This window comes from Antechinus flavipes, chromosome 1 (genome assembly GCF_016432865.1).
Source record: "Antechinus flavipes isolate AdamAnt ecotype Samford, QLD, Australia chromosome 1, AdamAnt_v2, whole genome shotgun sequence".
NCBI lineage: Eukaryota > Metazoa > Chordata > Mammalia > Dasyuromorphia > Dasyuridae > Antechinus > Antechinus flavipes.
In genome coordinates this window covers 508,751,386-508,895,564 of record NC_067398.1, presented here as the reverse complement: position 1 = coordinate 508,895,564, position 144,179 = coordinate 508,751,386, and the positions used below count along the sequence as shown (strand labels likewise).

The 144,179-nt window shown below is 34.5% G+C and overlaps 1 protein-coding gene across 2 annotated transcripts; it reads right to left on the bottom strand.

Moving 5' to 3' along the window:
- Positions 1-58,116: 58,116 nt before the first annotated feature.
- VAPA (VAMP associated protein A) lies at positions 58,117-131,956 on the bottom strand. Of its 2 annotated transcripts, XM_051970469.1 has the most exons (7): positions 131,585-131,956; positions 89,169-89,321; positions 80,470-80,573; positions 73,666-73,746; positions 69,130-69,261; positions 64,804-64,977; positions 58,117-58,869 (listed from the first exon to the last, which is right to left on the bottom strand). In XM_051970469.1, exons 1-7 carry the CDS (start codon positions 131,661-131,663, stop codon positions 58,711-58,713), a joined length of 882 nt encoding a protein of 293 aa, XP_051826429.1. In that variant the 5' UTR covers positions 131,664-131,956; the 3' UTR covers positions 58,117-58,710. The 2 variants fall into 2 exon arrangements, with proteins under 2 accessions (XP_051826429.1, XP_051826428.1); XM_051970468.1 differs by lacking the exon at positions 69,130-69,261 and having other exon boundaries at positions 131,585-131,947.
- Positions 131,957-144,179: the final 12,223 nt, after the last annotated feature.

The window sequence follows — 144,179 nt, the reverse complement described above, 5'->3', positions numbered from 1 at the left end:
TCTCCTCTTGTTAGAATGCTGCTAGATCTGGAGTCAGAAAGATTAATCTTCCTGAGTTCCAATCTAGCCTCAGACTTAATAACTGTGTGACCATGGGTAAATTACTTAATCCTGTTTGCCTCAGTTTACTCGTCTGTAAAATGAGTTGGAGAAGAAAATAACAAACACTCCAGTAACTTTGCCAAGAAAATCCCAAATGGCATCACAAAGAGTCAGACACAACTGAAAATGACTGAACAAACTAAAAAGGCAAGAAGACATCGTCTAAAGAGAAAGGACAGGTTTTGTTTGCCTAAAGTCTTTTGAGAGTTCTCCAGCTCCAGCTAGAAGGCCAAATAAAGAGGATCTTCTTCATCACATGGCTTGCAAACTGGAAGTAGTTTGAGATGTTTACTAAAGTTCTATATTTATCCAGAGGACTTCCATTACTTATCATAAAAGTTTCCAGAAATAGGTCCCCAGTCTCATAACATAGGTTACCTAGGCCAACCATGCTGATCAGAATGATCACCACCCCCACCTATTTTTCCCCTTTGCACATGTCATCTCATATGACCCTCACAATGATCTTGTGAAGAAAATACCAAAGTTGTTGTCATTCCTCTATTAAAAATGAGAATACTTGAGGTTCCAAGAGGTTGAGATTTTTCTGGTATGACTATTAATTCTGTTGGGTGACATCTAGTAAAAATTCCATTTTCAAATTTTGAAGGATTGTAGTTATATCTGGGCAATTTTAAGACAACAGGTTGGTCTGTGAGAAATATCTATTTCTAGTACAGTTATTAGTTGAACTCTCAAATATTTTGACATCTGTATTTGAACTTGACAATATTTAATCTGATAGTATATGAAAGATACACAGTTCTAACTTCTGGATAACATCTTGCTAGGTCGTTAAGTACTAACTTTTAATAGTCTACAGTTACATGTTGCACAATTTGCACTTTTTGCATTAATAATCTTTCTGTATCACTAAGTCTGAATTCTGGGGAAGAATCTTCTGTCATTTCTGGTAGCAATGATCTGATCCTTAATTGCCATCATAAATTCCTCCATTTCCATAAATCCACACCAGTCAGCCTTTTGTTTTATACTTCTCTGCATACTATTGGTTGAGTTCTTATACATAGATATAGACCATGGAACGCCTTTGGATCCCATTCTTGTACCTTGTCCATTTCATAGGTTCCATTTGGAGATAAACCACTTTCATTTACATCCAATAGAACTAATGGCGCATAGGTAATATCAATCTTGACTATTTCTTGGTGAAGTGACAGCTTTCATTGCAGAAATATTTCCTTAGTGTTTTGAACTGCCTATTATATGTCCTAAGAATTTCTAAAATTCTTTTGTAGGGAGGAAGTATTCACCTTTAGCTATGTTAGGCTAATTGGCTTTGTGTTTCATTAATATTATATACATTTTTGTGAAAATGTTTTCTGAATCTGTTATGGTCCATTTTATAGATCCAAAAGTATATATTAAGATTGGTATTGCATTAATGTTCATTGTTTTAAATGCGATAATCCCATGCAGTTTTAATTTCAAGATTTCAATTAGAACATATTCAGTCACAGCATTATCCTTAAAGTCTTTATATTCAATGTGTCTAGCCTAGAGGAAAACAAGATATTTATAAGATATCTCCTCCATCCACTAGTTAAATTTGACATCTGGATTCCAGTTTGAAGTCCTTGCTCTATTTTCCTTGGTGCAGGCTAAGAATTTTACAATTTAATGAGGCAAATAAGATTTTTATATTATTGGCAAAAGTATGAAATGAAGAAAATGTTTAAGGCATTGTTCAGTGGTGCCACATAATTTAATGTCATCTATGTACATTAATAAGATGTTTTGATCCAACTCACTTCTAAATTGTGACATCATACTTTATCCTACTTAGGAGAGATGATAAGTTTAAGACTAAAAATTATTGAAGCTTTGAAGAAAGGTAAGACATAAACACATATAATTATAATACATAATATTATATAGATTCTCTGGAAAGTTGCAAAACTAAGTGCTGTAGGAGATCCATAGGGAAAAGTTATTACTGCCTCAGAAGATCAGAAAAGCTTTATGAAGGATATAGCATTTGAATAAAGCTTTTTAAGGATAAATAGGAATCCAATAGGTAAAAAGAGGAAGGAAGGGTATCTCAAGAATAAAGGGTTGGAGATAAGAAAGTGCAAAATATCTTTAAAGACAGAAAGTAATATGGTTTGGCTGAATTGTGGAGGTCATGGAGGAGAATAACATAAGATGAAGCTGAAAAAGTAAGGTAGAAACATTATGGAAAGTCTTGAATTTTAGTTGGTAGGCAGCAAGCAATCACTGAAAAGGTCTGAACAGAATCGTGACATAGCCATATATGTTTTGTGATTCTATGATTTTTTTTCTTAAGAGATTCTGGAGGAAGTCCCACACTCAAAGGGGAGAACTAGATAAGTTAATCAAATACATAAGCTAACTTATACCAATATTCTTTCTTTCACTCAAAAAACTAACCTTTCCATCTTTATATTAATCCTCTTGCAAATGTAAGTTATAATAGAATGCTAAAAGTCATCTGATAGATTCTCTAATGGCTCATCTATGGCATGGAAGTCTGATTACTTGTGTTTGAACAATAATGAAATTCACTTATTTCTTTTATTTCATATACATGGTCAACAACAGCATGGGATTCTCTTAGTTTGTCTTCCACATTTTAGGTCCTCTCTTTGGCCATTTTCAGGGAGAAACACAAGAAACTTTAATGGTATTATTTACTTGTTTGGATTTTTAAGCTAGAATCATTCAACTAGAAGGGACTTTATAACAGATATCTAGTTAAAATGCCCTCTTTTTTCAAATAAGGGAAATAGGAGCTAAGTAACATATCTCAAATCACACAATTAATTAGTAGAGGAGACACAATTAGAACTCAAATCTGATTTTTAGTCAAATATGTGTTTTGTTTTGTTTTGTTTTGTTTTGTTTTACCATATCAAGCGAATTTGTCCTCCTCCGGCCATCTTAATTTATTTTACCAAAACTCAAGATAGTTGAAGCAGGTGAATTCATTGGGTTTTTTTTTTCAAGATTTTCAGGGGTTTAGGCAATTTGAGCACCTACAAATTTAAATATTAACAAGACAGATCATGTTTTGAACATGCTATCCATTTCTAAAACTTTGCCCAAATCTCAGGGAAACACTCTTCTATTCTACCTAGTATCATAAATGGTGTTGTACTACAGAAGTCAATTTATCTCACAATAGAAAAAAGTTACCTTGAAAACAATCATTTCCTTGCTTTACCAAGATTAGCCTGGAACTGGTTCAATTTTGATGAAAATGGGACCACAATCAAGTGAAATGAAACAGCTGTCTAGAAAGAATACCAAATGAGACTAAATGGAGACAATGAAATGCACTGGGCCAGGAAAAGTTTGCCCAGTAAACTCAGGAAAAGACTAAATAAATTTGCAGAATCTCAGTCAGAGTTGGAAAGGAACTCAGAGGTCATCTAGTCCAATTTTTAACTTAACGGAACATCCTCTACAACATTACCAAAAGTGGTCATTCAGACTTTGCTCAAAAGACTTCTAATGATGAAGAACTCACTTCTTCCCAGAATAGCCCATTCCACATTTGGACAGCTATAATTGTTAGGAAATTTGTCCTTATTTAGAGTCAAAAATCAGATTTTCTGAAACTTAATGCACCTACTTCTGCCATCTGGGGCCAAAGAAAACAAATGTAATTTTTGATATGATATGATAATCCTGAAAATACATAAAATAGCTATCAAGTCCTCTATAAGCCTTTTCTTTTCAGGTTATTTTTCTCCAGTTCCTCCTATTCTCTTTTGACATGGTTTCCAATACTTTCAACATTTTCATTGCCTTTTTAACTGGTTCCAGTAGTGTCTAGAAATGAACACAATATTCCAGATGTGTTCTGACAGAGTATTGCAGAATTATTATCTTCCTTATTTCAGATACTATGCCTCTTAGTACATTCAAAGCAAGCATTAGCTTTTTGGTCTATCATATTATTATGTGCACTCATATTGAATTCACAGATATTTTTTATAATAACTACCATCCAGTCTTATTTCCCCTGTCCTGCAGTTGCTTTTTTAAACTTTCCCTAGCATCAACCAGTTAGATTTTATTAGAATGACTTTGTAGCTATCATAGTTGAAATAGGAGAAGTGGAGGACACTGAACCATTCCAAAGAGCAAATATGACAACCTGGATAAGTTTTTCTGCAAATATATCAAAAATTTTCCCAATGAGACAGGAATCCCCCTGTGATCTAGTAGGATTAATACAATGGCTGTTAAAGGAGGTTAATTTATTGTTTTTGTTTGTTTTGTTTTGTTTTTAATTAAAGTTTTTTATTTTTAAAACATGCATGGGTAATTTTTCAACATTGACCCTTGCAAAACTTTGTATTCCAAATTTTCCTTCCCTTGTCTCCATCCCCTTCCCCAGATGGCAAGTAATCCAATATATGTTAAACATGTTAAAATATATGCTAAATCCAATAAATGGTTACATATTTATACAATTATCTTGCTGCACAAGAGAAATCAGATCAAAAAGGGAAATAATGAGAAAGAAAATAAGATGCAAGCAAACAACAAAAAGTGAGAATGCTATGTTGTGATCCATACTCAGTTCCCACAGTCCTCTCTCTGGGTACAGATGGCTCTCTTCATCACAAGATCATTGGAACTGGTCTGAATCATCAAAGGAGATTAATTTGGAGGATAAAGATAGCACCAAATCACACATTCCCTAGCTACTATTAACAATCCTGAAAAAAAATGGATAGCCAGGATAAAAAAATAAAAATAAAAATAAACTGTCTGGGTTCATTTAACAACTAAAAACAGAATTCTTGGTTTCTAGGTATTTTTGCTTAAAAAGCTAATACACTCATGAACTTAGTAATTGCAAAGTTAAAGAGATGATGTTTATGAGAATAAGAACCAAAAGACTGCTGGTAGGAAGTAGGGTCTCCAAACCAGAAGACTTGGTGGAAAATGCATTGAATCCTGCTGAGATGAGACCTGTACAATAAAAAAGTGAATGTGAATAAGAATGAGAATTGAGAAGCTGCCACAGTGGTCCATAAATCTTGTGCTACCCTTACCATCTCCCAGAGAGTGATCTCTTCCCTGAGATTAGGGAAGATGCAGATTACAAAGGCTTTCACCACCAAGGGACTAGATCTATGTTGTGCCAATACAGTTACTTACCCCTGTGAAAACTGGTATCAGTGGCAAATACATTCTTTTTTTATTAAAGCCTTTTAATTTTCAAAAGACATATATGGATAATCTTTCAACATTAACCCTGCAAATTTATGTTCAATTTCTCCCTCCCTTTTCCCCACTACCTCCCCTAGTTAGCAAGTAATTCAATATATATTAAACATGATCAAAATATGTTAAATCCAATATATGAATACATATTTATATAATTATATTACTGGACAAGAAAAATCAAATCAAAAAGGAAAAAATGAGAAAAAATAAAATGCAAACAAACAACAAAAACAGTGAAAATGCTATGTTGTGGTCCACATTCAGTCCCCACAGTCTTCTTTCTGGATGCCTCTCTCCATCACAAGATCTTTGGAACTGGTCTGAATCACCTCATTGTTGAAGAGAGCCACATACATCAGCATTGATCATCATATAATATTCTTGTTGCCATGTATAATGATCTCCTGGTTCTGCTCAGTTCACTTAGCATCAGTTCATGTAAGTCTCTCCAGGCTTCTCTGAAATCATCCTGTTGGTCATTTCTTATAGAACAATAATGTTCCATAACATTCATTTACCACAATTTATTCAGCCATTCTCCAATTGACGGGCATCCACTTAGTTTCCAGTTTCTGGCCACTACAAAAAGGGCTGCCACAAATATTTTTGCACATATGGGTCCTTTCCCTCCTTTAAGATCTCTTTGGAATGTAAACCCTGTAGAAACACTGCTGGGTCAAAGTAAGTGGCAATGAAATTCTACTTTTTTTCTGAGCATGGTCCCAACTGAGGGGCCCCAAGTTTCAGTTATAGAGTTTCCCAGCCATACCACCATACAAACATGGGAAGATGTACTAGTGAAATATTAATGGGAGAGCAAGCCATCCCTCTTGACTACCATGACTTTCCATATAAATAGGAACTCTAGGGATGATGAGAGGCATGGAACCAAATGATTTCAGCCACCGGGAAGAGCAACCAATACTTCTCTGCTGATCAAAATGAAGAGAACTGAAAAATTTCATTTTGCTAGCTTTGCTTACAGTAACCCGGGGCTGAGGAAGACAGATGGCCCATAAAATACAGAGGACTCACAGGAGATAAAAAAAAATTCCCAAGACAGTCATTAGGTCATACCTAGCCAAGGGTTAGTGCTTTGATATTTTCAGCTTCTCTAATCCTGTGGCTAAAATCAATCAAATATAGTTCTTTCACCTAGGAAGACTCTAATCTAACTTCACTATCCTTCCCAAAGGTACCTAAACTCTACATCTTCCTGCCCACAGCCCGGAGGAAAAAGGTCTTCCTGAGGGCACTGATTGCTGCCATTACACCACTGACAAATGTTGACAATACCAGAAAAGGTCATAGTTGAGAGGTCCTAGATTGAATGGTGGTCTACATGAGGAGCAAGGCAAGGAAAATCCAAGGTCTAACCCTCAGTCAAGTTTTGGAGAACATGTTGGATAAGGAGAACCTAGCTATTTCTAGAAACCAATGGTGCTTTCTAGGAAAGGAGAGATGCTTCAGTCCAAGATTTTCCTGGATCTGGCCTTCAGATCTGATAAAGCTTCTGGACATAGTTTCAGATGATCTTGTCTTCCTCTTTTTTGTTTGATCTCCTCAAGAATCACCCAGGCTTCAAAGTTCCTGTATGCTTAGGAAAGTCTACATAATCCAGGGAAACTATTCAAGTGCTCCTCAGATAGCAGATTTTTTTCCCAAAAAAGACTAAGATAATTCCTTTCCAGGAAAGGTTTTGGGGAACATTTGGCAGGTTCTTTGCTTCCTAGCAATATAGGGGAGGAGAAACTATCTCTACATTACCCCACATAAATATGTATTTACTTAAAATAAAGAGGATCATTAAAATGGTTTGGCAGCAATCTTGAGTCCTAGATGAAAAGAAGGAATAAACCTTATCCAACTCATGGAAGAAGGATGCAGTGCTCAGCAAAATCCTCAAATAATTGGTATAATTCCCAATCACCTTTTACATAAGAGAAAGTAAGGTTTTAACTGGTAAACCTAAAACTATTAAGGTACAGGTCAAGTCTTGATATCATCCCTGCTGTCATGACTGGCTATGTACAAAAAGGTAGTGACATCTTATTTCCCTTACCAGAGATGACAGTGACATTTAGTTCCAGAAATGTGATCACTTGTTCTTTAGCCCCAGTGTTCCTGGCACTACACCTGCTCATCAACACTTAACAACAAGATCCATGATGAATTTTCCCCAGCATCACTCACTTTATGGAAGATCTGGAACTTGGTCCTTCCAAAAACCTAGGATTTCCAGTCCCCTCCCCCCTGCTCCACCCCAATATTGCATTCCTTCAGGACACAATTTCTTTTATCCCTTTTATATCATGACTTTCCCCATTGCAGTTCCATTGTCTCTCAGGTCAGCATAATAAATTACTATAAATAGGAATTTGGAGGGAGTTTTGTGGAAGCTACAGATGACACATAAAGAACATTCAAAAAAGTTTAGAAATTCAGAAATGCATAAAATATATATCATAAAAGAAAAAATTAAGACTTCTTCTCTGGCATGAATTTTACCCAGATTTTCCAGATCAGGGTTACTATTCTCCTAACTCCCATTGATGTAGAAGATAAAACAGCATTTGAATCTTTTTTATGTCTTTCCATTTACTTTATTTTCTTTTACCTACATCAAGCTCTTTCTCCAATCCTCTCAATCTAAGTTTCTTGCATTCCCAGGGGCAAAGTTGTCTAATATCAGCTCTATGGACACAAAAAGTATAGACAATCCTATAGAATCCAAATTCTTCAACTGTGGGTCACAACCTCATATGGGGTCTTGTAACTGAATGTGGGGGTCATAAAATTGTGATTTATTATCAATAAATGTTTTATATGTATACCTATTGTTTATATAACTATATACTCAAAGTTACGTAAAAATTTCTTGGCAAAAAAGGGTCACAAACAGAAAAAGTTTAAGAAATCCTGCTTTAGAAAATCTGAAAGACCTAGCTGCTAAGGGGTAGGGTTTGGTAAGAGTACATCTACTAGGATCTCTGCCACACATGTAAGGCTAATTTTTGCCTAAAAGCCATCTGCAAGCCTTAATTTGTCCAGAGGACTAGGGCTTGAACCATTGATGTAACTTCCTAGTTACAAAGACCTAAAAGAGCCAGGCTTCTAGGAAAAGGATCTCCTCAAACTTCACAGATATCGCACTGCCATGCAAATCAACATACCCTTCTGAGTCATCACACCTTCTGACCAGATGCACTTCCTTCTGTAGACAATGAGGACTGAGTCTGGATCAAAGCTATATCATTGTTAAGCTTCTGACCCATAAGCTTAATAAATAAATTTCTTTTTAGGTATGGGAGCAGGAGAGTGTCAACAAATCTTTCTGCTCCAATCTCAAGATTGAACCTGCCTGAGTCAGATCCAATAACTTCTTACCAAGTTCAACATTTGGGGAACTCTACTGCCTAAAGTATATGGTTACCTAAATGATAAGATTTGAAGGGCATTTTTCTTTCCTCCAGAAATTTCTCCAACTTCACCTGAAAATTCTAATATTAGTGAGGCATTCCTTTATGTTAAGCATTACCAGACATCCATCCCACTCCATTCAATCCTATGCCCTCACCTACCATAAATATTATTGAGTCATTTCAGTTGTGTCCAATTCTTCCTGCCCTATTTGGGGTTTTCTTGTCAAAAATATTGGAGTAGTTTGCCAATTCTCTCTCCAGCTTATTTTACAGATGAAGAAACTGAAATAAACAGGGTTAATTAACTCTATCTGAAAAGGATAGCCCAGTTGATCTTTAATACTTTAGCATCAATAAGCTTATCAGATAACTTTCCTAGGCATTCATACTCCCAAAGTTATATATAAACATTCAAATTTTATCTAGGGACAAGAAAAGCAAGGTGGTATGACAGTAATTGCTAGAAGAGATTAGAAAAGCTATCTTTGACCTCTCTCATGATCCCAGTAGCTAATCATTTACAAATCTTTTCTATCTATTCTACCTTCTGTCAAACACTCAGATTGCCACCACTTCAATGGCCTTCATCATTTCTTGTCTAATCTATTACAAAAGTTTCCTAACTGGTTTCCTTACCTCAAATCTTTCCTCATCTCTAATCCATCCTTCACATAACTAACAAAATAATCTTCTTTATACACATTTCTTGTGATGTTGCTTATCTACTCAATAACCTGTAAAGTTCCCTTAGTCTGCAAGATAAAATAGACTCCCTAGTGTCCTATTTGAACCTCTTCACAATTTGGCTTTGATCTATCTAGTCTTATTTTATGCTCCTTCAGGTAAGTAATTTGGCCTCCCTGGTCTGCTATTATCTCATTTTTGAAATGAGTAGAGGGGAATAAATGGTCCCTGAAGTCCCTTTGGCTTTCAGGTCAAGATCCTTACATGCATTGTTTTTGAGTCAAACTAGCCTACTATTTTTGGCTCTCATCCTCTTTTTTTTCTCTTTGCATTTATTTGTCCCAGCCACTCCTTCCTAATCTGATCTGTTGAAATCTTCTTCTTACAAGATACAGATGAAGAGAATGCTGTCTTCATCTCTTCATTAATTCTATCACATTTTATCTTGATTATATTTATTGGTGTTTTATTCTACCAGGAGAATGTAGGCTCTTTGAGGGCAAATACTGTCTTTTTTTTTTTTTAATATCATGTATCCCCAGTGCCCAGAACAGTTATCTTAAATGTAGTAGATACTTAATAAAGGATTTTGGAAATAATTGATTTGTTCAAAGTTTTTATGATTCGGCTAAGGATATGACCTCTAGGGTCATTTCCAAGTGTGGAACTGCATAATTTTATAATTCCACATTATTATTCTTCTGCTATATTGGTGATGTAAGGCCCATAAATTGAATTGAATTGAGCTGAATTGAAAGCAATTTAGTAAATGGTAAGAGAAATAATCCTGATTTTCAAATCAGAGGACCTGGGTCCACATCCCACTTCTCAATTTCACTGCTGTGTGAATTTATGCCAACCTCCCTGGGCTCACTTTCTTCAACTGTAAAATATAAGGTGTGGACTAGATGATCTCTGAAGTCCTTCCCAACTCTAGATCTATGATCACTTTAATTGAATTGTCCCGAATTAAATTTCATTGAATTGAACCAGATGGTCACCATATTAAATGAAAAGAGAAAGAGAGTCCTTAAGTTAGAACAAAAATAGAGAAAAACAGAATGTGGTCCACACAGATAGGAGAGCCAAGCATCATCTATAACAATAGTTAAACCTTCTGATCTCTGTTCATAAAAGAATCTGAGTGCTGCTTTAGATAAATTTCATTCCTGCCAGCTTAAAGGATTTTTTTTATTTTTAAAAAAATAAATTTTTTTAAAGTTTGCAATTGCCAGCTTTCAAAAGCATGAGGTTTTTAAAAAAAAAAAAACTCAGAATTTTTTCAGTTACTTATCTTGGCTAGTCTTGCCCAGAATCCACACACATCAAAGAAATCCCAGCTCTGGGGAATGAAAACAGGGTTATTTTCACTCTTATGTCATTAGACTCCATGGATGGATCCTACAGAATCAGGGGTGTGAAAAGAGGAAAACCAAACAGCAGTGGGAGAGATGCCAAGTTCCTTCCCTTGCAGTGGATGGAGAATCATTCCAAGTGAAAAGGAAATGAGGAAAATAAACTTATTTGTCTTCCAGCCTAAGGTAAATATATATGTCAGAACTGCCCAACCTGCTTTATTTACATTTAGAAACAGTTACAGCAGACCTCTGGTAAAATAACATTGGAGAAAATGTGTGCAATAGGGATATGTTTGCACTGCAATGTTCTGTTTGCTCAGATAAAAAGTACTCTCAGTACCAAGTTCCCCTCCATGACATCTCAAAATGTCCTTTTTTGGCTCTGTGAACTCTGCTTATTGTAGCTTTAAAAGCAATAGAGGCAAACAGCTGGTAAAACTCTTGATAATTTTTCCAAACAATAATGAATTGGAGAAAAAAAACTTGGGGTTGTTTGGTTGTTTGCTTCTTTTTTTTAAAGAAATTTTATGTTAATTTTAGCAGAAAGTGAAATATTTCAAAAAGTTGTAGAAATAATGTGTGCCATAAAGGTTTAAATTGAATTAAAAAAGGTGAGATATGCAATGTTTTGGAGTCAAATGGCCTAAATTCAAGTGTCAGCTCCCCATCCCATACCCAAAAGGCATGAATATAAGCCAGTGCTTACCCAAGCTGTATTATCCTAGACAAACCAGGTTAATTTCTCTATGCCTTAATGAGGCTTTTTGCAGAAAGAGGATAATAATATTTATGCTACCTATAGGATTACTGTGAAGAAAGCATTTTATAACTTAAAAAATGTCTTTGAGTTGTTATCAGTGGCTCACATAACTTCAAATATAACCAATGAAACATCTCTTTACTGAAGCTTCTCCCAATCTGATATGACATGTTGCATTTTATATAAAACAAACAAAATGGGAAGATAATGATACTGATCAACTATCAAATGATTAGATTTTTGAAATGTTTTCCAATATTTGTGATGGATTTATGATGATCCATTCTCTCTTTTTTATTCCCTTTATCATTCAAATTAATAATAAAGCTATAATTAATGAATTGAATGACTCTTCAGTTCAATCCAATGAAAAGTTGTCAGTCACATTAAGCAGCTTGAATCATTTTGTGTAAAGACTTAATTTTTTAAGAATTATATTTGAAGTCATACTTCAATTGATAAGTGGTTAAAGTATATAAACAGACAATTTTTCAGATGAAGAATTAAAACCATTTTAGTTATATGAAAAAATGCTTTAAATCACTATTGATCAGAGAAATGCAAATTAAGACAACTCTTAGGTACCACTTCACACCTTTCAGATTGGCTAAAATGACAGGAAAAGATAATGATGAATATTGAAGGGAATGTGGGAAAAGGGGACACTGATACATTGCTGGTGGAATTGTAAACTTATCCAATCATTCTGGAGTACAATTTGGAACTATGCCCAAAGGGCTATGAAACTGTGCATACTCTTTGATTCAGCAGTGTTTCTACTTGGCTTATATCCCAAAGAGATCTTAAAAGAGGGAAAGGGACCCACATGTGCAAAATGTTTGTGGCAGCCCTGTTTGTAGTGGCTAGAAACTGGAAACTGAGTGGATGCCCATCAATTGGAGAATGGCTGAATAAGTTAAGATATATGAATATTATGGAATACTATTGTTCTGTAAGAAATGATCAGCAGGATGATTTCAGAAAGGCCTGGAGAGACTTACATGAACTGATGGTAAGTGAAGTGAGCAGAACTAGAAGATCACTGTACACAGCAACAAGAAGATTATATGATGATCAATACATGATTCTTGTCAACAGTGAGACGATTCAGGCCAATCCCAATGGTCTTGTGATGAAGAGAGCCATTTACACCCAGAGAGAGGACTATGAGAACTGAGTGTAGATAACAACATAGCATTTTCACTTTTTTATTGTTGTTTGCTTGCATTTTGTTTTCTTTCTCATTTTTTTCTTTTTGATTTGATTTTTCTTGTGCAGAATGATAATTATAGAAATGTGTATAGAAGAATTGCTTGTTTAACATATATTGGATTACTTGCTAATTAGAGGAAGGGATGGGGGAAGGGAGGGAGAAAAAAAACTGGAACACAAGGTTTTGCAAGGATGAATGTTAAAAACTATGCATGTTTTTTTGAAAATAAAAAGATATATATATAATTTTAAAAGAATATTTGGCATTAATGAAGGATCCTGGAACTAGAGTTGTCAAATTGGTTGGGTAAGGAGAAGGACATATAACTCTTAGTCAAAAAATATAGATATGAATCTTAGCCCTATCACTTTCTAGTGCTAGCAAGGGCAAGGAATGTAATCTTCTCAAGCTTTTTTTACTTCTAAAATTGGAACAATTCCACTGCTATATTCAAGTTCCCAGTTTCAATTATTCATACCCACTTTCCACAAGCTTCCACTTTCCTCTGAATCTTTCCTTTTCACAATATGATTAATGTGGAAGGATGCTTAATATGATTGCACATATATGCTTGCCATCTTGGGGAGGGATGGAAAGAGAAGGGATAAAAAATTGGAACTCAAAATCTTATTTAAAATGTATGTAGAAGGCTATCTTTACATATAATTGGAAAATTTTACATCAAAAATTAATTCATTAATTAATCACAAATTTTAAAATAAATATTCCATAACTGATGGTAGTATATGCAAAGTACATGGAAGATAACGGCCCTCTTTGATTGGATAATTAAACAGAGTTGGGGTAGTATTCAAAAGGCACTAGTCAATTAAAATCTTCTCTTCAGTTGATTTCTTTCTTCTTAATGGCATCTTAATGCCACAGAGATACCAGAGAGAGAGCCGCTGTTACAAGAAGAAAGACCTTGGGTCCTTCCCATACAAGGCTGATATGTGGATTGTGAATATTAGGACCAGGATGGTTGGTGTAAAGTCACACAAGCAATAAAATTGAGAGGTGGAATTGAGAGTTAGGATTATGTCTCTTACCACTTACCATATTGCCTATAGTTCAGCTCAGTTCAGTGCTTTTTGTCTCAGCATTTGTCTCTTTATTTTGAGTGAAGCAGACTGGAGGTTATAATTTTGTGAATCTTGAAAGATCAGAGGAACAAACTGACTAAGAAATCCAGGAATGGAGTTGATATCAGGGATTTTAATCAGCATGTCCAGCTGTGAAGCAGTGATCCAGCTGAGACTAGACCTCATCAGCATCAATGACTCATTTTGATGTTAACTTGGTGGGGCTCATGGGAATATGGAAACTATCCTAAACTTGCGTCCATTCTACCTAGAATCAAAGGTAAAATACAGAAATGTGACCCCCAAAGTTCTGGGAAAATATTTGTGCTTCTGCTCTTGCTATGGTCTCACTTTGTAAATTTCACTTTGTAAGAGTTAAGCGATATTAATTGTAAATTAGTAATACTAGTACTAGTAAAGTAAACCAGGGATGCTAATTATGGATATTTAACTGAGGGAGGATTCCACCGGAAAGAAGGATTAAGCTAATAGCATCTAAGAAAGAAACTCTAATCCTCCAAAGGTACTTTCAGAATCCTAAAGGAGAGATGTAGCTTGTCTTGCTCTGGAAGGGTTAAGCCAGAGAGGACTCATTTTAAATATAATATTCCATTCTGAGCCTCACAACAAACTTGCAAGATAATTGTTATTATTATTCCCATTTTATAGATAAGGAAACTGAGGTTCTGAGAGATTAAGTGTCTCTGATATAGAATTTAAATTCAGATCTAACTCCAAGTCCAGTATTCTATCCACTATATCATGATCAAAAGATAGATAGAAAGATAAGTTTATTAATTTCATATAGTACAATGAAAGCAGGTAGAAAATAAATGATGGAATTCAATCATTACAATGCGATTCAATCTAATAAGCATGTTGAACATCAGCTCTGTCAAAGACATTATACTAGACATGGAAAACACAAAAACAAAATATACAAATAATAAAAACAAAAAAGAAACTCAGTGCCTGCTCTCAAATAGCTTTCCTTTTACTGAAAGATACAACATGCACATAAATAAATGGAAAATCGAAGAAAGAAAGAAAGAAAATCAAGAATTAGTTCCAAGAAAAAAAGGCAAAAGTCTGAGCTGGATTTTGAAGAAAGACAAGAATTCTAAGAGAGAGAGATGATAAGTTTGGGAAATAACTTATATAAATGCATGGAGCGAGGAGATAGAAAATTAAGTTTGGGCAATAGCTAATGATCTATTTTGTCTAAAAGATAGCGTTCATATGCCAAATGGGTATTAATCCAGCAATTACACTATTAGGTCTACAACCCAAGGAGATCATTTAAAAAATGGAATATGACCCCTACATACAAATATATTTAAAGCAGCTCTATTTGTGCTGGGAAAGAATGAGAAATTGAGGGGATACCTATCCAATGGGGAATAGCTGAAAAAATTGCAGTATGAATATAAAAGAATTCTATTATGCTATAAGAAATGATGAGTAGGCAGATTTCAGAAAAACCTGGAAAGACTTACATGAACTAATGCTGAGTAAAGTGAGCAGAAAAAGGAGAACACTGTACATAGTAACACCAAAATTGTGGGGTAATCAACTTTGATAGACTTGGCTCTACTAAGAAATACAATGATCAAAAGGAGTTCCAAAAGACTCATGATGGAAAATATTATCCACATCCAGAGAAAGCATTATGGAGTTTTAATGCAGATCAAAACATACATTTTTACGTCTTTTGTTTTTTTTTTCTTTCTCATGATTTTTCCTTTTTGTTCTGATTCTTCTTTTACAAAATGACATGTGAAAATATGTTTAATATGACTATTCATGTGTAACCTAAATCAGATTGCTTACCATCTTGGGAAAGGGAAGGAGAGGTAGAGGAGAAAAAATTGGAACTTAAAATCTTATAAAAATTAATGTTGAAAATTATATTTACATGTAATTGAAAAAAATATTAAGTGGAGAAAAAATAAAAAGTAGAGTCCATGAAAGGAATAATATGAAAAAAATCTAGAAAGCTAAGTGGGAACCAAACTGTGAAAGGCCTCAAATTCCATATTAAAGAATGGGCATTTTATCCTAGAGGAAATGGGAAGTCAATAGGAAGGATGAATACTTGAACTCAAGAAGATTCATCACCATAAAAATCTGTTACTTAATTAGTTTACCCATAAAATCATCTGAGTTTTTATTCTAGATAATTTATTTCAGGGTCAGTTAGAGACTCAATAAAAGGTGAATCCATTTCCTTGTACTCTGTGGCTTAGCATTATTATATCTAGTGGATGGTTGTGACCTGGAACTTTAAGGGATACAGCTCTGCTCAGGAAGGTACATGTATCTATCTAGAGACAGAGACACTTCTGCCTTCATTTCCTTCCTTTCATTAGTACTTGATTTCTCATCTCAATCACCCTTGAGCTGAAAAAGGAGTATGCTCATATTTTCCTCTTTCATAATATTTAGAGGAAGATAAATCAGCTCCCAAATATTTGCAAACTATCACAGTATAGTATTCAACAAATTATTCAACAAAGGGAGAGCCTAAATTTTCCATTTCCCTGTATTTTAAGCTTACTCATTTTTTTAAATGATGATTTCTTTATAATGCTAGACTCCCACTAATGGAAGAAATTGGCTCTATGATTTTTCCCATTCATTTACAGAAGACTTAACATCTTAACAAGTCCTGCATCCTGTAAAAGATATTTTATAGTGGGATCCAAAATAACATAACACATGTGGTCCTGGCACAAAAATATGTGTATGGGCAAGTTAGAATCCAGAGCCTATAAAATGTTGTGTCAAATAAATACATTTAGCTTTTATATCATGGCTAATAACACACTAATTCCAAAGCAAGGCACCAGATGCCTGTGATTACAGTCAAGCAGAATGAAAGTATAAGCAAGGAGTGTGACTTATGCTTGAAACTCCTAGCAGGCAGAAGAAGCATGGTGCTGCTGATATTCTGCCATGATTTTGAAAAACAACCTTTTTTTGAGGCTTGTGACTGTCACACTTACTATTCCTCAGTTCTTTATATGCTTCAACTTTCTAAATGCCAAAGAACAGGAAATGGGAAACACATTGACAGATTCATTCAGTTATTCTCTTGTTTATATCTTTTTTTTTTTTTTTTTAGAACAAAGTAGTCCATGGGCCAAGCCTCCTTCAATGAAATGATCCCCTACCTACTTCCTGTAAATAGCATTGTACCAGCAACCAGACATTCCCCAGCTATGGGTAGAACATGTCAGTACATTCCATGCTCAGTGAACCATCTCTGGTCTCTCTTTTCTCCCTAGGATCCTAAAGAAGAGAATTTATGTTCTCACAAAAATCTTCTATAGTACTTGTTACCATCAAATATCTGCCACCTGACAAAGCAGCTGTCTGCTGAGACTCAACTACAGAAATCTGTTCCTTCCATATATGATTGAACATGCAGACTATTCAGCAACTCTCACGATGACTGTGCTGTGATTCTTACACTACATGTAGGAGGAGTAACCTGTTTCCTAATTTTTATAAATACATGAGGATACTTTTCCTCCTTTCCCTACTCAGAATTCACTAATCTGCAAGTTTGGTTCCCCAGTAACAGTTGTCACAAGTTCCAGGGGATCTTGTGGGTCAAATCACCCCCTCCTATAAAAAGCTTGACTTTAATAATCATCTAATAAAAACAATTAGCTCAAAGCAAAGATTTACCAAAATGATATAGTAAAAACAATAGCTATAAAATATCCCCCCCTTAAACTTGGCCAGTCTGGATCTACTATCCAGGATAATACTGGATCCACTCCCCTCTACAAGTCAGTTCCAAATTTTCAGGGCTAATTTTCCCTTGACTCTATAGTTGGATCTCTTCTCTACTGCCAAAGATCATGCTCCTTGCAGCTCCCTTCTTCAAATCATTCAAGTGTCTGTCTATTGCACTGAGTGGTGTTTATCTGCTCCTTGATGAATGTGGTATCTCCTTTTGGCTAAGTAGATCTGCAGTAAGATGTCATGGACACTGGTTGAGAATGTCCTGGCTTATTCTGGAGAGCAATTTGGAACTATGCTCAAAAAGTTATCAAATTGTGCATACCCTTTGACCCAGCAGTGTTTCTACTGGGCTTATACCCCAAAGAGATACTAAAGAAGGGAAAGGGACCTATATGTGCCAAAATGTTTGTGGCAGCCCTGTTTGTAGTGGCTAGAAGCTGGAAAATGAATGGATGCCCATCAATTGGAGAATGCTTGAGTAAATAGTGGTATATGAACGTTATGGAATATTATTGTTCTGTAAGAAATGACCAGCAGGATGAATACAGAGAGGACTGGCGAGACTTACATGAACTGATCCTAAGTGAAATGAGCAGAACCAGGAGATCATTATATACTTCAATAATGATACTGTATGAGGATGTATTCTGATGGAAGTGAATTTCTTCGATAAAGAGAGCTAATTCAGTTTCAATTGATCAATGATGGACAGAAGCAGCTACACCCAAAGAAAGAACAAAGGGAAATTAATATAAACTGCTTGCATTTTTGTTTTTCTTCCTGGGTTATTTTTACCTTCTGAATCCAATTTTCCCTGTGCAATAAGAGAACTGTTTGGTTCTGCACACATATATTGTATCCAGGATATACTGTAACCTATTTAACATGTAAAGGACTGTTTGCCATCTTGAGAGGAGGTGGAGGGAGGGAAGGGAAAAATCAGAACAGAAGTGAGTGCAAGAGATAATGTTATAAAAAATTGCCCTGGCATGGGTTCTGTCAATAAAAAGTTATTTAAAAAAAAAAAAGAGAGAATGTCCTGGCTTAAATGCCAACTTAATGTTGACAGACTTATGTTTCAATAACTGTTAAACCATACCCAATCTCCAGCTAGCCAGTAGAAAACATCCCAGCAAATTCTATCAGGGTACTCCTTCATATTTAATAAAAGGGCACTAGTATATAAAGTTATCTTTGCTCTTAGTTTAACATTTTGTCATTCCATCTCCTTATTTTCTATTAAAAACTATTACCTAGTTTTGAAGTGGTGGAGGAGAGGGAAGGAACCAACTTTCCCCTCCCCCTGCATATTTTCATATGTACAATTTCTTATTTTCATACCACAACTGTACAAGGCATGAGACAAGAGTGTGCTGCAAGATTCATTGGATCATGTTGCTTTCATCCATTTCCAAACATATATAAATATATGTGTATATGTGTGTGTGTGTGTAAGCACACATATACATACATAATCAATAAACTATTTATATAGAATAACAATTAAGGGTGTTCTCCCAAAAACCAGTGTAGCTTTCAGGCCTTTTGTGGAAATGTCAGCATGTTAATAATAAATTTCCACATATAGCATCTATGGATATCTCTGTAGCTGCTGGATTATATCAGTCTTTTATCCTGAGAGTCTGCTACCAGATCTTCATCCATTAAAAGAATGAAGTTGATGAATGTGGATGATTATAGGCAGTTAACAGGACCTTTAAGAGAAGCTCCCCCTCTTGAGATAGGAAAAGAAATCCAAGTTAGTATTCCAGGAAATAAATGAAATGCTATTCTATGTCAAGTCAGAACTAATGGTGGTATTGTTGAACTTGGAGTTAGGAAGATATAAATTCAAATCCTGCCTCCAAGTTTTACTGGCTTTTGGAACACAAAAAAGTCACTCTCTGAAACTCAATTGTCTAGCAACATTCTTTGAACTAGCATAGATCAAACTCCTACCCATATATCTATTTGACAGACTATGTTAAATCGACATGAATTCAAAAGCAAAAGACATTTAATAAAATATAAGGTACATAAAATTAGTTGAATCAAATGACAAATATTCTTTTCACTTACAAACAAGTGGTTGTTATCTCCCATACCTCCAGAGTACCACCATTAAACTTTTCTTTTAATTCTTCTGTGCCCCCAATTCATGATATCTAGTTGCTTAAAATATATTTATCTCCAGATCCAGATGAATTATATCCAGCATTACATACAGAAAGGACTTGCAGGTATAAATAAGAATGGCAAGCTCCTCATCATTGTTAATGCCCAAGCAGAGACTCAAAAAGGAATCTGCCAGGAATGCTATAGAAGAGAATCTGGAAAGATAAGAGGTTATACTAAAGGGCTCTAAGGGGTTTTAAAACATTCTGTGACTCTATAAGTCCATGCATCGAATCCTGAAGATGTCATTGCTTTCTTTTTAAAAGATATTTAGAGGTTTTCTGGCTGCTTTTTCTTGGTCTGACATCTTCACTAACAATGCTGGTGCCTAATAGGATATAATCCTGTACAAGATTATACAATGATCAATTCTGATGAATGTGGCTTCAATAATGAGTTGATTCAACCAGTTCCAATTGTTCAGTAATGAAGAGAGCCATCTACAACCAGAGAGAGGACTATTATATACTATAGTGTATATACATATACATATACATATACATATACATATACATATACTAGATTTAACATATATTTCTACCATGTTTAATATGTATTGGACTATTGCCATCTAGGGGAGGGCATGAGGGAAAGGGGAGAAGTTGGAACACAGGGTTTTATAAGGGCTAATGTTGAAGAACTGTCTACACATATGTTTTGAAAAATAAAAGCTTTAATAAAAAAAAAAAGGATATAATGTTGTAAAGGGAGAGACCATAAACCTTCTTGCATCTGAGGCCAACATGTAATCCCATAAAATGGCCTTCAGGCCTTTGTTTTCATTTTTAATGAAGGGATTGAAGATTCCTGTTGTTCTTTTTTAAAGTTCAGAACAGCAACCCCCGATGTCCTGACATCGTGGGTTCAGACACACAGAAATACACACAGAAATGTACATACATATATTGGTTGAACACAGAAAAAACATTTCAGCTTTCTTTCAAGTAATTTATATGTCACAAACAAATCAATTGTCCTAGTCAGGGGCAATATCTCCCACTGTACACAAGTCTGTAATCTCAATAATTCCTTGTTTCTCTCACCCTATTGAGAGAGGTATCTTCTTGGCTTGCAAATTAAAGTTGTTTCTGGGCATTTTTTTTTATGATGCAATTCATTTTTTTTTTAAACTTTCTATTGACAGAACCCATGCCAGGGTAATTTTTTACAGCATTATCCCTTGCACTCACTTCTGTTCCAATTTTTCACCTCCCTCCCTCCACCCCCTCCCCCAGATGGCAAGCAGTCTTTTACATGTTAAATGGGTTACAGTATATCCTAGATACAATATATGTGTGCAGAACCGAACTCTCCTGTTCTCTTGTTGCACAGGGAGAATTGGATTCAGAAGGTAAAAATAACCCAGGAAGAAAAACAAAAATGCAAACAGTTTATATTCATTTCCCTTTGTTCTTTCTTTGGGTGTAGCTGCTTCTGTCCATCCTTGATCAATTGAAACTGAGTTAGATCTCTTTATTGAAGAGATCCACTTCCATCAGAATATATCCTCAAACAGTATCGTTGTTGAGGTATATAATGATCTCCTGGTTCTGCTCATTTCACTTAACATCAGTTCATGTAGGTCTCGCTAGTTCTCTCTGTATTCATCCCGCTGGTCATTCCTTACAGAACAATAATATTCTATAACGTTCATATACCACAATTTACTCAACCATTCTCCAATTGATGGGCATCCATTCATTTTCCGGCTTCTAGCCACTACAAACAGGGCTGCCACAAACATTTTGGCACATACAGGTCTCTGGGCATTTTTTTATCCAGACTCGATAGGGAAATTTGCTTCCAAAGCCAAATTAGTTCACTTTGTTCCATTTTGAAACAACTGTCATATGTTTCCCAGTCTGAACTTTGGACCCACTCCTAAAGTCAACTTTTCTTTAGGTTAGGGGTTCCCTTTAATGTCCTAATTGTGTAGTTTCACTAAACCTAGAATTTAAGTTGGAGAATAACTGGCTCTCTTTCTGTGTTATTCAGATTAATTTGAAAGTATTCCAATCCTACAATTTTTTAAGAATCCAGGTCTGCTAGCATATAAAACTGATTCTAAGTCACCTTTGTTTAAAAGAAGGAATGTGTTTTTAAAATTCTAGAGGACATTAGCTGAGGTCAATTAAACATTTCTCAGGCACCTGCTATTTGCAGGACACTGTGCTAGGTGCTGGGACAATAACAATATATATTTCTGTGGTGTATTTATACTTTACAAAACACTTCCTTTTCCACAATCCTTTGAGAAAACTGAAATTCAAAGTGATTACATACTTTGTCTAAAGTGCAAGCTTTTTGTAGTGGCCAGAAACTGGAAACTGAGTGGATGCCCATCAACTGGAGAATGGCTGAATAAATTGTGGTATATGAATATTATGGAATATTATTGTTCTGTAAGAAATGACCAGCAAGATGATTTCAGAAGGGCCTGGAGAGACTTACATGAACTGATGCTGAGTGAAATGAGCAGGGCCAGGAGATCATTAAACACTTCAACAACAATACTATATGATGATCAATTCTGATGGACGTGACCCTCTTCAACAATGAGACAAACCAAATCAGTTCCAATAGAGCAGTAATGAACTGAACCAGCTACACCCAGGGAAAGAACTCTTGGAGATGACTATGAAACTACTACATAGAATTCCCAATCCCTCTATTTTAATCCACCTGCATTTTTTATTTCCTTCACAGGTTAATTGTACACTATTTCAAAGTCCGATTCTTTTTGTACAGCAAAATAACTGTTTGGACATGTATACATATATTGTATTTAACATATACTTTAACATATTTAACATGTATTGGTCAACCTGCCATCTGGGAGAAGGGGTGGGGGCAAGGAGGGGAAAAATTGGAACAAAAGGTTTTGCAGTTGTCAATGCTGAAAAATTACCCACGCACACATCTTGTAAATAAAAAGCTGTAATAAAAAAAATAATAAAGTGCAAGCTTTGTCCAAGTTTTACAGCTTTACCCAACTGGTAAAATTGTAAATGCTGAAACTTGGACCCAAGTCCAAGTTCAGAATTCTTTCCAGTACACCACTTCACTAAAAAAAAAAAAAAAATGTAGAAAATAGAGGTATGTTTTTCTCTCTTTCCAGTGCCACCCTTTCCCCAGAAAAAATGGGCTTTCTTTCTCTAATGTATCCTAATTTCTCCCACTTGTAAAGATATTCCACCCTTCCCATCCTCAATGCACAGAAGCATGAATCCTACTTTCTTGAATCAAAATCCTATTAGGACAGAGAACAACATTATTCCCTAACAGCTTAGAAGAGATGAACAGATACCTTGAAAAACTAAAATGTAGGAAGTATCAAACAGTAAGAGACACATTGTGTCAACCTGAGAGTAACAAACTACTCCACCATTACCACCATAGCACCCTGGGAGCAATATAGCAGAATGAATAGACAGGAAGACACATTTGAACACTATCTTAGCAGTGTGGCATTGGACAAATCATTTAACCTTCTAATATTGCCAGTCAATTGTCTGCCATTTGCAAATTGCAGAGATGTGGTGATTTTACTGTTGTATTCACTTTGTCATTGAATTGAGATATAAAATTTGAAATCTGTTTCTCAGTAGGGAACCCAAGCCTAAATATCACACTTGAGGTTCTCAGCAGGCAAACAATTAGAAGCAAGCAACATAACTTAATACTAAAGTGTGTGGCGAGGGCAACCAAAGGAATTCACGGGAAATAAGAATAAACAAATTTCTGAAAATCAAACGTGTGTATATATATACAAGATTCAATTTTCAGGAACTTGTTTATATATACGCATAAGAATATATGTGTGTGTGCATTGTGTTTCATTTTCAAAATTTGTTTATCCAATGGAGGTTTTACTGTTATTGTATTTGTTAGGAAAAAAATCCTCTTCATTCTGAGTCAACCTTGGACAGAAAATGGGAATTGATACTTGACAATGTCAGAAGAAATCATTCCCTTTTGTTGTTTAGTCATTTTCAGTCATGTGTGATTCTTTCTGACCCCATTTGGAGCTTTCTTAGTCAAGATACTGAAATGTTTGCCGTTTTCTTCTCCAGCTCATTTTACAGATTAGGAAAATGGTGCAAATAGAGTGAAGTAACTTGCTCAGGATCCCTCAGCTAGTGAGTGTCTGAGGCCAGATTTGCGTTCAAGAAGAGTCTTTCTGACTCCTAGCCTGTGCCATCTAGCTGCCAGGCAATTCCCTAAATCCTTCAATAATCCCTTTTATAATAGTTTCCAGACCTTATAACACACAGACCCCTCTACTCTGGATGTGCTTTTGTTTGCTAATGTCCCTTTTATAACGGGACAACCAAAACCTAACATGATATTCCAGATGCAGTTTGCAAAGAGGGAGCTCCATATAGTGAGGCAAGACAGGCATCCAGAGAGTATAGATGGAGAAAATAGGGCAGGACCTTGGGGGACACCAAATTTTAGAATGTGTGATATGAGTGTCCTAAACGTGTTCAGATTAGTGCCTAGTACAGTACAGGCAATATAGCAATGTATTTTGTATATGTAAGTGACTTGCCCATGATCTCACAGCTAGTTTTGTAGATACACATAATAAATATATGTATATATGCAAAAAATATATATGTGTATATATGTACTGTACAATTACCATAGTATATTGTGTGTAGATATATATATGTATATATAGTGTACACATACAGTATGTGTGTATTGCATAAGTCAATACATGTACATATACTTTATATACACATATGTAATAGATACATATACACAAATCACTACATGAACTCATGAGTATACATAAGCATTGTCTATATAATTTATATATATTCACATATAGATTTGTGTGTGCACATAGACATACATGCATGCCATATATTGTTTTATACCATGTGTGTAGTATATGTACATATATGTGTGTGTGCACACACACACACCACAAAACACTAGCTTTGTCATCCTGGACAAGTCACTTACATATGTACACTGCATTAATTATATACCTGTCACTTTACCAAGCACAGCTCAGACCACGTCTGAGTTATCATCTATATCATACCTTCTAACTTTGGTTGTTCTTCAAGGTTCTCTTCAGAGCTTTAGTCCTACATCACCAATTGCTTATTGGTCATTTCAAACGATATCTAAAATTCAACAAACAAACTAAACTCATTATCTGTATCCCAAATTCCTCTTTCCAACTACCTTTTTTTTTGTCAGAGATACTATCAACCTTCCAATCTCCCAAGTTTGTAATTTCAACAATATTTTGGACTCCTCACTTTCTCCCAACATATCCAATCAGTTCCTAAATTATTCTTATTCTTATTCTTCTCTTTCTTCTTTCTTCTTCTTCTACATTCTTCCTCCTCTTCCTCCTTCTTCTTCTCCTTTTCTCTGTCTGTCTGTTTTTCTGTGTCTATCTCGGTCTCTGTGTCTCCCTCCCTCCATCGCTCTCCCTCTTCCTCCCTCTTCCTCTCCCTCTCCCTTACCCTCTCTCCCTCCCTTCCTCTCTCTCTCTCTCTCTCTCTCTCTCTCTCTCTCTCTCTCTCTCTTTCTCTCTGTCTTTCTCTCTCTCTCTCTTTCTCTCTGTCTCTCTCTCTCTGTCTCTCTCTCTCTCTCTCTCTCTCTCTCTCTCTCTCTCTGCTTTTTCTTTCCTCCCAAATAGCCATCTTCTTAGTTCAAGTCCTCATTTTCTCTTACCTGTCATTGGCTTATCTACCTTAGTATCTCCCCTTCCCATTCATTACACACACTAATGATGCTAAAGTAATTTTTTGAAAATTCAGATCTTTCATGACAATACTCCCTAAACTAATCTATTTATTTAGTGCTATACCAATCAGACTTCCAAGAAAATATTTTATTGATCTAGAAAAAATAACAACAAAATTCATATGGAACAATAAAAAGTCGAGAATCTCAAGGGAATTAATGAAAAAAAAATCAAATGAAGGTGGCCTAGCTGTACCTGATCTAAAATTATATTATAAAGCAGCAGTCACCAAAACCATTTGGTATTGGCTAAGAAATAGATTAGTGGATCAGTGGAAAAGGCTAGGCTCACAAGACAGAATAGTCAATTATAGCAATCTAGTGTTTGACAAACCCAAAGCCCCTAACTTCTGGGAAAAGAATTCATTATTTGATAAAAACTGCTGGGATAATTGGAAATTAGTATGGCAGAAATTAGGCATGGACCCACACTTAACACCATATACCAAGATAAGATCAAAATGGGTCTATGACCTAGGCATAAAGAACGAGACTATAAATAAATTAGAGGAACATAGAATAGTTTATCTCTCAGACTTGTGGAGGAGAAAGAAATTTGTGACCAAAGATGAACTAGAGACCATTACTGATCACAGAATAGAAAATTTCTATTACATCAAATTAAAAAGCTTTTGTACAAATAAAACTAATACAAACAAGATTAGAAGGGAAGCAACAAACTGGGAAAACATTTTCACAGTTAAAGGTTCTGATAAAGGCCTCATTTCCAAAATATATAGAGAACTGACTCAAATTTATAAGAAATCAAGCCATTCTCCAATTGATAAATGGTCAAAGGATATGAACAGACAATTTTCAGAGGATGAGATTGAAACTATTACCACTCATATGAAAGAGTGTTCCAAATCATTATTGATCAGAGAAATGCAAATTAAGACAACTCTGAGATACCACTACACACCTGTCAGATTGGCTAAGATGACAGGAAAAAATAATGATGAATGTTGGAGGGGATGCGGGAAAACTGGGACACTAATGCATTGTTGGTGGAGTTGTGAACGAATCCAACCATTCTGGAGAGCAATCTGGAATTATGCCCAAAAAATTATCAAATTGTGCATACCCTTTGATCCAGCAGTGTTTCTATTGGGCTTATATCCCAAAGAAATACTAAAGAAGGGAAAGGGACCTGTATGTGCCAAAATGTTTGTAGCAGCCCTGTTTGTAGTGGCTAGAAACTGGAAAATGAATGGATGCCCATCAATTGGAGAATGGCTGGGTAAATTGTGGTATATGAATGTTATGGAATATTATTGTTCTGTAGAAATGACCAGCAGGATGAATACAGAGAGGACTGGCGAGACTTACATGAACTGATGCTAAGTGAAATGAGCAGAACCAGGAGATCATTATACACTTCGACAACGATATTGTATGAGGACATATTTTGATGGAAGTGGATTTTTCTGACAAAGAGACCTGAGTTTCAATTGATAAATGACGGACAAAAGCAGCTACACCCAAAGAAAGAACACTGGGAAACGAATATAAACTATCTGCATTTTTGTTTTTCTTCCCGGATTATTTATACCTTCTGAATCCAATTCTCCCTACGCAACAAGAGAACTGTTCGGTTCTGCAAACATATATTGTATCTAGGATATACTGCAACATATCCAACATATAAAGGACTGCTTGCCATCTAGGGGAGGGGGTGGAGGGAGGGAGGGGGAAAAAAATAGGAACAGAAACGAGTGTCAATATAATGTAATTATTAAATAAAAAATTTAAAAAAAAAAGAAAAAAAGAAAATTCAGATCTTTCCATGTAGGCCTCCTACTTAATACCAGTTATTTCCTAGGATAAAACAAACTCCTCTTTTTAGCTTATAAAACCTTTCATAATCTGATTCCAATCTATCTTTTCAGACTCATTGAAGATAACTCAAATTGGGGTTCTCTTGGTTCCTCACACATAACAATCCATTTCCAGTTTCCATTCCTTTGTACTGACAGTCCTACATATGTGGAATGCACTTACTTTCATGGAGTCTCTCTCTTCCATTAAAACATCACTTGCCTTTCCTAATCTCCCAAATGTTAGTGATCCCCCTACTACCAAAGTACCTTATATTTATCTATTTTATTTATTTGTAATAATATGCTTTATACTTACACTATATATCCTTAAATATACTACTCCTTCCCTTTTTAGAATATAAACTTAATCCAAACTCTACCTAGATGCTACCTTTGGTCCTGTAAAAAAGAGAAATCTATCAGAATATATTCCATATATTCACAGAATTTCAGACTTAGCAAGAACCTAAGAGATAATCTTATTCAATTCTTATGAAACAGTAGTCAGTAGTCAATAAACATTTATCAAGCACATAATGCCAGACATTATGCTAAGCACTGGGGATACAAATATGAAAAAAAGAAACTCTGCCTTCAAGGAGCATATACAATAAATTAGGGGAAGACCACAGACCAAAAAAAGCTGAAAAGGGTAGATAAGTATCCTAACATAAGAGAGTGGTGTAGAAGACAGGCAGGGAAATCTCAGAGTTAGAATAGCCAGGTGACAAATGAAGAGATGTCTGAGCTGAGCTTTCCCTTAAAGGAGATTTGGGAGTTCATGGTCCCACTCTTGGCCTCTCTGATTGGTCATTGCTTCTAATGATGACTTCCAGAATGATGAGGTTATCCAAACAATGGGCTTCCTGGGGCATAATGAAGAAGTCCCAAAGTAGTGCATTCTGGTGAGAATCAACTCTATTATATTCCTGATAAATGGATATCCAGCTATAGATCTTCTTTCTAACTCACTGGAGTGATAGAGAGCTTTCTGCCTTCAGTTGTAGCTAGCAGATATAAAAATTGAGGTTTTCTGCTCCCAAAATAACCTGATTATGCAACAATGCAATTGGCTAAAGAAACCAAAATCCCATTTTCTCATGCTGTCAATTTGAAAACTAAAATCACAGACTTCCATAGTTACCCGCTGTCTTCTCGATCAATAGCTCCTCTATTTGATATTTAGAGATCTTTACTATCTGGTACCAGCCTATGTTCCTTTACTTTTTTTCTATTATATTTTATTTTGTTGCTCTGGTATATGGTATATAAAATATACATATATTTTATTATGTACAGTAGACATATCCTTGTGCATTGTAGAGCTGAGAAAAGGTACTGTGCAAATCTCTATTATATGAAGCTTGCTTTCCTTTTTAAATATATAGTAAATTTAACATGTTACTTCAAAAAAAAAAGTAAGCTTCTTGTGAGGAGAAATTGTTTGGGTTTTTTTGTATTTATATTTCCAGTGTCTAATAGAGTACTTGACACATACATATGGTAGACTCTCAATAATTTGTTGATTGATTGTTGACCTGGAGCATCATATTCAGTTCTGGCTATCACATTTTGAGAGAGACATTAGCAATCAGGAGTATATCCAAGGAAGGATTACCAGGAGGGTGAAGGGTCTAGAAATTATGGTATATGAGGAGAAATAGAAGGAGCTAGAGAATTCTCCTCAAATCTGTTTGCTGTCCTCACTAAAATGTGAAATCCCTATTCCCATACTTGTATCAAAGCATAATGACTCAGCATGAAGGAAATCTTTGCCCAACTTTCCAATAAACATAAAAGTAGAAAACCTCCCCACCCTAAGGTGACTCACTAGATGAGAAAGTTTATTTATGCATAGGCAGCCCTCACAGTACCCACAGCATATCCAGAAGAGGTTCCCCAAGAAGATAGAATCTTCTTAACTTTTCACAAAACCTAGCAATGGTCACTAGGCATCAAAGTTTTACTTAGCACTTTTTGTGCCCGTGACACAATGATATAAAATTAAAAAATGATCCTCAAATAAAGGTGAGACAATCAGGGTTAAGTGTCTTGATGGGAATCATACAGCTAGTAAGTGTCAGGTGTTTGAAGCCAGATTTGAAAGCAGATTCTTCTGACTCCAGAATTAGTGCTTTATCCACTTCATCTCCTAGATGCTCTTAAATGAACTTTTTAAGATAAATTTAGTCCAGAACCCATGACCCTGTCCTATAAGAAAATGATAGGATATTACTAAATAATCTACTTCAACGGTAAAGCAATGATGGGGTTGGGTCATATAAAAAAATTAGGCAATGTGAAGCAAGTGAGAATTTGAAGAAAAACAGAAAAACTTTCCACTTGGAAACTTCTGATATTAATTAATTATTCTTGCTAATTAGGTGCTAAGTTCAGTTGTTTTATGCCACTGAAAGAATTCAAGTGTTGCTCTAAATGTTGATGCCCTGGAAAAAAGTCTCAGTCATCCTATCCAAGTTAATAGCACCACCAGGAATGAACAGGTATATCTGAGTATTAAAAGGAGGAAGAATGATCTATCTTAAGACATCATCAGAATGAAAATTACTGGAAAGCTCTTGATTGATTCTACAATATACTATCCTTGAACACTTGGTTATTTCCATATTGTTGCATGAAATATGATGGTTTTAAAAAAGCAAATCAGCGCATTTTTACCTGAAGTATTAAACAATTTGTTCATCTTTATTTCCTATAAATTTGTTGTTTACCCACAATTCAATACTGAATTACATCACTTTCTTCAGATTATTTGACTTCTGGGAACTTTAGGTTTGGGTTCCCTACTCAGAAGTTTCTTAAGGACAAAGACAAAGTTTTATAATCCAGTTCAATAATAAATTCAGTATTTATTCTAGCACTTCCTTTATAAAAAAAAATCTAGTTAGATATACAAAGATAGATATAACACTAGTTCTGCTCTTCAAGAATTTATAATCTAATAGAAGAATGATATGTACACAAATAACCATGACACAAAGGACAATGAGAGAAGTAAAAAAGGTGACCAGTCAAGTGCTTAGAGAAATATGATTCAGAGATCATTTTGGCCAGGGGATTTTCTAGGGGAATAGAAGAAGAAGGAAGGAAGGAAGGAAGGAAGGAAGGAAGGAAGGAAGGAAGGAAGGAAGGAAGGAAGGAAGGAAGGAAGGAAGGAAGGAAGGAAGGAAGGAAGGAAGGAAGGAAGGAAGGAAGGAAGGAAGGAAGGAAGGAAGGAAGGAAGGAAGGAAGGAAAGGAGGGAAGGAGGGAAGGAGGGAGGAAGACAAGAAGGGAGAGAAAGGAGGGAGAGAAGGAGGGAAGGAGAGAGGGAGGGAGGTAGGGAAAGAGAGTATATTTACCATGTGATAGAATCTGTGCAAAGTGATAGATAATGCAAAAATAAAAATAAAATTGTCTGACCTCAATGGCTTACTTGTGAGAAACACATTGTACTTAGAAAAGTAAATACAAGATCTATACAAAGTAATTGGTGGAAACACTAACAACTGAGTCAAGAAAGGCCTCTTGTAAAAGAAGGCATTTGAGCTCCATGGAAGGATCATCAACAGTATTGGTCCATCAGTATACAGCTCATGAATAGTCATTGAACATGGACGAAGACTAGGGTAAAATAAATTGCCTTTAGGAAAATGCATCACACTTTTAATGAGCCTAAGTTGCCCCATGAGAAAAGGCCCATATGATGGTATACCTAGAGAACCCCAGAGATTCTACCAAAAAGCTATTGGAAATAATTCATAATTTTAGCAAAGTAGCTGGCTACAAAATAAATCCCCATAAATCCTCAGCATTTTTATACATCACCAACAAAACCCAACAGCAAGAGATACAAAGAGAAATTCCATTCAGAATAACTGTTGATACCATAAAATATTTGGGAATCTATCTACCAAAGGAAAGTCAGGAATTATATGAGCAAAATTATAAAAAAGTCTCCACACAAATAAAGTCAGACTTAAATAATTGGAAAAATATTAAGTGCTCTTGGATCGGCCGAGCGAACATAATAAAGATGACAATACTCCCTAAACTAATCTATTTATTTAGTGCTATACCAATCAGACTTCCAAGAAAATATTTTATTGATCTAGAAAAAATAACAACAAAATTCATATGGAACAATAAAAAGTCGAGAATCTCAAGGGAATTAATGAAAAAAAAAATCAAATGAAGGTGGCCTAGCTGTACCTGATCTAAAATTATATTATAAAGCAGCAGTCACCAAAACCATTTGGTATTGGCTAAGAAATAGATTAGTGGATCAGTGGAAAAGGCTAGGCTCACAAGACAGAATAGTCAATTATAGCAATCTAGTGTTTGACAAACCCAAAGCCCCTAACTTCTGGGAAAAGAATTCATTATTTGATAAAAACTGCTGGGATAATTGGAAATTAGTATGGCAGAAATTAGGCATGGACCCACACTTAACACCATATACCAAGATAAGATCAAAATGGGTCTATGACCTAGGCATAAAGAACGAGACTATAAATAAATTAGAGGAACATAGAATAGTTTATCTCTCAGACTTGTGGAGGAGAAAGAAATTTGTGACCAAAGATGAACTAGAGACCATTACTGATCACAGAATAGAAAATTTCGATTACATCAAATTAAAAAGCTTTTGTACAAATAAAACTAATGCAAACAAGATTAGAAGGGAAGCAACAAACTGGGAAAACATTTTCACAGTTAAAGGTTCTGATAAAGGCCTCATTTCCAAAATATATAGAGAACTGACTCAAATTTATAAGAAATCAAGCCATTCTCCAATTGATAAATGGTCAAAGGATATGAACAGACAATTTTCAGAGGATGAGATTGAAACTATTACCACTCATATGAAAGAGTGTTCCAAATCATTATTGATCAGAGAAATGCAAATTAAGACAACTCTGAGATACCACTACACACCTGTCAGATTGGCTAAGATGACAGGAAAAAATAATGATGAATGTTGGAGGGGATGCGGGAAAACTGGGACACTAATGCATTGTTGGTGGAGTTGTGAACGAATCCAACCATTCTGGAGAGCAATCTGGAATTATGCCCAAAAAATTATCAAATTGTGCATACCCTTTGATCCAGCAGTGTTTCTATTGGGCTTATATCCCAAAGAAATACTAAAGAAGGGAAAGGGACCTGTATGTGCCAAAATGTTTGTAGCAGCCCTGTTTGTAGTGGCTAGAAACTGGAAAATGAATGGATGCCCATCAATTGGAGAATGGCTGGGTAAATTGTGGTATATGAATGTTATGGAATATTATTGTTCTGTAAGAAATGACCAGCAGGATGAATACAGAGAGGACTGGCGAGACTTACATGAACTGATGCTAAGTGAAATGAGGAGAACCAGGAGATCATTATACACTTCGACAACGATATTGTATGAGGACATATTTTGATGGAAGTGGATTTCTTTGACAAAGAGACCTGAGTTTCAATTGATAAATGACGGACAAAAGCAGCTACACCCAAAGAAAGAACACTGGGAAACGAATGTAAACTATCTGCATTTTTGTTTTTCTTCCCGGATTATTTATACCTTCTGAATCCAATTCTCCCTACGCAACAAGAGAACTGTTCGGTTCTGCAAACATATATTGTATCTAGGATATACTGCAACATATCCAACATATAAAGGACTGCTTGCCATCTAGGGGAGGGGGTGGAGGGAGGGAGGGGGAAAAAATCGGAACAGAAACGAGTGTCAATATAATGTAATTATTAAATAAAAAATTTAAACAAAAAAAAAAAGAGAGAGAAAAGGCCCACCTTTTTTTAACATCAATAATTTTCTTTTCTATGAATGTGAGTCATGGGATACTGCAACCCCCAGAGAATAAAAGCTATAGGCCATCCAAAGAGCCATAAAGAAGTGATAGCCCATGACCAAAAATAGTTGGTTCAGGAGAAGCAATAAAAAGATATCATCAGAGATGTATGGCCAGAAAAGGAGGAGAGGCTGGTCATAAAAATAAGAACAAGGAATAACCAATGAACAGTCAGCAGGATCCATTGGTATCTGTATGATGTCAAGAGATGTATAGAAAGACTTCTAGTATTTGGGGTAGACCCTCTGTGTAGGATTCTTGTGAAGAAAAGGAACTCCAAAGAAAAGAAAAAGAAAGAAAAAAAAAAAAACTCCATAACTTCTCACAGGATAAAAAACATGTGAGTGAGTCATGATCTGAATCATTCATTACCCTTTCATCTTTTGTCAGTGGTCATTATAAATGCCATAATAGACTTCTAGAACAAGTTTGAGTAGCCAAAGAACTTAATATACATTGAAGCATTTTTTCCTTAGAATTTTTTTTAATTGAACATTATCCTTCGAGAAAAATTAATGCAGACATCAATACTGGGTGAGTTTTCCATACTTTATGCTCACACATGTAAGACAGTTCTTAAGGCATAAAGTTGAAGCATTCCAGGAAGAAAAAAAAAGTGCATTCTTTAATGAATGATGTGACCCTCTTGCTACTCAAGGAAGAACTGATCCTTTATCATAGCTGACATCTGCTTTTCATGGAATTACAAAATCTCAGATTTGAAAAGAAGATCAGGTACTTTTTTGTCCAATTCTTTTGTCACAAGAGTGAGAGAAATTACACAGTATAGTTGAGGAAAACACCACAGAGAGTTAGATGCTAGTCTCAGTTGGATCACTGACTATCCAAGTAATGATAAAAAAACAAAATCTTTTGACATCTCAGTTTCTCCATTGCAAAATTAGGCATATTTCCACAGGTTTCTCTCCACTCTGGAATCACAAAAATGTTAAATATTTTTTTTAATGGTATAGGAAGTGTTGTGAAATCCCTGGAAGCCAAGTCTTCAGTATGAATACATATACAATTAGCTCTCAATGCTAATACTTATTACATGTGTGACCTTAGATAAGTCACTTAAATTTGGACTTCAGCTTCTTCATCTGTAAAATTAGGACACTGGATTAGAAGTTCACAGATAATTTTTCAATGAAGACTATTATACCTACATTGTTCAGCATGTGCTCAAATCCAGCTAATGCTAATATCAATTAATCTTTAATAAAGAAAAATAGAATTAGGATGGTGAAACTACTGACATTTCCAGGGTCAATATAAATGATTTGAAAGAATTGTACACTAATTTCAATAAATAAGTATTGTCAACATTTACAAAGTGTTTTAAGATCAAAGAATCTTACCCTTGCCACTATCTGGGACAAGTCTCGGTTTCTTCACCTGTAAAATTAGAGAGCTGGGTTAGAAAGAGTCTAAGTTCTTTTCTGGTTTATATCTATTAAACTGTGACAGTAGGTTTCAGAATCATAAAAGACCTTAGAGATCAATTCATTTAATCCTTTCATTTTGTAGATGAGAAAATGGAGACCCTGAAATATGTTCTCAAGTCTAGTGCTCTTTTCACTACACCACACTTACCCATATTATTTTCTATTACCTTAATTTTAAAAAAATTATTTAGTATTTTGTTTTTCTCTAGTTACATAGAAAAAATAATTTCAATATTTGATTTCAAAATTCTCTCCCTTCCTCCTTCCTCACCCCCTCATTGAAAAGGCAAGCAATTCGACATAAGTTTATACTTGTATAGTCATGCAAACCATATTTCTGAATTAGTCATGTTGTGAAAAAAATAAACCAAAAAGAAAAACCTCAAGAAAAATAAAGTATTAAAAAGTATGCTTCAATCTGTATTCAGACACTATCGGTTCTTTTTCTGGAGATAGTATTTTTCAAGTCCTTCAGAGTTGTCTTGAATCATTGTATTGCTGAAAATAGATAAATTATTCACAGCTGATCATCTTACAATATTTCTGTTATTTTGTATATAGTTCATTTCACTTTGCATTAGGTCATGGAAGTCTTGCCAGATTTTTCTAAGAGAATTTTGTTCATCATTTCTTTTATAACATAATAGGATTTCATCAGTCACAAAGCACAATTTATTAAGACATTCCCCAACTGATGGACATCCTCCCTATTTCCTACTCCCTGGCACCAGAAAAGAGTTGCTATAACTATTTCTGTACATATAGGTTCTTTTCCTTTTGTTTTTTTATCTCTTTTTGGATACAGACCTAGTTGTTATACTTCTAAGGTCAAAACATATTTATAGTTTTAAAACTCTTTAAGCATAGTTCCAAATTGCTCTTTAATGATTGAATCAGTTTATACTCCATCATTACATTAATTTCTCATTCTTCCCACATCCACTCTACTATTTGTCATTCTCCTTTTCTGTCCTATTAGCCAATCTAATAAGTATGAGGTAATACCACAGAATTGTTTCAGTTTGCATTCCTCCAATTAAAAATAATTTCAAGCACCTTCTCATATGGCTATAGATAGTTTTGAAAAACTGTTCCTCTGAAAACTGTTCATATCTCTTGGTCATTTATCAGTTGGGGAATGGCTCAATTTAACTTAGTTCTCTATGTATTTGAGAAATGAAATCTTTGATGGAGAAACTTACTTCAAATTATTTTTCACAATCTTGATTACAAAATAAATTTCTCTCCATCCTATTCTTCACTCTCCTCCCCAATTTATTCTATTCTCTCTCCTTTCAACCTGTTGCTCTTCAAAAGTATTTTGTTTCTGATTACTTCATCCTCCAATGCTCTCCCATTTCCTCATCCCATTTCCTTCTCTTATCCCCTTTCCCTTCCACTTTCCTATGAGATAAGATAGATTTCTATACTCAATTGAGTGCATATGTTATTCCCTCTTTGAGCCAATTCTGATCAAAGAAAAGTTCATTCTTTCCCCTATTCACCTCTCTTCTTTTCCCTCCATTGTAAAAGCTTTTTCTTGCCTCTTTTATATGATAATTAAATACATTCTACTCACCTCTTAATTTTATTTTTTAGATATAATTCCTTCATATTCAACTCACACCTGTGAACACTGTCTATATATACTCCTAAATGCCCAAATAATGAGAAAGTTTTCATGAGTTATAAGAATCAACTTGCCATATAGGAATATAAACAGTTTAACCTTATCAAGTCCCTTATAATTTATCTTTCCTGTTTATCTTTTTATGCATCTCTTGAATCATAAATTTGAAAGTCAAATTTTCTATTCAGCCCTGTTTTTTTCATCAAGAATGTTTGAAAGAGCTCTCTATCATTGCATATCCATTTTTCCCTGAAGAATTATCCTTAGTTTTTCTGAGTAGGTGATTCGTGGTTGTAATCCTAATTGCTTTGTCTTCTGGAACATCATATTCTAAGTTTTTCTATTCTTAATGTAGAAGCTGCTAAATCTTATGTCATCCTTCTTGTGACTCCACAGTACTTGAAGTGTTTCTTTCTAGGATGCTTGCAATATACTCTTCTTGACCCAGGAGCTTTGGAATTTGGTTATAATATTCCTGGCAGTTTTCATTTGTGGATCTCTTTCAGGAGGTGATAGGTGGATTCCTTCAATTTCTATTTTACCTTTTGATTATAGAATATCAGGGCAGTTTTCCTTGATAAAAGATTATTTCCAGGTTCTTTTTTGATTATGGCTTTCAGATAGTCCAATAATTTTTAAATTATCTCTCATGGATCTAATTTCTAAATCAATTGTTCTTCCAGTGAGATATTTCATGCCATCTTCTCTTTTTTATTCTTTTGGTTTTGTTTTATTGTTTATTTCTGATAGAATCATTATCTTTCTTTTGTTTAATTCCAATTTTAAGGAATTATTTTCTTCAATAAAGTTTTGTGCCTCTTTTTCCATTTGGCCAATTCTGCTACTCAAGGCATTCTTTTCCTCATTGGTTTTTTATATTCCTTTACAATTTGGCCTAGTCTGTTTTTTAACTTTTTTTTTTCAGATTTTTTTCGTGTTTGCTTTACCAAGTTATTGGGTGGTTTTTTTTTTCATTTTTTGCATTCTTTTGATTTCTCTTCCCAATTTTTCTTCTACCTCCCTTACTTGATTTTAAAAATCTTTTTTTATATTCTTCCATGACCTGAGACCAATTCATACTTTCTTGAAGGTTTTAAATATTGAAGCTTTGATCTTGTTATCTCCTTCTGAGTGTGTTTTTTGAGCTTTCTATAGTCAGAATGTTTTTCTGTTTTCTGTTCATTTTTCTATTCTGTTTTTTTACTCATAACTCTTTACTAAACTGGGAATCTGTCTCCAGGGTGGAGAGTGTCCTATTATACCAAGCTTCAGGAGGTTTGTGCAGCTGTTTTCAAAAATCCTTCTAGGAACCTGTAAGTTTTCAGTTCTTCCAAGGTAGTGTACTCTAAGGAGAGACATATTTACTACTCTTCTGGCCTGTATCACATCAATCACTCTTTTTTGCCCTAGAACTGTGACAAGGGTCCCTGCTCCATTATGAGGTAGAACCAATATTCAAAACTATGTTTTCTGATTCTAGATCCAGTGCTCTTTTTATTATATCACAAAATCGATAAAGTGCTTTGCTCATAACAATCTTATGAGTGTGTGTGTATGTATATATATACATATACATATATATGTATTATGATATCCACTTCACAAATTAAGAAACTGAAGTACAAAAGGGATTATTAAATGACTTTCACAGGATCAGAATCCAGATTCCAATTTAGGATTTCTGATTACAAAACCAATGTCCCTACATGTCCCTTTAACTAAGATTCAACATCAGCATGTTCACTGTTAGAGACACTCCTATCATCTCAGGGAAACAACCAGGTGACTGCTTTAATGAAATAAAGGACAAGATTGTCTGCCATGATCTGGTCATCTGAAATGCCTCCAGAGAACATGAACAAACCAGGAGAAACCACTGTAGTCCCTTATCAGGACAAATGGCGTGGCTTTCTTTGAAAGGCATAGATAAAATTCTTATATGAATGAGTCTGATTTCTCATTTCCAAGGAGAAAAAAAAATAGAAAAGTATGAGATTCTTTGAATAGTTATCAAGAATGTAACCAACTAAATAGTCTTGAATCATGTAGACAAAAAGTGTGCAATGTCAGAATAACTTCTCACCTAGGGAGCTATCCAGGGTACTAGAGTACTTTTGTCTAAAGCTTATTATCTTTTTTTTTCCCCCTAGATATAAAGTCCCCTCCGGGTCTGACTTTCTACCCATGGGTTTTCAACCATTTCTGTTATCAGCTAACTTTCCTTTTTATAGACTCCTTTTCCTCATCTATAAAATGAAGAGGTAGAACAAAATTGTTTGTGAGATTCCTTCTAGTTCTAAAACTGTGGCTCATTAATTTGGTGGTTCTGTGCCTATAATTAATAAGCCAGTACTACTTTCCCCCCACCATAGCTCAAACTGGTAACCTGGTTCTCTAAGTAAATTCTTATCTGTAAGTTAACATCACCATTATCATCATGAAACATTTATTTATACTTATTCTCCATTAAAAACCAACTCCAATGCATCTTGTGAAAAAATAATAATAATAATCCTGGGCTCCTGCAGGTTATGATAGTAGAACATAAGTTCTGTCAGGTGCTTCCAAATCGAAAAGGCTTCAAGCATAGATTAGGAAAGGATTACATATCTTTTGTCTGAGAACCAATTTAGCTAAGGTCAGAAGATTGATCACCAAAGAATTTTTTTCAGCCACAATAATATGTAAATAAATCTACTAAAGCATGAGGAAACTAACGAACTGCATTAGTGAATAGAGTATATGCAGGGACAAAGACCCTTAAAGTTTTGAAATACTTACTCCAATTGTCAAAAAACTAACAATTTGTTCTGTGGTAGGAGTAAACACACTGAGTCTCTTCTTTTGACAACTTATCTCCTGGTGCCAATTGCAATCCTTAAACCCAGATAATTATCCAATTTAGGGTTAGAAAATTCTTTTTAACTCCTGTTAAATCACTGGTTTCAGCTGCATCTTCAAAACTATTTCATGGATTCTACTAAAAAAAAAAACAGCATCAAAAGACTCAATTTTTAAGTTAGATTCCAGTCAGTGCAAATCTCAGTGAATTTCTCATACACATATGTGTTAAAAGCACAACAGAAACTTTTCAAATAATTTAGTCTATCTGCATGCTATTAAAATACAGAGAAAGCTAACAATTAATCTAGATGTAAACCACCATTGTTAAGCTTTAAAAAGAACAGAAAACAGGAATAAAGACTAGACTATGGTTCTACTGGTATAGGAACTCCCAAATGAAGATACTCCCTCTACTAAGGCAGGTTTTTGAGAACTGCCTAGGGCATTGAGAGCTTAAGTCTGAGAATTCTCAGAATGAGATACATTATATGTTAGGAGAGGGGTGTGTGTATGTGTGTGTCCGTTTGTATGTTAAAAAATAGTTTTATAATGCCTCACACAAATGTGAGATATTCTTTAAAAAAAAAAAAAAAGGTCTTCAATCCTCCATAAGGCATACAGATAAATGCCATTAGAAGAATTCAAAAGTGAAAATAACAATAACTCACATTTCTGAAGAATTTTATAGTTTACAAATTGCTTTCCCAACTAGCACCCTTGAGGAAGACAGAGTTCTTAGGTTATCATCTCCTTTCTACAAAAATTAAGGGATTATAGAGGTTTTGACTTAACCCATGGTCACAAAGCTAATAAATTGCCAAGCTATAATTCCAACCCAAGTCTTCTAAATCCAAAGCCCAGTGTACTTTCTAATACATCACACTTATTCTTATTAATCTTCATTATTATCTCAATTTTTTTTAAAATGAAGATACAAGTACATAGAGAGAAGAATGGGCAAAGGGTTAAGATTTCCCAATTTTCTTCAAATTCAAAATATTTCTATGTCTTCAAGTTACATAATGAGTTCACAGTATAATGATTTTAATTTAGTTGAAAAGTTTCTTTAAGAAATTTGTTAGCCAATCAAGAGAAAAGCAAATTAAAAGTCCTTTTTAGTTTTTCCCCCCATCTGGAAAAAAAGAAATCAAGAATATTAATATTGCCATCTGGTGGTAGAATCAAGATTTTACAATGATACGGTTGAAAAATCCAATTAATAAAGCAACCAATCACTATGTGCCAACTAAAAGATATTTATCTGTTTGCTGCTTAAACAGTAAGAGGATCTTATTAGTTGCTTATAATCTGACTGTAATTTTAAAAAACCTAAAACTTTAAATAACAATAAAAGGATAGATTAAAAATAATGCTTATTGCAAAAAACATTCATCACTATTCTTTCCACACAGCCCACTTTTCTTCTTAAGCTTCAGGAACATTAATTGACCTGTCTAAAGGATATTATTGAAAAGACAAATGAGGTATTTTTAGCCAAGTTATGGGAGACAAGAAGAGTTCCAAAAGACCAAACAGTAGCTGAAGCTATCCTCTGATGAGGGGGTACCAAGACTGTATTGTCTGCACTTTCTAGGAGGGCCCTGAAGCTTTCAAAAGAATGATGAGCAAGTTGAGTAAGGACATCTCCAGTAGAATATCTTAACCAGTCTTCAAAATGGGTTGCACAGCATGTTACCCTGCAGTTTTCCCTTCCTTCACTACCCCACCACCAACAAACAAAGAAAGGCAGGTTGGGGGGAGATAAATTTTAAAAAAGGGGGGAAAGTGAAAAAGAAATGCTATTTAAAAAAAAAAACTAGGCTACTATTGAAAAATATGAGTCAAGAGTAGTTTTTGGCATTTGAAAATGATTGTTGGAGATCTAACTTACAGACTTTAAGGAGAATATTAAGTCACTCTGTGCATCTAATGCTTTTGCAGATCACCCTACTCAGAGCAATTCAAGCTCTGGTCAGGCAAAGAGAGGAATGATTATGTTGTCTTTACCCAGAGAAGAAGCCTCATCATTAAATGGAGAATCTTACTAAAGTTCACTTTTTTTCCAGTTTCTTTAGTCCCTTTCTCAGTTACATTCTAGTTCAAAAATTTTGTCAACACATGGTATTTTATGGCAATTGTGCACAGTCTACATGTTTTACATAAAACAAGTATATTAGAATTAATAATTTTCTTGTAATCTACACTGAAGACCACGTTTCCAGGATTAATATTTTGGTCTCTAAAATTAAAAGAGCTATGAAAATATGATAGAGCATTCATTAATGCAGTGTTACTGGTAACTTTTTTCATTTTAAGTGAATTTCAATATTCAAATCATGACATGTCCTATTGGCATGATTCTGAATTAACAGTTTTATAGCATCATTGAAATTATATTATGTATAGATACACAAATGTGTATACATATTTATATGTGTTTTTACATAAAGTTATACAAGTCAAAACAATTTAATCAATTATTAGTGCAGCCAGATTTTCATAAATGTTATCTTTTTAAATCTGATGATATTGGTGTGGATAAATAGGAAAATTGTCATTAAAGGATTTGTGCAAACATTGATCAATATTTTTAACACATTTTACTAGATTACTATTTCTGAATTAATTAATTTTTTAATTTTATTATTTTCTTTTTCTGGCATTTTAAAATATTGATTTATATGCTCATTAGGCAAAATAAGCATTTTAAAGTGTTGACTTTACAATTTATAAAAATACTAGTATCATCATATATTGTTATTTTCCATATTATATATATTTTCTATTTCAAACGATTATAATACTTGCCAAAAAATAAAATAAAAGCAACACAAATTTCCAGCTTTAAAAAGTTACATTCCTGAAAAAGTTTTAACAGAATAATTTTAATATTCTTTCTTTGCCCAAATTCCTTCAGTGTTATTGACATTTATAATTGCATTATACAGAACTTGGGAATAACTATTCTATTTCTTCTTGTCAGCTTTTGCTACTTTAAATGATCTTTCATTAAATATTTTTGTTTTTATTTTTTTTAATTCAGTTTCCTTTTTCAGGCACAATTGTCATTTATGTATATATCAATAAACAAATACAAATAAAAACATTTGCAGTCACAAAACAATGAAAAGACCAATAAAATATTTTATGCTAAAAAGAAAAAATACAGATAACGGGAAAAGGAAAGTGAATCAGTCTATAGTCTAGATGAAAGGATTGGAATGTTGTTCAACTGAAAGTTATCTAAATTAGAGGCACAAAACCAGAGCAGCTTAAATCAGTGTTCTTCACTTCTTTTGTCATAGATCCTTTGGGAGTCTAGTGAAGGTTCTTAAAAGCACAAAACATAGAATTAGCAGTTATATTGACATATAATTAACAAGATATTTAGAAACCAAATTCATGGATCCTAAATTGAAAATGCTTGGCTTAGATCCTTAGCGCCATAGTAAATTTGGCACTAATACAAACACAGGTGGTACACGAAGCTAATAAAGTAATGCTTTTCATCTGCACACCACATAATATAGTATTTTGGTGGACTAGTTGCCATTTCAACTGATGATGAGGGCAAATGTAAAAAAGAATTCATTGATTCTTTACTGACTTTGTGACCATCAGACTCTTTCCAATGAAGATTCAGTGGCCAACCCATCCTTGGCTTCTCATTTCAGGTGATTATTACCCTTGTCCCCCCATAAATTCCCTAGAGGGATCCATACTCTCTCCATTGGTTTATCCCTTATTTTTATTTACATGACCAATTCTTTCCCCTTTTTTCAGTGATACATCTCTCTGTTAACTTTACAATATTCTGAGCAACTCTTTTTTTTTTTTTGCTTTTTAAATTTTTTTGTTTTTTTAATCTCTTTGATAATATTTTATTTAAATTTTTGCATTGTTATTCATTAGGGAAATTGATGTATAATTTTCTTTTTTATTGAAGTTTTTTATTTTCAAAACATATACAAGGATAATTTTTCACTACTGACCCTTGTAAAACCTTGTGTTCCAATTTCCCTCCCTTTCCCCATCCCCTCTCCTAGTTGGCAAGTAATCTAATATATGCTAAACATGGTAAAAACGTATGCAAATCCAATATAGACTTATGTATTTATACAATTATCTTGTTGCACAAGAAGAATCAGATCAAAAAAGAAAGAAAATAAAATTCAAGCAAACAACAAAAGAAGTGCAAATGCCATGTTGTGATCCACACTCAGTTACCACAGTCCCTCTCTGGGTGTAGATGGCTCCCTTCATCACAAGAGCATTGAAACTGGCCTGAATCATATCATTGTTGAAAAGAATCATGTCCATCAGAATTGATCAACGTATAATCTTGTTTCCGTGTACAACGATCTCCTGATCCTGCTCATTTCACTCAGCGTCAGTTCATGTAAGTCTCTCCAGACCTCTCTGTATTCATCCTGCTGATCATTTCTTATAGAACAATAACATTCCATAACATTCATATACCACAATTTATTCAGCCTTTCTCCAACTGATGGGCATCCACTCAGTTTCCAGTTTCTGGCCACTACAAAAAGGGCTGCCACAAACATTTTTGCACATGTGGGTCCCTTTCCCTCCTTTAAGATCTCTTTGGGATATAAGCCCAGTAGAATACTGCTGGGTCAATGGATATGCACAGTTTGATAGCCCTTTGGGCATAATTCCAAATTGCTGAGCAACTCTTAACTTAAAATATATTGCAGCCTATTAATACCCCACAAAGTGGCTCCCCAGTATCCTTTGTGTGACCTACTTCTTTAATTATCTGGAGAATATGGCATTTTATAACTTCGACCTATATTGCATCACCAGGTTTGGTATTAAAACAAAGGTGACTTTTGTGTCAGAAAGAAGCTTGGGGATTATCAAAAGCATGGTATAAATTCCTCAATGCAGCACAGCCTGCTTTCTTTCTCCTTTTCAATTCTAGGGCCCTCTTCATTGAGAGTTCACAGTATATAGTCAAAATAAATAAATTGATAGGTTAACAACATAAGATGGACATAAAATGGGAAAATAGACATTATCCTTTGGGTTTTTCTTATTAGGTGAATTACAGAATTAGATCCAAGAAAAGCATTTTCTTAAGCACTAACTATGCAAGATTGAGAATATAAATATAAGCAAAAAGAAACTTCCTATCCTCAAAGAATTCACATTCCAATAAAGGAAGATAACACCTAAAAAAGGAGCTAAAAATCTAGGGGGCAGAGTTTGGAGCAATGTACCTATGTATGGGCAAAGTGGGAAAATAATTCTGAGAATCAGGAGCTGAGCCAGATTACTAGCGAGCAAAGTTGAAGTGAGTACTTATTCAAATGCAGGTTCTAGGGGGAAAAACTCACCAATCAGAGGAAGCATTAGCTAGCTAATAAAATGGCAGTAGAAAAATCTGGGGAGCTAGGAGCTGAGCAAATTAAGAGTGAGCATGGGTATGAGTAGTATTAAGTATTTCCTTAGACTGAAATTACAGAAAGGAACACTTTTAAATGATGATCATCATCATCATTATGATGAAAAATAGTTCTGAAGAAAGTACCCATAATTGCTGTAGTATATGCCCACCTTCCTAACCTTACAACATATTTAAAGATAATAAATATGGCAAGAGCATCCATAAGAAAGCTTGTGTAAATGTAATCTTATAGAAGACTTTATTTTTTCAGTCAAACAGGTGATTGAAAGATAAATATACTGCGCTTGGTTTTTTTTTTTTTTTGGTTGTTGTTGATTATAAAACTCATGATTCAGTAGAGCAAATTGACATCTTTTTTCCCCTAAGGCAATTGGGGTTAAATTGACTTGCCCAGGATCACACAGCTAGGAAGTGCTATGTGTCTGAGGTCACATTTGAATTCAGTCAGCCCTCCTGACTTCAGGGCTGGTGCTCTATTCACTACACTAACTAGCTGCTCCTAGCAAATTAACATCTTGAAAGCTCTCCTTCAACAAGGTAACTCCCATGCCTGAAGTTTAACAAGAGATCACTTTGCTTTATTTCCTTTGATTATGAATATCAAATGAGACATAAAATAGAGAAATATACTCTCAAATGTGTTGGCTCTATCATCATGGAAGATACTCAGTATCCATTAGAAAAATGAAACTCTATAAATTATAAAGCTTCTTTGAAGGTCCAGTTTCTGAAGGATATTGTGTACTCTAATTCAGATCATAACAGATTCAAATATAATGCAATCTCAGAACACTTAGAAGAATAATGACATGGAATACAAAATTGTTCAACGGGAAACACAGATGTTTAGGATCACAGCCCTAGGTGCTGTGAACAGAATGCAGGTTTGTTTATGTGCAAAGTTTTCCCCATGGCCTGACCTAGTATTTTAGTCTTGTTCCTTTAAGTTAAATCAGTGGCTTCCAATCTCTTTTTACAGAATTAGACTCTGAATTGGATTCCGATCAAATTTTGCTACCTGAGATTTAAAACAAAAGTTAGGGAAACTGAACTTAGTTCTCAAAACGCCTGAAACCTAATGACTGTCACAATGTAGAAACAACCTTTTCACCTGCAGGCTGAACAAATGGCAAATCCCAGGCTATCATTTATGACTCACCTGTGTCATGAGTCAAGACAAAAAGCTAAAATAATAGCAGCAGCTGCAATCTCTGTGGAACTAAAAAAACACCTGACACAGCTTCCAAGTGTAATTGCTCATAGTAGGAGGTGCCTCTGCTGACACTGACGCTGCCATGGACAGATGAAAGCTTGGTCCTGAAGCCGCCCTTTCATCCTGGCTCTTTTCCATTAAAACAAAAAGCCTTTCTATCAGCTCAGAGTTCTTTTTGACTTGCAGAAGATTATACCTTTGAACTAATGGTGGAAGTGAAAGAAAAAACATGAGCCAGAAGACCTGGGACTGAAGTTTCTAGTTCAGGCTGTTAATAGCTGCATTCTTAGCAAGTCACTTAAACTCTCTGAGCTTTGGCATAGGGATAATAATGCTTGCACTACCTCGAAGGGCTATTGTGAGAATCAAATGGAATATTAAATGATTTACAGAATTATAAGAATGATTATTAAATAAAATAAAATTTTAAAAAAAATGAATTATAAGAATGATCATTAGAGATCACAGGATTTTTAGAACTAAAAGGGGAGTATGTAGGTCAACCCCACTCCTCTCTTGTTTATGTGTGGTGTTTTTTTTTTTTTTTTTCCCTGAGGCAACTGGGGCTAAGTGACTTACCCAGAGTCACACAGCTAGGAAGTGTTAAGTGTCTGAGATCACATTTGAACTCAGGTCCTCCTGACTTCAGGGCTGGTGTTCTATCCACTGCGCCACCTAGCTGCCCCACCCTCTCTTGTTTTTTACATGTTATCCTTGTGTCTGAAGTTCTGGCCTGAAAGACCTTTTTAAGGACCATGTGTTTTCACTCAGGTGAAACCTAGGCTTATCTGTATCTGAGAGTCCCCAAAAGGATGGCCACCAGCTCCTTTTGTATCCAAGAAGGCCTTTTTATCCTTTGAGGCCAAGAAGATATCAAACACAAAACTGATTTACACACCACAAAATATTAAAAAGGATTCATACCCAACCCATTGAAACGCAAGAATCACTAACCAAGGGTCTTCCCTTCTCTAGAATCCTATACAATCCTCTGGCCTGAGCAGAATCCCAGCAAAAGGAGAACTTTCTCCTCTGTCCATTTCTTTCTCTTTTTCCCTCCTGGCTTCCCCTCACCTTCCAGATTGGGACGGGGTAGCCTCATTGTATTCTTACCCTCGGGCCTTTTCCTCCTTCACAAAGGCGGTTGGCCAATCCCTTCCAGGTTCCCAAAATGTGGAGCAGATATCCCAATTCACCCTAAAGACTCCTGTCCTATCATTGAAATTTTTAAGAATTCTAGTTTTTTCTGTCTTGCAAGAAAACCCTCCGATAAGCACTTTTTCCCCCAACTAGAGTGTGGAGCAGGAGTTGGCCTACAGGTAGTGCTTATAATAGTTTTCTTTGCCTGGGTGGCTCCCCTCACTTGCTCTCTTCCCCGCCTCCCTCCCTGTTACTGGCCAGAAGCTTCTTCTCCCTAGTATAAGGATGAAGATGACATGTGCCTGTACATAATAGGTGTTATATAAATTCTTTCTTCTTATACCTTCCTCATCTGCATATACCCAATAATGGAGCGACTCCCGCCTCTTTGCTATTCCTCAAACAAGATCCATCATCTCTGCTTACCCTGCATATTTTCACCAGTTATTCCCCATGCCTGAAATTCTCTCCCTCCAGGCTTCTTTTCAAGGCTTAGCTAGCTCCCTTCATCATTAAATGACTGATCTCTTTTGAGGGCTGGGACAGGTTTTGCCTTTCTTTTCACCCCCTAACACATACTGGGTGCCTAATAAACGCTTGGCTTGACTTCTGCTCTATGCCATTATTGCAAATGATTTCTTTAAATGCTGTGACATCTTTAAACATACTCTACTCCATCAAGTCCCATTTCCCTCTCCTAGCCATGATGGGGAAATTTTCCATGTGTCCAAGTTTATCTCCCTTTGCTAGGGAGTCCCTACCCTATGTAGTTCTTTAAGTCTAGAGAATTGTATAAATCACTATGAAAAGATGGAAGATTTCTATAAATATGATGTATGGGAAATATTTGGAAGTTCATTATTTCTAAGCTTCATCAGTTTTATGATTTTAACTATGTTCTTCAGGGGTGGTATATATAGAAGCTCTAGACCTGGATTCAAAGACCAAAGTTCAAATTCAGTATCAAATACTAACACAATGATCCTAGAAATCACTTAATGACTGCCTCAGTTTCCTCAACTGTAAAATGGGAATAACACCACCTCACAGGGTTGTTATAAAAATCAAATGAAATCATATACAGACAGTGCTTAGCATAGTGCCTGGCATATAGTAGATGCTTAGTACATGCTTCTTCCCTTTCCACTTTACTGTGCCCCCTTCTCCCCAAAAGTGTCTGATGTCTTATGAGCCTTACTACTTATAAGGGAAAACTAATAATAGTAGATATTGACACTCAGATTTTATCTAGGTTGGGCTAGAAGGAAAAAGATCCCCAAAGTGAGCCCATCCTTTTTTGTCAAGTGAGCCTATCATTCAAAATTACACACAGGATGAGGAAACTGAATCCCAGAGTAATTTTGACAAAAATCAAGTAGTCCCAGGCAATCTAATCCTAGTTTTGATGAGGTTTAGATTTGGAGTACCCAAATGAAATTAGGGTTTCTGGTGGTTAGGGAGTTAAATAAGGTCTAGTGGCAGCGCAAAATCCTCTATAAAGGAACTTACAGACCCAAAATCCTAGATTGATAAAAGAGGTTTATTATGGGGATTGGAAGTAAGGTTAAAATTTAGGAAAAGTAAGGTTAAAGTTTAAGGAAATAGGTGAGAGTAAAGAGAGGATAGCACTGGAAATAGTATTCCAGTGGGCAGCGACTCTTGGCATGCCAAGCATAGGGCTGGCATATTTAGAATCTCTGCAAAGAGAGGATTTTAGTTTGGCTCTTTTATAATAGGGGGTTTTGGCTATAAGCTGAAGGGGGCTCGTGGGTGGAGTCCCAGTTTGGCTCCTGGATGGGTTTCAGCTAGGGCTAGAATTTGAATTTAATTCAGTGGGTCTCAGGACTGAGCCAAGCCCACTCAGATAACAAAGATGAAACTGTTTGTGCTTCAGGTGGAGTCCCCTCACTGAGGCAGAGTTGAAGGAGATTTTCTCCTTTAAGGATTTTCAGAGTTTGGGGGTTCCCTCCTCAGTTCTACAATTCCAAATTCAGCCTCCTACTTCAGCATGATCTTATAAACTAAACTTCTCACTTACTTAGTCTTCCCTAAAGTGTGTTGTAAAACAGAGTGCATTACATCTGGCACTGAACCAAATCTAAGAGAATTGTGTCCAAGTAGGCTTCCTGAAAACTGTATTTTTTATGTATAATACTGCTCAAAAACATTCTGAGCAAGAGGAAAGAGAAACAAAATGTACTGTCTGTATTCAATTAAGTGGAACCTTTGAAAATTGGGCATTTCTCTCCTCCATTCTTCTTTCTGCTTTTATAAAAAGGCCATTTGAGGGGGGAAAAAATTCATATCAGAGGGTTAATTAAAAATCAGCTTTCCGCAATGAGATAAAGTTCAAACCTGTTTCCTAACTCTATAGTTAAATTCATAGAATGAATCATAAATGGCATAGTAGAAAGGGCATTAAATATGGAATTAAAGGGCCTATCTTCAAAGCCCACTTGTATCATAACCTATGTGAATTTGGATACATCATTACTGATTTATAGAATTAGACTAACTAATCTTTAGGTCCCTTACAGGCCGAACATTAGATTCCTAACTGTGACGCCCTACTGAGAATTGACAGTTCTGATATTCATTAGCTTTGTGACTCTGAGCAAGTCACAACCTGTCAGGCACTGTTTTGTCATCTGAAAAACAAGTATGTGAAACAATACAATAATCTCTCAAATCTCTTCAATCTCAAGCTGAATTTGGGAAGTTCTCCATTCTCTGTTTTCAAAATAGGCACTCCTCTGGTTCTAATCTCCCTGGTTAGTTTTCCATTGGACAGCAGTTTGAGAGAGAGAAAAGAATTTCTTTTAAAGCTTAATAATTTTAACAAAATCAATATAGGCAATGTGATGATACTATGAAGTATCATACACAAAGAGGTGTGATCAAGTAACACACAATTGAAAACAATACCTAAAAAAAGCAATAAAAGAATTCATAAATAGGTTTATTCTTTATCAACTGGCACTGTTTGGATTTAAAATGAAAATACAATTATAATATGAAAAATATTCCACTAAAATTCTAAAAGATCTCTCCATCCAGGGGTCTAACAGGATCTTGAAAAAGTCAAATGTTACAAGTGATTTGTTTTGGTGAATCTCTAGACTTACAAGAAAATGTTGATAATGCAGATTAAAGGTAAAAATTATGCATTTTTTTTCTTCCAGGGAGCCAGATTGCTATTTACCAGCACACTCCTGCATTGCTCAAGTAGTCATCATGAGATGTAGTCTCATCTAGGAATGTAGTCATCATGAGAATAATGGTAGGCTAATATCAATTATTTAGAGCTCGAAGGTTTGTAAAATATTTTGTCTCCTTTGATCCTAATAACATCTGTGCCTACATCTTCACTATCATAAATATTGCCTTAATTCACTGGAGAAGGGAATGACAAACTACTCCAGTATCTTTGCCAAGAAAACTCCATGGATAGTATTGCCCATAGGGATGGACACAACCGAACAATAAAATTACACATTCACCGAGTTGTTGGTGGGAGGAGGGGGTGAGATTCCTTTCAGCCTTTTGCAGGGGTGGGGGACTAACCTGTATGGGACACTGTGTTGGTCAGGATTTGATGTTGGTTAATTTTGCTAGGTTTTGGGGTTTTGTTTTTGTTTTTCGAGATGGATTTCTTAAGGATACGTTAGAAAATTTTTGTTAAAACAAGTTAAGTCAAAATCATTTTTCTCTTCGTTATGAAGGAAACAATGTGGTGGAGAGGTATGCATTAAGTCAAAAGGAGTCTAGATTCTGCATTTACTCGACAACCTTTGGAAAGCCATTTGATTAGACTGAAACCTCAGCTTCCACTTCGGTAAAATAAATGGCTCAAAGTAGATGAATTCTGTCCCTTCTCGTCTGAGATCCTGCTTCAGAAAACACGCCTTGCCTTGTGCATTCATGAGTACTAATGAAATTAAGTGGATTATTGCAAATCACCTTTGTTCTGATAATCTGTTTATAAGATCATGAGATATTTTGTGTGACCTTTTATGAACAGATGGACTGCTCCATCTCATCTTCAAAGTCAAAGTAATGCTGAGACATTACTTCCTGTAATAACAAAATCACAGGTCCAGTGTTACCCAGTAACTAGAATTGAGGAAAAACAAGGACTGCCTGTTAGAAGCTCAAAGATCTACTAGTGATATCTTAAGTGATATTAATTGTATGCAAAAGATCAAAGTGAAGGGCAGAAAGGGAAGGTGTTTTCTTAAAGACATTCTCCTGTTTTTATAATATTGCATTTACTTAGCAATCTTTTTAATTGTGAAAAACAAATTCAATGTTTTCTTACATGATTTAACTTTTGTTCAAGAGATAGCATGTTTTGAGATTCTTTACTATGTAAGCATGATGCTTCTTGGCTAATTTAATTTCCTGTTTCAAGCTGAGAATTTAACTTTGAAGAGGTTAAGTTGAATGCTCCTTCCCATTCTCTCAAGCAGACAGATATTAAATCATCCTATAATAGCACCATTTTAGAACCAATTAAAAACACTCACTATGGAATTACATCACTTCAGAATAGAGGATCTTGATGTTCTTTTAATAAAATAGGAAAGGGTGAGGAAAGGGGAGATAAGATAAACAAGTATCTTGCTAAATCCAATAATCTTTTCTCAGTTTCTTTGACTTTTCTGCCATGTTTAAGTTAGTATATTTGGGTTTTCAGCAGACAGTTCTATGATCTGTGTTCTGACCCCTGCTCCTCTATGGGTTCATCTTAGGGCTCCCACCTAGATACTAATTCTACACTTGGTGACCTCATCAGCTCTCATGGGTTCTACGCAGGTGATCGAAATCTACATATGTAGCCCTCTCTTCTCTCCTGAGCTTCTGTCCCAAATCTCCAAATGCCTGCTGGAAATCTACATCGAGATAGCAGCTCAAATTCAGTATGTACAAAGAAAGAACTGTTCCTCTCTAAACCTACTCATCTCATGTCTGTCAAAAGCACTTAATCAAAGTAACTTGGGAGTCATCTATTCTTCTCCTCGCCCTCTCAAACTAGATTCTACATCATTTCTCATCCATCACTGAATGTCATATTATGCTCACTTTAATTCAGATCACTTATTCAACAATTCAAGAGTACACAATTAAGGGAATAATTAACTCATTCACACCTATATTATTCAGGACTGACCAAGTAACTCCAAAGCATCAGTCACTTTAAAAAGCTTCAGCTTTTCTCTATTACCTCAAAGATAAAATACAAATTCCTCTAGTTGGCATTTAAAATCCATCTAATACATCTTTCATACTCTATATTCCAGCCAACTTGGTCTACTTGCTAATCCTCACATGACATTCCTGGTTCCCTAAGCTGTCCCCTCTACCCGTCTCTTGAAATCCCAATACACTTTCAAGACTTAAACATTTAGTATGAGGCCTTTTCTGACTGCCCAAATCATTAATACATTTCCTTAAAACTGTGTGTATATACACATATGGACAAATGCATGTACACATATACTCTAGTAATAGTCATAAGTTTGACTTGCCTAATTAGCATTGCCTAAATAGTTTGTAGTGTCCTCTGATACATTGTTGGTGGAAATGTGAATACATCCAGCCATTCTGGAGAGCGATTTGGAACTATGTTCAAAGTTATCAAACTGTGCATACCCTTTGATCCAGCAGTGTTACTGGGCTTATATCCCAAAGATATCTTGAAGAAGGGAAAGGGACCTGTATGTGCAAGAAATGTTTGTGGCAGCCCTCTTTGTAATGGCCAGAAACTGGAAAATGAGTGGATGCCCATCAATTGGAGAATGGCTGAATAAATTGTGATAAATGAATGTTATGGAGTATTATTGTTCTATAAGAAATAACCAGAATGATTTCAAAAGGGCCTGGACTTACATGAACTGATGCTAAGTGAAATGAGCAGGATGATCAATTCTGATGGACGTGGCTCTCTTCAACAATGAGATGAACCAAATCAGTTCCATTTGTTCAATAATGAATAGAACCAGCTACACCTAGCGAAAGAACTCTGGGAAATGAGTGTGAACCACTACATAAAATTCCCAATCCCTCTTATTTTTGTCCATTTGCATTTTTTATTTCCTTCACAGGTTAATTGTCCATTATTTCAAAGTCCAATTCTTCTCATACAGCAAAACAACTGTTTGGACATGTATGCGTATATTGTACTTAACATATACTTTAACATACTTAACATGTATTGGACTACCTGTGACATCTGGAGGAGGGAGTGGAGGGAAGGAGAAGAAAAACTGGAGCAAATGTCAATGCTGAAAAATTACCTATGCATGTATCTTGTAAATAAAAAGCTATAAATTTAAAAAAAAAAATTTAAATAAAGTTTGTAGTGTCCTTAATGATTTCTAACTAAATAAATGGAAACGAGGAAAGGTCATTTCTGCTTTTGCCATCTACCATTTGATTTTTCATTTCCTCAAGTACAAAACAAGAATAATGATTTTATATAGCCCTGTTACACTAAATATTTTGTAAACTTTAAGTCCTTCATAAGCAATTACTTGAAGTCACTTCCCAGTGCATTTTTAGACCACTGTAGGCACTAATCCTAAGGGGGAGACGAATTACTTCAAAGAATCATAAAATCACAACTTTATTAAAAATCACCCTCAGAAGGTCAACTAATCCAGTGGTATAGAACTCAAAATACAAAGATGCCACTAAACCACAAAGATTTCTGCAGGATACATAGTGATTTAAAAAAAAAAATTATACACACATTTCATTAAAATCTATTAGGAACTAGATTTTAACGTAGGTCAGGAATGTTCACAGCATTATGTGCAACATGTCTTACAACTCTGGATTAGATATTTCAATCCAATTTTTTCTTCCTCTATATTTCTTAAAAATAATTCCAGAAATCCCATTCTTTGATACCACATTATGGTACTTCATGACAATATGCACTTTTACTTAGAGCTTTTTCTTCAGGATGATAATTCATTGATGATTTTAGAGGGGGAAGGGGCCAATGGACAAATATAAAATGACTGAAAATTAGGCCCCAGTGTTCTCATAAAGAGGGAATTATTCCTACTTTTAGTTTGGAACCTAAAAGCATCAGAAAAACATGGCAACTCTTATTACAAAGGTAAAGACTAATTTAAAATTACAATGGGGAGGGGGAAAAGAGACTTGATTTTAACAGAATCCAACATGCTGAGGCTTACCTTTAAAATCTTAAGTACCAGGTTTTGAGAAATATACAAGTAGGGGAAAGAAATCACATGAAATAAGATAGACTCTGGAAATCACTTTGGTCTGCTTTTACATTATATAAAGATGACAGTAAAAAATAGTACTTAAAGATTTTCTCAAGTACAAACACTAAAATGCATTTATTTTCAAATACTTTCATTATAAACCACCCTTCTTCCTTATACATTAGAAGTACAAATCATCAATTTAAATAAAACTGCTATTACAAAAGTAAATAATCCTTAATTTCTTATAAGATTTGATTCTTAAGGAAAAAAACTCCTGCAAAGTTTTATGGGTAGAGGTAGTGTGAAAGAAGAGTAGTATGGCAGGTCTTAAAGTTTACTGCTATAAGGAACTGATCAACTAACAAGCCAAATCTGCAAAAGACTACATAAATTACCTGGGAGAATAAAGGTAAGTCTTACTCCCAGTCACTCAGTATCATTAGGACTTGAACTCAGGTCTTCTGACTCCAGAGCTGTGTTTAAATTAAATACTATTTATTATACATAACTTGTGCTGTCATCATCAATGTGAGAAGCAAAACCTCAAATATCTATCTTAAAATCTTAAAAAGGTGCACTTAGTTACTCGTTTCGAGTCAATTCTATTATTCTTAGTTTTTATCCTTTTAGGTTTGTCATTGACAATGTAAAAATGTCTTAATAAGTAAAAATTAACTTTATTTTTTGCCCCTAAATAGCAAACCGCTTCTCCAGCCAACTATCATCACACTACATCACACTACCTTCAGGAATTTAAAATGTCTCAATAAAAAAAAAAATAATAACAACTTCATAATTTTTTTTTACCCCCCAAATTGCAAGAATCCTCTTCTCTGGTCAACAATCACACTAACTTCAGAAACAGACTAAGCCTCCTCAAAATTCAGATCACTAGAGTAGTAAAATATTCTCAGATTTTCTGAAACTAAAAACAATTTTCTTAGGTTTATTACTAGAGGTAGAATTAATAGAAATATTTTTCTTCTCCATTCTCTTCTTTAAAATCCATTCTCTCTTTGCCCTCCCACACACACACACACACACACACACACACACACAAATGGCTTTCTCACTGGAAAATTAAGTTTGGACCATAAGCTTTATTTAGGAATGCAACTAATCAAGCATCTTTAGAAGCAGTAAATAATCAGATTTTGTTTAATTTTTTCTTTAAAAAAGGAAAATGAGACTCCACCACTATTTTTAATAGTTTATTTATTCACTCAGTTGTTTGATACCCACCCACCCCCCTGCCCCACTCCCGGAAGCTAGAAAATAAAGATTCATTACCTACTTATTTTGTTGCTTTCCATCTGTTATAAGCATTTATCTCTACCTATAATTCTGACAAAGGGCAAGTTATTTTTTTTTTTAAACTGCACACACCAAGATCACTTAATAGGTGTGAAAAGCTCTGGGCATACTATTAACTGAAAGCATGTAAAAGTGATAAAGAGTACAATTTTGCAATGTATTCCACAAGAATATTTTTGTCTTGTCAAAAACTTTTTTCTAAGTGGCACATTTTGAAAGATCACATTCTAAAACAAACCCTTCAACAGATTAATACCAATTTTAATGACAAGGTAAATACTGATCTAAACTACTTCAGGGATTAAGAATATATTTTTCATTTGCCAGGATTTCTGAATCTTTTATACTACATTTTTTCCTAAGTGCCATTTCATCTTTAAAAAACTTTTAAAGCATACTATACACTCAGAATACAAATCATATGTTTCTTGTAAATACAAGAAAATGGGCAAAATTAGGGTACATTAGTTTTAGAAAGAATGAAAGTAGTGCATTTAGCATAACATGAACTTAAGGCCTTCAGTCACTTGGTTGTAAGTCTAACTATTAGCAATGATGTATTTCCCCATGCTTACATACACAAGTAAGCAGGCAAAGAAAAAAAAAAAAAAATCTAAATGTGTATGGAACAAAGACAAACAATTTAATCCATATTCTATTATTCACTAAACAGTTGGACTTTTTCAAGGTGACTTCTGATAGCAAAATAAATGAGCATTACATTTTATACAGCTATGAAAGCGTTTACTAGAAACCAAGTCACAGCCCCACCCTCCCCCCAACATTATTATTAAAGCACCTTGTGGTATATAGACTGTGTTAAAATGCCTATGTGCACACATATTTTGCTGATGCTTCCTAAGCTACTTAACAGTGCATGATCACCCACTATGTAATCAATTTTGTATAATAGCCATTTAAAAATAGATTCAATTTCATAAGTTTTGATACCATGTCAGGTGGCCATTCCTAAAACTTAAGCATTGAAGTCAAACCTATATCTATTAAACAAAGATATCTGTAATACAACTCCACCATTAATATGAAACTACACACATACCCATTAAAATAGAATCTCACACTAATTATTTTAGTGTGAATTTAGAATTTATTAATTCTCTCATTGTGATGAAATCACTGTTTACTAAAGTATTGGAAACAGCACTAGCCTAGGAAATTGAAAGATTTCAGTCTTTTGACACAGAATCCACCCTTCTTCCAGTGGATCTAACTTGTCTGACCTTGGGGTTAGGTAACTACCTCCCCTGGTCTTAGTTGTTTCATCTATAAAATGAAGGGATTTAAATGATTTCAATGCTCTCTTCAAAGATTTATAATTCTCTTCCATAACCTACAAAGTTTCATTGCATTCTTTGTGACATTAACTTTTAAGGGGAAGCTTGTCATCAATTTAAAGTTAAAAACACAGAACTTTAGGCCAAGGGATTATGTTTTCAAATTTATGTAAAGAAAATGTAAGCCTCGTAAGCATGCTTTTCCAGTTATCAGAATGGGAGGAAACATCTACAAAGACAATAGAGCATACACCATGGAAGGATCTTATGTGGTTGCATGCTAATGGCAAAAGGTAAGCATTACTCATATGTTTCATAGATGTCTTTGTACATAGGCAAGAAGTTACCAGAGAAAGCAATTAACATGATACATGTGATCTGTCCATTGAAGAAAACTAGAAATCAACCAAAATATTGTTTTCTCTATAACATTTCACAACTTATAAAATGTGCATTTAGAACCAGATCTGATACACTTCACTGCACCACATCAAGTCCTACAGACCAGGAAGACTAATATGCTTCATTTTCACTTAGACACATTTAAAAAAAACCACATATTCATTTATTAAGATTGAAATATGCTACCTTACATTTAGATCCAATCACTGTTCTCTTGCTCTATTATTACCTATAATTAGTATAAATGAAATGAAGCAAGACTAGGTGCAGCAAAGTATCAGACCCCATAAATGCATTCTTAAATTGAAAACGGTTTACATGGTTAACAAATAAATTTTGCAAAGAGTACTTAAATCATTTTTCAGGAAGAATATTTAAGACTTGCTCAGTAACATCAACTTTCCATTGTGGAAAGTTATTTTGTATGTAAAACTGGGGGGAAAATACATGTAGTTTAATATTTTGAAATAAGTTATAAATTTGATAAAAATGATTATCTTGGTTTAAAAGTACTTGATTAGAATTAAGGAGAATTTGTCTCCTTCAGGAAGACACCAGAAGAAACTGATAGGACAGTGGTACATTCAATGCAATAGACATTTAAACATATGCAATTTTACTATATAATTAAAATATTTTAATCCCTATAGTTTTTTGTGTGTTTCAAATGATCATGGTGAATATATTTTTGATTATCATCATCCATAATACTAAAAGCAGCATCAAAATTCATCATTTTTCTTTCCTTCTAAGAACAGATTTCATTTTGTGGTTTTTTTTCTTCCAGATTTAATTACAAATATCAGAATAAGTCAAATACATGGGGTTGAGTGTTGAGAGAATGCATTACTAGTCTTCAAATTATTATACACAAAACACTTCTTAGGTATCCCCTTCTAATGATATAAGAGACACAAACAGGCTACCCAGCAAGAATCTGTTAACAGTTTTATTTTTTTATGTTAAATACCATGGGACAGGATTGTAAGGATGAAAAACTCAAGTCAACAACTGCCTCACGAGGGATAAGAAAAATTCTGCCATGATATTAGCAAAGGTAAAGGAGAAAATTTACACTGTAAGAGGCACCATTTCCCCACAGAATACCTCTTGGCATATTCCTGAATGAGTGGGATTAGCAATCTAAATAAATCATATTTCAAGAGGTAACAGCAACAGATAAATTTTAAAGGGATTATTAAAATAACATTTACAAGACTCTGAACAATTCTTGAACTCTTATTAAAACCACAAAGAACAATTCTTTATTTATGAATTTCATAAAGGACTGAATGTGCAACTGACACCTGCTATTGATGATCTGATATAATATACAATTTGTCCAGTAGCCGAACAGTTTGTTTTTATTGTGTTTTCTAACCGTGAGAGATCATTAAAGGCAAAGCCTATCATGACGCTGTACACAAAAAAAATGGTCACTGTGGGCCATACTACCAATGAAATGGTAGGTAAACAAATCTTTTTCTGGTCAAGAAAAAAAAAGGAAACAGCACTCTGCATGCTTCACTCTACAAGATGAATTTGCCTAGAAAGAATCCAATGAAAATGGCTGCAATTACAACAAGAAGTGAAGGAAGAGGACTGGTGACATTCTCTCTGAAAGACATGGCTGAGCTTGATCCAGCTTTATCCGCATGTGCTACCTTTCTGAGCCTTAAACCTTCATCCTGCAAAAAACAAAACAAAACAAAACAAAACACAAAAACAAAACAAAAAAAAAAAAAAATCACACATTAAAAAGATGGTCATTATTATACTATCAAATAATTTTAAAATATTTTAAAGAAGTAATGAATGACAAATAATTAGAAGAATGATCAGTGTTTTACTGATGGGCCATGCCAAAATAATAAAAAAAAACTATATAAATTAATTTACAGGTTTGATGCTATACCAAATCTAACTATGTAGTTTATAAAGAGAGACAAAATTATAAAATTGATTTGGAGGAACAAAAAGCTCTAGTGAAATACTAAAAGAAATCAAAATGAAGGGAAAATCAAACCTCAGATTATGCTATAAAACGGCAATCATCAAAACTACTTGGTTAAAAAATATAAAAGTAAATTAGTGAAACATCAGTTAGGATGATGTTTAGTAAACATAGGATCAAAAATCATTTGGAGAAGAACTCCCTATTTGAAACTAACTGGTGTGAAAACTGGTAAGTCATTTGGCAAGAATTAAAGAATAAATCAACATCTTACCCTCATATCACAATAAGCTCAAAATGAATATGTAACGTGAGTAATAAAAAAAAGTTACTTAGACAACAATGGCTAGAGAATGAATTCTTAAATATGGAAGAAAGGTAATGACAAAAAGTAAAAAAAAATTTACATCTCTGATCAAATGGAAAACCTATTTTTCAACAACAAAATCAATGCAGATAGAATGAGAAGAAAAACTATTAATGGGAGGGAAAGGGGAAGAATCTGTTTCTTTTAGCTCTGATGAAGATCTGATAAGCTATTTAGAAAACTAAGAAATTAATACACTGAGCATAGTCATTTCCAAATATTTAAAGTGATCAAAGACTATGAACAATTTTTTTTTTCAAAAACTAAAAACTGTGAAAGTGTTAGCAATCAAGACTATAAAAACATCTTTGAGATTTCACATCAGACCCAGTATGTTGGCAAAAATGAAAAAAGACCAATATCCACTGTTCTTAAAGAAGGGTTGTGGAATCAGGCACCCTATTTTGAGTTGTGAATAGAACTGATCATTGTAGAAAACCTAAAAATTATGTTAAGAAACTACTGATACTTTGACCCAAACTGTTAGGAATTTAAGTGCACAGAAAACTAACACAGAAAGATCCCTTACACAGTAAGTAAGGTATGATATTATACCTCTTCCTCTATTAACAGCAAAAGAACTAGAGAAACAAATACTTCCATCATTTGGGGAACAGTTAAGCATATATTTTGATATATGGGTGTAGTAGAATAATAACATGCTGTATGAAATGATATATATGAATAACACAAAGAAACAATGAAACTGGCTGGTTTTATAATTATAATATCAAGGCTAATCCCAAAGAAGAATGAGGAAATAAATATGCTTCCTGCTGACAGTTTTTTAAAAAGCACACAGAAAAGAAAAAACTCAAGATGACAGGGCTGCAGTTTTTTTAAGTATTTTATTAAGATGCAAGTAGTATGGAAGATTCTTTTTAGGTTCTGTTGTGTATATAGAAATATTCCTTTTTAGTATCTGAGTTTATTACCAAAAAAAAAAAAAATTTTGGTCTTTTTTTTTTTTTAACCCCTCTCCCTTTTTGGGAGGGGTAAGGAATCACACACAAACACACACCCACACACCCTGATTTATCATTTTAATTTGGCCAAGCTGCCTTTTTTCTTTCTTTTTAAAATTCTCTCTGGAGAAGAATAGACATGATATGTCCAAGAGTCTTAATGTAATTTTAAGTTTTAATAAATTCATTAAGTGTAAATGGCTACAAACTTAGTAAAAATTTTTGAAGGTGGTGTGGAAAGGTTTATATCCCATCGATATAAACATTTTAAAATTCACTAAAATCTCTCTGACACACTTCTTGAACCTCAGTCAAGCTGGGATAGAAATAACTTGAAAAAATCATGTCTCATATATAATCCAAAAATCACATTACATGATTAACACTGCCTGCAAAAGTTCTTGATAGAAAGCTATTTCCATGTCAACAGACAGCTAAGAATAACAAAGTACTGCCAAATTTGCATTACAGACTGTATCAGAGATAAAAAGCTCTGCATATTTTAAGTTATATTATATTAGGAATTCTTTAACTTCCTTCAACCTTTATTGCAACAATCTTTTGACATTTCAGCAAAAAAGTACCTAAATTCCTAAATTACACATCAGCTGAGTATAAAGTGCTTTGAACACTTATCTAAGAGCTATATAAATAGTAGCTATTATCAAAAAATAGAAAAGTGATGTAACAATTCTTTAAATAGTTAAACAGTTTTACACTCATTATCCAAGTTGTTCTTCACAACAACCCATGAGTAAGTATTATCCCTATGCATCGATTATGAACCCTCCTTTATAATATCATCTCCCAATTGGAAAATGGACAAGCTGAGAGCAGAGACTATATAGAATTTCTATTTGTAACTTAAGTACTTATTAGCAAACTGTTTCTCACACAGTGTTTCAATAAATTTTTCAGTTTTATTCCATTCCTCTTTCAATCTCATTTCGCTACACAAATCAGGACTTACTGAAGTTATACAGAAAGGTAGGCAATATCAAAGGATATGAAAAAGGATATGAACCGGCAGTTTTCAGATAAAAGAAAACAAAGCTATGTAGTCATATGAAGAAATGTTCTATATCACTTTTGATTGGAGAAATGCAAATTAAAAACAATTCCCGGGTACAACCCTCACACCCATCAGATTGACTAATGACAAAAAGGACAACAATAAATTGTGGAGAGGATAGGGGAGATGTGAGACACAATAATGCACTGTTGGTGGAGTTTTGAACTAATCCAACCATTCAGGAGAACAATTTTGAACTGTGTCCAAAGGACAACCAAACTGTATATCCCCTCTGATCCAGCTATAATACCACTATTGGGTCTGTATTCCAAAAATCACGAAAAAGGGGAAAAGGCTTTTATGTACAAAAATATTTATAACAGCTCTTTTTGTAGTGGCAAAAAATTGGAAATTGAGGGAATGTTCATCAATTGGGGAACAGCTGAACAAGCTGTAGTATTTGAATGCAATGGAATGTTATATAAGAAATAACAAGTTGATTTTAGAAAAACCTGGAAAGACTTGTATGAATTGATACAAAGTAAAATGAACAAAACAGAATATTGTAATAGCAACACCATAAGATGATTTAACTATAAATGACTTAGCTCTTTCAGCAATAGTGATCCAAGACAATTACAAAGGACTCATGATAGAAAATGTTATCCACATCCAGAGAAAGAACTGATTCTGAATGCAGATTGAAGAATACTTTTTCATTTTAATTTTTGGCTTTTTTTTTCCTTTTGATTTGTTTCTTTTCACAAGGGTGACTAATATGGAAATACGTTTTACAGGATTGCATGTATCAAATTACTTAGTTTTAGAAACACAGGAAGGAGAAAATTTTGAAACTCAAAAACTTTGTAAGAATGGATGCAGAAAATTATGGGTGGGAGGGGGAGGGAAAAAAAAACATCTTGAATCTATTATGAATCTATTATGTATATAACTTGCTTTTCCTTCTAATATAAATCTAACATGTAACTCAAAACTCTGATTGATCTGTGTTTCTTTCCATTATATCAATTCCATCATTTTTAAAAATGTCCTGCCTAATGCCATTCTTTATTTTGTCCTCCACTCATATACACCAGGTGACAGATTAAAGGTCACTTACTATGGATCTAAAAGGTAAAAGAGGATGAAAAGGGTAACTTTCTCTTCCTTTAGTGGATGTTCACATACTACTTTTCTAACTATACATAACTAACATTTCTATAATGTTTATTATATGCCAGGCACTGTGCTAAGCGCTTTATAAGTACTACTTCATTTATCTTCACAACCACGCTGAGCCAAACAGGGGTTAATTAACTTGCCAGAAGTCACACACTTAGTAAATTTCTATGGCCAGATTTTAACTCACCTTCCTGCTATTCCAGCTACTCTGCTACCAGCTACCTCAATTAAACCCTATATTTCTTCCTACTACTTAAGAAGGGCTCCATAGTAGAAAGAATACTAGGAAAAATCAGAAGATCTGAATTTTTTATCATATATCCCTATTTCTAAAGTTTCATCATCTTTAAAATAAAGGAGGATTAATGTGCTTTTAAGACTTCTTTTCAGTTGCAACATAGGATGGCTCCTAGTGCTGCTCATGAGAACTATGACTGAGTCCAACTATAATTAAAATCCTTCACCTTCAATCTGGAGCTAAAGGCTCTTTAAAAAAAAAAAAAAAAAAAAAAAAAAAAGCACTATACGAAGTATAATGACTACGTGGAGACTCTTTTAGATTGGAATTTAAGAAATCTCAATTATCAGTATCTAATACAAAACATTTTTGAAAGTGACTTTAAATCCTGATTATTAGTTACATAAAAGAAAATAAATCAAGATAGATGATGACTGGTAGTGGTTTTTGTTGCTAATTTAAACAATTGCAAACAGGAAGTTAAGTAGCACAGTGTTTAGATTGCTGAGACTGGAACCAGAAAGATGTATTTGTCAGAATATCAACTAAGCAACTATGTGGAGTGTTGGAAATGGCACTCTTGAAGCAAGAATAATAACGAGGAGGTTCTTACAACATTCCAGGGAAGAGATGAGGCCCTAGAGTGATGGTGGGTAGCAACCACTATGAAAGTAGAGAGGAGGAGACAGAGGTGAATGCCAAAATTACAGTGGTGTCAGTCTCAACCACATTTGGCAACTTGTCAAGATATGTAGAGGGAGAATGAAGTAAAGCTTCATGGTTGTGAACCTGAGTTACTAGAAGGATGGGGTGATACCCTCAAACAGGGTTACTGGGACCTCAAAAGACAAGTGGTTTATTTACACATGAGGAAGCTGATTTGCCTAGGGTCAAATACCTGGTAAATAGCAGACCTAAGACTCAAAACCAGTCCTGATTATAGATCTAGAACTCTTTCTAATATACCACACTTCCTCACATGCTCAAATAGTCCTTACATTTATTTCATTTACTTATACAATGTTAGTAAGAAGGTATTTTATTTTTAACTAATTGTATCCTATCATTTTGAACATGTATGCAACAAAAGAGCATTTAAGTAATTTATTACAGTAAAAATATTCAATAAAAGAGCTATTTGCCATAGCTTTATATATATAATCCAAATTTAATCTAGATACTCATACTCAAATTAACTTTTAATTGTCTGATGCTTTAAGTTGTAAGATGCAAAAATAATTTTCAACCTTAAAACTTAATTCAACCACAATTCCTGAAATGAAAAATTCTAGTTATATATATCAAGACAAAGCTCAAAATGCTTTTTAAAAAAAATCTACTTCTACAAATGGGCATTAAAAGTGGCTTTCAGAATATTAAAATCTGTTTAACTATAGAATCTGTTATTGTGACTGTTAAAGCATGCTTTTAGGACAAATGTTTAATAATAAGATATAGGTGAAGGATTTAAATAGGACTATAAATGACTATAAGTTCAAAGCTAATTTAAATTCTTGGTAAATGGTTCATAAAAATTAGAGATCCTCCAAGACAGGATGTGAAACCTTGACACAAACAACCTCCTTAAATATGCCAGGAAAATGAAGACTGATCATGAGATCGTTGTATCCTTACTAGAATCACAAGAATTTTAAAACTCTTATTTTTAAAAAACTGTCAAAATATTAAAACTTTTAGATTAAAAAAAATCATGCTAAATTTACTGTAGATTTAAATAGAAGTTAGCAAACATACATTAGAAACCTTGAGAAAAAGATTATAATAAACTGGCCTAAAGGTTTTATAGTATGTAAAATAAAAGTAATCCATAAATCTTTTTTTTAAAAAACAACCACTTTAAATTCTAACATTAAATAAAATTTATTTTAAAATATAAAACTTACTCTCAGATGTCGATTTTCTTCTGATAATTTCATCATTTCTCCCTGAAGTCTTTTACACTCTTCCACTAGTTTCCTTGTTTCAGTATCATTGAGTGAAACACTATGCGGTTTTGGCATGGGTCCATCTTGTTTAGATGCATTCAGTGGAAGAGCTTTGCTAGGTTCCATATCAATCTGTAAATATTACAAATATATTTTAAAGTTTTAAAAAACATTAAGATTTTTATATGCCACAAATTTTAATTTGTTTTGCTTTTTCAGCAATTATTCCGACTAAAATATTTCAAATTACTTCTGAATCATTAACAAAAATAATGCCTATGCCCCCAAATAAAAAATTTGTAAGTATTTAATTTCACTGTTACAAGGATATAAAAGTCCTAATTCAAAAAAAGGGGGGTGGGAGGTGGGGAATGTGTCCTCAAAGAATAAGCCCATTGATATCTAAAAGGAGAGGGAGATAAAGGGGGAAATGGCAGAGAAGATTGGTTTCTTAATTGTCCCAATTCTGAAGCTTAAAATGGAGCTCTGGAGGGTAGAGAGGTTCCTTATCCTTAAGGTCTCCATATCATTCCCAACGATTACCCTGTAATTAAGAGAATTTTAGGAAGTCACAAAAGAAAGGTTATGTTAATTAGGGAGGATTTAAATAAAGAAGGGAATTTGTAAGAGTATGAAAATAACTGTCAACACAATGCCCAAAACAGGCTGAAAAATGAAAATTAAAGAAATCCTAGAATTGAAAATTGCAATAATCCTTAAGAGATAATCTAGCCTAAGTCTCTCGTTACAAATAGGTACATACAGAGACCAAATAAAATAACAATTAGAACCACCATCTAATTCTAAAGTCAGTGGTCTTATGGAGTATAAAATAGTAATGAGTTCTTTCAACACTCATTAATGACATTTTCAGTGCTGAAATCAATATGACCTTGTAAAAAGTATTATTATTATTATCATGATAAGAGATATTGAACTATGATGAAAGTTAAGAGATCTGGATTCTAGTTCTGGCTTTGAAATCATCATAAATACTTCACACCTCTCTAGACATAAATTCCCTCTATACATAAAGAAAAATTGGACATCATTTCAAGTATATCTTAGAACTAATATATTAAATGGCTGTAATTCAGGTTATTTGGTTTTTAACCCATCAGACTCTGTGACCATGACATAGTGAACACCACCAGCCAGAAGTACAATAACTACATTTCTAAATATATCCTAGCTTATGATCTTATTTTTTCACTCACTTCATCCTAAGATACCAAATGTCTTAGCTTTTTGTCTGTAATAGAATCCAGTCAGATTCTTAACCTGACAGTAATTCAATTTAATTAATTTTAAAATCTTGTTTTTTCACAATTTATTTTTGTGGGGATTTTTTTTTTAAAGGAATTAAGTCTATGCTTACACATAGTCTTAAAATAAGTATTTTATTCTACAACTACGTTAAAATGGGTAAACTCAATAAATTACAGAATGCCAATATAGTACACATGCAAAGGCACTGACTGATTCAGAGGGTCTGGGGGGTTCAACTTTTACTTCTGAAAATTACTACCTGTCACATTAAAAGAAAAAAAATTACTTAACCTTGACCCTCAGTTTCCTCAAAATGAAGAGCCTTTGCAAGGATTTGGAATAGTTAGTCTCTGAGGTTTCTTCCAAGTCAAAATTTACAAACTATATTAAACATTTTTTTAAAAATTGTTAGGCCAAATGAGAATATACAATACTATATACCAGTTCAATTGTTTAAAAAAAAAAATTGATTCTGTAAGAGCCTAATAAAAAAGCTTAATTGCTGATAAACATTATGAAGGGGTTAATTAAAAAAGCTTAATTGCTGATAAACATTATGAAGGGGTTCTCCATAATTTTATTCGTTAAAAAAAGGATAAATTCCAACAAAAGTCTTAGAAACATGTACAGCAAAATACCATTTTTTACAAAATCAAAACCAAGATAATTCTGTTAAAAAGTTATTGCCATACAAATGGAAATTAGCAATGAATCCCAAGGAAATAATGTACCAGTTAAAAAGAAATTTGGGTATACTTGAATATCTGAAGTAGAACAAATTAAGACAAAATGAGAGGAAAGAGAAACAGATCTTAACAGGTTCCTGTGAGATTTAGGAAACATTAGTAGAAAGGTAATAAAAAGGAAAACTGAATAGATTTTTTTTTAGCTATCATTCAAACAACAAAGGACAGTAAACTCATGACAGTAGTACATTATAAACTTGAATAGTACACAAAAGACATTATGTTTTTTACATGGTAGCAACCTTTATGGAACTTATAAATCTATTAGAGGTCATAGTAGGTGTAAAATGCATTTTAATTGATCTTTAAAACAAAAATAAAATTGAGTTGGTGGAAATCAAATAGATTATCTTATTATGTGTTTCTGTAGTTCTTTCTAAAACCTTTTTAAACCAGTATTTCCATTCAAATGATAAGAAATGATTCAAATGGTATTTTGTAAAATGGAGAATTGTACTGTACACATTATAGCAGAATTTAATGTAGAATTTAATTTTGAGCACATGATATTTTGTAAATTTTAATATCTGACTTAGGGTATATGCCTTAATACAGCAGACGATGATACAACTGGGCAGATTGTAGGAAGAGAGAAAAAATAAGCTAAAATAGATAAACTGGTAAACTCATATTGAAAGGCTAACAACTTAAAAGATATATAAATTTCATTACTGATAATAAAAAGAAAGAAAAAAAAATCTGTAGCAGGATTTTCTAAGGGAAGATGTATAAACTTGGCAAACTACATATAGCAGGGATTCTTAAGCTTTTTTTCACTGCTGACACCTTTTTTGTTTGAGAAATTTTCATGCAACCCTGGGAATACAGGTATGTGAAAATAGATATACAAATCAAACACTTACTGATAATAAATCATTTTGTGACCCCCGTTTTCCCACTACATGGGATCACAACTCACAGTTTAAGAAACTTTGGTATATAGTATAGTATAAAAACAATGCCATGGGAAAAGAGCACTAAACTTTGATGTTGAAAAACCAAGATTCAGCTTTGGATTCCATTACTTACTAAAAGGTATGATGATTTGGAGAAGGCCATTTCTCCTCTCTTTACACACACACACACACACACACACACACACACACACACAAATATAACTTAGTACTCTTAACATATTAACAAATCTCAAAAGGTTCAACTGAATACCTCCAAAGTGAAATGTAAAATTATTGAATGAGCTGTATAAAAACCAATTCTATTACTATATACCAACCAAGTCACCATAGACCACCTGGTCTATATCTGGTTAATAGATTACTTTTAATTGTGTTAAATGGCATAACTATTAACCTATACTGAGTAGGTTTCAAATAAAAAATTTTTTATTAAAGCCAAATCACCATATCATTTACACAGCCATATCTGAAAGACTCTGAGAAAACAGAAATTGACTCCTCAGTACCAACCAGCTCAAGAAGTCCATTCAAGGAAAATTACTTAGTTCCTGAAGGGATATTTTGCTCTATAAAATGGGATACTTTATAAATTGCTCTAAGAATAAGAAGCAGATTATATACAGTAAGTACCCAAGGGCCTGTAATACCTTACTAAACAGTGATTTTAATACTGATGATACCTATTTACTCGGGTATTGCTTAAAAACAGATGGGAAAGAGACAAATACTTTACTATTTCCCTTTTATTGTTTGCTTTATATATGACCTATTTGTGTGTTGAAGATGAAGTATCTAATTTATGCACTTGTATTAAAAAAACACATTTGAATTATTAGATTTAGTGTATATTTCCCAGTTTTTAAATCCTAAAGATACATATCTATGCTACAATACCTACTAATTTACCCAGAAAAGAAACTCAAAATATTCAGGAGCCAGGGATACAATCCAGTGAAAGAAATTAAAATTTGACTTTAAAATATCATACCAACTTCATCAAAATATAAAATTTTGCTTTTTCTGTGAATGTAACTATATCACATTCACATATTTGCAAAAACTTCTTATTTTGCACCAGAAGAGAAATTACTGTAAAGAAAATATTCTGTAAAACTGTAAACTCATTTATGTTAATGAGTTAGAACTCTTAGATATTTTGGCTAATTTTTAAATAGAATGAACTTTTCCAATTCTGTACAGTTTTATAAGCTTCAACTACAAATATGAGCTGAAACTAAGTGTGTAGCTGTACCTGTTTCATTTCAAAGTATACTCTGAAAATTTATCTTCCAATTACCTACAATAACTTAACACCAGTAGAATCCTATAGCTGTAAGCTCCCTGTAACAAACCTTAGGCTTTTGCTGTTTGAACATACTGTGTGATGCCCTGGGGTCAGTCTTCAGGCTATAATTGGCAGGTGTTGCAACTGAGGTGATGATGCTGACTGGAGTAGTGAAACCGGTCCCTGGTGTAGATATACCCTGAGGTGGCATGGGAAACACACTCTCAGACTGGCATCAAACGCATCAGATTTTTCTTGCATGATATAAGGGAGTGACTAAACCACAGAGAAAGTATTAGTCTTTAGAACAGTAATATCACTACTTTAAAAAAAAAACAAGTTTTATGGATAAGCAATAATACAAAGATATCTACTAATAGTTATGATAGACAAGGAAATACATTATTAAGTTTTTGCCATCATCCCCTTTTTAAAAGTTATATTCTTGTTGCATCACCCTTGTTTACCAAATTTATATGTTTTTTACCAAACTTATGTTTTTGCTTCTGTGGCTTTAAAGAATTTCCCCTACTAACTGATCTTTTAATCCAGTTTTTAACTTCATGAATTAATTTTTAGCCTAAAACTCAATATGTAATTGAAAATAAGGACTTAGTATATTTTCTCATTCCCGATTATAATTTATCAGCAACCCACCAAAAATAATTAATGACTTTTTTCCCTATAGTATTCAAATTCAAAATTCCTACAAGGTCCTTTCAGATTACTTCCTCTGTTCATCTCTCTCCCACCCCTGCCCTGGAAAAAAATAACTCCACCAAAATAAAGACTTACAAAAATTATTTATCAATAAGCTATGAAAATCACAAAGTCAAAATCTTATTACACCAAGATTCAGAGACACCTAGAAACACCTAATCAATCTACCATTACGCATTTGTGTGTAACAATTTTTAAATCAAGGAAAACATCATTTGAAATAACATTCTCTCACAATAACAAGGTTCTTTCTAAAGTTTAACAAATTCCTTAATGTTGTTGAGGGGCCATTTTCTTTTCTCAGTGGAAAAGGTCTGCAGAAATCCAAAGATTAACTTTATTATCTACCATACCTACAAAATTATTACATTGGATTAAAGAAATCGAGTATCTTTGTGTTGTTTTAAAAGTTATTTTTAAAAACAACCTAATTTCACATTGTGAGAACAGATTATATATTAAATTATATATTAAGTGTCAGAGTCAGAAAAGACTAAAGTTTAAAAAACAAAAAAGCAAGTTTAAGAGACTGATGAAATCAGCTTGGACATGAGTAGAAATTCCAATAGGATGTCCAGTTGGAACAACAATTTACAGGTGGATAGCTGAAACAAAGAGAATGAATGAGATTAAAGGAACTAAATAAAAGAGACAATAGAAAGAGAGAGAAGGACTGAGGGGAAGACAGAAAAGGCAGTCCGTTGGGGAAAACTCATAAGGGATGGGGAAGAAGACAAGGATCTAGCCAAAGAGACAAAGAAGGAACTGAGAGAAGTAGGAAAACCAGGAGAGTTCAGTGTCTGTGAAGTTAAAGAAGGACAGTTACCTAGTATGAAGGTAATAAGAGAGAATAGTTAAGAGTAAAACAGAAAAATTATTTAACAGCACCAAATCAATTATGGGATGTTTCATTACTTTTTTCAATGATGTTCAATGGAATGGAAACAGGACTAAAGAAACAAAAAATTCAGTCAGTTAGGGTCAGGGATAACTAAAGAAAAGGAAGGGCACTAAGAAATTCTAGGCCCTTAAGCACAAAAATCATAAAAATCATGGAATCCTAAACTTAGAAGAAATTTCTACAAGATTCCCCTGCAAGTGCGCATCTGTATATTTGTAGACTAGCAAAGATGTACTTAACACTTACTTTAAAAACCCATTTACTCTTAGTGAATTGTTAAGAAACATTTTCTTATACTGAGCTGAAAAGTACCTCAGTGAAAATCAGTCTAATTCTTACTTTAAGAGAAGAAGGATTTTAAATACTTGAAAAAGGCCATATAACGTCCCATTCTTAAATATATGAACTTGGAACCAAATGTTTTCCAAATGTTGCCCTCAATTAACTTGAAGGCACTTATGAACCCCTGTGATTAGCCCTTGAGTTGACAGAGCTAAAGAATGGCATCCAGAAATGTGGTTATCTCCTCAGAGAAAGCAGTATAAAAGTAAGCAAAACTATTTTTTTTTTTTGGGGGGGGGGAGGTAGAGTTAGAGGTTACAGTAGTTCTAAAGGACTAGTCAGTACTATGGTCCAGGGAAGCCACAACTGGATTGATATGTGCCAAGAAGAGATAGGGATACAGAAAAAAGTAGTAAGAGCATGTAGCTTGCCTCCATGGCTGAAAAAAATGCATGGTTGGGCTTGGAGGAATCCAAGGAATTGAAACTAAAGTATTAACAAAAAAAGACTAATATGGCATGTTAGCAACAGGCATTCTTCAAATCACAATGTATTTATTATCATCTATTATGCTCCATTCGATGTACTTGGTATTGGAAAAAACAAGTTCAAAGAATGAAACAAACTCCTGCTTACAATAAGTTTACATTCCAATGGATTGGGGGGGGGGGGGGACACGGGGGGGGCAGGGCGGAGAGAAGGGAGTGTGTGTGTGTGAGACAGACAGAGAGATACATACAACATAAAAATAAAGAAAATATATACAAGCTGTTAAATATGATATTATTGGGGTTGAGGGGATAAGGAAAGGTTTCAAGCAAAAAATGGTGCTTGAGCTGACCCTTAAAAGAAAAGATTCTATGAGGCAAGAGGTGGGGTAAGGATGCATTCCACATATCAGGACAACCAATGCAAAGATACAGACATCAGAGGTGAAGTTTCATGTATGAAAGAGAGAAGGATCAATTCGGCTAGACTGTGAAGGTCACATGATACCAGATGGAGAAATACACATTAAAGCTAGAAAGACAGGAAATTATAAAAGTTTGTAAAAAGTAAATAGCTTTACTCACATATAATATTCTAGAACCCAGTGAAAGTCATTGGAGTTCAATAATTGGGGGAGTCACATAGCTTGACACTTAAGAAAAATTACTTTGGCAATAATATATAGGATGGACTGGACACGAAGCAGTAAGCCAAATTAAAGGACTGTTGAATAATCAAAGAAAAAGGAGGCTTCAACTGTGGAGGTGATGACTCTGTGAGTGAAGAGGTGGGGTAGACCAGGACAGATAAATATAAAGATAGAAATGGCAAGATCCAAAATGTATGATTATGTATGGTGAAAAAGAGTGCTAAAGATTTAGAATATATGCTACTTGCCACCAAACCAAGAACTTCTTTTCAAATTATTGTTTTTACATCATCTTAGTTTCCAAATATTTATCTCTACCAAGAGACTTATCCCTTATAACAAATAAAAAAGAGGGACGAGGTGGAATGGAAAGTTCAATAAAACTAACCAATAACTTAATGTGACAACATAATGCTCCACAATCCTAGTTTCTTCTGCAAAGAAAGGAAGGAGGCATTTTCTTATCTCTTCTTTGGGACCAAGAAAACTAAGAATTATACAGTTACAGCATCTCTGAAGATGACTCTAAACTAAAAGATTTTTAAACTAAAAGATATGATACTTCTTTAAAAACTTCCTTCTTCATATACTTTCAATAAGCTTGGAAAAGTTTCTATAATCTGAGGTTATTGCCTTTGTTTCTAACAAAAAAAAAAAAAAAAAAAAAACTAGCCTTACCTAAAGAACTTTAAAATACTTATTCAAGAGAAGAAAACTAGAACTAAACTACAGGCAGGGGAATTTCAGCTCAATAGAAGGAAAAATTATTTAATAATTTAAGTTATGTAGTTATGGAAAGGTTACTTCTCATTAGCATTGCCCAAAGACTAATGTCTTTCTAATCTCTACAAACCTAAATCAATCAAGCTCAATAATTGTCTACTTTTTTTTACATGCTATATATTTGAAAATTAAAAGTTAACTTTAAGGCTGCATATCAACACCCAAAACCAAATAATAATTTTAATAATTATCCTAAAATGACTGAAACTTCAAAAATAGACAATTATTCTTTATTAAACTGCTCATCAACACAGTTATTTTTTCCTTTTTAGGATACTAATGCATCATTATTTTGGAGGAGGTACAGATAAACTTAAGACAAAAAATATATATACACTCAAGTAAGTTTATTTCCTTTTTTTTTTCGACTAATCGATAATATCTAGGACTACATTCAAAAAAGTTCCTTCACTTTTATGTAGTCTTTTTTCAAGAAAATGGGATCCTATAATATACCAAAATCAACCCTCCAAGCAGCTTTCTTTTGCCAAAAAAAAAAAAAAAAAAAAGCTACTGATGACAAAATAAGTTTTCTTTTGAATGTGTACGATATTTTTTTTAATATATCAAATTATCAAATTTTTTAAATGTTTAAGTTATATAAGTTATGTAAGGACCCACAAAAAACATACATATCATATTCATTCTCTCTCTCTCCCCCAAACCACAAAACACAGGCAGATTACAAGCAAAAAGAACCTGAAAAGAACAGAGAATTTTATCTTCCTATTTGGGATATTTTCAAGACAGTGATATTACTATTTATTTTATCTACTTACCAATTTATCGTTTTCATTGGGCATTTCAAATACACATCTCAATTTGGAATCCATGAGTTCATCAGGTTTTGCCTCTTTCCACTAAAAAAGAAATCATCACCATCAAAAATCTAAGTAACAATTCTCTCTCAATTCATACAAAATACATATAAATCTGTTACTTTTGAAAACAGTTTTGGGAGTAATTTATTTGCAGCATCCTTCCCATTCCCATCCCTCCACTTTGGTTTACTTACCAAAGTTTTACTATGTAAAATAGTTATTTTCTTTCATCTAAGATTACATGTTTTAAAACTTCAAGGAAATGAAAGGATGAATTATTATTATTCAAGCTTAAACAGTGTATATGCTAATTTTCCCACAATATGAATTTAAGCAAGCCTTATATGCCTTGTTTCTGTAATGCCAAATTGACTTTACTCCTACTTCTTATTCTTAGCCTTTAGGGCTAAAACCAGTCACAATTCAATGATCCTACAAACTAGGATCAGAAGTGACAAAAGATAAAGAAAAAGAATGCAGTCTATTAATATCTACTAAATTTGATAGGGTATACCATTAACTATATAGTCTGCTCCCCATAAAAATTTTTAAATTGTCTTCAAAATGTTAGGCCATTTCTAAAAAAAGTAAAGAGCCCCAGACAACAGAATTTTCTCATTATGATGGTCCTTTCCTACTTTTGATTATTTTAAATAGCCTAAAAAGCACAGAATGGAAGGAGGTTTATTCAGGTGTGAATACTTTATTATGATACTCTCTAATAAAAAACAAAATTTTAGTAACTTCTAATACATTAAAAAGGAATATTGATGAATATTTCCTAGTGCTTTTCCAGTCACAGGGAGGAAAATTTGTTTTAAATAAAAATTAAAATTTACAAAAACAAAATTTGAGCAGATTGTAAGAGCGTAAGACTTGCATCAAAAAAAAAAAATCCTTCATTGTAATAATGTATAGAAGAAATCCTTGAAATAGAGTTGCATGTACTTTTGAAATTATTCAATTGATAACAAATTTAACTATTTCATAAAATATATATTTTATTAATAGAAACACCAACAATAAAAAGGATTCTTCCAAGATTTTAACACTGTGACAGTCAACAATTTTAAATTAAATACAAATTATAACTATATTACATGGTTACATATAATTTGTCTTAAAAAAAAAGAATTTCTAATACAAAATTCTTATTAACCAGAATGTCCAGAGAACATGATGCTCTAGTTAAATATAAGTTTTAAATTTGATAGAAGTTCACTCATCAAATACAACACATTTTATTTTAATTTTTTTTAATTTCAGGTCTTAGTAAATATACTGTTGTCATGGATGCAATCACACAAAAATAAGTTTAAAAAACCTCAGTCACAATCCTCTCCCAAGATAATATATGACAAACTAAGTAACCTGTACTCCTTCATAATTATTGGCAAAATCAAACAACTACTTAAAGATTAGATTGAATTTCTTAAATTTCTACTGATCTTAAATTCCTCTAATTGGTGTCTTTAATAAAACTATAACCTAAAACATAAATCAAAACACAGCAAAGAAGTAAGGAAGTATCAACGGACTTTGAATATTTGCCAATCAATGTAATTGATTGACAGATACAGTACTGACTAGCATAGCATCAATTTAAAATACAGTATTGAGAATGACAATAGTTAAGTTTTTCCATCTGATGAAATTGACTATGGTTTTCAAATTCAAAACAGTAGACATAAAAAAATCAAAGATAACTTTTAATTACTCTGAAAGAGTTCCCACTTTGTATGCTTTTCTGAAAAAGCACCACTTGTGCTTCTGAGAGCACTAATCAAATATATAAATTAAATGCAAATTTTTCTCCTCCTCGAAGGTGTCCTTTGTGTAATCATCTCTATGCAAGTTCATTCTCTCCACATCACCTGGCATAATCTACTTTTCTCTCCATGACCTTTTTATATGATCTCATTACTTACTATCTATGATAGGTGGATTTTATTCCAAATCTCTATTCTCTTTCATAAGTTCCAGTCCCTAGCTTTATCTGCCCACAGACAATTCCCAGAGACATTTCAAACTCACAAAGTACAAAATATAACTTCTTCCCTAAACTTAGCCCTCCTCTTGACTTCTTTATTCCTATTATTGGAAATGTCATTCTTCCAGTAATCTAAGTTCACAAGATAAAAACTAATTCTCAATTCTTCACTCTCACTCATCTACCTCATATCATTTAAAATCCAATGAACTCTTATCTCCTCTGTTACATCTGTTCTACTCTCAATTCCCAGAAACTGAACCTCTGGCTCACTCTACTCTCTTATCTGCTCGTTTTCAACTCCCAAGGAACAAGATGTCACTCCCAGGATGAACTGATAACTTTTAATCTTAGCACCATTCTGCTAACTCAAACAATGGATAACTACCTTCCCTCAGCCTCTTCCCCTCTCTAATTAGAAGGTTAGAGTAGAGCATTAAAGTGCTCTCAAAGCTTTCCTCTACATAGAATGCAAAAATTAGATTGCTAACTCATCCTACTCTCTTTAAATATTGCAGCAATATGGAACAAAATACACACCTCTCCTTTTTTTATTCTCTAGTGCCCTTCTGCTAAGATATAGATGTAGTTAACATATTTAGAGGACCAGAAACATTTTTTGCACTTCATTTTCCTCATCTAATGTCTTCTCACTTTAAAATGCCAAAATGTCACAGCTGGTGCTATCTTAAAAAAAAGGAAAAGAAAGGAAAAGGAAAAGGAAAAGAAAGGAAAAGGAAAAGGAAAAGGAAAAGAAAGGAAAAGGAAAAGGAAAAGGAAAAGGAAAAGGAAAAGGAAAAGGAAAAGGAAAAGGAAAAGGAAAAGGAAAAGGAAAAGGAAAGGAAAGGAAAGGAAAGGAAAGGAAAGGAAAGGAAAGGAAAGGAAAGGAAAGGAAAGGAAAGGAAAGGAAAGGAAAAAGGAGAGGAAAGGAAAGGAAAGAGGAAAAAAAGGAAAAGAAAAAAGAATTTTGACAAAACATTTTCCCCAGCTCTGACCAGAACTCAGCTTCTAATAGAAAAGTCCTGATTTATATAAAAAGTCCACTTTGTGTCTCTGCTTTGGATTTTTTTCTTAAGATGTATTTTGAGTTAAAAAGATTTTTTTAATATCACCTGTTTGTATTTTTTTGATTAAAGATTCCCTTTTTCATTTATTGAAGGAGATGGGAATTATTTCAGTTAGGAATGATTGCATATATTTTTTCCAAGCTGGGTATAATGGTGCAGCACAGTTTATATATATATATATAAAAAATTTATTACTATTATTATTATAATTCTTATAATTGTCTGAAGCTAGTAGATCTCTTGAGCCTAGGAATTATATGGAGAGGCAGGGAGGTCACCAGGTAGCCTAAAAGTTGGAAATATACCAGTTCAAGCTCCCTTCCCAATTATAATGAACCATAATAATGTTTAGTTCTAGCATTTCAACCCTAGATGAAACAGGAAAATCTAGTCTTTACTTCTTTTTCTTTTTTAAATTCAATTTCTTTCAGTTCAAAAGACTATATATAGTTGCATTCTAGCAGACAAGAGTCTTTAAACTTCAAGAATCTAAATTTCGGTAAAATCTGTAACATTATACATATTTGACCAATTGTACTTCTGAGAGAAATAAAGAGATATCTAAACTGACATGGGAGGGTAGGGGTAAGAGAGTAGATTAGTATCTAGGATAGAAGTATGCTTAATACTTAATTGGAGGGTAGGGGTGAATATGGGAGAAAGAATATTTGGCCAGAGATCATCAGATATCTGAGAACAAGTTTCAGACAACCATGAACAAGAGCCAAAGGGATGGCATGGTCAGAGATACAATTAAAAGAACTAAACAAAATCTGTTACAGTTGTTTAGTTTGTTTCAGTTGTGTTTGATTCTCCATGCTCTCCATGACCCTAGTTGGGATTTTCTTGGCAAAGTTACTGGAAATGATCTGCCATTTCTTTCTCCAGTTCATTTTACAGATGAGAAAATAGGCAAATGAAGTAACTTGCCCAGGGTTACATTAATATTAAGTATCTGAGACCTTTCAGTCTCTAGGACAGTGTCCCATCTACTATGCTACCTAGCTGTTCTTTGAAACTAGATAGTACATTATAAATAAGGCTGAGTATGCTATTCACTGTGTAATGAGAAAAATTCTATTTATCCAGGTTTCTGATTTCTTTTAAGTTCAGACATTTTAAGTTCAATATTTTTTTCTTACTCAATTATCCTTCTTTAATTCAAGGTAGTTTGTACACAGGTCTAAGGAAATAAGCAGGATATTGAGATAAACAAGAATAATCTGCGTAAGAATTTACCATCTCTAAAAAACCAAGACTCGTCCTAGCACAGTGTTGTCTTAACTCAAATAGAAAAAAAAGGGACCATTAAAATATATATATATATATAAATAATATAAGAATGCCTGAGAGTCATATATTGATTTTTAAAATGTAATGTTATCAATGTTTTATTATACTTATTTTGTTAAATATTTCCCAATTATATTTTAATCTATTTTGTTAAGCATTTCCCAACTAATTTTTAAACTAGTGTGGACTTATACCTAGGAGTGTTTCAAGCCACATATCTGAAATCTCTGTTCCAGACTACATATGGACATATCTGGGAACTGTGTACATTTTTGCAAGTTGGAACTTTATCCCTTAAAGAATATTGTTAACTTTAAGTTCATAATAATAAGATTTTAAAATTTAGAGGTGTGGGAGTTTTTTAACTTTTTTTTTACACAAAAGTTTAGATGACTTTTTCTCACCATATAAAAATGAGTTATTTATTATAATAAGTTTCATTTTGAAATGCTAATAATTGATAGGTCTCTGATAAATTAAATTATACAATTTGGGAATATAGATCCCATTGTAATTTAATTTACTTTAGTCTTATTTTAAATGAAATATAGCTTCTAATAAGACTTTTGAAAAGCCATGATTTTTGTAATACTTATCAACAAAATAAAGTGTTTAAAAACCTAAATAAACAAGTGAGTGAGAGAGACAATAAATAAGTAAAGGTTTAGGTGGAAACACATTTTGTGGAAAGAAAGTAGATGGAAAGACCTCCAAAACTTCTTGTGGAGTCATTTTTCTTTCGATTTTTAATGATTAAATAATCTACATAAATGAATAGCTTTTTTATAGAACCTGAATTTTAAAGGCAGGATATATGAGAGAAAGCCAAGTATCTATTGTCTATTCCAAAGTTTAAAAGCTTCTTCAATTATAGATAGCTTCTGCTACAAAATTATATAGAAATATACACAGATATCTATCAATTAGATGTGTAAAGCCAGAGCTCCCTTTCTGTGTAATTTTATAGGTTTTCTTGGAAAAAAAAAAAATACTATTTGTAAGTATTCCTTTAAGCACTAAGTAGATATAAGACCCTAGTATCTAAAACAGGATGGTAAAGCAAACTAACTTTGAGAACAATGAAGAATACAGAAAATCACAGGATCATAATTTAAAATTAAAAAGAGATTTCAGAAGATATCTAGCTTAATTTTCTCATTTTAGAGATGGGAGAAGTGAGGCCCAAAGATTGTGGAAGGGGAGGAAAAGGGAGGGAGGGGGGGGGGAGAGAGAGAGAGAAGAAAAGCCAGAATTCCAATAGGTTCCCTGATTCTAAATTCTGTGTTCTACCGTGCTACCACTATTAAAAGTCAGCCATTAATGATTTGCTTCATTGCTTTTTTTTCCCCAAATAAAAAAAATTTAATTTCCGTTTTACATTGTTTATTTTAGTAATAGCAATATGTTTCTTATGTCACCCTAATAAATGATAAAAAAAAAAAAAATTAGATGTTATTCCAACAACCTGTTCTGGAGTTGACAAGTAGAATCAACAAATTTTGGAAATACCAACCCCATCATTTTACAGATGGGGAAACTGGGGACTGATAAGAGAGAGTGAGTTGCAGAAGATCAAACAGAAAAAAAGAAATGGCTTTAGCAATGAGTCACATGCAAGAAGTAACTGAAGACTCTGGTAATACTTGGCTAGTAGAAAATATCAAATTGATGTAAAGGCTTTTGCAATCAACTTCTAAAATAAGTTTCAGGAAATGAAATTCCATTTGTCCTATACCATACAGTAAGGTCGTCTTTTGAAAGTTATTGATACAAAAAGCAAAACATGGAATAGTTTATACCAGCATGAGACAAAAACCAACAAGTAACTAGCTTAAGAAAACATTCTAAAGTACTCTGAGCACACTGTGAAATATATAAAGACATTCACACCTAATCTGAGAAACCAGAATGCCTAGAGAGGGAAAAAAAAAATAGGACATCTACAATGGTATCTCTATTTAAAAGTTTATAAATGAAATACAGAGCTTGATGATCTTCAGCAACATTTTCTCAAGGCTAGTGAAAGGCTCACAAAAGCATCATTTTTAATCCCCAGAGAGAAGAAAAGTAATGGGTAGGTTCCATATGTTACATTTCTGAAACTTAGAAATATAGGAAAATTTCTGGATGAAAGAAATTAACATTCACATATGCACCATTATTAATCAAAAAATCCTACTTACTGAGACAAAAGAAAATCTAGATAAGGATGAAATCATACATTTATATAGATCACTTGACAATATCTTTGACTTTAAAATAAATTCTATGATAGTGAATGTTAAAACTTTTTAAATCTTTCTCTGGTATGATTACAGAGAAACAATATTTCTTAATACCTTATAGTTTTTAATTTAAATTTACACAATTTAAATGATTCCTAAAAGTGATTTCATTACACAATGTACTCACCACAGCCTCCATATCTGAAGTGTTTGATGGTGCAAAAATCGTCTGTACCATAAACTTGTGTTTACTCTTCTCATTTGGATCGTAGTCAAAAGGCTGTAGCATTACTGAATAAGAAGGAGGAGTAAATTATACTGTGTTCCACTTTAAATTTATTCTGTTTATTTTTGCTATCATGCATCCTAGATTTTATAATTAGGAAGGGTATGAAAATTCAAGCACATATATTTATATTAAATATTCTGAATCAATACCCCTTAAGAACCAATTTGAATTTTAACTTAAGTAAAATTTATTTTTTGAAATTGGGGAAAAAAAGATATAGATATAGATATATTTTTTTAAAAATTTAGACAATTTCAAAATTCTACCTCATGCTCTTATTTTAAATCACTGCCCTTAGATTTGATTCATAGTTAATAAATATTTGTGAAAACTAATACTTAACACAAATGTCCCTGTTCTGGCATTTCCTAATAAAACACAATTTTGCTTTCTCCCCCCCTCTCCCCCAATATCTTAAAAATAGTAGTAGTGGAAAATACTTCAAAATTGTTAGTACTACAGCAACAATGAAATTATGTGATGATCAATTGTGATGGACTTGACTCTTTTAAACAATTAGGCGATTCAGACCAATTCCAATAGATTTTTGTGATGAAGAAAGCCATCTGCACCCAAAGAGAGGACTATGGGGACTTAATGTGATCACAACATAGTATTTTCACTATTTTTGTTGGTGTTTGCTAGGGGTTTCCCCCTCCTTTTTTTTTTTCTTTTTGATCTTATTTTTCTTGTGCAACATGATAAATGTGGAAATAGGTTTGAAAGAATTGCATATGTTTGATTACTTGCTGTCTGGGGGGAAGGAGGAGGGTAGGTAGTAGGGAGGGAGAAAAATTGAAACACAAAGTTTTACAAAGGTGAATGTTGAAAACTATTTTCTTAGGTATTTTGGAAAAAATAAGCTTTTTTTTTTAAAAAGATTATTAGTACTTAATAAAAAAAATGTTTTTTAATGCTGCAAAGAATTTTAAGAGTCACACTATTCTAATGAAAATGTCCCAATAATCAAATACATTTCCCAATCTCCTGTCCTCAATTGCACTAATATATTCTGGGTAAATTGACTTCTAGAGCCACCTTGTGGCACCTTGTGGAACATGTCTATAAACTATAAATGTATAGTTTGACATTTTCTTGATCACCTAATTAAAATGGATACATAATTTTTCAGATTTACAACAGATGTAGTAGTATACCTAAACAGGACTGTAAAAACATATTTGCTAATTCTTTCAAATGTCATATATTACAAGGATTTGCATAAAAGAGAATCTGAGTTCATTACATTTCTTTTAGTTTGTGTTCTAATTATCTTTAGGCTTATCCTTGTTCTTTTGGTTACCTAATCTAATATTCCAATTTGTATGTCTGATATAGAAAATTCTTTAGTTACACGCCAAATATTTTGGAAATTGAAGGAGTAATTTAGATGACCAAAATAAAAACTATATATATTTGCTTTCAGTCTTGCAAATCTAATCAAGGCATATGGGATAGGAGGTATATCTGTAATTTCTTTGGTACAGAGAACTCCAGGTAAGGAAATTTCCATCTACCAACACAGGTTGGTATCTTTATAGTTTTAGATAGTTGCCCATAGTACTCATAGATTAAATGACTTTCCCAAGGTTACATAGTCAATCTATCAGAAACAAGGTCTTCCTGATTCCAGAATTAATACTCTTTTCAGCATATCACACTGCCCCAATATATTTAAAGGGCTTTAAACTGAAAATAATGAGAAAATGGCCAATTTATAGCCTGGTGACCATACCAGATACTACAGAACTTAATTCCAATGTAAAAAATTAATAACACTCAGAGAAGATATGCTGGAGTAGAGACACAGGAATTCATGTGTCTATCAGAAATGTTCACAGGGCCAGTTACATCAAGGAAACAATTTTAACCTCACAATAGGGATACCATTTGCAGGTGGGTAACAAGAAGAAAAGGGAGAATATAAACCATCAGATTACACCATACATATTGGCCAGAATAATAAAGATAAATCAGAAGTTTATGAAAAACAGATTATAAGGTTTACATGGAAGCATGAAACAGCAATGATAGGGGAATTCATTTAACAAAGACATCACCTGCTGAAGTTCTCTTTCCCAAAAAGAGAACAGCTAATAATTTATTCACTTGCCTTATTGATATTGATAATTTCATTAATCAAAAAGAGGAACCTTCCTTTCTTAAGAACTGTTTTGCATCAAATTCTCACCAGTAAAGTAGAAGCAACTGCTCATAGAGAAATGAGAAACTAAGAAGTGGCCATCTTAGAATAAGTGAGCAAAGACAAATGACTATCATAAGCTAGATTTTTAAAATTTAGATTTCAAGCAAGTATATTTACAGATAGGACCAAAAGGACCTCATGAACTAAAATCAACTTGATATACAGGAGTAGCAAGGTATCTCAGTGGATAGCCTAGTGTCAGGAGAACCTAAGTTCAACTCTCATATACTTGACACATGCGATCCTGGGCAAAAAAAACCTGATTACCTCATTTAAAAAAAAAAAAGAAGAAGAAGAAAAGAAAATGAGAGATATGCCATGGGACTGGGGGGAGGGGAGAGGGGAGAGTTGATTTCAAAAAAGAAAAATGGGGAACCTGCTAGTTATTAATAAGTTTTACTTCTAATTCCTGGCAAGATTCTAGAATATATTACCGTATATACTCGAGTATAAGCTGAGGCTCCTAATTTTTAACCCAAAAATCTGGGAAAACTTATTATATCAGTAGGTTTAGGTAGCGTACCGGTGCCCGCAGAGGAGGAGAGCGGGTGCCGGTAAACGTATGTAGAGCGGTTGCCAGCATTAGTATACAGTCCAGTTACCGACTGTGATACTACAGGAACAGCCCAAAAATTGGGCAGAAAAACTCAGCTTATACTTGAGTATATACGGTATTACAAAAAAACCGTACTTGATTAGCATCTAGAAAAAAATCAATATGGATTCAAAAACTGGTTACATCAGAATTTCTATTTTTTTTAAGTTAGACTGGAAATCGTGAGACATAATTTACCTAAGTTTTAGGGAAATGTTTGGCAATCATTCTGAATCTCAAAACAAGATGGAGACATACAACTGAGACTATAGTATAGCTCTGTGATTTCAAAACTAGGTGAATGTTCAGTGTTGAAAGACAGTCAGGTACAAAATGGTCTATAGTGGAGTGACCTGGATGTCTGCGCTTCAACTTAGTTATCATTTTATTAATGATTTGATGAAAAGCAAATTCCATGTACTTAAGAAATTTAAAGATAAAAATAAAGTAGTGAAACTAACATCACACACAAAAACCACTATCAAACAGACTAAACATTAGAACAAAAAAAGATTAAACATGCAAAAATATAAAGTCATCAAAATAGGATAAAAAATTTAATTTCACAAGTACAAGATGAAAATTGTGGCTATTTTGAATTGAAAATTCGATAACAAGCTGAATGGAATTAAGAGAGGTTCAACGGCTTTAATTAAGAGGATCAATTGTAACAAGTTTACAAAAACATTCCATATGCGCGTGCACATGCACACACACACACATACATACACACACACACACACACACAAATTTGTAAAATATATTTGTACTAAAATATCCTCCTAAGTTAAATGAGCTTTTATAATATCCTCAAAACAAAAAACAAATCAAAGTAACAGTATAAAATATTCTTAGGTTTCACCAAATACTTAACACTGCTGCTATAGCATAAACAAACTAAAACACGCCAACATATATGTATAGTTATCTTTTCTGAGAACTTTGAATACAAGCCCAAGCAGGCCAATTTTCATTCCTCTACTGATTCTGCTTCTGACTTTCTAGTCTCAGCTGCCTTCTTAACCCTGAATCTCAGTACCTAGGGTCTCTTAAACTTGTAATACCAGTACCACCCTTACAGTCTTTGTAACTAAGTTTCTCCAACACCAAAAATCTTTATTAAATATTCTAGCTTTCTAATAAAAATTTTTTATAAATTATGTAGACTAGGACATAAAGACAGTCTAATCTTAACTGGCATTCTAACTGGGGAAGCCACTGTTCTTGAATACTCAACTTTGTTCACTATGTAACATACTTAATAGTAATCACTAGGTGATCTAATTAACAAAAATTCACTTTTTTTTTCTCTTTGCAAAGTACCTGATAAATACTGGCCACAGAAAAATTAATTTTACAAAATTTAACTTTATTAAGATCATGCTTCTAAGATTCATAACACAAATCAGGAATCTCTAAATTTCATATGAGAATTAGTTTCCTTAATGTTCTGCCTATATGCTTCCACAATCCTTCCACACATATTATTTTTATTTGTTTTTTCAAATGGATTACCCATTTATTGTCTAACAATTAACAAACCACCACTGCTTACTGCAAAATCAAGAGCTAACTCTGTGTAGACCTAGGAGTGTGAACTCTGAAACATTCACTGATAACTAAGATTCAGAACTGTCCCAAAGTTACAGAAATTACAAAAAAAAAAAAAAAAAAAAAAAAGAGCTAAAAATACTGTTAACATGACCTAGGATCATAGAACAAGTCAAAGAGTAATAAATTTGTCCAAAAGATGGATTTGACCATGTCCATGCTTCAGTGATCTAAGAATCTTTCTTGCTTTCAATTCCATTGAAAACCTATGACAGAGACAAGACAGTACAAAAAAAGGCAGGCACTGAATTCATCTAATATTCCCCTCAAAACAACTGTAAAATAATGCCTTCAAATTGAATTTTAGAGCAGCAGAGTTAATAAAAGGTTAGAGTGAGGCATTTTTCTAGCCTAAGACAATGCAAAGGAGAATAGCAGAAAATGTCTATTACAATAAAATGGGAGCTGACCACAAAGCAGCACCAGTGGGCTCTGGAAGTAGTAGCAAAAAGCAGCAATAGCTTTCAAGAGTTCTCAGCTCAAAGACGCTCGGAGGGGGGGGGGGGGGGGGGGGGGGGGGGGGATCAGACAAAAGATCACAAGGAGATTAGAGGGGACTCTTTGCAAACACTAAGTACAGATGAGACTAGGACATCTATTGCCCATATACATTTTCAGATAGTTGTTCCCAAGTGAAGAGAAGCATCTATGGTCAGTCACATGGGAGCAGGAACTCTGGGTGCAGTTCAGGAAGAGAAAAAATTAGCAATGCAGTTGTAGGAGAGCAGAGGCCCTGGTCACAGTGCCAAAGCCAACAAGAATACTAGTTCTTAGTGCTCCATGGGACCAGGAACTCTTTCTGGAAAAAGAGCAGAACTTTTATCAAGGGAGCAATGATCACATGGAGCACACCATCTTGATAGCACTGAATACTTAGGAGATACACAGAATTAGTTCTGAAAACAGCAGCACCAAAAAGCCTAAAGTCTGGGACACAGTGCATTCCCATCCTTAGGTGAGCAGAGTGCAACTTTAACAACAAAGCTCAAAATCAAAAAATATGCTGGAAGAATAAGCAAACAACAAGAACAAAAAGAACTTAAGCATAAAAAACTACTATAATGGAAAGAAGAAAGACCAAGATACAAACACAGAAGACAACAACGTAAAAATAGCTACAAAGCCTAAAAGGAAAAATGCTTGTTAGACAAAAGTCCAACAAGAATTCCTGGAAGAGTTAAGGAAAAATTTAATAGTGATAGAGGAAAATTCAAAAAAAGAAATGAAAGTGACATTTCTAAATTGTGAAAAGAGAACAGCTTGGTGATGGAGGCAAACAAGCAAGTAAAAACACACATATACACACAATATCTCTCTCTCATTCACACACAAGTGAAGAAAATACCTTAGAAAATAAAACTGGCCTAATAAAAGAGGCACTAATAAAGTCACTGCAGAAAATAATTCTTTAAAAAGCAGAATAGATGGGGGCAGCTAGGCGGGGCAGTGGATAGAGCACCAGCCCTGAAACCAGGAGGACATAAGTGAAAATCTGGCCTCAAATATTTAACACATCCTAGATATGTGACCCTGGGAAAGTCACTTAACCCCAATTGCCCTTGGGGGGGGGGGGGGGGGGAATTTGGTTTGCAACACGCAGAATAGACCAAATGGAAAAAGAAGGTACAAAAGTAACTTACTGAAGGAAAAATTCCTCAAAAATTTGAACTGAACAAATTCTGTGAGATATCAAAAAACAAAACAAAGGCAAAAGAATGAAAAAAGAAAATATGAAATATTTTGTTTGAAAAACAAGTGATCTGGAAAACAGATCAAGAAGAGGTCATTTTAAGAATTACTTACCTACCTGAAAGCCACAATTCAAAAAAAAAATTGAGGGGGATGGGAGTGCCTAAACATTTTATTTCAAGAAATTATGGAGGAAAATTGTCTCTGATATTCTCTAGATCAGAGGGTTTTGAAATAGAAACTGAAAGACTCCACCAATCACCTCCCAAAATAAAAACTTCTAGGAATAATAGAGCCATATTCAAGAACTACCAGGTAAAGAAAAACTATTGCAAGCAGCCAAAAAAAAAAAAAAAAAACACCACACCAATTCAATATGGAGCCACAGTCAGAATTATACCAGATTTAGCAGATTTCACTTTAAAGCAGCAAAGGATTTGGCATGTAATAGTCCAGACAGCAAGAAAGCTAGTAAAAATAACATATCCCAGGAAAATTTCAGAGGGAAAAACAAACATTTAAAGAAATAGAAAATCTTCAAACATTTCTGATGAAAAAACCAGAGCTAAAAGAAAACTTGATATTAAAATTATAAATCACAAGACATAATAATTACAAGTATAAAAAGGTAAACATGAAAGAGTAATCCACAATAGAATTAATAAAATTCAATGTTTTACCTTCCTACACATAAGATAATACATATAACTCCTAAAAAGTTAATCATTAATAAAGTAGTTAGGAGTCTGCATAGACCAATGGCATAGGTGTGAACTGATTATCTTAAGATGATCTCCAAAATATATCAAGGGGTGAGAAAGGGGTGGGAGAAGGGGGAAGGGACAGGTAGAATGGGAAAATTATCTCATATAAAACGGGTATGCAAGGAAGAACAAGATGTGGAAGGAAAATACTGGGGGAGGGGGAAAGAGGTTAGAGGTAGCAGGCAATGCTTGAACTTCCCTTTCATCAGAATTGTTTCGATTATAAACAGGTGCATGCACACACACACAAAGTTCAATATACAACCTATTTTACTAAATACGGAATAAGAGGAAGAAATAAGAAAAAAGAATGGAGGGGATTATAAAAGAGAAAGCAAATTATGGGAGACTAATCAAAAGCAAAATAGATCTTTGAGGAGAGACTTATCAGAAAAAAAGAGGAAAGAAGAAAACAGAAAAAAGGGAGGGAAATACACATTTAATAATCTCCTCTGTGAATATGAATGGGATAAGATAACCCATAAAACAAAAGCAGATAGTAGTATAGATTAGAAAGCAGACTACATCAATAAACATTATTTATTAAGAGCACTTAAACAGAAAGATGGTACATATACAAACTTAAAATGAGGAAACAGATTAAAAAATCTATTATGTTTCACCTAAATTTTAAAGCAGGGTACATCATCTTAGACAAAGCAAAAGCAAAAATAGAATTAAAGGAAATGAACAGAAAACTACATTTTGCTAAAAAGTACCAAAATCAATGAATAGAAAAAAATTTTACAGCAATTATCTCTGAGAGGCCTCTTTTGTCAAATATGTAGGGAAATGAGTTCAAATTTGTGAAACAAGAAATATTTCCCAATTAATAAAGGATCAAAGTATTTGACCAGTTTTCAGAAAAAAACACCTACAGCCATATGAAAAACATTACTAGATCTGTACCCCAAAAAAGATCAAAGGAAAAGAACCTTTATGTACAAAAATATATTTCATAGTTCTTTTTGCAATGTAACAATTGGAAATGGAGGGAATGCCCATCAACTGGAATAAACCAACATATGACTGTGATGAAGTACTACCTAGCTATTAAAAAGGAGGGAGGGCAGGTTCCGAATCAAGATGGGTGGAGAGTAGAATAGAACTTTGCCAAAGCTCTTCCTTCACTAGATCAAGCCTCTGAATGGATTTTGTAGTCACAGGGCAAGATCAGCAACCCAAGCTAGTGGACTAAGGAAAACTAGCAACTGAACAAGCTTGACCAGAAAAGAAGTTTAGATGTAGCGCAAAAAAGGCAGTACTAGTGAATCATTTTGAGTTCCTAGCAAAAAGGCTACAGTAATAATGAATCATTTTGAATTCCTCAACAAGATACCTCTATGGATATATAGTGACTTTTGACTAAAGGTAATATAAAATCAGACTTTGGACCTAGACTAGGATAGTTAAGCAAAGGAAACAAACACACACACACACACACACACACACACACACACACACACACACACACACACAAAGATAATTTAGTAAACAATAAGATGTATGTAGCTTACAGACTTTTAAAGTAATAACAGACTACCACCTCCTCACATTGTCTATAGCACTGCAGAAAAGTTGAGTTTCTAGAATATGTATCCATGTAACCTCATTGTTATCATCAGAAAACCCGAAATCATATAATCATTAGAAAAACTGAAACGCTCTGAATGAACATAACTGAAAGCCATTCAAATAAATTTGTAGAGCCCACATTAACTATTCAGAGTACCTGAAACAGTTACAGTAGACCCTGGATCAATAATTCCACTGTTCGGTCTCACACAGTACCGACGAGGTGCTGTTGTCTTCACTTTGAAACATACTTTTCTGTCTGATGGATTTCGAAGTTTAAGATTTGTAGTGACTACATCTGTGAAGGGGCCTGTAAGATAAAAAACAAACAAAAAAAGCTCATTGAAGTACATCAAAAAAGGAAAGTTTGTCTTACAATACTGAATAAGTAAAATGAAAATTTTATAATACATATTTTAGTCCTAACTTGACCACTAATTGTATATAACATCGAACAATTGCACTAAACTAATCCCTAGCAGTAACTAGTAACCAGTAACAAACATTTTCTAACCCTTCTCAAAAAAAGTTAATTTCTATTTACTTAGTATCTATTTTATTTCCTTATTTATGTATGTGGTTGACCCACCGCTCTTAAACTATTTGAGGGCAGGAACAGCATCATGCAGTATCCTTAGCACCTAATTAATGTTTATTATAATAAACCACTTAACAGTTTGATAGATTAAACTGTAAAACAAATTGTTAAAAGTGTATAACAGAACAAGAAAAATGATAAAATAAATCAAAGTACAAAAACTGAAAAGAATTATAATAAAATCATAATGATTAAGGTTAATCCAAAAGAGACATTGGAAAAATTATCTCTCACACACTTTGCAGATAGATGAGGGGCACTATATAGATATCATCAGACTTCTGATGTGTTGGTTGGTTTTGCTATACTATTTTTTCTTCTTTTTTTAAATGAAAGATGGCTTTCTATGTGGGAGAACAAGTTATAAATAGGGGAATGTCGGTTATATATAAACAAAAGGTTAATGAAATGTACATCATATCTTATACAAGTGTCTTACTGGACAGTTACTTGGTTTAGAACTAAATGCTGTTAAAGTGAAAATATTTAAAATATAATAACTCCTAAATTAAATTCTTTTTCTCTGCCAACACATAAGATTAGAACCAGGAGGCTCTTTAGACATCATCTAGTCAAACACCTTCATTTTACAGATGAGCAAACTGAGGTCTAACAACAGATAAATGAACTATATGTAATAAAGGCAGTAATGGAATTTGAATCCAAGTTTTTTGATTGCAAATCCAAGGTTCCTTTATATTACTAATGTCAAACTGCATATACTATCATACCGAGTTGATATGTTAGCTACTTTTACGGAAATACTGGCCCCCCTCCCCTCTTTTGTATTTTTTGTTACGATAAATGGCTTTTTGGATAGGGGACAAATGAAGGAGACATTCAGAAATAAAAGTAAAACAAATATAAACAACATTTACTTTACAGATTAATGTATGCCCATAATCATTACACAAAATTAAATGATTTCCCTTTATATTTAACATTTTAAATACCTGAAATTCTTAGTATCTCTTTACTTTACAGGCAATCAGTCTTTGAGGACCTGGCCATTAAGGCAAAATTCCAGAATATGGCATCAACTAAATCAAAATGCAATTCGGGAAATATTTAACAAAACAAAAATACCATATCATATAGTTAGTATTGGTTTTCTAAATCAAAATACAGTCTACAAGAAATTAATTTTTACTTGAGTTTGACATCACTATTCTACTCAACTCTCCTAGAAAACCCTTTCTTCTTTTCTCTTAGATGACCTAAGATAAAGTTTAGATTTTTTTGTTTTGTCTTATTGTTTAATTTTTACTTAAAAGAGCACAAGTTAAAAAATTAATAGCACCAAATACAAAGACCAAATGAATTTATGAAGCATAGAAATTTCATTCTCCAGCATCCATCATCTATGCAAAGATAGCTAACACAGTTTACAAGTCTAATTTGGCTTAAGTACTTATCAAATCTAGTCTTCATTATATCAAAATCACAATATAAACTATTAGGCTGACATTTAGTAAAGCTTAAAAATCATTTAATTCCCCACAGATGGCACTTGGAAAGGTGCCAAATCTGAAATCAATATCCTCTCTTTTCCACCTCCAAAATAGACATCTCCTGTTGAACTATCACAAAATTCTGTGCCAGCAGAGATTATTTAGATAGATTTCTAATTAACATTTCAGAATCGTTCTGGTCTAATTGCCAATTCCAACCACAATTGAATTTTCAAAATCAAAGATCAAAAAATGGCAAATTTAACTGTAAAAGGAATATGAGTGCATCATCTAATCCAACCTCTTATTTTATAGATGAGAAAACTGAAGTTCAGCGATAGGAGATGATGTACCCAAAATTACACCAAAAGTAACAAAGCTAGGATTGAACTCAGGTATTCTGAACCCAAAAATCCAGCACTCTTTCCACCACACCTTCTGATGGACTTGCAAGTTCTTTATCTTCTACTTCAAGAAGTTACTATTCATGGGGCAGTTAAGTGGCGCAGTGGACAAAGTACCAACCCTGAAGTCAGGAGAACCTAAGTTCAAATCTAGTCTCAGACATTTAATGGTTCCCAGCTGTGTGACCCTGGGCAAGTCACTTAACCCCAATTGCTTCAGGAAAAAAAGAAAAGAAAAGAAAAAGAAAAAAAAAAAAAGAAGTTACTACTAAGAGTATGCCATATAAATTTATCTTCTTACAAATAACAACATTAATAACACTAGCAAGGTTTGTCACATTTCTTTAGTGATTAGCTCCTTAATTTCCTAAAAGTAACTGGTTAACAGTGGATAAAGAGCTGCACTTGGATTCAGGATAACCAATTCAAATCCTGGCTCAGTCACTTATGTGATCTGGGGAAAAGTCACTTAACTTTTAGCCTCAATTCCCTTCTAGGTAAATTGGGGAAAATAGCACCTACCTCACAGGGTGTTTTTTTTGAAGCTCAAATGAAATGCTTTGCACATATCTATAAAGCACTTTAAATGCTAGGTATTTTATTAGGAGACCTAAAACTGCAAACTAAAGGTTTCCAAATTTGACTACATCCAACTTTTTTTAGTCTAATTTAGTGCTAACAGTGGATACAGCTCAGGATTTAGAGTCAAGAAAACTTGAGTTAAAAAAATCCCTGAGGCACTTTATCTGCCTCAAATTTCCTCACATGTAAAATGAGAATAATAGCTCCTATGTCACAGGACAGTTGTGAAAATCAATGTATTTATAAAGCACTTAGCAAAATACCTGGTGTATGGCAAACACTATATAAATGTCTGTCATAATTATCATAGTAGTTATTTTTTTAATCCCAATCCATACTATCTTTCCCACTATAGTACAAAGGTCCCTTTCCCAATCTCATACCTATACATAGGTAATACACTCATGATTCCTCCTTGGTTTTGTTTGTTGAAATCCTCTTCCTTTCAAGTTACCAATTTCATGAAGCCTTTCTTTCCTGATTTTCTTGGTAATAAAACTCAAATTAAATTTTCCAAATCCCATTGAAACATCTTTTTTTCCCCCCAATTCCTTCTTAGTCAAAAGTAAACCTGCTTTCCTGTAAAGTCAAAACACACTCTACAATCTACATTAACATTTCTATGAATGTCTCTTTCAAGTAACACCCTCAAAGATTGTGGTTTACAAATCTGTCACCCTTAATACTTGGTACCTTGCACAAAACAGGCAATTAATAAATGTTGCTTCAGTAGATCACCTTCAAGAATTTTCCAAATCTCTAAATCTTCTAATTTAAGCAATATAGTATATAATAAAATGAAATAATTTATGTTAAATTTAATTTGTAGTTCAGTCTACTACCCTAAAACAAAATGGAATCTGACAATCTGTCAAATTGGAGAGCAGAGGTGGATACTGATCACAAGAAAAAGTTACAAATATATAGGATTATATATACTAAAGGAATTTACTGTTTACAGATCCACCACTGCTTTATAGCAAAAGGAATGGGTTTGTGAGGAAAGATGTATTGTTTGGGACATGCCAAATTCAGTATGTCCAATAAGTAAATAATACAAAAAAAGAGCATAACTTATCAGGAAAGAGAAGAGGACAGCTATGTAGTGCAATGAACACTGGGCTTGTTATCAAGAAGACATGAATTCAAATCCAGTCCAGACACTTACCAATTTGTGTGACCCTAGAAAAGTCACTTAACCTAAGTTTCCTTATCTGGTAAATGAGATCATAATAGTATATACTTCACAAGGTTTTAGGAAAAATAAAATAAAATAAGATTATCTGGCTTTTAAAATTCTTCATAACCTAATCCCTTTTTGACCATTCCATTCTTTCCTAACATTCTTATACTTTATTCCCTTTCCCCTCAATCCAGCTGCCCTGGCCTCATCTGTTTCCATCTCCTGACTTCACCTGCTTGTTTATGCACTTAATCAAAGCTAAAATGGTTCCCAAAAGCTCTCACTGAAGTGAGGGTGTTGGTTCTAAATAGTAGAGGGGGATCAAGAGAGCAACAAGCCTAAAGGCCTAGATAACAAAGAGGCCTTAGTAGAAGAAATAGATCAATTAGTGTGATAAATCTTCAAACCGATGAAGAGAGGGGGGAACTGAATGAGATCAGGATGAAGTTTTCTCAAAAAGTCTGAGAGATAGAGTAGGTCAGACCTTAGGCCTTAGGTCTCTGGGGCAAGAAAGGTCAAAACCCAGGTTTAAGCTTACAGGAAGCAGACAACATTGGTAAACATTGGTCAATAATGGTTACTTCCTTTTAGTCCATCCAATGAAAAAACTTGGGTCTTTTGCTATTTAACTAGCTTTACTATTTTCCAGCTTGCCAGGCCAAGCATATGTTGGGAGCTGAGATCCCTTTCCAGGTGTGTGTCTGGTCCTCTGCCTGCAGGAACTAAATAAATGCTTTATCTTTGTATTTGAAGATGTCTCTGATTAATTTGAGTAAGGGGGTCTAGCATTCATCTCACATAGGCCTCTTAACTGGCCATTAGCTCCCCTTACCTAAAATGCTTTCCAAGTCCTATCTCTGACTCTTTCTTGGCTTCCTTCAAGTCTTTTTTTTTTTTTTTTTTAATTTTATTTTATTTAATAATAACTTTGTATTGACAGAATCCATTCCAGGATAATTTTTACACGACATTATCCCTTGCAATCACTTATGTTTCGTTTTTTCCCCTCCCTCCCTCCTCCCCCCGCCAAGATGGCAAGCAGTCCTATATATGTTAAATATGTTGCAGTATATCCTAGATACAATACATATTTGCAGAACCGAACAGTTCTCCCGCTGCACAGGGAGAATTGGATTCAGAAGGTAAAAATAACTCGGGAAGAAAATCAAAAATGCAAATAGTTCACATTCATTTCCCAGTATTCCTTCTTTGGGTGTAGCTGTTTCTGTCCATCATTTCTCCAATAAAACTCAGTTAAGTCTCTTTGTCAGAGAAATCCACTTCCATCAGAATACATCCTCATACAATATCGTTGTCGAAGTGTATAATGATCTCCTAGTTCTGCTCATCTCACTTAGCATCAGTCCATGTAGGTCTCTCCAAGCCTCTCTGTATTCATCCTGCTGGTCATTCCTTACAGAGCAATAATATTCCATAACATTCATATACCACAATTTACCCAGCCATTCTCCAATTGATGGGCATCCATTCATTTTCCAGTTTCTAGCCACTACAAACAGGGCTGCTACAAACATTTTGGCACATACAGGTCCCCTTCCCTTTTTTAGTATCTCTTTGGGGTATAAGCCCAATAGAAACACTGCTGGATCAAAGGGTATGCACAGTTTGATAACTTTTTGGGCATAATTCCAGATCGCTCTCCAGAATGGCTGGATTCGTTCACAACTCCACCAACAATGCATCAGTGTCCCCGTTTTCCCGCATCCCCTCCAACATTCATCATTATTTTTTCCTGTCATCTTAGCCAATCTGACAGGTGTGTAGTGATATCTCAGAGTTGTCTTAATTTGCATTTCTCTGATCAATAGTGATTTGGAACACTCTTTCATGTGAGTGGTAATAGTTTCAATTTCTTCATCTGAAAATTGTCTGTTCATATCCTTTGACCATTTATCAATTGGAGAATGGCTTGATTTTTTATAAATTTGAGTCAGTTCTCTATATATTTTGGAAATGAGGCCTTTATCAGAACCTTTAATTGTAAAGATGTTTTCCCAGTTTGTTACTTCCCTACTAATCTTGTTTGCATTCGTTCTGTTTGTACAAAGGCTTTTTAATTTGATATAATCAAAATTTTCTATTTTGTGATTGGTAATGGTCTCTAGTTCATCTTTGGTCACAAATTTCTTTCTCCTCCACAAGTCTGAGAGATAAACTATCCTATGTTCCTCTAATTTATTTATAATCTCGTTCTTTATGCCTAGGTCATGGACCCATTTTGATCTTATCTTGGTATGTGGCTTCCTTCAAGTCTTAAAACAAATCATACTCTCTGCAAGAGACCTTCCATGATCCATCACCATGTTTTTTCTCTGAGATTACCTCCAATTTACCCCAAATATCTTATATGTAAATTGTTGTTTGTATGTGATCTATCCCATTCAAGATATAAGTGCCTTAAAGTCATGAAGATCATTTTTGCCTTTCTTTGTGTCATCAGTGCTTAGGCACAGTACGTGACAAATAATAAGTACTTGTTAACAAATATTTATTGATGTATTGGCTGATATATATAAATTTGGGAGGAGATAAGGAGTTGAGATCACAAAAGGAAAAACTGAACCTTAGAAGTAAATGCAAATATTATACTTTGCTGATATGTTAATATATATATGTGTGTATGTACATACATACATATATGGGACCAGTGCAGCTGGATATGTTAATAATATCAATAATGCATCTTAAAAGCAGGGAAGGCAAAAAAAATGACTAGCTTTCTCTTCCCAATTACTCAATTTGATGATTACTTAATTTGGACCCACTTCAGCAAAACAAACATTGACAGCTGAACCCTCTGTTAAAAAATACTTTTAAAGTAGAAAGAGTCATAACACAAAGGGAACAATACAAAGCCAATTTCCTAGACACTTTTCATCTATTCTAACATTTCATTTGTTTGTATGGTACCCTACACTGAAAAAAAAACCATCCCACTATGTGCCAGGAATTGTGCTATTATAAACTATTTGTGCTATTATATCATCTGATGTTCACAACAAGCCTAGGAAGTAGGTACTGTTATTATCCACATAGTATAAATGAGGAAACTAAGGCAGATGGAGGTTAAGTGACTTGCCCAGGATCACACAGTTCATAAGTGTCGGAGAAAAGATTTGAAATCAAGTCTTCCTAACTCCAGACTTAGGGCACTAATCATCCTGCTGTCTTCCAAAACATAGGATGCCACTTAGTATATCAACCTCCCTTTCAAGCTGATTATTGTGATAATTTTAAAGACAGTCAAGTCAGAATCCAATTCTATGCCACTCCATCTATTTCTTTGACTTTTAGATATAGTCACTACACAGAGTACTAGCCCAATCAATAGTTAACAAGAGAATTCAATTAACCAGCTTTTCAGGATTCTTATCAGGCCCTCATAGTCTCCCAGGACCACACAAGGTTCCCAAAACCTATTTCCTGGGTTGACATCTCCCTACTTTGCCACTGCTCACACACAACCCTCAGCACTAATGATGATGTGAAAGAGTCACTAGAGCAGAAACAGATAAAACTAAAACTAGGCATTAAGTCTGGAGTATGAACACAGGAGATAGTTGTATAGATAGATAGGACTTAATGAACTAACTAGTAACCATTCAAGGGCAGTTAACATACAAAGTAGCCAAAGGTTTCACTTTGCTAATGCATAGTACCAAAAAGGCATGAGTTATGTAGCATGACTGATCCAATGATAACTAAAAGTAACAAACAACCTCAAGACAAAAATAATAAAAAAATGACCTTACAACTCTACAAGGAGGAGAAAGGAGGGACAAAAAACAACGTGTTGAGCTGATTACAGTTGAGTGGTAAAAGTCACAATTCCTACTTATATTAAAATTGTTACCTTTAATTAAACTAAGAGCAACTAAAAATCCCTAGGAGATACCAGCAGAGTTGCCCATTGTTACCCACAACTTAGTATGCTTTCTGACTTGGTGGCTATCTTAACAACTAAAAAGGACCTTTAAGGTTTAGCTCAGACCACTCTTCTCCAGGTAGTATATTCCCAAAGCACTTTATCTCATATTTCCTTTGCCCCCTTCACTTCTTATATTTAAATGTACAGAATATAACTATGTACATATACATACACATTTATTTTTCCAAGAAGAATGCAACTTCCTAAAGAGAAGGAATTATAATTCTAACTAGAATTTAGAAAGCATTTCAAGGTTTACAAAGTTCTTTACAAATATCTCATTTTATTCTCACAATTCTGAACATAGATGCTATTGTAATCCCCATTTTACAGATGAGAAAACTGAAGTAGACAGAAATCAAATGACTTGCCCAAGGTCACACAGCTAGTTACTATTTTGAAGTTAGATCTAAACTTGGTTTGAAGTTAGATCTAAACTTGGATTTTCTTAGTTCAAGGTCCAAAAAAAAAGAGGGGGAGGGGTGCAATTTTATATCGTTTAGGATAAGATTGTGCTAAGACACTAGATATTATTACTGATAAAGCATTAGGAGATAATTCGGGGTATAATATGATACTAGGAGAAATTATTAAAGGTTATCTGAGTAAAAAAACCTTTTTAGTCCATATAGTGACTTTGATTCCTTTTAAATAAAAAATAATTGAACAATAACTGAATCAATCACCAGACATTTAAAAATAAATAAATGAATGAGCTTCTGTGTGCACAAAGAAGAGTTTTAACTCCTAATTAGGCCAAAGTTTTTCAGTCATTCGGAGGGCCAAATTCTTCTGAAGTATTATCACTTTTTTAACCTTAACAAAGAGGGCACTACTGTAGAAGTTAATATTTTTAAATGATTTGACATATTATAATAAGTTACTGTACTATATTCCAAGTGGAAACTTCATGAAGTGCTAAACTCAATCCATACTATGCTCAGAACACATCTTGGAATTTTGCTTTCCTGGACAAGTCTCTAAAAATCACCATAATATAAACAATCTTCTATCCCGATGCAAAATTATTCAAAAGCTAAATTATCTTGCTCCCAAGTGGTTTTATTACACTTAAAAGTAATGTATTTCAACTCAGCATTTATTTATTTATTTATTTTTGCCTGGTGAAGACAAATTTCATTTATTGCATTTTCATCACTGTAAAAGCTTCCTAATTAATTTCCCACCTTAAAATTTCCCCAGTTCTGTCCATTGTACATTTTGCTGACAAGGTAGTTTTTTTTTTTTTTTAAATAACTTTTTATTGATAGAACGCATGCCAGGGTAATTTTTTATAGCATTATCCCTTGCATTCACTTCTGTTCCGATTTTTCCCCTCCCTCCCTCCACCCCTTCCCCCAGATGGCAAGAGTCCTTTACATGTTGAATGGGTTGCAGTATATCCTAGATACAATATATGTGTGCAGAACCGAACAGTTTTCTTGTTGCACAGGGAGAATTGAATTCAGAAGGTATAAATAACCCGGGAAGAAAAACAAAAAAATGCAAGCAGTTTATATTCATTTCCCAGTGTTCTTTCTCTGGGTGTAGCAGCTTCTGTCCATCTTTGATCAATTAAGGCTCTCTTTATCGAAGAGGTCCACTTCCATCAGAATACATCCTCAAACAATATCGTTGTTGAGGTATATAATGATCTCCTGGTTCTGCTCATTTCACTCAGCATCAGTTCATGTAAGTCTCGCCAGTCCTCTCTGTATTCATCCTGCTGGTCATTCCTTACAGAACAATAATATTCTATAACATTCATATACCACAATTTACTCAACCATTCTCCAATTGATGAACATCCTTTCATTTTCCAGCTTCTAGCCACTACAAACAGGGCTGCCACAAACATTTTGGCACATACAGGTCCCTTTCCTTTCTTTAGTATCTCTTTGGGGTATAATCAGCATATATTTATTAAAGTCCATACTACACACAAAGATCATTTTAGACCTGGGGAACAAAAATAGTTGTTAGCAAACATTTTTCATTCTATAGGGAAAGGTGAAGGAGAATCTGCAAATTATATAATTAAAAACAAAATACTTTGAAATGGATGTAGGGCAGCTAATTGGAGCAAGAGCTCTGAAGTCAGGAGGACCCAAGTTCAAATTGGCCTCAGACACTTAACACATGTCCTGACTGTGTGATCCTGGGCAAGTCACAGAACCCCAATTGCCTCAGCCAAAAAAAAAAATAATAACAATAATAAGGATGACAGAAGACTAACTAAACATTTGGAAGGAGGGGAGAGGGAGAGAGCGCGCAGAAATGAGAGAAGAGGACAAGCTCATATACAAGGTATGCTTCTCCTTCTAAATGAGGAGAGAGTACATTCCAAGTATAGGGTAGATACTGCTCCCAAAATTAATTTAATACAAAGCCACATAAGTTTCAAATTGGCCCAACACAGTCAAGCCTCTACCTTTACAAAGATGATTTTGGCAACTATGAAACAGGATGGAATTATGAGAAATGCTGAAAAGATGGGTTGTCACAATGTTGCAAAGCTTTGAGGTAGTGTGGGACAGTAGGTACCTCTGATGAAGACAGTTTCAAATGTTGATAGGTTTAAGGCAGGTTAGGATTCACAGAACAATTAAGGAATCAATAGAAGCCTTGAGCAAATAAGAAACTAGGCATTCCCTTCCCCCTCCCCCCAAAGGCACAGGTGGATTCAACCAATAAGACTCTGGTAGTTTTGAGAAAACCACAAACAAGCTAATAGCCCAAGCAGCCTAAACTAGTTGAGGTCAAAGACAGGACTTTACCAAATCACTATAGCACTTGCTTAAAAGATTAATTGAATATTAAACAATATGCCCCCGAAAGTGGGGTTTTCTGACAATGTAACCCAGATGAAACAGACCAATCGGGTCTCCAAAGGGAGGGGCTGCCCCTCACTAGCAAGTATAAAGGTTCTCCCACTTCTGTACTCAGTCCTCCTCTTCCCAAAGAGGAGTGGGCCTGCTTCTGGCCAGAAACGTTAAGACGATTCCTTAAGATTTTTCTTTAATAAATTTTCCTTGATATCTTATTTTCAATGTAAAGAGTGTTATTTCTAACAGAACGAAGAGAAGAGATTGGAAACAGGGAGGCTAATTAGGAGACTGCTATGAATGATGCAGGTGACAGATAATGAAAGCCTAAACTAGACAAACGGTTGATATAATAGAAAAAACAAATAAAAGGGGAAGGATGACTTGGAGGCCAATTTCCACAATTAACTGAATATAAAGAGCATTACCTCAGCAGAAAGATTGTTGGTTTTGAAAGCAAAGGACCTAGAGTCCAATCCAAATCCCTGCAATTCTTACTAATTGTGATGTGATGACCTAGTCAAACTCACTGGGCTTTAGCATCCTCATCATTTGCAAAATAATTTTTATCAATTGATTTCTAAGTGTAATTATACATTCTACTTCCTAAATCTGATTCTTATAAGGAAAGAATGAAGAATCCAAAGAAAGCAAATGTCCTTAAATTCTCACTTTCACATCCTTTTCTTTTTAATTTTAACTATTCAAAAACTTAAGTAAAATTCAATTCACTCTTTACTTTCATTTGCTTTAGGTACCAGAAAACAACTCCACCTTGTGGATTTTTAAGATATTTTCATTAATGAACATTAAAATCATGCTACATTTTTGCAAATTCAACTTTTGTGGAAATATTCCAAAATTATCCCACTTCCCTACTTTCCTTGTTAACCAGAACCTTATTTTGAGTTTCACTGAGATAAAAATATAATGAGTATGAAAAATAATGATTATTCTGTAAATTAACAACTTATCTGTCATAGTTTCAACCTTACCTATAGGTAATTTATCTATAGGTAACTATCTTTTACTTAAATTTAAACTACCATCTTTTTAGTAAAACTGCTGAATAAGACTGGCTTGACTTCTATAACACCAAGTTTATGGAGAATTAAAATGGCTAAAAAACAAAAGTATGGTCACTATTATGAAATAGTAACCAAAGAATGTGGTTAAAAAATTGAGGCAATTTGTTTTTTAAATCTACTGCTAAATATATAAAGCTTTGGAAATGAGATAAGTATTCTTTCTTAATACCTTTCTTAGGGATAGAAATCAGACTATTAGACAATTTTATGTCCTCTAGATACTTAATTAAGAATGTTCCTTGGTCTTGATTTATGATTTTCATTAATTTGAAAAATTCCTAATGAGAAAATCCTCTTTACCAATTAAAATCAGCAACTGCTTAACTTATAATCAAAGCAAAGTTGTCTGGAATGAGTCAGTACCTGCCCTCAAGGCCAAATCTCATTCAACTATAGAAAAATGCATTTTTAAAAAATGTTATAACATTTTCTTCAAAGTGTCATCTTTAGACACTGGGAAACGAATGTGAACTATCTGCATTTTTGTTTTTCTTCCCGGGTTATTTATACCTTCTGAATCCAATTCTCCCTATGCAACAAGAGAACTGTTCGGTTCTGCAAACATATATTGTATCTAGGATATACTGCAACATATCTAGGGGAGGGGGTGGAGGGAGGGAGGGAAAAAAAAACTGGAACAGAAACGAGTGTCAATATAAAGTAATTATTAAATAAAAATTTAAAAAAAAAGTGTCATCTTTAGAACTTGGGACAAACTTTCAATATAGACCAAATTCACTTTAAAAATTTAACATCTCAATTTCTTTAAAATTCAAACCATCTATAATAATGACAAGGCTACAATAAATTCAGGCTTAGCCATTTCAGAAACCAAAATGTGGCTTTATGCTAGTGTTAAATCATAAGTGTTATTTTAATGTGCACAATGATTCATTTTTACAATAGTCCAAATACGAATGGTCTCATTTATTAGGAAATTTATAGTATGCTTATTACTAACTCAATCCCAGTTACTTTTTATTTGTGCTTTTTTCACTCAACAAAAATCTACCTTCTGATCTTTCTCAATACTCCTTTCCTCAAGAACAAAAAGATCAAAATCCATTACAGACATGTATTGTCAAGCAAAACAAATTTCAAAAGTTTTTTCATTGATTATATGGAATATGTATGTACATATATATATGTGTGTGTGTGTATCTGTATCTAGATATATAAATCCACACCACCAATTGGTAGGTAGCATATTTCTTTTCTTCCTTCCTTTCTTTCTTTCTTTCTTTTTTTTTTTTTTGCTGAGGTAATTGGGATTAAATGACTTACCCAGGATCACACAGCTAGGAAGTGTTATGTGTTTGAGGCCAGATTTGAACTCCAGCATCCTCCTGACTTCAGAGCTAGTGCTCTATCCACCTGGCCAGTAGGTAGCCTATTTCATCATTAGTACTTTGGAATCACTCATCAGAATGCCTAATTCTTCCAAAGTTGTTTAGCTTTACAATATTGTTGTCATTTGTTCTACAGAAACTATTGTTTCTGTTCATACACTATCAATTCATACAAATTTTCTGAGGTTTCTCGGAAAATCCCCTTCCATCATTTTTTAAGATCACAATAGTATTTTATCACATTTATATAACATAACTTTGTGCAGTCAGTCCCTAATTTATGCACATTCCTTCAGATGTCCATTCTTTACCTCAAAAAGGTATTTTCATATGTATTTAAGAGTTTTATTTTGGGGGCAGCTAGATTGCAGAGTAGATAGAGTTAGTTCTGGAATCAGGAGGAGTTGAGTTCAAATAGGACTCAGACACTTAACACTTACTATGTGACCCTACCTAAGCCACAACCCCCAACTGCCTCACCAAAAGTTTTATTTTGCTTAGGACTAATCTTTTTTCTTAATGTACACCTTCCCTCTAATTTCTTCTTCTCTTCCTTCTTATCTCTCATTTCCCTTTATCTTTGTATTCAATTATGTCTATCAGGAGACTCTTGATTACCATACCACAGTGTGAAGAGATGAGGTTAGATTTTCCACAGATATCGTCAAAACAGGATGAAAGGAGGGGAGAAGTATTTTGTTTAGATATCGCCAACCAATCACCATGAGTCAAGGAACTGGCTAAACAACAAAAGTCCTAACAAAGGGGCCCAGATTTAAATTGACAAGGGTCAAAGGTGACATGACACAAGCCTTTTGACATATGGAATGGGTGAATAAAGAGAATTCTAAATCCAACCAATTTTAACTCTAGTTGTAAATCCAACCTAACTGTAATTCGGAGGAAATCTAACCAAATGAAAATTTGATCAATTGTAACTGAGTAAATCTGACCAATCCAAACCCTGAAGGGAGGGGTAAGGAACCAAACTAACAGTATTAAACCTTGCTTCTGATTCTGTATTTGGTGTGTTCTAAAAGATTTTTCTTTCACTGTAAAAGAGCATTGATTCTAACAGTACACCTGGACTAGCTTGCAAGCAGGGAAGTAGTGGCTAGTGGTAGCTCCTCTGGGCTTACTCCCTGGATGCTGCTAAATTCCACTGGGTCTTTTGCTAACAATTGGAAAAAAAGAACAAATGACTAAGTACTATCATTACATTGCTGATAAGATTAATATTTCACAAGCAGTAATACAAACTAGTCCCAATTTTCAAGTTCATTTTTACTAGTCCAAAGCAAGAAAACCACACCCAATTCTATCTATTCCATTTCTGACAATAGCATCCCAACAAGTCTATCTCACCTTCATCCTTCAACTTCTACCTGCAAAATAAGAGCACAAAAATCAAAGGCTGTTTAACCTTAGCATATGAGAGGCAAACACCCACTCCCTGGGGGGGAAAAAAAAATCACAAATCTAATTATTCAAGTTGTATTTGGGGTTTTTTCTTCCTTTTTTTTTTCAAAGATTAGAAATCTTAGTTTCTGGTACTTCATTGTCTGAGGTCACAATTCTCTTTTTCATCTTCTATTCATTAAGTAATGTCACACCTTCACCTTTTCCATTTTCATCATAATTCAGGTATTTATCTAACACTTAGATTTACTGCTTCAATTTCCTCTTAGATCTACCTGCATGTAAACCCCTTAAAACAATATTTATAAAACAGATACTATTATAGTGGATAGAACACTACCTGGAATTAGGAAAACCTACTACTATCTCAAACACTAGGTGTATGACCCTGGCATGTCACTTAACCTCTGGTTTGCTTCAGTTTCCTTATCTACAAAATGGAGATACTAAAAAACACCTTGCAGGATTGTTGTGAGGATCAAATGAGATAATGTTTGTAAAAAAAGAACTTTAGGAGCAGCTAGGTGGGGGGATAGAGCACCAGTCCTGAAGTCAGGAGGACCTGAATTCAAATCTGACCTCAGACACTTAACATGTCCTAGCTGTGTGACCCTGGGCAAGTCACTTAACCCCAATTGCCTCAAGGAAAAAGAAAAAAAAGAACCAAGTGCCTGGCATATAAAAGGATCTATACAAATATTAAGCCTTTCCCCCTTATCATATATTCTGACTAATCAAGAAGCCACAATGTCTTCACCTACTTCTTCAAATGTAAATTCTTTGCTTTTTGGGCTTACTGTTGCATTATCCACAATCAAAACCTTTTTTCTCTTTTTTTCCCCACTCTTCTCCACAAGAAGTCCATCAGGTCTCCTTAACTGTTTTCCTCCCAATTTTCTCACCGCTCAATAAAATTTCCCATATTGTACACTCTTCTAACAATCTATGATGGCCTATCCTTCTGCTGATCTAAATGTTATTTAGGGCTACAAAAGTGATCAAATCCTATTTTCTCCGTCAGGAAGTATTCTCTGATTATGAAATTAAAGATTAACCTGAAATTAAAGATTAATCATGGAATAGAGACTTGATGATAAGTACACCAGCAACAGCATTCTTAATTTATCAAAAATTCATACCAACAGACTTAGAAAACACAAATTATAGCAGAATTGCCCTATACTCCTAACCAAATTTGCTTCTGGTCTTTAAAAAAAAAAAAAAAAATCTAGCCTTAATTTAAAAAAAAAAAAAAAAAAAAACACCCTTTCAGTTTCCATCAAAATATTTCAACAAATGTGGATTGAAAAAGAGATCCTGCAAGCTACTCAGAGAAAATTTAAGGTTATACCCATCCTCAATATAGATACTGTACTATAATTTTAAATATGTTAAATCTTACTGACCAACTCAAAAATGCTGGTTCTGGATTATCCTCTTTGATGATAACTTGCCCATTTACAGCTTTAATAATAAGAAGGAACTTTTCCAGAAACTGTGAAACACAATACAACTTGGGCTTCTGATTTGATGAATATACAAAAACTTTTTTTTTAATTTTTGCTACTGGGTGAAGAAAAATAAATAAACACTTTTTGACCATTAAAAAATGGCACTAGACAGAAACGTATTTAGTATAGTTTGATACCTAGTGTCTGTAAATCATAAAACTTTTAGCAAGGTTTTAAGATCCTTTAAACCAAACAGAATACTAAGAAGATCTCCTCAGCAATATTTAAATCTCTTTTAATTCATGACTCATTATAAAAAGAAAATTAAGATGTGTGGGACAAAGACCACCAGTTCAAATAAATCAAGGAGATTTCACAAGGCAAAAGCAGAAAGGAATTTTATTACCATCTCACAAGAAAGAGCATCTCCCAACTAGCAGTCAGACATGGAGAGGCAAGGCCCAGTTAACAGAGACAAGGATTATAGATAGGGGCCTGAACAAATACTCCCTCCCTATAGGCTGGATCTTTGCCCTGATTAGTCAGGACAAATAACCTCACATTCTAAGTCATAAATGAGGGGGGGAAAAAATTCTAATCCAACCACATCTTTAGGATTGCTAAATTAATTTATAGGGGAATTTTAATCCAAGGTGGCCCATAGTCTCACAAAGTAAAGGGCTATATGATCTTATTTTTTGTAAACCACCTGATCTCTGGAGAAAGAAACTTGGGCCTGGGGCACAGTCGACATTCACTCAATTTTGTGAGTCTCCATCTTGTGGCATAGCTTTCACAGTTCACTTCATTCAAAGATAATTTCATTGTATAATCCCAAACTGAGATTATTTAAAAAAAAAAAAAAAGTATCAAGAGTAACTAAAAAATAAAAGAAAAAACAACGCCCCCTCCCAAAAAAAACCTATTTAGAATCAAAGGATCTGAGTACAAATCTACAAACTTCCACTTAATATTACTTTGAGCAAGTTACTTTTGAATTGATGCCACTTTTCAATTAGAAAAACAACAGGAATTGTATTAAAAGCAGATTTTTCAAAAGGTAAAATATATTTTAAAAAAAAGTTTTGGCATTGCAAAGCAGAATGACACCCTTCAATCTAGTTATAAAATGTTAAATAAGAAATTAACATTAAAAATGTGAGAATATCAAAGTGGTCATTAGAGGAAATAAGCACCTGAATGAATATAAACAGATAGTAAGGTAAGTTAACTCTACATGACAAAATTTTTAAATTGCTTAACTTTTGGGGAAACAAATCAGTTTTTTATGTGTAATAGTAATATGAATCTTTTATAATTCCATGACACTTTAATGAATTTTTAAATAATATATTAACTCTAGCAATAATATGGTTTATTTATATCCAGAGTAGCAACAAAAGGGTTTAGAAAGGCATTTAGAAAGCACTTAATAACACTACTTAAATAGTTTAAAACACATATAAATATACAACATCTGGTTTATACACAAATTCAACATTTTAATCAGCGTATTACCAATCAAGTTATCCATAGACTTAAGTAAGTTTAGTTATCCATAGGCTAATTATTCAATTAGCAGATTGGCTGGAATCGTAGCTCTTTTTTCCCAAGGTTTGCATTTGTGACATTAATTATTAGTGTTTAGGAAACTTTCAAAACTGTTCATTTTTCTATCTAAACCAGACAGAAATTTTTATAGAATTTTAAATGACTAATGAAAAACAAATCTTGTTAAATACACAATTAACTTTATTTTCTCAAAATGTCCATTTATTTGGAGACTGCGATGTCTTTTTTTATTTTTAATAGCTTATTAATTTTTCAAAATACATGTAAAGATAGTTCCCAACCTTCACCCTTGCAGGAATATTTACCTACCAGATCTTTGGAGAAGGGAGAAACTTATGACCAAAGAAGAACTAGAGAACATTATGAAATGCAAAATGAACAACTTTGTTTCCATTAAGTTAAAAAGGTTCACACAAACAAGATTAATAGGGAAGCACAAAGCTGGAAAAAAAAATTATAGACAATGTTTCTGATAAAGATCTCACTTCTAAAATATATAAAGAACAGGGTCAAATTTATAATACAAGTCATTCCCCAATTGATAAATAGTCAAAGAATATGAACAGATAATTTTCAGATGACAAAATTAAAGCCTTCGATAGTCTTTTATTTTTTAAAAATGCTCCAAATCACTAGGGAGGGGTTGGTTCCCCCCCCCCCATCACTATTGATTAGAGAAATGCAAATTAAATCAACTCTGAAGTGCCAACTCTCACCTCTGATTGGCTAAGATGACAGGAAAAGATAATGGTAAATGTTGGAAGAGAGATGGGAAAACTGAGACACTAATACATTGTTATTGGAGTCGTGAAATGATCCAACCGTTCTAGAGACCAATTTGGAACTATGCCCAAAGTTCTATACAACTGTGCATATCATTTGATCCAGCAGTGCCATTACTGAGTCTGTATCCCAAGGAAATCATAAAAGAGAGAAAAGGACCCACATGTGCAAAAATGTTTGTAGCAGCTCTTTTTGTGGTAACAAAGAATTGGAAAATGAGTAGATAACCCATCAATTGGGGAATGACTGAAAAAGTTATGGTATATAAAGGTAATGGAATATTATTGTTCTATTAAAAAAAATAAAGGATCAAGCTAATTTTAGAAAGGCCTGGAAAGATTTGGATGAACTAATGCTGAGGGAAGCAAGCAAAATACATTGTACACAGTAACAGCAAGAATGTGTGATGATCAAGTATGAAAGACTTGGTTCTTTTCTCTGTGGATCACTCCCCCAAGGAAATCCCAATAAAGTTTAGATGGAAAATGCTATCTGACCACTACACACCTGTCAGATTGGCTAGAATGACAAAAAAAAATAATGCGGAATGTTGGAGGGGATGTGGGAAAACTGGGACACTGATACATTGTTGGTGGAATTGTGAATACATCCAGCCATTCTGGAGAACAATTTGGAACTATGCTCAAAAAGCTATCAAACTGTGCATATCCCTTTGACCCAGCAGTGTTACTACTGGGCTCATATCCCAAAGAGATTTTAAAAAGGGAAAGGGATCTATATGTACAGAATGTTTGTGGCAGCCCTCTTTGTAGTGGCCAGAAACTGGAAACTGAGTGGATGCCCATCAATTGGAGAATGGCTGAATAAATTGTGGTATATGAATATTATGGAATATTATTGTTCTGTAAGAAATGACCAGCAGGATGATTTCAGAAAGGCCTGGAGAGACTTACATGAACTGATGCTGAGTGAAATGAGGAGGACCAGAAGATCATTATATACTTCAAGAACTATATAATGATCAATTCTGATGGACGTGGCCCTCTTCAACAATGAAGATGAACCAAATCAGTTCCAATACAGCAGTAATGAACTGAACCAGCTATACCCAGGAAAAGAACTCTGGGAGATGACTATGAACCACTACAAAGAATTCCCAATCCCTTTATTTTTGTCCACCTGCTTTTTTTATTTCCTTCACAGGCTAACTGTACACTATTTCAAAGTCCAGCTCTTTTTATACAGCAAATTAAGTGTTTGGATATATATATTGTATTTAACTTATACTTTAACATATTTAACATGTTTTGGTCAACCTGCCATCTGGGGGAAAAGGTGGGAGTTAGAAGGAAAAAGTTGGAACAAAAGGATTTGCAATTGTCAATGCTGAAAAATTACCTATGAATATATCTTGTTAAAAAAAAAAAAGCTATAATAATAAAAAAAAAATTTTAAAGGGGAAAAAAAGAAAAAAGAAAATGCTAATCTGCATCCAGAGAGAAAACTATAGAGACTAAAATTAAGTCATGCTATGTTCACTTTTTCTTTTTCTTGTTGCTTTCTTTCCCTTTTCCCCTCAGTTTTTCACTTTTGTTCTGATTTTCTCTTCCAACATGACTCATAAAGAAATGTGTATTTAAAAAGTTAACACACCATGTGTAACTAGAAAAAAAAATTCACCCTTGCAAAACCTTGTATTCCACATTTTTCTCTGTCCCTCCCCTAGACAGTAAGTAATCAGATATAGGCTAAACACATACAATTCTTCTAAACTTATTTCCACATTTATCATGTTACACCAAAAAAAAAAAAAAAAAAATTCAGCTCAAACAGGAAAAAAAAAAATGAGGGGGGGAAAAAAAACAAGCAAGCAAACAACAAAATACTATATTGTGATCCACACAGTCCACACAATCCTCTGGATGCAGATGGCTCTCTCCCTTTATTAGAATAAGTGAATGAATTAAATAGATTTTTAAAAATTATATTGTCAACAAAAAAAAAATGCAAAAAAAAAATTTTTTGGTGCAAACCCAACAATTCCATCATCAGTCAGTTTTCTGTCTCAAAAATAATTCTAAACTCTATAGGACTTAAATGATTAAATAAAATGCCACCTATGCTTTAACAAAAAAAAAAAAAAAAAGATGTATTTTACATTTAAAGTTCTACTACAACAAAAAAGAATTAGCCAAAATTTTTAGCTGAAATAAAATTGTTATTTATACTATATATAAATGTGTGTGACTCTTACAGAATATTAAAATCTTATTTTCTAATGGGATACCATTTGTCATTATAACAACTGATAACTATGAAGGTGAATTGAGAGATTATACATATTAAACTCTATTATTTGATTATAGAAATGTGAATTTGTTGCCAACTTTACATTGTAGAAATTATGAATACTATCTATTCCAAATCAGTTACTAAGGTTCTGTAGACAACCTAACCTTAGAAAAAAATAGAATCTATTTTCATTCTAAACCCATGCTGCTGACTACCATAGAAGGGATTCCCTTTCAAACTCAAAATTTTATTCTCTTATTAATTCCTTCTTATACAAAACTATGATCTCTAGCTGTTTTTGCTAAAAAAAAAAAAAAAAAGTATGTGAAAATTTAAAATTCAATTAAAATCAAGCATAAATAAAACAGGAATTTTTTTTTAAGGCAGTATTGTCCTTTATGATAACTAATACCTACTATCAATGAAAAATGGAAATAAGATTAATGGCATACAGCATGGTATAGTAAAGTGCTGGACTTGAAAATCAAAGTCCTAACTGATCCTTCCCCAAGCGGTGAAACTATGGATTTATTATTAACCTCTGTGAGCTTAGAAATAATGAACTATAGCACCTATTTCACAAGATTGATTTCAAATGAGGATGCAAAGCACTTTGGCAAACAAAACTTACACAAGTTACAGAGTGGGTGCCAAAACTATTAGTTGAAGGGAAATTTTCTTTCTATCAATGAATTTAATTTTAATTTAAAACAAAACAAAAAAACTAAGGTCAGTTATTATCAAGTTCTTTTTAAAATATTTTCTACGGATGACTTTTTTCACAAATTTTTCACTCCTCCAAACAAAATGCCTTGCCTTGTAAGAAATGTTTTAAAACAAATTTTTAAAAATTAGTTCAGCCAAATCAACATATAAACTGTATTTTACAATATATACAATATTCCACAATCCTAGTCCCCAACTGCTGAAATGAAGAAAAAAGATGCATTTTCTCAACTCTTTTTTTGGAGTCAAGCTTACATTATAGTGACAGGCCGGGAGTTTTTATTTTTTTCCATTTGTACAGTTACAATCATTGTGATTCCTTTTTTCTTGTACAATTAGCATGAATTTATTGAGGGTTTCAGGGTTCTCTGAAATATTCTTGTTGTTTCTAACAGCACAGTAATATTCCATTTCACATTGTTTCCAAATATAACACAGAAACAAAAAAGACACCACCGTTTTCAACAATCTACACAAAATAAATTATATTCTGCTCAAATAAATTTAAGATTTTAATTTTATAACAAATATTAAACATACAATAAAAATAAAACAATACATTATAACACTGACACAGGTTCACAGAAAGAACCCTTTAAGATCATTTTACAGCTAAAGAAACTAAGATACACAGAAGTTAACTTGCCCAAGCTCTCATAGGTAAAAAGTGACTGAGAACCAAGATTGGAATTCAAGAAAAGGAGTCAAAATTCAGTATACTCTTTCAACTATATCATGCTGCTTCTCTCAAAGTAGTCCTCAAAATCTTTAAATCTCTACATGAGAATGCACTAGGGACCATCGATAAGAAGCTACAGGTTCATCACACTCCAAAAGCAGAGAACCCTTTGCCTAGCCTAAAAATTTCTTTCACAACAGGACAGGAAGAGGAGACTTGGACTCTGGCAAGTCAACATGGGAGAGAGAAGGAGGGAGCCTCCATAGTCCTAATTTCCAAGTAGATAGGCAGCATAAACTCTAGCCTACATATTTTACAACACAAGAAAAATGTGGGATATTCTATCACCATGGGATATACTAAACTTCCATCACCTTCTTTCCTCTTCCTCCAATAAGCACTGTCTCCATCCTTTTCCCTGGGGTAGTAATCAACTTTCCTTATCCCAGTGTATAACTCTAATGCCAATAATTAGCCCATAAACTTTTATTATAATCTGAAATCTGCATTAGCCTTGCCTTTGCTGATTTTGTTTCAAACTTTGTTATAATGAGGAGGAAGGAAAAAGGAAGGGAGAAGAGTTGTATTTGAAAATATCCCATCATTTTTGCCAATTAATTTACATCCCCACAGAAATATACTCCAGTTTAGAAAACCACATTACAATGGCTTGCAATTCCCTAACATACAGGTACATAATTTGTTTCCAGTTTTTACTATCACAGAAAGCACTGTAATTTATATATATCATCTTCTGGCTTCTTTGTGGCACCATCTCCTCCTTTTCTAGATGTTTATTAGCCTTCATTTTAATGAATTCCAGAATTTTGCCATGACACTGGGGGGAGTGTGATATATTTGGAAATGAGGACGCAATTTTTAAACATATCAGTAAAATAACTTTTTAAAGAATTTTGCTAAAAAGAATGGTCTAAAAAGCTTATAGTTCAAAAATTCTATTCTCTTCCCTCTATTGAAAGATGGAATATTTGTTAGCACAGTACTCCATTAGCTTTTCTATTTCTCCATGATCCTTTACAATTGCTCAGTGTTTGAGCAATTTTTTTCAGTACCCTGAGTAGTAAAGTAATTCATCTGAGCCTGATAATTTGAACTCAAGCTAAACACTCATTACTCCTCTTCAGCTAAATTCCCTATATTAGCTACTTTTATGATGTCCTAAACTAAAACTTGATTCAGAAAATAATGGAATGTTATTGAAGGATTTTGAACACCAAAGCAGACACATGTCAGGAGAGCTATGCATTAGAAGATTAATCTGACAGTTCAATGTAGTCTGGACTATCAGAAAAAGAGGATTTACAAGGCAAAGAAGAGCCTACTAACAAAGGTCAAGTAGAGAGCTAATGAAAAGGCCAAACTCTTAGAGTAGTTTAAAAAAAAAAAAAACAGTTGGAAGAGTTAGGGAAATATGAAGGAATTAGAATTAATCAGACTTGGCAAATGATTTTAAATATAGGGAATAAAGAATGAAAGCTAGCTAACATTTTAAATGCTTTATTAATCTAACATTTTTATATATACACACATAAAAATATGATTGACATAACTTTTCAGGTAGGTAGTGCATAAGTAAGTAAGGTGACATAACTTGGAATAGGTGGAAGTCACAAAAAGGAAGATTTAATTTGATTTAAGGAAAAACTTACTTAATAAAGCCCTACACAAAATTATAATGAGCTGCTTTGGGGTAGTAAGTCTTCCCTTACTGGAGGCCTTCACAAAAAAAGGAGAGATAATCAAGTATTTTAAGATGATTCAGTTACTCTTGCATATATATGGACTTTTGGTCTCGAGTTCCTCTCCCACTCTTGATTCTTTAATTCTAAAAACAGTATCATTTTTAAGAGTCAGAGGAAAAACTGTTTTCCAAGTTCAAGATGAGTTCTATTTGAAGTAAATTAGGTCTGAAGTGACAAATGAAAAAAGTCCCAAATGAAAAAATTCAACAACAAAAATTTTCCTGCTTCCTACTGTTCTGTACGCCTATACAGCTCAAGTCTTACTTTCAGATAATTAACAATATCAGCAACTGTATCAAAGTTCTAAGTATGTCTTTCTGGTGAAAAGTGAGAGAAGCAAGCAAAAAAGACCATTAATGCCAGATTAACATTTTAGAAACTTAAAGATCATAGAAGGGGATTCTAAATTATAGCAACATCAATTAGTTTGCCTAAAGTTACAGAGCTAGTTAAAAGAGCAATGTATTTCCATATTGGTAGGATAAATTTCTTTAACATTCAAGTAAATGGAGTCTCTCCTTCCTGAAGAGTATAAAAAACTAGATGACTTTATGAAAGACAGGCTGAGTTCTATGAAACTTTATGTCAAGCTAAGTTCAATTCAATTCAAACATTAAGCATCTATCAATCAACAAGCATTTATTAAACATTTGCTATTTGCCCAGGTACTATTTTCATATACATACAAAGGCAAAACAATTCATACTTCAAAGAGCTTACCATTTTCTTAGAGAGTTAAGTTCTAAGGTCAGTAAATGCAGAATACCTATGCAAAATTAATAACGAATGATTTGGGGGCTATGGAACTATGTACAAGATTCTAACTATATACTAGGTACTGTGGATACTAAAATAAAACAGTTCCTGCCCTGAAAGAGCTTACATCTCACCAGGGGACACTATACATATGCACACATGCGAGCACACACACATGTTAACAAATTTCTAGAGGAAGGGAAAATTAAGAACTAAGAAGAAAAAAGTTAAGACTATAGAAAGACTTAAAGAACCTCCCCTACAAGGACCCAAATATAGGAAATAGAAAGAAAGGAACAGATGGAAGTACCATAGAAGCTTCAAGATCAATAAGAATTGGCAACTTATAAAATGGAGGGAGAGGGGAGATCAAAGACGACTTCAAGGTTGCTATTCTAGGTGACTGAAAGAGATGTGAGACTTAACAAAGATGAAGAAATTTTAAAGATGTTTAGATCTAGACAGACAGGTAAGCTATAATGAGTTCTGTTTTGGCAATGGTACATTTAAGATGGCTACATAAATCAAGGTAGAGGTAATTTATGCAACAGTGCTACTCTAAAAGCCAATTCTGCCCCCCAAAATGGGGAAATATCCTAATTTCTTCTTGGCAGGTACAATCTATACAGTATTTCAATGATGATTCATTTTAATTTGCCTACAAATTTCTAGAAGGTCTAAAACTTTCAAAACACTATCCCACTTTATCAAAACTCCTTGCCATCAACAAGATCTCTTCAATTTAAGTAACTCCATGCCATTGACAAGATCCTCAATCCACATAACTGGACAGTAAAGACTAGAAAATACACCTCTATTAGCTGATACTGACGATGGTTATCCATACTAAGCAGTCCTTTTCTCATTTCATTTTATTATGTTCAATTTGAGTTTAAAAAAATATATTTTTTAAATACAAGAAACCTAAATATACATGGAATATCTTCTGAATATATTGTTGATAAATAAAACTTATGCTAAGACCTGCCAGGTCTAACCTTGAACTCAGGGTAGAGAAGCCCTAATAACAATCCTGTATTTTTTTTCCTACCAAAACATTACCTTAACATTACTTCTCACATTTGTTGCAATAAAAAATTCAGCCATAAAATTCATTATTAAGGCTAGAAATTGGCAATACAAGGGATCCAAGGCTACTCAGTAGCCAAAGATACATGACAACCAAGCTCTTTTATAACCATCAGAGGGAAACCCCAAAACAAACAGTGACATCAATCTAGCAAAACAAAGGCATATCTCACTTCTGACTGGTCAAAGCTAAAGTTACTAACCCCAAATTACATTAGCTTATCACAAGGTGGAAAGTTCATAAATTGACAATTTCTGAGACAGAAAAAGGTACCTGCAGTTTACATGTTATTAATTTATGATAGATTAGAATTTTGTGTCTGTTAAGTCCTGAAAAAGAGAACTTAATGGATGGAATGTGGTTTATATTACAGAAAGACACTAAATAGCTACAAGCTTAAAGAGTTTAGAAGTAGTTCAAGCTTACACATTAAGGTAAAATAACTAATACAGAGCAAACTTGATTATTCCTACACAGTAAAATAATACAAAATAAAGTGCCATATCAATTTAATTCCACATTTCTTTCCCTTGATTCTTAGAAGACATCTCTCTCACAAACCACCCTGTATAAACTAATGTTTAGGCATAATTATCATTTGGAATTAAATTAGCAAGAGAAGATTATTAGGCATATATATTCAGACTGAGAGGAGAGATTCACATAAACATCATGAAATAAAGGAAACAATAATTAAATGCAAGATTTTACACAAAGGTAGAAGAAAATGGTTTTAGCACGCGCACGCACACACACACACACACACACACACACACACACACACACACTTCCATCTACTCAGGAAAACATCAAGAAAATTAAGACAAGGGTAATTCCATGAGAAATTGGCAGTGAGGAGTGAAGGGATAATGCAGTCATGTTTCAATAGCTGGACAAGGATAGGACAACCATGATTGGTGTCCTAACAAGTAGATTAAGTAATAAGAGGGCTATGGGCACTGTTGCTAGAATTGATAGGCAGTAAAAGGAATTTTTAGCATGATTACTTTTAAAACCAAAACTGAGTGATCTATTCCATATAGTTTAAAGATGGCATAATGACAAAAACTGTGAAGAGTCAATAGCAGCAGCAAATGAGAAAAGAAAGTGCATTAATAAAGTGGTTTATTTAGTTCTGCCAGTTTGCTGGAAATTCCTGATATAGACAAAATACAATATATGTACATTTATGAAATAAGCTAAATTCTCAAGATAGCTGGGGGGGGGAGGGCGTGGGGGAGTGGAGGAGTAGGGGTGCGGGGGAGTAGGAGGGAGTGGGGTCCTCTTTCCAGAGATATTACTTAAGTTCCAAAAGTCTTTCTCTGGGAAGATCTAATACAAAATTTTAACATAATTTGGTACAATCTTCTAAAAACCATTAGTATTAAACTGTATTGAGTTTGCATTAACAATAGAGAAATAGAAAGTACATCACCTGAAACTTCAGAGAATTTCAGTTATTATATACCATTTAACTGATTCTATCTTTACCTAAATTCTAAACCTGATATGATCACTGGTATCAACAGTAAAAAAGGAAAAATCTTGTAAAGGATCCAAGAAAATGTAAATTAAAAAATGGATCCTGCTTTCTCTTAAAATTACCAGAAAAGAGACTTTAAAATAGGAAAATAATTTCAATCATCAATGAAATTTTACAAGTGGATGTCTGGCATGTGAAAAATTGAGGCAACAACCCTTGGAAAAAAGGTAGGATGTTCTTTACCTTGTAAAAGTCAAAGTAGGAGCCTCCTGACTCACTTTCCTGAGTGTGCCATTTCCTTTCTGACCAAGAAATTTTCCCACTTTGTTAAGTGTGAGTTTGGCTTACACCCTATAAATCTGTGGAATTTTATTACCTGAATGACTGGCAGTTCTCATTTTATATAAATTTGCATTATGCAAATTCAACTTTGGATAAAGAAAATTCTAGAAGAAATCAGCATTAAAAAAAAAAAAAATCCCTTAACTTTCTCCCTCCCTCCCTTTTCCTTTATCTTCTCTCTCCTTTTTCTCTTCCTCTTTTCATCCCCTCTTCCTTTTTCCCCTCCCAAAAAAAAAAAAAAAAAAAAAAAGACAACCACCACCTTAAAACCTCCAGCAGCAAGAGAAGAAATGTGCACCTCACTCTACCGACTCCAGACTCCAGATTCTGCATGATTTATTCTGCCTATCCACAATCTGGTCCTAGCTTCCACATATCACCCACCTTCTCCTGTCTATATTCATGTCTGGCCCCAACTTGTCTGCTCACAACTCACCCCATGTTCCTCCTCTCCATTCCAGCCAGGCCCATAACATGTTTCTCCTCCTCTCATCACTTCTCTGTCCCTGGCCTGCACACATCTTTGAATCATGTACCATTCCCCTCTTTCTTCCCTACATCCCCAAGCAAATTCACATTATGTAAAAATTGCTTTACATAAAAATCTATAGAATAATACCTTAAAGTGAGAACTGTCTGTATAAAATCCTCAAGTTTTTATTTTAAATCTTATAAGCTAGTAACACATATATACATACATATCTATACACACACACAAAAATGCGTGTAAACCGCATTCTATTTTTTTAGAGAAAAAATATTTTATTGAGAAATTTTTACTAATTCTTGCAAACTTTTCTGATATTCTTCATTTAATTCTCCCCTTAGGTTACTTTCCCCATTTTACCCTAAATGAATGAGATTCTTCAAGAAATTAATTTTAGAAACATGGTTATGCAATTCCAAAGCTAGGAACTCATCAAATTCAGATTGAAAACAGTTAAGATCTGTCATGCTGATGAAGCATTAAGTTGGGAGAGCTTTCAAAATGTGAAAATTTCACAAAGGCATTCTCATAACCAAAAGAGTATTTCACTTTCTTGAATGGCACACAGAATAACCAAAGAGGGTCTAAACTGAGGTTGAAAATGAAGAGACAACTTAAAAGTCAGAGGTGGGAAGGGAGAGAGGAAACAAGGATGAGGTTTACAATGAATTAGAGAGGATTCCAGGAGAGAGCAAACTTGGATGGGCATTTTGTCCATATCAGCAAGTACATGATGGGAATACCAAGAATAAGGATATATTCTACCCATGGTAATGGCGGTGTTTATCACAAAGATTACTAATGAACAAAATTATGCTCCAGTGCATCTGATTAGGAAAAGGTAAAGTCCCTCAAACTACAATGTCCCTGAAACTAAGAAATGTTCATTATTTGGGTCCAGGTCCAAGTGCAAGATAGAATTCCAAACTTTGGATGATTCCTGGAGTAAAGGTTAACTTAAAGGCTTAACTCCCTTTCTTTCACACACATTCTCCAAAATTATAGCACATTACATATACATCATTCCCTAAGCCAGGTGGCCTGGAATTTCTTAAAAAGAGTTGAGGTCTCTTACTACTTCATTCCCAAAGGCTATACCACATCAATATTTGCATTCTATGATATTATTTCAGATGTTTCAGTGATGATTTATTAATTAACAGAGTTCCTGTGTTGATGTGCCCTGATTACAAAAATGTCCTATGAAAAGAAAAGGAGGGCCATGCATATGATGGCATCAAGAATGACTCCTTAAAAGCAGAGAATGACAAGTCAGAACAAGAAGAAAAAACTCCCTTAGCTCTATTTGGTTTCAGGCATGAGTTCCATCTGCCAATCAATCAGGTTCACAATGAACCAAGTGAGAAAATTTCTTGGTTAGAAAGGAAATAGAATACTACTGTACTCCCTCTCTCTGAGTAGCACATGGCATTCCTCTTGAATGGCAAGGGATTGGCTTTGCAATTTTACAAGTATACCTAAAATCAAAAACTCTAAACTACATCAAATAAAGTCTCCCAAGAATGCACCATAAATATCAAAAGTTTGTTTATTACAGTTAAGGCTAGGTTGATATTTTTCTTATGCCTTAATATTAAGGGCATTTTATTGACCTTTCATTTAAGAGTAACTATATTTCTAGAGTTTTATTCAGAGACAGTATGAACAGTTGACTAATCAGTATAAATATGTAACTTTAGTACATATTAATTACTAACAGATACAATTTCATGAAATCACACTTTAAAATTAACTTGTCAATTTTTCCCTTTTGAGAGAGATTCTAGCTCCTCAAACTGGAGAACTTTCAGAGTTTCACAACATGATGTCAGCAGGACTGGTAAGATCTTATGAAGTGGCAAGTCCAAAAGAACTTCACAGATTAGATCTCTTTAAAAAGATGCTGGTACATTCTTCTGAGTTATTATTTTCTAATTTAAAATAAAATATACCTCCATTAAATACTTAATAGCTTTCAAATACTTTTGTCATTCTTTTTAAAAGCTCAATTCATAACAAAATCCAGATTAAAAAAGAAAGTTACCTTTTCTCCTGGCAATTCTGATTAAAATAGTTTCTCAAATTTCACAATATAAAATTTTTGAAATGCAGTAAAATATACAATATCATATTTAAAACTTATTAACAATCAGGTGATATTAAGTCAAATTTATCTTATTACTACTCCTGATATTTTTACACCAGTAACATCTTAATCCAGTATGAAGTAATTAAACTCAACAATAGCTGTTATCGTGCTTAGCGTGTTAGGTTTTTTCTGATTTTTAAAACTTTCAGGAAAAAAAAACTTTTTAATTTGAATCATGCCTTTATAGTACTTAGAAATATTTTTGATTTCTCAATTGTAATTTAAATTTATGTTATTTATGAGCAATTTGCTGACTTTCAAAGTGGAAGAGCATTATCCAAAAAAAAAAAAAAAAAAATTCTGTCCAACTGGATTCCTATAAGTCTAAATGCTGTATTATTCATCTTCCACATTAGGATAGAAAACCAAGCACAGTATTAAACACTTCACAAACAAACTTTACAATTTGGAAAATGCCAAATAAATAAATCTAAACTTCAAAGTGTTTTCTCTAATCAATTGAATCATGTTCCTTCCTTGTTATAGTTAACAATAAACCTGTTACTCCCCAAGGAAAGAGTGATAAAAGGACTAAAGAATGATTTCCTAATGGCATTTAAATTTGCTCAGTATTACTACTTTTAATACCAGAAAGCAGTTTTCCTTTTCTTAATAACATTCAAACCATAATTTGGAAACTTACAGTAGGGAATTTATATTTCAGTCACAAATTTTAGTCTCTAATTAGTTTATAATGTCATAATCTTCTACAGACTGGGACTATCCATCTCTTCCTTTTTATGAGTTTCTTGGCTGGAAGAGAGACTGACAGCAGAGAAAGATTATCTTTTTTAAGATTTTAAAGTTCTTTTTTCCTTAGGTTGATCAATCAAAGGAAAAGGCAACTGATTTACACAAATGATATAAGATGTAATGTTCTGATTTGCTTTCTGGAGGTCTTAGGACCATCCTTGACTTCATCAAAGTAATCACCAGGAGAATAGCCAGAGATAAAGTCTTTATTGTCTCCTTCACAGTCTGTCTCCTTGCCTGGAACCCCGCTTGCTTTCTGGTGGCCCTCCAGAATGGGTCTTGGTTCCAGTGAGAGAAGGCAGGAGAGCCATCACAATGGTGTCTATCTTGAAGTCTCTGAGTCTGAGAGCTTGCGCTCCAGCCTCCAGTCCTCTGTCTTCTCTGAGTCTGTCTCTGGCTGAGTTTGTCCCAGTTTATATACTCTATTACAATTACATCATTACAATATACTGAGGATAAGCCAATCATTATATCATGAGGGAACTATTATTTGTTGTAAGATTAAATCTATCATACTGAACTAGAGAACTCACATAGATAAATCATTGTCTTATCAATTCCACTAAGTTAACACCTTGTTGTAGAATTAAATAAATCATAAGATTCCTGTCCTTTACAATAAGATACATAAAATCAAAAATCAGACAAAAAGAGCAAAATATACCTAACAAGCATGTGTTATGGTCTTCCTAAAAACACCTTTACCTTCTAAAAGTTTCATTTCTTAACTATTTCTTAACAAGCTAGCTCTTCTGATTACAAGAGCAAATCAGAAAGTTTTCTAGTTCCTTAGTGCTAGAAAGGGAATTTTCTTTTTTCAAAGTAATACTTTTTTTTAAGAGATCCTGGCTTGGCCCCTACAATGACCTCTCCCTCACTAATGCTAGACACGCAGAAGAAAAAAATGGAAAAACAAGTCACAGCTTGAATGGGGGAGAAAGGAGGAGGGCAGGAGGCAGTTGAACTGCTTAAGTAGGGCCATGATCAGTCCAAAATGGTCCCCCCCAAAAAAGGCCTAAGAAGACTCTTTGGGCCTGCTAAAGTGGCATTCATTGGGACGTGTAAATCTCTTTCCAAAAGGGGAGAAAAGTAAAGTGAAGATGCAGAAGGAAAAGGGGAAACTGGAACTCCTCAGATGAGGAGACAGAGTATTAGAAGAATAAGACAGGACAAAGAAGATCCATTAAGAAATAAAAGCCAATAATTATTTTCTAATTTAATTTGAATATTTATGAGATCCTGGCACTTCAAATAATTGGATCTATCAGTTTTAAGATTCAAAGTAGCAGTTTTAAAGTGCTGGATAAATTTAATTTTTTTTTTTTACTAAGAAATTTCACTGATACCCCAATTCTCCTTTGTCTAATCAGTGCCTTAGACCATTGCTTAAAAGTTCACAGAAGAGAATCAAGTTTATATCCTCCCTAGTTCTGAGTGCAATTTTATGAAAAAGTTATTTTAAAACTATTCTTAAGTACCTTTAAATCTAGAGTTAAATGTCCTTTCCTTTAGGTTAAATTTTGGGTTTATTGAGATCAATTTGAAGATCTCTATTTTTAGTCATCCTTTTCTAAACCAAGTGATTTATACCACATTTTACACAATTTAATATAATTTTTAGATCAAAATAATCATTTTTAATAGTTTCAAATTTCACTCAATTTAGTAGCCTGCTTCTGCTCTCTTATTCTCATTGTCAAATATCATTCTTCTTTGTATTGCTATTAGAAGATCCCATAACTCCCCGACAGGTCTGAAAGGAGAGAATGTATCAGACCCAGTAAAAAGGAATACTCTGGAAATTCCCCAAGAGGTCTACCAAAAGAATCCTCGAGAAAGGAATAAAATAATGCCCTGGGAAAAGGGATTATCCTCCCAAGAAGATTAATAGTGAAGGCTTGAAGTCTCTTAGTGTGAAGAAAGCTACTACTAGAGAAAAGAGTTCCCCCGGTTCCCCTAAAAATTCATCTAAATCTTTCTGAAAAGATTTCCTATTAGTCCTCTAAGGTGATTCTCAGGTTTACTACTAGATCCCTGAATTTAATTAAAAGGATTGAGTAAAGTTTGATCCCACCTTACCTTAGAAGAATTCAGAAGAAACTGAGGAGTCGTTCCTCACCAAGAAGTTCCTCAGTCAAGTCACCAGAACACGCTAAGAAATTCCTCTAAAAGGCTGGCCCAAGTGGGTCAGGGTTTCTTACTCAGGTCCTGCCACAGTGGTCAATTGCTGTGATAAAAAAATCTGCACTAAAAAGAAACTGAGGCAATAAAGTTCCAAGCATGTCCAATTTCTTTATTACCAAATCTAGCAATTGCCAATAAAAGGGATCCAAGGCTACCCAGTAGCCAAGGACACATTTGACAACGAAGACAGCTCTTTTATAGTCATGCAGGGAAACCCAAAAACAAATAGTGACATCAATCTGGCATAACAATGGTATACCTCACTTCTCACTGGCCAGTGCTAAGGTTACTAAGCCCAAGTAACATCAGTTTATAAGGTGGACTTACATCCTTTGGAAAGTTCTGTAGTAATCAATTTCTGAGGGGAAACTGGGAACTTGTTTATTATTAATTTCTGATGGATTAGACTATAAATTAGGATTTTGCGTCTAGAAAAAAGGAAACTTAATGAATAAAGTGTAACATGTTACAAACAGGCAAAAAAAATCTATAGGCTTAAGGAACTAAGGGAGTTCAAGTTTATACATTAAAGTTAATAATAATTACTAATATGCTTAATTACTAATAACTAAACCTACAATAAAAAACAAATTGAGATATCCAATTTTCAATTCTACACATTATATATGAAATTGAATGTGAGACGCACATGTCATATACATTATTTACTGCTTTTCCCTTTTTCCCTTCTTTCTTATTTTCATATTCAGTATCTAAATAGGTTGGCCTTTCTTTAAAATAAGCAATGACTAAAGCAGAACTCGCTGGAAGTTCTGTACTGGCTTAACTTTGAAAAGGAACAAATAATTTGTTATGTATTTATGAAAAGAAGCTAGGTGATACAGTAGATGAGTGCCGGACCTGCAGTCAGGAAGACATTTTCCCAAGTATGAATTTGACCTGAGACACTAGTGTATGCCCTGGGGCAAAATCACTTCACCATGTTTGCCTCAGTTTCCTCATCTGTAAAATGAGCTGGAGAAGGACATAGCAAACCACTCCTCTATCCTTATCAAGAAAACCCCAACTGGATTCACAAAGGGTCAGACACAAGTGAAACAACTGGACAACGTATATTTATGAAGCTGGAAATGATGAGATAGACATAACAAAGAAGGAATAGAGAAACAGTGACGTCACAGAGAAAAGGATGAATGAAAAACAATTCTTAAACACTTCTATTCAAGCACTAAGTTCTGGAGGCACCAAATACAAAATCGAAGGATTGAAAATGAGATGAGCCCTTTAGGTCTTCTGGTATTTCAGTTCTGATTCAAGTTCAGTACTTGATAAATATATAGAGAGGAATTTTTCCCCCTAAGTTATCTCATTAAATGTCTGGTTTGGGGGCTGGGAGGGGGGGGTGAGAGAAGGAGAGGCGAAGGGAGGAAGAGTGGAGGAGAGGGAGAAAGGAGAGAGAAGAGGAGAGAGCGAGTGTGGACAGGGACAAAGACCTAGAGAGAGAGAAAGATCACACACTCAACTACAGCGTTACAATTAAGACTCCAATTACTAGTTTACTTGGTTTCTAAAGCTAACACAACTTTATTTCCTTATTCAGTCCCACTGTCTCAAATCCAATAAACCCACCATCACCAGCAATTATTTACTATAGGTCACAAAATATTTCAAAATCGCTGCATTATTTAAGTAATTCAACATCATATTGCATTTCACTAATTAGAGTCTAACACTCCTACAATGCTATCTATGAATAGGGCTAAGCAACTAAGATTCATGCAGCTGGTATACACAAAGTCATTTGTCAATACCTTCATCTTCAGCCAAAAATCAACTAATAATTTCTTAGAAAAGATCCTTTCCATTAGTGCTTTTTTTATTTTTTAAGATTTTGGTTGAGGGGTTAATGATGTGTAGTAGAAAGAACATTTGGCAATAAATCAGGAAACATGCCTTCTACGCCCAGCTGTTCCATTAACTTGTCCATGTGAATACACAAGTCATTTATTTACACCTCCCTAGGACCGTTTCCTCATTTGTAAAATGAAATTGTTGAACTACAGCAAGGGTTTTCAAAATGTGATCTTAGGATCTCTGGGGGCCGAGACTCAGGAAATCAAAACCATTTTCCTAATAATACAAAGGGTTTGTTTTTTTTTTGTTTGTTTTTTATACTTCCATATCTATGTGAGATCAAATTTTCTTCATATACTTCAACAATCAAACCAGCATATCAAAAAGGACTGAATACAGAAGCAGATAACATTAAAAAGATTTGCAAAAACATGTAAAGCAATTCCACTACTCAGTAATTTTTTCTTAACTGAAACGTGTTCTTTCCTCATTAAAATGGTATTTATGGTGACATGTAATGGGCTTATTATTTTAAACAATAAATAATTTTAAATTATCAGTTCCAAATTATCAGAGAAAACTATCAATAGCTATAACTCATATAACCAAAAACTCTTTAGGGTTGCTCAATTTTTTAATATATAAAAGTGATATTTATTGTTATTACATATTACTATGTTTTATGAAGTTTTGCAAGGAGGAAGAATACTGCTTATAGAGAAATAAGATGAGGATTTTAGTATTTTAAGCTCTCTTCCAAGTTCTAGCATTCACTATTTAAAACTCAGAAAACTCACTCAAAACTTTGGTACCTCAATTTCGCAGTTCAAAAATAGCAATGGATGCCATCAGTCACTAAAGCATAGAAGAAATCCACAGTATAAAGAGATTTAAAGATTCCCAAATGAAAAGATCTACTTAACTTGTAACTTTTGAGTTTCTCTAACTGGATGTTTGAAAGTACCACACCTTTTTGCTCTTTAATATTAATGACCAATTGTAAGGAATTGGAAATTGAGTGTATGCCCATTAACTGGGGAATGGTAAATAATTTAAGGTATTTGAAAGTGATGGAATATTACTGTTGTATAAGAAATGATTAGCAGGCTGATTTCAGAAAAGCATGATAAGACTTACATATTACATGAATTGATGCTGAGTGAAATGAGCAGAACTAGGAGAACATTGTACACAATAATAGAAAAATTATGTGAACTCTTCACAGCAAAACAATGATCCAAGACAATTCCAATAGACTTGGGCTAGAAAACGTCATCTGCATCCAAAAAGAACTATAAAGACTGGATGTAGATCTAAGCATACTATTTTCGCCTTTTTTTGTTTTGGTTTGGTTTTTTCCTAGTGATTGTTCACACAAAATTTTGTTCTGATATATCTTTCACAACATGACTGATATGGAAATATGTTTAAAATGACTGTACCTGTATAACTTTTATCAGATTGCTTGCCTTCTTGGGGAAGAGGGAGGTTAAGCGAGGAAGGCAGAAAAAAAATTTGGAACTCAAAATTTTACAAAAGTGAATGTTGAAAACTATCTTTACATGTAATTGGAAAAATAAAATAATACTGAAATTTTTAAACAGTTAAATAAAATTTATACCCAAGAGCTTCTATTGTATAGCTTCTAGTACACTTTTCTTTACATTCAACTCAACATCAAGAGGATGAATCAAAACCTGCAGAAACCAAAGACAATAATATCCCTGCCCAAAAGTGTTTAAATCTAATTAAGGAGAAAAAAAATGATTTAAATAACTCCATGCATGATCACCATTCTGCTACTTTCACAATTGTTTACTACTTTTTCCCAAAAAAAAAATTTTAATATACTTCAAAGTAAATTGCTCTATTTGTTCCCCTAACTTCCCAATATTTTTATTTAATAAAGTGAATTTAAGCAAGTACATGGATCCTGATCCAAAGCAATCCTCACATTAAACATATATATTCCCAAGTACTAAGTAAAAAGTCATTCATTCAGCAATCAGCAACAAAATTATCTAACTTCTCTGTTTTTTAAGGTTCTTTTGCCCAATTCCTTCCTGTTTTTAATTGAGGTAGCTGAATGTATTCGTGACATTAGAGGAAAATGATTTGCTGCTAGTAACTCAGTTTCCCTCAAAATTTAGGATGGAGAATTGAGGATCCAATTTGGTCCAGATTAAAGTTAAACACTAACTTCAGCTTTCTCCCCATCCCAGCTTTATTAATTTCAACCTTTTAACAATCATTCTAAGAGAAGTAAACTTTTTAAGTGATGGGTAAAAATACTTCAAGAAAGAAGTATTTACAAAAATACAGTCACATGGGCAAAGCTTCTTTGGCAAAGTAAAATTTAAGGATGTTAGTAGTGACCAAATCCACATACTCTGTCACTGTCCAGTAACACTGGCCTTCTAGCTGTGCCTCACACAAGATACTCCATCTTCTAATTCCAGGCATTTTCACTAGGTGTCCTCTATGCCTGGAAATTTTCTCCCTTTTCATCTTAGCTTTCTGACTTACTTTAAGTCTCAGCTAAAATCTCACTTGAATGTAAGGGTCTTCCTGCTATTAATTATCTCAAATTTATCCTGTTTATTTGTGCATAGATGTATATGCACATATTGTCTCCCCCATTAAACTGTGAGCTTCTCTTAAACATTTGTTATGTTGACCCTTCTTTGCATTCCCAGCACTTGCCTGGCACATAGGAGAAACTTTCCTTTTACAAATATGCAATTTTATCCTCTCAACAATCTTGGGAGACAGGTGTTATTTCACCATTTTACAAATAGTGAACTTGAGGCAGAAAGCAGTTAAATGCCTTGCACAGGACCATACAGCTTAATAAGTCTATGTTTGCATCTGGATTTGAACTCAGATCTTAATTTCAATTGCCTATTTCACTTAGCTGACTTTTGACTTGCATCCAAAACTTTGATAAACTCCCACTAAGTTATCCCAAATATGTTCCCCAGAGTTGTTGCTTTATATCCCCCCCCAAAAAAAGTTTTCTTGCCATTTCATACTCAATTGTCACAGAATCTTAGATCTTTAGAAATGCAAGGAACTTTTAAAAATCTTTTAATCCAACTCCCTGAATTTTGCAATATATTAGGAAACAGAGAATGATTCGCAGGATCCCATTTGAGTTGCATAGGACATTAGGTATCATCTATCTAGTCTAATGTGCAGATGAGCAACTACAGCCCAGAGAAGTTAAGAGACAGACATAGTCCCCTACATAGGGAATTGGTCTCCAACTTCTGGAAAACCAGACAAATAAGAACCCCAAAAGGGTACAAAACAGTCTCAAAGAGTTTTATGGAAGGCTTAAAGCTAAGCATTATCTGGCAGGACAGCAAATCCATCTTAGGCTCAACATTAGGAGGAACCACAAAAAAAATTACTAATGGAAATTCATTTCTCTCTTTCTCAAGTGGTTCCAGTTTCATTTAGCTAAACTTTTTCATTTGAAAAGGGTAGTTAAAAAAATTGTTTTTGTTAAAATACAGAAGAGATAAATTGACCAAAATATTGAGGAATTTCCCATATGTCATTAGATCTCTCCATTTCATTTAATATTCTAATATGTTGGCTATTTGCATAAGGTCAATATATGTTTAAGTATTTGCCCATTTGAAGACAAGTTCCCTATCAGTGAAAAGCCAAATAAGCCATACCCTACTAGATCAAATGTTACAACTTCTTTAAAAGTTAAATCAAAAATCTGAATCCCACAATTAATTTAAAGACATCAATGTTTGAATAAATACATGGCCTTATTTTCACAATGGACAATAGGATAACAGATCTAGAGTTGGAAAGGACCAGAAAAACTTACATAGGTAATAAGTTGCAAAGTTAGAATATAAATTCCAGACTTGTGATTCCCAGAGCTTCTTACTACATCACAATTTCAACATAGTACTGCACTCAAAAATGCAGATCTCACTCCAATCATAATTGCCATTCTTTATGCATATAAACCCATAAATCTACCTCAAGAATCCCCATTCAATATACATGCATATTGAGCTGCACAACAGCTCCCAGATGAAGATGCACAGATATCAACAGAGCATTCAGGTTGTCAATTTTTTCTTCTTTTAAGTGTATAACTGGCCTATCATACAAGAGCATACTTTAAGCCTATATTAATTAATTTATAAAGTAACCATCATATGTTATGATTCTTTGGGCAAGCACCCATAATATGTAGTTATAAACAATTGTCACTAGATAAATGTTATATTAAGTCATATTAGTCATGTGTCCAGGCATTGTGTTTTAACAATTATCACTTCATTTGAAGTGTTATTAAACCCATTTTAGATTAGGAAACTAAGACAAACAAATAACTTAGCCAGGGTTACTGAGTTGAAGTGTCTGAGACAGGATTTGAACTCAGATCTGACCTTCATGCAAACATTAACCCACCGAACCACCTAGCTATCTTATACTTTGGTTAAGATTTGCTTTTGTAAAGAGAAGCTTCTGACTTAAAAAAAAAAAAAAAAAAAAAACTATACATATGATATCTCAAAGGTAATCTAGCCTACTGTCCTCCTTTTAGGTCCATTTACAGTATCAGTACAAGATATGCCTACCTATAGGCCAGGTCTATGAATTGTGTATCAAAACCTAGACAAAAGGCTTTACATTTCTCATGGTACTAGTTAAATAAACTCTGTACACATCCACCTTTAATGATTAATTCTTTAACTGGCGTGGAAAAGGACAATATGTGTTTTCCTAACTTTGAAAAATAACTTCTAAATGTTCAAAATATTAGAAAAATAGCTGCATTTTAAACACCAAAAAGATGGTAAGGGCCTTTCACCTTTGTGGGGAAGGTCCCCTTTCTTCATCCGGGCAGCAATATTCTAACTGATCTCATAAGAAACCCTCCAATTGTGCTAATAAGGCACTAATACTAATTTTCAAGAGTGATGGCAGCCCAAGAGTCTGTTTATCTTGCATAACCAATATTATTTAAGAACACAGGCTGCCAAAACAATAGTATAAAAATGGTAGCAATGGTATATTACAAAGAAAAAAAACAAAAACCCACATACACACACAAAGCATTGACCACTATATATTACATCAAAATATTTCTACAGCAAGTAGCTATTGATGTAATTTCAGGCTTTCAAGAAAGGTCCTCTTTTTTTCTTTAAACTAATACCTATGAATGAATGCAATATGCAAAACCCAGTCCTTTCCTGAGCGCTCCATGACTCCTCAAAACAATAATAAACCTTCTAATGCTTACCTTGAAACAAAACTCTTAACTGCTTACATAACTCTTCTATAGAAGTATATAAATATACCAGTGGAAATAAATCACTGTTTAAAAAAAAAAAAAAAGCAAATACTAGTTGTGTTATAATAGTAACCTAATACTCCAAAACGAATTAAAACTAATTTTCTGGACATTAGAAAGCAACTTTGCCTAGGAAGTGTTGCTGGCAAGAATGCAAGAACTTTCCTGTTGATCTGACACTTTCTGGAATATTGATAATTTATCATGTTTTATTTTATCCTTTAAAATACTTTTTTTTTTTAAGTGGAAAGTAAAAAATACAAATGGAATTTAACGTTGACTCCCAAAAAGGACTTAGGACACAACTACTTAACAAGGTAAATAAATCATGCCTTTGGTGTTAATCCCCAAAATGCAGTGTCTGGCATCATTAGCACTTAAATGTTTTTTTCATTCATTCATTAAGTCAGCTAAGCAACATTCCCTATTCCAAAGAGTACCAGGATTCCTAAATAGCAAGTAGAAAACAGTGTGGAAGACACTCCCTTCAAGGTAATCGCTTACAATCCACTCTCCTCAAACTTCAGGTACATTTACAATTTTAGGCATTTTTACAACTTTAGGTTTATTTACACCTAATATCTGTATGCACCTCGCTGCCCCAAATATTACTGCGTTTGAGCCTCCTTAAGACTGTAAGGTAAATTCATTTTAGTGATTTGCTTAATATCCGAATGCAGTAAATGGAAATCCAAAAGTTAAGACATACGTCGGCTAAGGTCACTAGATAAAGACCTGGAAGAATACTAGCTTACAGTAACCACTTTAGAATCAAAGATTTAAGAGATGAAAATAAGATTAGCTAGTCCAATGACACTCACCCTTTTCCCTCACTTTACAAATAAAAAAAAAAAAAAAAAAAAAAAAGCTCAATATACTCAATGATTTATCCAACTTCACATTGTTGTTAAAAGGATGAGTACTATATAAAAACTATGGCAGGCTAACTATTGGAATCCTTCAGATTCCAAGTCCTTTTTAACAGCCTCCCTACTTAAGGTATGGAATGACCAATATTTTAATCAAAGGTTTTGGCACAAAATTATTTTAAAACAAAACCTGGGAGAGAGGCTTTTTTTTTTTTTAAGTTTTCTGAGTTTCTATGGGAATCAAGCAAGGAGAAACTAAGCAAGACCAGAGAAGGAGGTTTTAAAAATCGGTCTGTCTGAAACATAAGACTAAAAGTAAAAACTAAATAAAAATGCATTTCTTTCCCCTAGTGTACTACTTACAAGAGGTCAAGAATCATCCACACCAAAGCCTCTCCCCAAGCGCTGAAGAGATTTGCTTGGCTCTCTCCTATCACCATAACCAGAATAATGAGCATCTCTCCCCCTCGTCCCATGAGGCTCATCCGAGGGAATGGTTCAGGCAAGCAGCGCAGGTTGGTCTCACCGGCAGAGTTACCAACCCGAGAAACAGCGGATCCCAAAACCTGGAGGACCATGGGCTCGGCCGAGCTTCGAAGAAGGCCGAGCGAGTCCCGGAGGATCCAGAGGAACTGCCTGGAGCCCGCGTCCGCGGGAGCTTGAATGAGCTACCCCCGGACCCAGCAGGAGCCCCCAGGCGCACACGTTACGGGGCCGCCTCCCCCGCCCGTCCTAGAAAAAGCCCAACGAGTCCCGAGGGGCAGAGAAGGAATGTCAGGGGCAGGCGACAGCCAAAGGAGGGAGAAGAAAGGACTGCTGGGAACCCAAGACCTATAAGCTGCCTCCCGGCGGGATCCCAAGATGGCGGCCAAGGCGCCTGGTCCCGGCACCCCAAGCTCGGCTCGCCTTTCCTTCCCTCGGCCTCGGCCTCCTCCACTGCCCCCCCCCCATCAGCCCCCGCCACAAGCTGGGCGTGCGCGCGCGTGAAACTGAGTGTGAGTGTGAACGGGCGGGGGAGGGGAGAAGTGAGGAAAGGCTGACGCCGAGAAAGATGAGAAGAGAGGTGGAGAACGGGGAGAGAAAACATGGAAAACGGGGAGAAGGGACGGACGACGCTCCTTTCCCCTCGCCATGCCCTCCACCCCCACCAAAAACAAGAAAAAGATGAAGGGACCCGAAGCGGGAAGCTGACGGTCTCTCTCCCCACTAGCTTCATCTAGGCCCACCTCACTACCTACCTTTAAATTTGAGGTCTGTGGGCGGGTCGAGAAGCAGGATCTGCTCGTGCTTTGCCATGGCCCCGGCAGCGGCCGCCATCGGAGAGACAGCACAGGGGGAGCGGGGGCGCGCCCGAGGCGGCGGTTTGCCTGGGTGGGGGGGGAGGGGGGGTTGTCCAGAGGAGGGAGAGTGGGAGGAGCCGAAGGAGGGGGAGAGAGGAGAGATGGCGAAGCGCCGGGACTCTGAAAAAGGCACAGTCACCAGCCTGGGCTCACCACTCGTTCGCTTCCTGCTTCAGCCAGCGGGTCGGACAGTCTGACGACCAGTCGCTTCCCCCCCCCAACTAACAACTGACTCAACCCCACACCAGCCACCGCGGCCACGCGCACTGCGATCCTCGCTGTCCCACGTGACGCGCCCCGGCGTGCGACGTGCGCGCCACCGTGGAGGCCTGTGCCTCCTCTTCGCCCGCCCCGCCCTTGGAGCCTTAGCGCGGCATGGACCTTCACGCGCCTGCGTGCTTCCGCCTGCTCTACAGATTTCCAGACCTAAAGCGTTGCCGGGACTGTCAGTGGAAATAGAAGGAACGAGGGGGAGGTGGGCGGGAAATATTGCTGCGTGACTGAAGATCAGAAGTAGGCCTTTCCCTCCCCTCGCTGCGGGATCAGGGAGTCAGAACGGAGGTATCACCTCTTAGGCTGAGTAAACGACTTGGGGAAAGCGCTCTTAAAAACTACAGCTCCCAGCATGCAGTGTTCCAGACAGGCGGGATATGGAGACCGCGCCATTGGAGGTGCGGCATGCTGGGAGTTGTAGTCTCCCGCAGGGCAGCCGAAGCGCAGTGCACCTTGGAACTCGTAATAGCGGCAAGACCGGCTAGCAGTCAGGCCAGCGACTGGCGGGAAGAGGAGCAAAGTCCATTGACAGATGTTGGGCGGGGTCCATTGGCCCCACACTGTCCTCTGTAAGCCTCTTCGACCGACTGATTTACCAGGCACCCTCCTCCTCCAAATGTGAATCAAGTCGATCCCAAGAGGGAACACCCTATATATAATTAGATTTGGGGGTGGGTGTTTTTAATTTTTTCTTTAAGAAAAGGCCTTGCTTCAAAACCATCATTTTGTATTCCGAAAAGGGCCGCGGTTTAGTAGCCCTTTCCGGGCTTGACTAGTATCAAGCAAAAACTTGATAAAGTAGTACCAACATTGGAAAATATGCATATGGCATGTAGCCAGGAGGAAATAGAAGGCATGATTCAAGCTGGTGGTGAGTTTTCATAGGTGGGGTCTCTAGTCATAAGACCCACCCAGGTTTTCTGCTTAACAAAATTGGATGAACTTTTTCAAATGCCATTAAGGCCGTGAGGTATCAGACAAAGCATGGACTTTCCATCGTGTATGTGATGGTAACAAACCTACAAACTTTTCATAATTGGTGATTTAACAATAGAGATTAAAAAAAAAAAGTCAAATTAAGCACTTCGAGAATGTGCAGTGGACTGCCCTAGGATAAGGCAATGTGTATGGATTAGCTGCTACCCTTGAAGTAGTGGTCCAAATTATATGTAAACAATACTTAACATATAATGCCTAATTCCAACGTCAGCGAACTTAGAATCAAAGCCTAAATTTAGCAAAGGTAAATAAAGATGGAGGGAAGGGAGGAGGAGAAGAAGAGGCAGGAAGGTGATTCAGTGACAATGCTAGACCTGGAACCAGCAATTTCGAAGTTCAAATTCAGGTTCAGGCACTTAACTTGGATATGTGAACATGGGCTTGTCACAATTTTTATTTGCCTAATCCACTATAAAAGGAAATGGCAAATCACTCCAGTATTCTTGCTAAGAAAACCCTATGGACAATACAGGCAATTTATGGTGATTGGACAAGAATAAAGCTAGTTAAAACTGCTAATCTCACCCTTCAGGAAAGGTAGTACTGTCCATCTGAGATTCTCCTATTTGTCTTCTATATGTCTTGTTTGTAAGTAATGGTCTGCATTCCCTTGGAGTATAAACTCTTTGAGACTAGGGGCTGTCGGTACTCTATGAGTTTAGCACTGTGCCAGTTTATAGTAGTACTTAATAAATGCTAATTGACAGCTTAGCACCTTAAAAGCAGAAGTATCATCTTTAGGCAAAATAAATTGGAGCCACAATCTTGTAGTCCTATTAGTCAAAATGTATTCTCCTGAAGGGCAACAAATTTGTCTTTTATTTATGTTTAATTTGTCAGTAACATTTTGCATTTGGAATCAGTTGTGAGACATGAGAAATATTGGCACAGGATTGCCCAGCATGGCATGTCCCAATCAAAGAAGAGGCTGTGCTCCATGAGCAGAATTTCAGTAGCTCAAAAGAAAGTGAGATGTGCACGTTTAGAGATATTTCCAAATGTTCATATCAGTCATAAAGCCTTCCGAGTTTGTACCAGTCAGACTCAATGTACGTTGATCCTGACATAGTGATGTCATTTTGGTCCTCTTCTGTTACATAATAATCAACATTTTACATATGTCATCAAGGTTTACTTACCAAATAAAAAATAATAAGCCCCTGCTTATTCAATTAGATTTAGAGCCTCCAACTCTAAAGTGCCTTTTATTGGTCCAATGTCTGAGATCCAATATAAGAATTTCAAATTTCATTCTGTGTGCTAAATCACTGAGAAAATGTTCAGAACTCCTGTTAAATCTTAGTATAAATTCGTTTTTCAACATCTTTCCAAGTGACAGTATGCTTACTGAAAGCTGGTTTTGACAGGGAGTAAGGTAAAGAAAAAGATATCTTAAGGATACATACACACAAACATAATTTTTTAATGAGGCCAAGTTGAGGTGGGGGAGGAGGTTCTGGTGAACACGAGGAAGAGAAAGTATTAAAAGGAAAAGTGACTTAAGTAGATATTTTGGGGCAGGGTAGATTTTTGAAGTCACCAGTTTTAAGATGAGCAGCTAGGTGGTGGTGCAGTGGATAGAGCACCAGTTCTGGAGCCAGGAAGATTTGAATTCAAATCATCATCAGACATTTACTGAGTGACCCTAGACAAATCACTTCACTCCTATTTGCCTCAGTTCCTCATCTGTAAATGAGAGCACACTCAACAAGAAAATGGCAAATCACTTCAGTATTCTCTTCGCCAAGAAACACCACAAACAAGTCCATGGAGTCACAGAGTTAGTCTCAAAATAATATTTAAATATGGTATGTCCATACCATAAAAATGGACAATGTTCCTATTCCATACAAGTTTATATTCCTGCTAAACAGGAAAGTGTTGATGGGAAATAACTTTCTGTTCTATATTCATCCTGTCTCTTTAGCTTGTTGAGACTAGATGGGCATTTATGAAGGCAAAGTAAAATTACCAAAAGTAGATTCAAAACTAGAGTTTGATCGAATGACTATGTATCAAAACTTAGTGTAGTTTTTCGTGACTTAGGTTGTGTCTGTAGGACGGACATAATCTAAAATAAACATTTTTTTGGTTTTACAAAACCAAAAAAAAAACAAAAAATTTGAAGGAGATTAACTTTTTTAATGTAGCAGATCTAGGTGATAGTGGCAAATAATCTTATATAGCAAAGATTTCAAAATATTGTTAAAGAGAAGAAGCTATTCCTTTCCTTTCCTAGATAATTTAGGAAATTGGCCCAGGTGATTTGAATAATCTCCTCCTAGCTGCCCAAGGGAAATTGGCCCAGGATCAACAGACCCTTTAGGATGGGAATTGGAAGAAAATTGCTTACTGTTGAGTATTTCTGATTTCTATAGATTTTGCAACAGCACTCATTACTGTTCTCTATTAACTATTAAATAACCTTGTTCATGTTTTGATCCTTGTGAATACATGACCTAGAAAAGGAGTTTTTTAAACTATATTTATGGGCTTGGGGAGGGGCACTGTGTTAGATACTAAATTCAAAAATCATCTCTTTGGAAATAATCAGAAGTGAGAAATCCCCAAAGGCTACCACTTAGGACTTACATATATATGGTTACTAACTGACGAGTTGGCATTTCTAGCTTCAGTTATGCCATACCATGTGACTATAGTCCAGGAGGAGAGCAGGTGACCACAGCCTATTGATTTCTCCCAGCCCTCTAGTCTTATGTAACTAGTCCCAAAGTCTATTGATATAAGACTCTTCTCCTCATTGGTGGAAGTCACTGGCCTGCACCTGCGAAGTTGAAGAGGAGGAGAAAAGTCTTTGAAGTTTCTTCAGGCTTTTCAATCTCTTCAGGCTAAGTACTAGAGAAGATTTAGGAGGCCAGCCCCACTTCAGCTGGCTGAAGAAAATGACTATAGGAGCTGGCAGTCTCTGTCATGTTCCTTTCCCCAATTTGCTACCCCAGAAATGCCTTTGGATGAAATCTAGTACTCTTAGTTGAGTTGTTAATTCACTCCCAATGGGAGACTTCCTTCATTTTGTATTATCTGGTATATATTCTCCTATATAAACTGTCTCTGATTTCTGCTTTGCTATTTACTTGGATAAATAAGATTTTTTTTGAATTTTTTTTGGTTCTGATTTTTGCTCTTTGCTACCTCCTGTGTATGTTCATTATAGAATTGGTATTTGGTTTAAAAAAAAAAAAAAAAAAAGGAATTAATCTTTAAATATAAAGCTTGGAGATCTTCTTCCCGTATTGATGGAACAATGATCATAAGTTAGAGTGAATCTAAAAACCACATTCCCTAAAAAAAATAGTATTTGAGGGAATAGACAGATGTAATTCTAGACTAGTATATATATACCCCTCTCGGAAGAAAGTTGAGTGGCCAATTTTTGGCTCCAACTTCCTGCTTCTCCTGGCAGGAAATATTCTCCCTTGGAAATGAGAGCTGGGGAATAGATGAGAGGGAAAAGAATAAAGATGTCTATTTTACCGCCTTTCAAACCACACAACACTCCCAGGACACCAAGACCGGCACTCTAATTTCCTGAACTACCATTTCTCCCTAGCTCTTCTAAGTTACCCACTAACAGGACTATTACTGAGAGAAGACTGAAAAGTTTCTTCCTAGTAATTCTTCCCAGTAATAGCACCTCACCCTCTTAGGTGTTTTTAAAAGACAACATATAAAAACCCCATTTTGTAAGAAAAATTACAAAGGAGAGAGAGGAAGTATATGATAACAGATGAAAAAAAAAAAAAAAAACTTGTTTTTAATTATATAAAGGAGATGTTTGGGAATTTTCCTGAATGACGGGTTCCCTAAATAACAGGACAACAAAGTGTGAATGATTGCCTTTGGATGAGGATGACTGGCTGAGGTTCCATTTCACCCCTGTGGCCTTTAAAGTGAAAGCAGACCAGCTCAGGAGATAGTCAAGAAGAAAGCTAATTATAAAAGTGGATTCTCCCTAACTTTTTCTCTAATTATAAATCTTAAGATGCTTGTGATATACAACACTTAACATTTTCTTCATCACTTTTATCTTTTCACTATACCCTCCAATTGACACATTAGCTGGGATCGTTCCCTCACACTACGAGGTTTGCTGTGACCATGGTTGTAATTTAATAATACTAGCTGACATTGATGTTGACTTTATAGAAACTGGAGTCTTTTTTTTTTTTAATTTTTTATTTAATAATTACATTATATTGACACTCGTTTCTGTTCCGATTTTTTTCCCCCTCTCTCCCTCCACCCCCTCCCCTAGATGGCAAGCAGTCCTTTATATGTTGGATATGTTGCAGTATATCCTAGATACAATATATGTTTGCAGAACCGAACAGTTCTCTTGTTGCATAGGGAGAATTGGATTCAGAAGGTATAAATAATCCGGGAAGAAAAACAAAAATGCAGATAGTTTACATTCGTTTCCCAGTGTTCTTTCTTTGGGTGTAGCTGCTTTTGTCCGTCATTTATCAATTGAAACTCAGGTCTCTTTGTCAAAGAAATCCACTTCCATCAAAATATGTCCTCATACAATATCGTTGTCGAAGTGTATAATGATCTCCTGGTTCTGCTCATTTCACTTAGCATCAGTTCATGTAAGTCTCGCCAGTCCTCTCTGTATTCATCCTGCTGGTCATTTCTTACAGAACAATAATATTCCATAACATTCATATACCACAATTTACCCAGCCATTCTCCAATTGATGGGCATCCATTCATTTTCCAGTTTCTAGCCACTACAAACAGGGCTGCTACAAACATTTTGGCACATACAGGTCCCTTTCCCTTCTTTAGTATTTCTTTGGGATATAAGCCCAATAGAAACACTGCTGGATCAAAGGGTATGCACAATTTGATAATTTTTTGGGCATAATTCCAGATTGCTCTCCAGAATGGTTGGATTCGTTCACAACTCCACCAACAATGCATTAGTGTCCCAGTTTTCCCGCATCCCCTCCAACATTCATCATTATTTTTTCCTGTCATCTTAGCCAATCTGACAGGTGTGTAGTGGTATCTCAGAGTTGTCTTAATTTGCATTTCTCTGATCAATAATGATTTGGAACACTCTTTCATATGAGTGGTAATAGTTTCAATCTCATCCTCTGAAAATTGTCTGTTCATATCCTTTGACCATTTATCAATTGGAGAATGGCTTGATTTCTTATAAATTTGAGTCAGTTCTCTATATATTTTGGAAATGAGGCCTTTATCAGAACCTTTAACTGTGAAAATGTTTTCCCAGTTTGAAACTGGAGTCTTTATGCCAGCTTCAACTCTAGGAAATAAGTTGGGTCTCGAAGCAAGACTATATCTCTTCCTCAGGGTTCGACTCTCCTGAAAGTTCACATTTTCCCTTCTTTGTCCATATAAGTAGATGATTCTCATAACAAAAATTTTTATTCAAATGAAAAAATAGGCATATAGGTCATTAGCAATTGATACTTTCTTGGATGCCTTATTTAATAATTTTAGATTTTAAGCTCCTTGAGAGTAAGGGCTGCCTTTGGCATTTTTTTATATCCCCAGTGTTTAATACAATACCTGGCCTATAGTAAATGCTTAATGTTTATTGGCTAACAATTGACTTTAGCATAAATGCCCAGTGTGTATTTCTCAATATTGGCTGCCTATTATTAGTGCTCCAGTTTCATTAACCAATTAACTTTAAGTAGCTTTTACAAAGGGATTATTTACTGAAAAAAATACAGTAAAGACTTACATATAAATATTCTCTACTCCCAAGACCCAGAGAGTACGCGCTCCCCTGGGAAAAATGAGGTCAAACTTAAAGTACTTTCTGCAAAGCATTTGCCCACCATGCTTCCTTCCAAGTGTAGTGTAGAAGTGATGGGAAATTCCCTCCCTCTTGTATTAAATATCTCATATTTTTAGAACAAAATCAATCTACCACTGGGCTGGATCCCTGTCACTCCTCAGAGTGTAGTGGCAAACTGCAAACTGTGAACTCCTAGATTTCAGGTGGCCCATTCTCCCAGCCTTTCAAGCTCACAATGTCATAGCAGAATCTGACACTACTTTACCCAAGAGATGGAAAAAATAGAACAGAATAGAAGCTGGCTTGTGGGTTCATGGTTTCATGATGGCAATGGACAAGAGGGCTCAAGGTCTCTCCCACAGGAATTAGACCATAACTACTCAATTGTACCCCCAGAAAAAAGAAAAGGCCAAATCATTTAGTTGGTTCCTTATTCAGGAAGCAGGACCCCAAGATTTATATCCAAAGATTGACTCCCTTCCCACCAAATACCAATTCCATAATAAAGCTGCATATTAGGTAGCAAATAGTAAAATAAAAAAATCACTTATCCAAGTCATAGCAAAACAGAAGTCATACCAAGTATACATAGGAAGAATATGCATATAAACATATAGTACATACCAAGGTTGAATATAAACTTCCTACAACTTTAGTCTTGAACAAAAGTCTGGAACTCCGAGAAATTAAATGACTTTCCCTGAGTCACTCAACCAGTATATGTCACAGAAGAGAAGTCTTGAATCCATATTTCTCTGACTCAGATTATTTCTCTGTGAGACCATATGACCTATTGATAAAAGCATTTACTACATACTTTACTTGAACTCTAAAAGCAAGGAGCTTAATTTTGATTCCTGGAAAAATTCTAGAACATTTGTATTATTAAAAGAGTAGTTTATAAACATATAAAAAAAAGGAAACGTTGCTAAACCTGCATGGCATCATTATAAACAAGTCATGCCAGACTAACTTCATTTCCATTTCTAACAGTTATTTACACTGTTTATATTTTATATGTATATAGCTACTTGCACGTTTTCTTCCTCATTGGAATAGAATGTCCTTGAGGGCAGAGAATTTTTTTTTTTTTTGTCTTTTTTTTGTGGTAATACTTGCTTTCAAAAAGTTTACATACTACTGGTAGGAGGAAACCCTAGAATTGCTTAATGAATTTTAGAAATATAAACTACCATTCTTTGCTATTTTAAAGAAACAAGCAAATTAACTTCCTCCTGAATTCTACTGAGGAAAATCACAGACATAGCCAAAAGTGCCTTATATAAGATATAAAAACCCTTAAATTGTCAGGGAATAAAGGACTGAAAACTACAGCTATATGAAGAAAAAGGTTCACTCCACTCAAAAAAGGAACAGAATTAAAAAAAAAAAAAATCAGTGATCTTGATAGAGACACTCAACCTTTCCCCATAAGACAAATTTAACTAAAATCAACCAGCAATTAAGTGCCTACTATTTAAAAGTCACTGTACTTGGGAAAGGGATCTAGGGAATAAGAATAGAGGAAGAGGATTGGAAGGCGGAGATAATACAAAGATGAATAATAATCAATAGGTCTCACTATTGGGGAATTAAGACTTGTATGTAAATATCTAATACCATTATGAATATAGGCTTGAAGGAGAGGGCCTCCCAAAATTCTCTCCTTATTTCCGCGTAAGAAAAGGTGACCCTTGAAAACAGGATTAAAGAACACACTGATCATTCTGGAAATCTTTAGCTCAAGCCAAATATGTCTATCATATTTTTGTGGGGGGGAGGAGAAGGAGTAGAAGGTGGATTATCTTAATCTAAAATACAAAAATGCTAACCAGAATATACATAAAAAACACAAATGTAGAAGGAAAGTGGAAGGAAATAAACTTTTCTAGAGCTCTAACACTTAGGACCCATGACCCTAAAAGCCAATATTCCAATAGCCTTACCCAGGCAAGAGGATATAGTGGTGGTCTTTAAATAAGCCCATAAATAGAAGTCCCAAACAAAGAGTTTATGAGTGAGTAAAAGATTCTAGATCTTTTGCCTATTTTTCAGCAAAGCATTAATAAAAATTCTCATCTACACCTGATCATTGTCATGTCCAATTCTTTGTGGCCTCATTGGAGATTTTCTTGGCAGATTCTTGAATGATTTGTCATTTCTTTCTCCAGTTCATTTTATAGATGAGGAAAAGGGGACAAATAGGATTAAGTGATTTGCCCAGGATCACATAGCTAATAAATGTCTGAAGTCAAATTTGAACTCAAGTCCTCCTGACTCCAGACCCAGCACTCCCCCTACTTGGACCATCTAAATGACTCTTAACATAGGTAGGTAATTTAAAAATGCTTTTGAAACCAGACCCAAAGAGACAATTCATCAATGTCAACTTGGAAGGTTTCTAGTGATATATATCTAGGTATCCATTCTTGGTCCTGGCCTTGAACCTTAATGTAGGTGAATTGAATTAAAACAAAGATGGTATTCTTATTAAAAGTATCAGTAGTACATAGAAAGGATGACTAACACAATGAATGACAGACTCAAGCTCCCAAAGAACTCGTCCTCCTAAAACACTGGTCCCAATCCAATAAAATGAAATGAAAGCAAGCTAGAGTGTAAAAATCCTATAATTATATGTCAGAAAACACATTAGCTACTACAAGATAGGGGAGACAGTTCTTCTGGAAAGGAACAGGGGTTTCAGGGGACTGCAGGCTTTATATGGGTCAACTGTGTGGCACATGACCCACACAAGTTGATGCTATCTTAGGGCACGTTGAGGCAATGTCCAGAACACAAGAGGTAAAAGTCCTCTTTGCATGGCCCTAATCAAATTCCATATGAAGTTTAAGTCACCATATTTTCAGAAGGACACTGGGAAATTGTAGAGTAGGTTGAAGATAGATCATAGAAACAGATTTATAGCTGGAAGGCACCTTGGAAGGTCATCAAATTCAACCCCTTCATTTTACAGATAGAGTACTGTGGCTCAGGATTTGTTCATTTGTTATGTGCCCATAACCACAATGGTGTGGGACCTCAAGACCATGCTGCACAAAGATGACTAAAGGAACTTGGAAATTTAGCTTCAAGGATGAGCCCTTTACTGTGATTCTTGAGAACTAGATTCATCTGAAGCCTTGATTAATGATAATTGCTATAGGAGATAAAATCTTTGTGAGTTTTGAATTCACATATGACTGTCTGCATAGGTCATAAGGTGGAATGGTTAAAAATTAGGACAGTTACCTGAAGTAAAACTGCCTTAAACAAGTAATGTCCCTGATTTTTCCTCTTAAAGCAAATGTCTATAATCAGAGCAAGTGGTCAGTGAGATATACAAGTATGTAGATATTTTAATTTGCTTTAATTTGGTTGCTGCTATTAATATCTTTTAACCCTTTTACTTCCTGGGGCTAGAGTTTCTTTATCTAAAGGCTTACTTCATCCAAGTACTTGGGGTCACTCCCACTTTGCCTTTTATTCTTTAGAGAAAGCTAGGAATCTCTTCATGCCCTGATTAGGCTAAAGTTTTTTTTAAGGACCCTAAAAGTTAAACTAATCTGCCTAGAGCCTTTTACATTGTATATTGATGGAAGGCAGGGCTATGTCTGGAATCCCAATCCCAGACCCCTGACTTATCAAAGATCTATATCGTCTTCAGATGCGGTTTTCATGTTTTGCATGATCATGGGGGGAGGCTACGTGGAAAGAGAACCTTTGACACCCAAACAATTTCCCATTAAATACGCAGAGAAAATGAAATGAGGGGGAATTCACTCCATATAAGGGAAGGAGGCTTATAGATCAGCTGCCCATGTTGCATTGCTGATCCTTTGTCCCTGACCAGTGACTTTCCTTTCTAACATATTAGATCCGGTAGCCAAAGGATGGCCGACCTGTGTACAAGCAGTAGCTGCTACGCTCTCTTGGTAGAAAAGAGTAGGAAGATCACCTTTGGAGGCAGTCTTATGGTAAGTGTCCCACACCAACTAAGAACAATATTAAATCAGAGGGCTGGGAGATGGCTCACAGATTCCAGAATGTTGATAATCTTAATCCTGCTTACTTTTTGTCCCCCAGAACAGAATCACCTCCGGAAAGGAACATAGTTGTTTAGAGTTAATTGATTTTCAAACAAAAGAGAGGATTTACAAGAATCGTCAATGCCTAGGGGAGTAAATTGGTTTATAGATGGCTCTTGTAGGATGGTAAATGGGAAAAGGAAAAATGGGTTTGGTGTTGTGGATAGAGATAAAACTTTCACTGTTACCAAGGGCAATCTACCTGCCTGTTGGTCAGCTCAAACTTGTGAACTGTATGCCTTAAATCAAGCGTTGAAATTATTGAGGGACCAAGATGAGAATATATATATTCTGATTCAAAATATGCTTGGGGTGTGGTGCATGTATTTGGAAGGATTTGGGAGGAAAGAGGGTTTGTGAATAGTAAGGATAAAGAACTGGTCCACTATACACTAGTCAGAGAGATACTGGAAAACATTCTGGCTCCTAGGAATGTAGAAGTAATACATGTAAATTAGGGACATCAGATGGGAAATTCTTTGAGGCAAGAGGAAATAGATTAGCAGGTGAGGAGGCCAAGGGAGCTGGAGACCAGGAGATTTCTCATATAATGGCCTTGATACCTGTACTTCCCCCTAGTCTGCCCTCTCCCAGTTTTACCCAGAGGGAAAAAGAGAAGGCCTCGACTCTCGGAGCAGTTGGAAATTCGGAAGGATGATGGCTGGCTCTTACCTGATATTAGAGAGGTACTGACCAAAGCAAGAATGAGGCAGAGCCTTCAGCAACTGCCCCAGGGCAGTCACTGGGATGTCCAAAACCTGTGTGAAGCTGTGCTGACAAGGTATGTTTCCCCTGGCCTATATACTATAGCCCGACAACTGGTGGATGGCTGTCTCGTTTGTCGAAGAACTAACAAGGCTGCTCAACGCCAGATCCCAAAAGGGGGACAACCTCCAGGAATCAAACTTTTCCAAAGCATCCAGGTGGACTTCACTGAGCTGCCACCAGTGGGTCGCCTCAAATACTTGCTGGTCATAGTGGACCATCTGACCTCATGGGTGGAGGCATTCCCCTCAGCCCGAGCAACTGCTTTGATAGTAAGTAAGGTCTTATTAGAACAAATTATTCCCAGATATGGAATAATGGGGAGGATAGACTCGGATCAGGGAACACATTTTTCGGCCTAAGTATTGCGGAATCTGGTTAGGGCCTTAGAAATTTTCACTTGGAATCTCCACACTCCTTGACATCTTCCCTCTTCTGGAAAAGTAGAAAGGATGAATCAAGAAATAAGGCGGCAACTGACTAAATTATCTTTAGAGACCCAACTACCTTGGACTAAATGCCTTCCTCTCCCTGTGGTCAGAATCAGAACCAAGCCACATAGAGATATTGGGCT

Bases quoted from the DNA above. Each gene is read 5' to 3' on its own strand.
- VAPA (XM_051970469.1), bottom strand. From the start codon at position 131,663: ATGGCGGCCGCTGCCGGGGCCATGGCAAAGCACGAGCAGATCCTGCTT. The intron at 89,322-131,584 runs GTAGGTAGTGAG...TTTATCTTACAG, and splicing joins CACAGACCTCAAATTTAAAG to GCCCCTTCACAGATGTAGTC. The intron at 80,574-89,168 runs GTACTCTGAATA...CTTCTTATTCAG, and splicing joins GTCTACTGTAACTGTTTCAG to TAATGCTACAGCCTTTTGAC.